The 144,179-nt window shown below is 43.6% G+C and overlaps 2 protein-coding genes across 4 annotated transcripts in view; both read left to right on the top strand.

Moving 5' to 3' along the window:
• The window catches only part of SGK1 (serum/glucocorticoid regulated kinase 1), a 5,876-nt gene extending 1,941 nt beyond the window's left edge, over positions 1-3,935 (top strand). The window contains exons 1-11 of one of the 2 annotated variants that reach the window (XM_066605772.1): positions 1-62; positions 166-241; positions 492-567; positions 751-939; positions 1,106-1,237; positions 1,456-1,568; positions 1,781-1,904; positions 2,011-2,106; positions 2,215-2,370; positions 2,463-2,552; positions 2,892-3,935. The exon at positions 1-62 is cut by the window's left edge and continues 93 nt beyond it. In XM_066605772.1, coding sequence (XP_066461869.1) covers positions 1-62; positions 166-241; positions 492-567; positions 751-939; positions 1,106-1,237; positions 1,456-1,568; positions 1,781-1,904; positions 2,011-2,106; positions 2,215-2,370; positions 2,463-2,552; positions 2,892-3,059 — 1,282 coding nt within the window. In that variant the 3' untranslated portion in view covers positions 3,060-3,935. The remainder of the gene's footprint in view (positions 63-165; positions 242-491; positions 568-750; positions 940-1,105; positions 1,238-1,455; positions 1,569-1,780; positions 1,905-2,010; positions 2,107-2,214; positions 2,371-2,462; positions 2,553-2,891) is intronic. The other variant, XM_066605779.1, reaches the window with a different exon arrangement.
• A 63,032-nt stretch (positions 3,936-66,967) lies between these two features.
• Positions 66,968-137,588, top strand: SLC2A12 (solute carrier family 2 member 12). Of its 2 annotated transcripts, XM_066605753.1 has the most exons (5): positions 66,968-67,206; positions 106,138-107,463; positions 113,620-113,742; positions 129,401-129,533; positions 136,642-137,588. In XM_066605753.1, exons 1-5 carry the CDS (start codon positions 67,119-67,121, stop codon positions 136,724-136,726), a joined length of 1,755 nt encoding a protein of 584 aa, XP_066461850.1. In that variant the 5' UTR covers positions 66,968-67,118; the 3' UTR covers positions 136,727-137,588. The 2 variants fall into 2 exon arrangements, with proteins under 2 accessions (XP_066461850.1, XP_066461858.1); XM_066605761.1 differs by lacking the exon at positions 113,620-113,742.
• Positions 137,589-144,179: the final 6,591 nt, after the last annotated feature.

The raw sequence follows: 144,179 nt of genomic DNA, 5'->3' as shown, positions 1-144,179 counted from the left end.
CACTATGCCGGCTAATACAATAACCTACTCTAAGATGAGGGGCATGGTGGCATTACTCATCGGTAAGGACTGCAGTGCCCTGTGCTGGTGGATGGCATATATAGATACCTACATATATATTTATACTGGCGCTGTACTGAGCCCTTTCTTGTTTGTATCTTGCAGCTTTTATGAAACAGAGAAGAATGGGGCTAAACGACTTCATACAGAAGATCTCCACCAACTCCTATGCCTGCAAGCAGTAAGTGTCTACTGGTTATCGCTGGACTCTTTAGATCACTCTAGAGGACTGCAAGTGTTATGTATTTACTGGATGCAAGCATGTAATATATTCGCCGATTGATACAAAGTAACAGCATCAAGAAAGAGGAAAAGTTTTCCTTCATTCAAAGTCCAGAATCCGCTAGTACTGATATAATTTCTGCAGTGCTCAGCTCCCTCTAGTGGACACTTGCCTGCTATTACTAATGGCTGTGTTCTATCTCTTCTAGTCCTGAAGTGCAATCTATCTTGGATATTTCACAACCCCAGGAGCCAGAACTGCTGAATGGCAATTCCTCCCCTCCGGTAAGTAATCATCAGTTATTGGTATTCTTAACATTTTCAGTTTTGACGGTCTCTGCTTGTAAGTGTCTCATGCAATAAACCGAAGACTGATCGTTCATTGCATAGATACTTTATAATCTAGTGGTCTGAACTATGTGTTGTGCTATGTTCCCCTCCAGTAACCAGCTTGTTTAATTCTTGCAGCCCAGTCCATCTCAACAGATCAACCTTGGACCTTCATCTAATCCTCATGCCAAGCCTTCTGACTTCCAATTCCTGAAGATCATCGGGAAGGGTAGCTTCGGGAAAGTGCTTTTGGCAAGACACAAAGCGGATGAGAAATTCTATGCAGTTAAAGTCCTACAGAAGAAAGCAATCCTGAAGAAAAAAGAGGTAATTATACTTTGTTACTGTATTACTTCCCACATGGTGACTCATTGGTAATAGAGGGGTTGTGTTCATCTACATTGGGAAAGGTATCTCATCCTGTCTGGAGAATGTGTGGGCATTGAAAGTTGAGGACACTGTGCATTTACTCCATATTTCATATCAATTGCAGGAGAAACATATAATGTCCGAGCGCAACGTGCTGCTGAAAAACGTGAAACACCCTTTCCTGGTTGGGCTCCACTTCTCTTTCCAGACAGCCAGCAGACTGTACTTCATTCTGGACTACATCAATGGTGGAGAGGTAAGCAGGGGTTACATGGGGCATGCTCGTTCTGCATTTTTTTCTATGGGAAAGTATAGTCAGGGGTTGGAAAGTTACTACATTTAGCATTTCCTTGAAGGCTGCCAAGCTCCAAGCTGTCGTTGGCGAACTAGTGATTTCCGGCTATTGTTTCATGTGGATTGTGTTTTATGCAGCTGCTGAATTTAGTTTAACCGTTGCTTCTACTTGTCTTGCAGCTATTCTACCATCTCCAAAGGGAACGTTGTTTCCTGGAACCACGAGCTCGCTTTTATGCAGCTGAGATCGCCAGTGCACTGGGATACTTGCATTCTCTGAACATTGTCTACAGGTAATACAATCATATCAACAGAAAAGCATTTCTTACATCATATTGTCTATTATTGGATTAGAGAATGCACAGGCTTTTGCAAACCACTTGTCCACCTGTTTATACCAGACTGGAGATGTCCCATTACTAGTTATAATATGCACCATTTAGGACTTGCTTTAGTAATGTCTCAATATAGGCAATATCTTATAAATGTCTCTTTGGTTTTGCAGAGACCTGAAACCTGAGAACATATTACTGGATTCACAGGGTCACATTGTACTTACTGATTTTGGACTTTGTAAGGAGAACATAGAGCCCAATGGCACAACGTCTACTTTCTGTGGCACCCCAGAGGTTTGTATTCTTCTTTCTTAACTTTTCTATATACTGTTTGTTTGAAGCTCTGCACCTCAAGCATTTCTGATACCATGTTACTAAAAGGCCACTGTCTTCATTATAGTACCTTGCACCAGAAGTTCTTCACAAACAGCCTTATGACAGGACAGTTGACTGGTGGTGCCTGGGAGCTGTTCTCTATGAGATGCTGTATGGCTTGGTAAGTACATCATCGACGTCTAGAATAATGATCTCAGAATTGATGACTGAATGGCTGTGAGATCAATCCCCTCCATCCTTTACTAAGTCAAATACATTTTGTTAACAGCCGCCGTTCTACAGCCGAAACACAGCGGAGATGTATGACAACATCTTGAACAAGCCACTACAACTGAAACCAAACATCACCAATTCAGCTAGAAACTTGCTGGAGGGCCTTTTGCAGAAGGATCGGACTAAGAGACTTGGTGCCAAGAATGACTTTGTAAGTAGATGCTAAAGATAGATTCCCACTGAAAGAAAACAAATGTCTAATTACTCTTGGTTGATCTAATCCAATTTCTTCTTTGCCGACAGATGGAGATTAAGACCCACATCTTTTTCTCTCCAATTAACTGGGATGATCTCATCAATAAGAAGATTACCCCTCCTTTTAACCCAAATGTGGTAAGTGTCCGTATTAAATCAATGTCTTGGTGGGCTTATTGACTTTTTATAAGGTGTATATAAATATAGTTTATTATTTTAGATACTATGCTAATATTACATTATGTTAATTACGATTGAGTTGTAAAGGTGCTAAAATGCCAGGAATTTCCCTGCACAGCTCCAAACAGTACATTTCACTTGTGCATTGATTTCCATAGCTGCTCTTATGACATTGGTAAATTAGCCTGTCACCTTGTATACATAATGAGGGACTCCTGTAATTTGCAAGCTTCTGGCGTGATCTTTCCAGATCGTTCCTGACTCTAATCTCTTCTTGTCTCCACCATTGTTTTGCAGAGCGGGCCCAGCGATTTGCAACACTTTGATCCTGAATTTACAGAAGAACCGGTTCCGAATTCCATTGGCCAGTCACCTGACAGCATCCTTATAACAGCAAGCATTAAAGAGGCAGCAGATGCATTTATGGGCTTCTCCTATGCCCCACCTATGGAATCTTTCCTTTGAGTGACAATTCTCACTTTGTGGTTATTTTTGAGTCACTTCTTTCTTTTATCTTCTGACAAGAGAAAAAGAAAACTGCACATCCTTCATGACGGCATCACAACCTTAGTTTCAACACCACCAGTTTTTCTGGAAGAACGCACAGTGGAGCTTAGTCAAAGGAGGAACAAGTGACTTTAATAAGGGCATGGCTCTTAGTCATGAGGCGCCTGTGCTCCCAGAGCCTGAGTGTAGGTCCTGGACTCAGACCCAGGAAGGTGAAGACATGGAGCTGTAAGAGGCATTGTTTTAGTAGTTTATTATTTTTTTTGCAACGTGCCTTTCTCAATTCAGAGATCCCATGTAGCTTGAGAATTGTCCACATTAGATGGAAGTTCTTAGGTGGCGACTCTGGTTTTACAAGTGAACAATGGTATGAGTGTGATGCTTATCACAGTATGACTGTGGTTTTTCACACGTTAATGTGACACTAATTCTGGGGCATTGTACATTTTCTTCCATATGTGGAAGTGAAAATAATGTAAATCCTGTTTTTTGTCTAGATAGTACTAATTAAGTGTATTGCCATGGGCTTGCAATGACCATTGTTTTAAATGCTTGAAGTAAAGCATTTGCTGCTATTCAGATTTCTATTTTTAGAAATGGTTTGATGGACCAAAATGCCCCACATTTAGTGGTTCAAAGCTGTAATATGTGGTTTTAATATACATTATTTATGTTTATTTTTTGACATTCCTGACCATCTTTGTGCATATTGTATATAATCAAGAGCTGTATATTTAAAACTGACATAATGCCAATGTACTGTAATTAATAAGAGAAATGTACTTTTTTTGTGACCAAACCCAAGGGTTTGCAATAAAACTTTAAAAAAACAAACTCTGAAGCTGGTATAAGAATAAATACGAGATATTCAGACTAAAGAAGAGTAATCTAGCAATAAAGCAGATGGTGCTCTGTAAACTGATGAGTGCAATGAACTGTGGTGTACAGCAAGATGCATGACTCCATAGCCGATGACCCTGTGCTTACAGTAACCTCCTACAATTTAATCAAATGGAAGTGGATGGTTTCTGTGGATGGACCACTTTTATTATGTGCCAGTCTTGTGTAATAGTACATTTAAAGCCCTGCAGAAAATACTAGTAACTGGCGACTCAGGTGTTTAGTATTCTGGCTTTAAAGGGAATGTGTCATCAGAAAATTATCTATTAAATCCAATTTTTAGATTAAAGGGGTTGTCCCACAAAAACAAGGTATGCACTGTGAAATAGACCCTCCATGATCCTGAAAACAGGGGACTGGAGCACCCATCTACAGTGGTAGTTGAGTGATTGAACGCTTATCTTCGGCACTCTCATTGATATGAATGGAGTTGTATATGGTGTGCATATTTGACCGCCATAAGCATCAATGCGGGGTGCTCCGCACCCTAGTTCTTTTTATCAGTGGGGTCCCAGCAGTCAGCCCTCCACTGATCTGCAAGACAGGGGATAACTTGTTTTCATGGGATTGATAACCCCTTTTTAAACATACAATTTTCAAGCTGGTCACTAAGCTTAGTAATGGGCTGAAACTTTCGGTTCTGTAGAAAACTTTTCAACAGTGAACTCCTTATCCCAGGCAGTATTACAATGGTCACATAGGATCTACCATTGACAATAGGTGATGCTCACAGCTCACCTCTTCCACTCCCTGAACAATGACCTCTTCCCAGATCATAGAACACTCTTTCATAAAAGTCAATGGACAACTCCAGACTAGGGGTTCCTATGGTCCATGTGGCTGCTGTAAAACATAACTAAATGCTGTTAACAGCGGTTGAGGCAAGATGGCAGTCTCTATAATTCTGTATAGAAAAAGAAAGACTAAGGCATTTAAGACATAAGAACTGTTATATCTAGAACTTCAGTATCACATAGGAATTTTCACTCCATACCAGCGCATGCAGTGAGCATGTTGGATTATACATCAACTTGAGCAATGCTGTACAAGGTTTTGGTGTGTATTGGGTTAATAGTCTGACTGTTGCAGGTCATTTTGTTTAATACAACATGGAGATTATAATAATCACACTACTAAAATTGTAGATAATATGTATTAAAGAGGTTATTTGTGTTTTTATAGCCTACAATTGGGATAGGCCATCAATATTAGATCAGTGGGGTCTTATTCTTTGTACCACTGCCAATCAGCTGTTTGAAGGGGCTGCAGTGAGCACTGAGTCACTTTCATTGTTAACCAGGCTCAACGTCATATTTTCAAAAGTGGTGCCCAGTAAATGATGAAGGAAACTTGGTGCTTACTGGAGCCCCACTGCACCTTCAAGCAGCTGATTAGTGGAGTGACAATCTAAAATTGAGTTGATGGCCTATTCTTCGGATATGGCAGCAATTTAAAAGAACCAGATAACCCCTATAATAAGTGTGGAGAAGCTGCCAAATGTGCTGTGCACTTTGTGTTTGTCCATAACCCACTGCATTGCTTGCTGCAGTTTGCTATACATATGATGCCTTTCATACCTGGTTGGTTGGTTAACCACTACACATATAGGGTTTATAGTGAGCTTGTATATGTCCCGTATACCCTTTACATTAAAGTTGTTGGCTTGCTCTGTTTGAGGTTAACTGGATGTATGTTGACATCAGACTGGGGTCAGAAGTTGCTAGATGGTCATATAATGTATTGCATGGTTAACATAGGTGTTGGGTATCTAAACCAACAGAAGCTACGATTCTAGATGAATTTTCAGACATTTTTAACAATAAAATTCTACATATACTACCACTAATAAGCCATGTCCCCATTACAGTGTCACATCCTGACTACACCACCATGCCTCCGCCACATTATCATGTCCCGGCCATACTTCCACGACCCATCCCACTGCCATGCTCCTACCACATTGTCACACCACAACCACACTACTACTACCCAACCACATTATCACACTACCATGCCTCTACCACATTGTCATGTCATGACAACATGACCATGTTGCCATCACACTGCCATGACCCTTTTGTAAGATAAAAGCCATTTAAGTCACATCAAACTGTCTTAGCTGTTATAAAGCAAGTCAATGATGGCAATCCCTAAGATCCTGTGACTCCAGTATTCCAGCTGTGAGACAATGTTAAACTGCCCCTGGGTACAGTATATCCTTGGTATGACTGTTCTGCATTTGTGCAATGTAACATAAAGTTGATGGTATTAAATGCCTACAACCCATGTTGGTCCTAACTCCATTGAATACTTTGCTTAAACCAAAAATTTTGTATATTAAGATTTGTACATGTTTTTTTTTTAAAAAAAAAAACAACAAACCTTTCTACATCTAAACATGGGACTGGGTATCTAGTTGAGCAATGTTTTTTTCTTCATTATCAGCATGATACAGCATGGTTGTATGTAAGTGGAATCGAATACATTTTTGGTAAATCTAACTTATTCAGTAGCATTGGATGTGATCGTGTATAATGGCAATATATGTCAATTAATGGAGTTGAGTGGTCAGAAGCCATTCATATCCCGTTAGATAGCCCTGTGTGCCCATATTCGCTGAATCAATAGATAGCCATGTTGTCTGTAGTATAACAGTGACACCTGCAGGCTGTGCAGAGCTACTACACACAATACAAATCATTTACTTAAAGCAGTTGTGCCAACATGTGCAACTCCTACCAGAATACGGAGCCCAGGTGAACGGCTGCTTGCTTTGTGTCCTACTCTCAGCACCCTGACAGTTAGCTGAATTTGTCAGGGAAAGCTACAGAAAAAATATAGTATCACAGGAAAGCCATTTGGGCCGGCCTCTCACTGGCCAAGCCAGAATCCTACTGCACACTAATGAGGGGCAAAACCCCCAAAACAGCTTTCTGTGTATGGTTTTCCGACTTGTGCTCAGTTCCCAATCATTCTTATGAAAACTTGTATAAAGGGTCTGACACTAATTTGCAAGAATGCTGCCATCCAATAAGTGGCGCTGCAGATGTATTATTCCATCTTCCTTATTTGCAGGAAGGCCATTCACATGAATGGCCATCATGTAATACCAGTATGGCGCAAGGTCTGCCAGAATGAGGACCACTCTAACTGATCCTTATTCTGGGTCATAGGGTGGCATTCTGAGTGGGGGACTCCACTATATGACATTCATATGTACTATTAGGTCATATGAACAGGAAACAACCCCTTTTAAACATAAAGAGAGTAACAGTCTGAAGTACAATTTCAGTTAACAAAGTAACTCGAGCCATATTTGGTCTATTACATCCATTAGCTGCATTAATAAACAGGGCTTATTCATATTAGTCATTGCTACAATGTTTTACATCTTAACATGCAATAAATGATTTCTAGCTATAGAAATAAAGTCACTATTACGGCAGTTTAGCATGTCCAAATTCACCCCATGTGAGACTAGATACATACATGTGTTAGGGCTGATTTGACCCATTTCAAATGCTAATTACTTTCCCATGCAGAAAAATGTCTTGAGAATTTAGAAATGATCATCAAGAGTTTCTTTGATAGTGGGACCAGATTAACAGACTTTCTGGACGGTCAGATGGCTAGTTCGTAGGATTTCACTGTACATAGAAACCATTGATCTCCTTGGAGCATTACATGTGGGTGACGATTGCCTCTATCATTGTCCTGTCATCTATGTGGGTTGAAGAATGTATTTCCCCAGAATGTATCAGATGCTCCTGGCAACCAGATGTAGGCAGATGGTATCATCCATGTTCACATGAGCATAACCTTGCAGTGCCACAGCGGGATACTTATGTAAATGTCCTGCTTTACCTTGTATGACCTTTACTTTCTCACCTAATCCTATGTGTGGCTATATATTGCACATTACTTATCATTTATGCTTGCAAATTTTTTATAATGGCAATGTGTGGTCTGCTGTTCGTAGATCCATTGTCCCAGTTTTAGACACTGATACTGAACCCTACAAATAAACTTTTCAATCAGGCTGTAAGCATTGCAGGAGGGTCTTTTGCTCACATTTAATGTTGTTTAATGTTTACACTGGAAGTTTCTTCTGTAATATTCTATGTTCCAATTGTTTTCTGTGCCCCTAATACTTGTATGCTGAACTATTGTGTATTTTTGACACAATATTAATAAAAGTATTCTACTTACATTCTTGTTATTTGATTTATTTTTTTTGCTGTTACAGTGACACCTTCAGGAAAGTATAAGTACTGCGATAAAAAGAAAGACCATCACAATTTAAAAGTGTCGTCTTGAGTTATAATTTTTTTTTTTTTAAAGGGGTTGTTTGAGTTTCCTTTCCATGCATTAAAATAACAAATGGTGATCGACTCACCTCTTCCGCTGTGTCCGGCAATGATCTTCTGCTACCGTCTCTGTTGACAGTTGCAGTCCTTCTTAAGTAGCGGCAGGGGCTGCAGTCAATAACAGAACTCAGTGACCAATCGCTGAGCTGTATAATTGGCTAGAGTCCCTGTGAGGTCCCAAACACTGGGCAGCACTGCTTCTGTGAATAGAGATTGGTGTGGGGCCAAGTACCATCACAGAACACAGCAGGAGCGGGGAGAGGGGAGTATATCACTTTTTGTTACTTTACAGCTTGTAGAAGGGGTTGTCCAGAGTTCTTACAACTCCGACAACCCCCTTAATTGGAGCCTACCATGAAGGAAAATAATATACTCACCTTTCCTGACTCCCTGCACCTCTACTGCTACAACTCCATTCTTCACACCGAGTTTGTGTTGACAGGCTGCAGTCAGCCGGTTATTGGGACATCACAGGATGCAACAGCCAATCATAGACCTCAGCATTCGAACACCAAGGTATGTGATTGGCTGCAGCAGCCTGTGATGTCCTATTGACTGGCTGACTGCAGCTTGTCAACACAGAATCACAGGGGAGACTGAAGCTGAAAGGAGCCAAGAGGTGACTATAGGATGTTTTATTATTTTCAGGCATGGGAACACTAATTAAAAAAATATATAAGACAAATGACCCCTTTAAGACTCTGTTTCCTCTCTCTCTTGTGCTAAAAACTCACCATTTTTTGATTTGAAAAAGCTAAGGAAATAGTGGATAGATCTACAAAAAGTGATGTACAAGAAACCTGGGATTTATGAAATATGCATACAAAGTGCTTACACTTGGCAATGCAGCACCTTGGTTCAGATCTTGCAGAACCTTAATACCACCATACCATTATTCATCCAGAGCTGCTGATTTCACAAATCTATCAGTGCCTCCTGGGAAAGAGATGGCACCATAATGCATTATGGGAATAACAGAGTAGAAGTTCAAAGTGCCTTTCACATAGGCTGACTTTTCCGCAATCTGCACAGGAAGTCACGGTAAATTCTACACCAAGCTCTGATTGGCCCCATGTAGATTTTGATATGGACTAAAAATGGCAGAGGTAAATTCCACAGCATCTCAGTGGAAATATTCCACCCATGTGAAAGGACCCCAAAGGTTTCCATGACCCCCAAGATGTCTTGTTGTAGACCAGCTTGAGGACTTCAGTCCAGGCAGATTGAATTGCAAATAAAAAATGCTCTTGTATCCAAAAACTCACCTTAAGGCTTCCTTCATATGAGCGTTTTTACAAGGCTAATTTAGCCGCAATTAAAAATTACGACTATGCGAGGCATTGGATTCCAATGCATTCATTCACATGGGCGATTATTAGCCACATAAAACAACCGGCCAGCAAAGATAGGACATCGGCGGTCAAATATGCCAGACGATGTTTTGACGCAGCTGGAAAAGATAGGTCTTGTCCTATCTTTCGGCCATGATCAGACTGGATAAAGTCCACTATGCTGACCCCACAGATATCCATTTAACCCCTTAGGCCCCATTGCCTTTTTATGTCCTGGCTACGTGGGCTTTAATCCTCAGGGATGTAAAAACATGCTTCCCCTGAGAATTAAAGCCACGTGGCAGCTTCATGCTGTCGGTTCCCAGAGGTAGCCGACAACCTGGAGCTGTCATGGGGGGCCGCGGGAAGCCCCCTCCTGCCGGTCAAGCGATCAGCAATATCTGATGGATAGTGACGATCACATTAAAATAAATAAAAAGTGAAAAAAAGTTAGAGCTTCAGCTCCCCTCATGGATTGCATCCATGAGAGGTGCTAAAAACTACTCACCCCCATCCTCCATGATGTTCCACGACCATCTTCTTTTGAAAAGGACCTTAGGACGTCTTCTGCGCATGCGCGCCAAAAGAAGAATGACGAAGCATGCGCAGAAGGCTTGATCATCACAAGACATTTGAAATCTCCTGGCTCTCAACTACTGAAGGTAGCCAGGAGGCAGGAGATGTCACAAGGGACTGCGGTGAGCGGTCCACAGGACCATGATTGCCACTATCCAATAAATAATGGTGATTACGGAAAAGTTCAAAAAAAATAAAATAAAGTTAAAGTTTCACCTCCCCTCATGGATTGGATCCATGGGGGGAAGTAAACATACTCACCCCTGTCCTCCGTGATGTCCAGCGGTGATCAGGTCCTTTCAGGACCTTGCGTTGTCTTCTGCGCATGCGCGCCTGATGAAAAGGTCGGGTGCGTGCACAGAAGGGCTTGCGTCTTGGGAGATTTACAATCCCTCTGCTCCTGACCAGTATGTGTAGCCGGGAGCAGAAAAATATCACTGGGGACCGCTGTATGCTGTTCCCAGTCACATGATCACTGTTATCCAATGTATAACAGTGATCATATAAAGTAAAAAAAAATGATAAAAAAAGTGTAAAAAAAAAGTTTAAATAGTTTAAGGGGAAAGAAGGAGGGAGAGGGAGGAGGAGGGAATAGTAGGGGGAGGAGGCGGTAGGAGGGGGGAGGAAAGGGAAGGAAGGAGGAGGATCCCCATAGAAAATCCGCCCCATGTGGACACACCCTTATAGATTATCCTTGCTTCTGTTTCTATGCTTATCTCTGTTGTTGATCCTTGCACTTCTGATGACTCCTTTACATTCTGTCCTGTCATCTTTTGTACTACCAGTCCTGACTCCCGGCTGACTCCTGACTACACTTCTGTTCTGACCCCTGGATATTACATCTGGCATCTGTAGTAATTGTAGAAAATCCTGGCTTCCTTCTGGGAAGGCTCTTTTCTCCTCTTAAGGTTTTCTGTTCTGGTGACTGTAATATTTTATTACTACTTATGCTTCTAATTCATAAAAACAACTGTTAGCAGCTATTTAAGAGGACCTGGAGATCATATGCAGCCTACGCCATCCTTCCTTGCGAAGGGCAAGGGTGAAGATCAATGGATCTCTTGGGCTCTGCATTCCAGTTTACCTTGCAATGTCAACTGTGGTGACCTGGACCTAGACTCAGGTGAGCAGAACCTTATAGCCATGTTGGCTTTTGCAATAACCTTAGTCTTTTTTATTACATGCTGATAATATCCCCATAAATGTTAATCTGTCCTCATAAGGCAATATTTCCAAGGGCAATTTCTACTCACCAGTTCCTTGCATGACAAGGTGGGGAGGAGGCAGAGAGGGGGTGGGAGCTCAGAGCACTGCTCCCGGCTCTTTCAGCCTCCTCCCCCTGCAGAGACAGACGCCGTATATCGGCCGGCGTGAAAACCCAGCCAATATACGGTCATCTGAATGCACCCTTATACTGATTCAAGAGGGCTGTCTGTCTGCATGTTGGGGGATAAGTGGTGTATGTGACTGACAGTATATCAGTGAGTATATGGCTGTTTTTTGTGATTTTTTTTTTGTCTGTTTTATATTTCCCTTAGAGCTTATTCAGACGACTGTATATCGGCTGGGTTTTCACGCCCCGGCGATATATGGCGTCTCTCTCTGCAGGGGGAGGAGGCTGGAAGAGCCGGGAGCAGTGCTCTGAGCTCCCGCCCCCTCTCTGCCTCCTCTCTGCCCCTCACCACTATTTGCAAAGAGAGGAGGCGAGAAGGGGCCAAACCTGACTTTGGCCTAGGCCATGTGGGCATATACACATTTATGCATGCATTTGTGCACAATGGGTGTTTTAGTACGCGCCTCTGCGTGTTTAACTGTACTTTTTGTGCGTGCGAATCGTACTCTTTTGTACGCACAAAAAAACAAGCAACCATGCTCCCACTGGGCAGTTAGTCGAATTAGTTCAATATGTGGTATTTTCTGGCGCAAATATACAGGAAAATAGAGCATGCTGGCTACGTGCATGTCAACGAAAACATTGCATTCAATGGGTTCTATTCACTGCATATTGGTCGTGCAAATTTTTGGGCAAATATGCCTGTGTGGCAACGGCCTTTTAACAGCTTTTGGTGCTGGTCTTTGTCTTCTTTAACCATTGCAAGGTATGTGCTGTGAAAAATGGCCTCTTTGCACTAGTGTAACAAGTGTAACAGAGCTGCAACCTGAAGCCTCCATTATTATTAGCTGTCAGGCTCCGCTCCCTGTTATCTCTCTTTTTTCATTCTCTTACATTATTCTTCCTATACAGTAGTATACACACAAGACAAGCAACACCGGCAGATAGTGAAATGGAAGGACAAGCAACTTCTGAGGATTTTCTTAGGTTTTGCAGAAGGATTGATTTCCACTTGTAACGAGAGGGAAGAATTCCAGCTGAAAAAGCTAAAAAAAAAATCTTATTTTGTAGAAAGAGTAATTCAAGGACATTATGGCCAAATTATATAGAAACATATGATAATCCAACAACCTAAACCTCAGAGCTCAAACAATCATTGCCATATTACGGTATGTAGAAGCCAAATCATATTGAAGTAATGTGCTCCAGTAAAATCATGCCCAAATATCTGTTCCCAGATATGCCATACAGGGCTCCAAAAACAATTCTCAACTCATATGACCTTACAGAACTCAACTAATACAAATATACAATCCTGTAATACAGAGGCGTAACTTGAAGCTTCTGGGCCCCAATGCAAAACCTGTAACAGAGCCCCCAACTATAATGCTTTATTCATAGTACTGGGTTCCTTATATGAAGAAGAGAGGCTTTATGGGCCCCGTAAGGCTCCTAGGCCTTTGGTCTGTGATGACAGAAAAATTGGGGAATAACTCAATTACCCCATAGTCTTGAGTTGACAACGTTACTCATAGCATAAAGAGGCAGTAGAGTTAAAGGGGTTGTCCCGCAAAGCAAGTGGGGGTATACACTTCTGTATGGCCATATTAATGCACTTTGTAATGTACATTGTGCATTAATTATGAGCCATACAGAAGTTATTCACTTACCTGTTCCGTTGCTAGCGTCCCCGTCGCCATGGTGCCGTCTAATTTTCAGCGTCTAATCGCCGGATTAGACGCGCTTGCGCAGTCCGGTCTTCTCCCTGGTGAATGGGGCCGCTCGTGCCGGAGAGCTGGTCCTCGTAGCTCCACCCCATCACGTGTGCCGATTCCAGCCAATCAGGAGGCTGGAATCGGCAATGGACCGCACAGAGCCCACGGTGCACCATGGGAGAAGACCCGCGGTGCATCGTGGGTGAAGATCCCGGCGGCCATCTTGCTAAGGTAAGGAAGAAGTCGCCGCAGCGCGGGGATTCGGGTAAGTACTAAACGTTTAGTTTTTTTTAACCCATGCATTGGGTTTGTCTCACGCCGAATGGGGGGCCTATTGAAAAAAAACAAAACCCGTTTCGGCGCGGGACAACCCCTTTAAGGGAGACCTCGTTCCAACTACGTTATTTTCTGAAGTCATCATAGGTTAAATTCCAACTGATAAGTATCAGTGGTTTGGAACACGGATGTCTCAGCAATATTAGATACCCTGTCCAAGGGTCTCCTTAAAGGGATACCTTTGCCCGTATGCTGCACACAGACCAAATGTTATACACAAAAATTAAGTGAGGTCGATAATATTCAAGTAACCCACAACCATTAAATATATACAGCTCACACTTGATCTCTTACTGTACACATTACCAAACTATCAAGCACTTTCGGTGTGCTAAGAGGAGTTGCAAGTGTTTGTTCCCAATCATTAAAGGAACATACTAAAAATCCTGATGAATCAACTGCAAACCTTATGCAGTTGAGGAAACGCGTCGATTAGGTCAATTCAGGAGTTTAGCATCACTCCAGCCAGGCACCAGTAATATGGTACTTGGAAAAAAATTTTGTATTTGAGTTCTTGATAAAACACACGGCCTAATGTATGTGTGGTCCGTGAATGAACAGTAATCACTGCATCTAGACAGACTAATTTTCTGATTAACGGAGTACCATAAGTCCCCGTATTAATTTGATGTAGATACTCCAGAAATTTTCTTGGTTTTAGGACCACAATCTATAGCACTGAATCTCAGTTTTTCAAAAATAAATGTGAATTCGGCTAGTCTGAAGTGGGACAAATGAGCTTCAGAGCTGTAATTATGGCATAAGTGGAGCACCGATTATTCTCTGGGGAATAGTAAAACCTCTATACGGATCATTTCACTAAGATCCTTTTCAACTATCCTTGGAGTGATATTAATATTAGAGAAATTCCCTATAATCGATTTACCTGAAAATATACTGTACCCAATAAACCGGTTGTGGTCAAAAAGTTGTCGTCTATATCTGTTAAAATCATCTAGATAGTCCACGACACTACATTCTTTTTATGTTTTTGTGTGTTTAATAGTGGGTTCCACTCTTTTAAATATTTCTATTAAAAGTTAATTTTTAGCATTTTTCAAAAATTAGTGGGTTCTTTCAGTGAATTATAAGACCGTAAGGCTCCTGGGCCTGGGTGCAATCGCATCCCCTGCATTCTCTATAGTTACACCCCTGCTGTAATATCACTAATACTAAAGGTCAATACAATAGCAAACTGTCCACATCATCGTGATATACACCATTTAAACAATACTGTGACCAAATATTATTAGCACACTATTGCCATACCAACCAATCTAAACACATAGGATGAGCACAGTATGCATCTAGATAAGTGTGAAATGTACAATAAAACTACTATCTTCTACTATTTCCTTATCAGATAGATAAACAAACACATATATTGGCACCTCTGGTTTTGCAAACAAAAAAACCCCCCAAAAAGGTGATAACCACTTTAAGTTTAGCCTTTTCTGTCAGTTTTCAGAATAGTAACATGAATTTCTTATAATATATAGTAATTTATGAAAGGTTTTATTTGGCTCCAGGCTATGATATTCTTTTCGAATTAAATGCTACAAAAAAACTGCTTGGGTTTTATATATAACGTATGCATGGCGCCATCTTGTGGTACAACCTAGATACTACACCCACTCCAGTTATAAATGTTTCATTAAAAATTTACAAATTCCAGGATGTTGGTCTGTAAAATTTAATTAACTATTAAGGTGATTGGCCAGTATTCGATTCAATGAAATTTAAAATGGCTTTTTATCTAATGCAGATCAGTATAAAATTAAAGTAGATTTTGAACTGCATATGCAAAGTGTCCCAGCTGCTATGTGAAATGGTATGTCATTAAATGGCTATTCTCATCAAGAGAAAACCTGTCTTTTTTAGGACAGATGAAAGGTATAAAGGGGAGGTGCCCCCTCAGGAACCCCTTGTATGATCTAGATATGTGATCACCAATAATCCATGAATGGATTTATATTCTGGAGGATAATTTAAATGAGTAGAAACTGAAGAGTCCCTAGTCATTTCTTTCTAGGGGTCAGTTGGAGTATCTTTAAAGACTCTCTCCGGGCAGAAGTTAATCGTTTGAACGAGCGGATGAGGGAATTATGTCATCGTTAGATCATTCGCTCGGGCAGCCTGTTTAGACAGGCAGATACATTGTTGACTCTTTCAAACAACAAATCCTTTAGAATGGTTCAGTGTTTCACATTTGCTGTATAAGTGAATGACAAGGACTGAACAAGCACTGTTTTAACTGAACAATACGTGAGCGGGCCAACAATGATTTTTATATCTGCCTAAAGGCCAGGCTCACAAAGGTGGATTTTAATTGTGGAATCCGCGATTGCCACCCGTGCGAAAGATCTGTGGTATAACGCGGGCATTGAAAGACATGAATTTTCGCTTTTTATTTCACACTCGCACATACAAATTGCGTATTTCACGAGCAGAAGAAAAATCACAGCATGCTCTCTTTTAGGGTGAATTATGCACAAGCAGCCCCCATTGAAGTCAACGGATGCGAGTGTTCCATCATCCATACGCAATGTTAATTGTGTATGAGCGGCTAAAAGGCTTGCAACTTCAAAGGAAAAGCTGGAGAGGAAAGAGAGATCATTCTTCCGCACGGACAATACATGGTGCATAGCGTACATCCGCCTGGAACAATGCTTGCATCTGCAATCTTCTGCGATCATTGGGAATTACTTACCATGAATGATTGCAGGTCTTCCGCTGCGGAAATCTGCATGCAGAATTATCATTCACTTTCGCTCGTTTGAACGATAATCATTCCATCTAAAAGCACCTTAAGTCGCAGTTAAAGTCGGTGATGACCACAGCAATACAGCAGTGTTATCATAAGCCATTTAGGTCAATATGGCCAAAATAATCTAGCTGCATCACAGAATTACATAGATCGCTACCACACTGCAGGATACTAAAAATACTAGATACTAGAAAATATCTATTTCTCTTTTCAGGCCCTTCCAGCTGCAGGCCTTGTTTTTTTCACTTTCAGATTTCCATTCCCACTTTCATAAAATCACAGCTTTTTTATCTGTCCGGTGACATAGCAGTATGAGGGCTTGTTTTTTTGTGGGATTAGTTGCATTTTTTATTACACAATATATTGGAAAACTTTAAAAAACCTTAATTGGTGTAAGAAACACAAATTCAAATTTCATTTCTTTTTAGGGGAAGGGATTTATAGGCATTCAAAATGCAGTAAAATGGCGTGTTATCTTTATTCAGGGGATCAGCATGATTACAGAGATACCAAATTTATAGTTTTTATGATGTACTATGTAGAAAAAACTTTTTTCTTTAATTGCTTTGCAAGTTGCAATCTTTTGACCCCCTTAACTTTTTTTTCATTTCTGTCAGTGGCCCTGTGTGAGGGCTGTTTCTTGGTGAGGTGCCCTGTAGTTTTTATTAGTATCAAAAAAGCACAACTCTGTCACTGCTGAATAAATGTGATATCTTAGTAGATACAGCTAATAGATACAGCAATACCAATATTTGAAATTTTTTTAGTCCCTATATTGGGGTTTAACTTGCAATCATCTGATCACATTTATAATATTATGCAATGATTCAGTATTGCAGTATATTATACTTTTACAGACATTTTATTAATCCCAGACACAGGCAAGGCTTAAAGGGGTTGTCCGGCCACACAGGGTAAAAATTTTTATAATGCTACTGCTTTCCTTTCAGTAAGGATAGTAACAGACAGCATACAGGGGCTCAAACCGGCCAGCAGATCAGCTGCAATGTCAGTTTCTTACCTTAGATTCTGATCTTCACTGCAGCTTTCAAAGATGGCGCCTGTGTGCTGCCTTCTCACATGCTCTGCGCTCTCCCTCTTCTGTGTGCGCGCTCCTGATGGTAGTAAGAGACATGAAAAGGCAGGATTTCATGGCCTCCCTCAGCTCACGTCCTAGCCCCGCCCATGACACGCCCACCTCTATTGAACTGCTCTACAGTCTCTCCCCGCCTAGGCCCCGCCCCCTGCTGCATACTATAATCAGAGGGGGTGAGGCCAGGGGAGACTGCGATATACACTCATGGTTCAGGATAAAATCCTGGCATGAGTGTAAACAGCATTACTGTGTATAGTGAATGGAGAGGGGCTGGGGAGAGCCGAGAGAGCTCTCCTGCAGACCCCCACTGCAAGGCTACCTACTGCCCCCCCCCCCCCCTGCTAAAGTGAAACAAAACATTTCCCCACACTCACATGCCCTCATAGTGCCCCTCCCACAGCGACCCCCCCTCACAATGACCCCCCCCCACAGTGCACTCTCCCACAGTGCCCCCCTAATGATCCCCCACAGTGCCACAAACAGTGCCCTCTACAGTACCCCCTACACATGCCCCCCAGTGTCACCCCTACAGTGCCCTCCAAAGTAGCCCCCCTCCACATGCCCCCCATCCACAGCGTCCCTATACAGTGCCCCCCCTGTGACCTCCCCCACAGAGTCCCCCTTTACAGTGCCCACACACAAGTACACTAACAGCACCCCCCCCTCCCCCCTCCCCCCGGGACTTCTGACAGCCGGGTCTCCTGACATTGCACACACACACATCACTGCTGCTCGCTCCCGCCCCCCCCCCCCCCCCCGGGACTTCTGACAGCCACTTGCACACATCCATCCATCCATCCATCCTCCCCCCTCCCTCCTCCCCCCCCCCCACGAGAGCCCGCCCCTCCTCTCATTCTTACCTTGGAGTTGAAGAGCCAGCAGCCACGCCTCCCCTGCAGGCAGAACTGAGCTTCCCAGCGGCTGAAGTTCTTCTGCACATGCGCAGAGCTGTGCTGGAGAGGCGCATCCCCGGTCGTCCCGACAAGAAGAGGACTAGAGACTTGTCGGAACCAGGAACCATGGCAACCGAGGAGCAACACAGGGGGGGGGGGCAGCCAAGAGGTAAGTGAATAACTTCTGTTTGCCTAATTTACAATGCACAATGTATATTACAAAGTGCATTGTATTGGGCAAACAGAAGTAATGATTATGGCCGGACAACCCCTTTAATCATCAAAAATCAATGATATCTGTGGGGGCCTTCACAATTTCCTAGGCTGCCATTGTAAAGGAATGTCAGCCCATGATTTAGTTGAGGGTAGACCATTTAGGTGACAAAGGGAGCCCTCTTTTATTGTGCTATAGTAGGGCTTTAAAAATGCTTTATCTAAATTTGGTATTGTCTAAATTATACATACCTGCAGAACAAGTTTAACGTAAATTAGACAGCACGGGGCAAAAAAAAAAAAACTAAGTCACATTTACAGTTTTTTTGATACCTCATCTTCCAAAGCACGCAATATAAAGCAATCAAAAAGTAATCTGTACCCCAAAAAATTTTAGGCCTCTTTTACACGGGCAACAGCGATATTACCACAAGAAAATCACAGCGATATCACAGCTGTGTTCTGTGCGATGTCGCTGCGTTTTCTCACGGCAATATTGTGATTTTGTGGCACTGCAAAGTCGCGCGACTTTGTAGTGCCCTTTCCCCGGGATTTTCGGGGAGCTTAAAATATAAGCCCTACCCTGAAAATAAAGCTTAGCTGCTTAAAAAAAATTAAAACCAATACATCACCAAACAGGCGCTGTCCACTCTGCCGCACCTCTCCTCCGGCAGTTCCGCAGCACTTGTTTGCAATCTTCCGTCAGCGGTTTCTGTTCAGGGGGTTCAAAACTCTCGCCTCTGGCAAGCGCTGGCTCTGATTGATGCTCGGCTCAACCAATCACTGCAGAGCTCGATGAACCAATCACAGCCATTCAATGCGATGGTTCATCGAGCATTGCAGTAATTGATTCAGAGCCAGTGCCTCCTGGAGGCAGGGTTTTTGCACCCCTTGGCTGAAGACTACAAACAAGGTTTGCGGAACTGCTGCAGGAAAAGTGCGGCAGGGCGGACAGCGCCTATTAGGTGTTGCACTGTTTTTTTTTTTTTTTAATGCAGCTAGGGCTTATTTTAGGGACAAACAGTGGGACTTCCTACTGTAAAAGTTGCATCCCACCACATGAAAACCATGATTTTGTGCAATGCGATGCAACATAAAGGAAGGCTCCATAGGGAAACATGGGCTACAAAACATTGTAAATTGCAGCTGTATAGAGCATGCTGCAATTTTTTTTCTCACAATGTAGCATGCCACAAAACATTGCTAATGTGTAGGAACTCATAGGAAAGCATGGGCTTCACATACATGTGATTTATAGCACTGTCGCATTGCGAGAAAATCGTGCAAATTTGTCGCTCATGTTAAAGCAGCCTTAACAAGGAAAGCATACACTCACCCTGCAATAAACAAGTCCTCACACAGCTTCATAGATAGAAAAATAAAAAAAGTTTTGGCTTCCAGAATATGATGACCCAGAATACAGAAAAAAACAGTTTGGTTGTGCAAAGGTAGCAAAATATGCTTTAGTGAAACTAGCTATAGTCAAAAATATTATGTGGGCACTTACTGTAACTGGCAATGTTATGTGGGCCCTAACTATAGTTGGCAAATGTACACTTGTATGTCTCTGTGAAATTACCCTTTGTCAAAATCCTGCATATATCACTGAAAAACTGAGTCCGATATCGCGCTCGCAACATGCGAATCCGCCACGGATGCAGGGCATTTTTGTATCAAAACAACCTTGCATCACTTCGGGGAAGTAGATCCTCCACCACGGCTGACAGGTTTCACACGGCAGAGATTCCCACCCAAGATTTGTGCGTTGCGATGCAGGAAAAAAATTGCGGCATGTCCTATCTTTGGGCATGCCCTCGCATCACATTGTTTGCAATGGGGCCTGAGGCAGCATCACGCTGTAAGTGATGCGAACCAGGTTTGATACAAAAACGCCTTGCATCCATGGTCAAATTGCATGTTGGCAAGCGCCATATCGGGTTGAGTTTCACCGCCCGATATGGCACTCACTCATGTGAAATTAGCCTTACAGTGTAAAAAAAATAACACTCAACGTAAAACAAAAATTGCATGTTGCTTACTGCACATATCTGTGCTACAGTGCTGATGGATTGCTAATCTGTGTGATTTGACTAAGAGGCTTTTCCAGTAAGACATGTTGTAACTTGCAATTTGAGTTAATTTTGATTAAATGTACATTAAAAATATATTACTCAAGCAAAATAAACTCATATACATAATAATTACTCAAGCACTAAGACTAAATATTACACGGCTTTTCCATGTATGATATTTAGTATTTACGGGCGTTCATGGCAATAGAGACTATACCTCTTGTAAAGACTGGCACACTAGTTGTTAGTTATCAGTGCCTCTCTTTCCACTATCATTCATGTTTGGTATAAAAACATAGGACTTAGCAGAAGGTAATAATATGAAATTTGGGAATTAGCGTTGTATGGCTATAAATAAAAAAAGACCACCAGGGAGCTAGTTTAATCAAAACACTCAGCAAAAAATGAAATGTTTGCCAATCTTTCTCAATAGTTGTACTTTACTTTGCATATGAAAATTGCTTGGTCCTCCATTCTTATCTCCTGATCCAAATGAGGGATCACTGATGCAATTGCAAGCAAAATCTGCAACCAAGAAGATACAAGCACAAAACTTTATTCAGTGGTTGGTGTATGCATGCCGACGTAGACCCCCGAAGAGACTGAGATAAAGGGTGGCAAGCTGCTGTGGAGTGAATCAAAACCCATGTCAGATGCGGAGAGCCTTTGCCCAAAGGATATGTGCTCGATAAGTGCTCCCATAAGTAGAAGTGAGAGCAAGCCATACTTCTCTGTGTACAAACAGAGGTGGGCTTGTGGGAGACAAGCAAAAAGGAGTGGAAAAAGCAGAGATGACTGCAAAGGTGGAAATGAACCATGAATTGTCATTGTTTAACAGTCAAGAGGCATACCAAGATAGAAAGAGAAAGGCAGAGAACTGAAAGACTATTGAGTTAGCAATGCTCTAGTATAATAGAGATGAAAAAAGTATTATTTTGGGCCACTGCTTCAGAATTTAGCTAAACCTACTATACCCAGAGTACTGGTCGTTAGAGGGGATTGATAGAGGTTAATTGCTTAAATAACAATTGCAAAAGAAGTGTTACAGAATTAGTATTAACCCCTTAATGACGACCCCATCGGGAAACTACGTCCTCAGTAAGTGGGCTTTAATCCTAGAGGACGTAGTTTTATGCATCCTCTTTGGAGTAATGCCCACTTGCCTGAGGACGTGACAGCTTCATGCTGTCGGTGCCCGCAGGTAGCCGACAGCATGGAGCTGTCATCCCAGGATACGGGCAGTCCCCCCGGTATTGCCGAGCGCAAAAAAGTAAATAAAACAGTGAAAAAAGTTAGATATTCAGTTGCCCTGACAGATCGGATCCATCAGGGCAGCTGAAAATTCTCACCTGGCTTGTCGGCGGTGTCCCCCGGAGATCTGGTCCTCCCTGGACCGTCGCCGGCCTTCTGCGCATGCGCGCCAGACGATGACCGCACGCGCAGAAGCCCGGGCGCCCCGGCAAATGTAAAAACTCCTGGCTCCCGGCTCCTGAAGGTAGCTGTGAGCGGTCTCCGTGCACGCGATCGCCGCTATCCATTGGATAGCGACAATCGCGAAAAAGTTAAAAAAGTTTTAAAAAAGTAAAGTTTCACCTCCCCTCATGGATTGGATCCATGAGGGGAGGTGAAAATACTCACCTCGGGTCCTCTGCGATGTCCCGATGTCCCGGGACCCGAAGTGCCCATCTGCGCATGCGCGCCCGATGATTGACATCGGGCGCGTGCACAGAGGGGCTCGAGCCCCGGGAAATTTAAAATCCCTCTGCTCCAGGCTGCCATGTGTAGCCCGGAGCAGAGGGATGTCACTGGGGACATGATCACTGTCATCCAATGGATGACAGTGATCATGTAAAGTAAAAAAAAAAGTGTAAAAAGTAAAAAAAAAAAAAAGGGTAAAAAGTAAAAAAAAAAAAGTTTAAAAAAGTTTTAAAAAGTTAAAAAAAGCTTGCATTTCATCTTCCCCCATGGATCATATCTGTGAGGGAGGATGAAATGACGTACTTAAGGCCCGCGGATTTATCCGCGGACCTTACCCCAGCTTCTGCGCACGCCGCCATCGCCACAATGGCAGGCGCATGCGCAAAAGCTGTGATAATTTAAAATCCCCCTGCTCCTGGCTACAAAACTTAGCTGAGAGCCTGGAGATTTCACGGGGGGCCGCGGTGAGCGGTTCCTGATCACGTGTTCGCCGTTATCCAATGGATAATGGCGATCATGTAAAAGTAAAAAAAAAGATGAAGGTTCATCTCCCCTCACCGATGCGATCGGTGAGATGAGATGAAACTTTTTACCGGAGGCCTCCGTATTTGCACCCCGACGCGATCTTCCTCCGTGAACTTTCCCGGATTCCGCACATGCGACCGCCGGCAAAACACAAACAAAGTACAAACAAAAAAAAAGTACTGCGCATGACCGCCTGTGTGTGTAGGCAGTTATGCGCAGTACATTACACGGCCGTACGCAGGGTCATGGCTGGCTCACAGATGGGATCTGCTGCGGGCCTCCGCAAGCGGATTCCGCCTACGGCTGCGAGAGCCCGGCGTTATTCAGACCGCTACCTGTAATACGCAATTTACAAGAAGCCCCTGGAACGCTTGCCTTCCTGCAGTTCCAGGAGCACCTTGTTGAGCGTCTTCTGTGTGAGACCGCCGCACCTCATCAAGCTTACGAAGACTCACGGAACGCCACTTTTTACACCCCATACCCGCCACTGAGGTCAAGAAATACCCCCAAAAAGCATGAGAGGAGGGGGGATACCGGTTTTATTGACCCATGTACCCATCCCAACCAGCCTCCGTAATTACCCCTGTCTTTGGAAATACTACACAGTTCACATTATTACTTTTATCTAAAATTTAGGGAACGTCGAAAAGGGTGCGGAGTGTGTGTGTGTGTGTGGGGGGGGATATTTTTTTAAGGTGTCAACTTTTATTCCGTACAAGTGGGCAATGGGGCTTGTAATTTATTCAGTTGTGTCATGCAATCCAACGGGTGTTCCCTCCATTATGGACCTAGCCATGTGTCCTGTAAGTAGATTAGGGCCACAATTGGTATGTTTTTGAATACGGGACAATCGGGGTATGCATTTTGGGGTGAACGTCTTCATTCCTATGTACACTGTACAAAAAAACAGTTTTTAAATTGACGAAATTGCCAAAAAAATGAAAATCGTAATTTTTTCCTTCTGCTTTGCTTAGATTTATTCAAATACTGTGGGGTCAAAATATGCAGTACACCCCTAGATGAATTAGTTAAGGGGTCTGGTTTTTAAAATGGGGTCATTTGTGGGGGTTCTTTATCGTTTTGGCCGCTCAATGGCTCTATAATTGGGCGATGGGGCCTGGAATTTATTCCATTGTACCCTGAAATCCAACGGGTGCTCCTTCTATTATAGGCCTAGCCATGTGTCCTTTAAGTAGATTAGGGCCACAAGGGGTATGGTTCTGAACACGGGACAAACAGGGGTATCCATTTTGGGGTGAAAGTCTTCATTCCTATGTGTGCTGTACAAAAAAAAACAGTTTTTAAATTGATACAACTGCCAAAAAAATGAAAATTGTAATTTTTTTCCTTCTGCTTTGCTTAGATTTATTCAAAAATTATAGTGTGAAAATACACAGTAAACCCCTAGATAAATTCGTTAGGGGGTCTAGTTTTCAAAATGGGGTCATTTGTTGGGGTTCTCTGTCGTTTTGGCCGCTCAAGGGCTCTACAAGTGTGCTATGAGGCCTAAATCACCTTCATGCTAAATTTCTGTTCTGAAAGCCACCGACTACTCCTTTCATTTTGGGCCCCATTGTGCATCCAGACAAAAGATTAGGGCCCCAATGGGTATGTCTCTGAACACGGGACAAACAGGGGTATCTATTTTGGTGTGCAAGTCTTCATTCATGTGTGTGCTGTACAAAAAAAACAGTTTTTAAAATGACAGAATTGCCAAAAAAACGAAAATCACATTTTTTTCCTTTTCCTTTGCTTGAATTCATGCAAAAACTGTGGGGTCAAAATGGGCAGTACACCCCTAGATAAATTAATGAAGGGATGTAATTTTCAAAATTGGGTCACTTGTGGGGGTTCTCTTTGGTTTTGGCCGCTCAAGAGCTCTACAAATGTGCCATGGGGCCTAAAACGCCTTCAAGCAAAATTTATGTTCTGAAAGACACCGACTACTCCTTTTGTTTTGGGCCCCGTTGTGCATCCAGACATAAGATTAGGGCCACAATAGGTATGTCTCTGAACACGGGAGAAACGGGGGTATCCATTTTGGGGTGTAAATCCTCATTTTCATGGGCAGTATAGGAAAAAATATGTCTTTAAAATGATATATTTGCAAAAATATGACATTTTATTTTTTCTCCTCTAAATTTAATTAATTCCTGAAAAAAAACTGTGGGGGTCAAAATACTCATGACACCCCTCAGTGAATACATTAAGGGGTGTAGTTTTTAAAATGGTGTCATTTGGCGGGGTATCTATTATTCTGACACTAATGAGTCTTTGCAAACTTGGCTTGGTGCAGGAAAACAAAGTGTTCCTCAAAATGCTGAAAAGTAATGTTAAATTTGTATGTCCTATAAATGGTTAAAAAACCACAAAAGTTTTTCAAATGTGCATTCAGAATAAAGTAAACAGATGGAAATATATATCTTATAAAAAATTTGTACAGTATGTTTGGATATATTTAAGATATTACAGTTGAAAATGTGAAAAAAATGACAATTTTTTCAAAATTTTCCCAATTTTGGCGCTTTTAATAAATATATACGAATTATATCGGTCTCTTTTTACAACCAAAATGAAGTACAACATGTGGCGAAAAAACAATGTCAGAATCACTTGGATATGTAAAGCCTTTACGGAGTTATGCTACATTTAACGTTGCATGTCAGATTTCCAAAATTTGGCTCCGTCACTAAGGCGCAAACAGGCTTCGTCACTAAGGGGTTAAATTGCAACGTTAACTGTTTGACTCTACTTGAGAGAGAAATGTCTGACTCCACTTAACATTCACCTGCATCTTACACTTACAGACATATTAAAAAGAATAGGACCCAGTGCAGACCTTTGTGATAACAACCTGTAACAAGTCAGTCTTCAGAAAACACACCATTAACGACAACACTCTGATATCAAAGGATTAAGTCTAGAGATGAGCGAACGTAGTCGTTTAGGGCAATTACTCAATCGAGCATCGTTTTTTTCGAGTAACTGCCTACTCAGGTGAAAAGATTCGGGGGGCGCCTGGGGGCGGGGGGCGGCGTGGTGGAGCAGGGAATAGCAGTGGGGAACAGGGGGGAGCTCTCTCTCTCTCTCCCCCCCCCCCACTTCCCTCTGCAACCCCCCGCTCACCCCCAGCGCCCCCCGAATCTTTTCGCCCGATTAGGCAGTTACTCGAAAAAGGCGATGCTCGATCGAGTAATTGCCCTAAACGAGTACGCTCGCTCATCTCTAATTAAGTCCAATTTTCAATAACTTATCTATAAGCTCTTTATATTGAACTGTATTAAAGGCTTTATTGAAATCCAGATAGGCGATATCAATGGCATTACCTTCATCTGACACTTCTGTTACATAAATAAATCAATTAGATTGAGATTATTATCTGCCCTCATTCTTATCACTATAAATATAGAACTCCATGATATCAGCGGGGACATGTTCTTGTGTAAAGCTGTAATAAGCCAATTGTCTATGCTTTGGGGAGTTATCCAGTGTTCTCTATAAGCAATGTGCTGTAGAAAAGAAAGATTTGGGCCAGATTAAGGCTCTCTACAGTATGGAGCAGTTAATAATGATGCCTACCATGTCCTGCCCCACCTCTCATGTTTGCCTTGGCCATCATTCTAAACTTGCAGTGCACATAGTAGGGCAAAGTATTAGGCTACACCCCTTTATAGTAAGACATCTCCTTTTTATCCCCTCACAGTAATAGTCTTTGCCAGTGACTCCTTCATAGTAATAGTGTCTCTCAGTGATCTCTTCACAGTAATAGTAGATCTTAAATAATAATCAGTTACCAGCTCTACAGCGACGTAATTACAGTGGCATTGTCTCTGACTAGTATCATTCTCTCGCCCTTTTCTTCTATATCAGCATCCAAACCATCACAATGAGTTCTCCTGGCCACAACTTGTCTCTACAGAATTTGACACCAAGAAATATTTGGCTGCTTGCTTTTCCATTGTCCTCCTTACATTTTCCACGCCTCTGCGAAATCCATAGTTCCCCAGATAATAATTAGGCTCCACATGGTAAGTAATGCTTTTAGCGCACTTCACACAGTAAAAGTGACCCCTTGTCTGCCACCATTAGTAATAATGCTGCTGTCAGGGCTTGAACCCAGGCTCTTCCCATTGAACTATCCAGCCCTTTAGATAACTCCCTTGTATAACCAGCAAGTTTTAGGAATGAGCAGCGTCAGGAGTTTTTTCTTTAAAAAGTATGCATCAGCCGATGCCTCTTTATTAAGTCCAAATCCAGTTAAAATCCATACGTTTCAACCCACGCAGGGGTCTTTCTCAAGTAATAGCACAACATGTAATACACAGACAATATATAGCTAACCTCCACCAATCACCTAACACAGAACAAATTAAAAAACTCCCACATACAGCTGTACAATAAAAAAGCCTCACCGCCACAGGTGCTGTCCCACAGCCTCTCAGTATATCCCAAGGCGTCCAGTAAGGAACTTCCGGGTCAGCGTCCGATATCATCTCTGCGCTTGCGCCGCCTCACTGTTTGTCATGGCAACTGTCTCCGGGTCTCGTTCACTTCAGATCATATATAGTACTGCGCATGCGCGAGAGCGGACATGAATGTCCAAGAATGATGGGAAATATTGCAAAATGAGATTCTCAAAGCACAATCGTTAGCAATCCCTAAAAGAAGGAAGAATGGGAAGCATTTAAAGAGACCAGGATGGATGAACATAGAACTTACATACGTGCTAAAAAGGAAGAAAATTATATTTATTAAATGGAAAGAGGGGGGAATATCTAAAGAGGAATATAATGCCAACTGCAAAAAAACTGTAGGGCAAGTGTGTTAGGGTCTGCTGCTGGGATCTGTTGTACTACAGGGTTTCCAGCAGCACAGTTCCACCGGTGGGGTTAATTAAGCTGGTTGGGTGTGGATTGCTCAAGCCAGCCAATTCTCCAGGTCTTCTGCTCATATATACCAGCTCTTCTGCAAGAGGCTGCTGGCCTTTCCCCTGTTTGTTCAGAATGTTCAGTGTGAACAGTGTCATGTTCCTGCATGTCTCTGCATATGACCAGAAAGCCACCATGCCACAACATTGTTGCAACTGTCAAGCCACAACATTGGCATTATGCACTCAGAAAACCTACTAATAAATTTTAAAGAAGGATACGAAAATGACCTTTTCCTGAGTCGTCCCACTAAGGATGTGAATCTTGTTTTCAGGAATGGACTGTGGACGTGAAAAGGCCAACTATATGTTCCTGAGGCTGGTCGACTCGAAGTCCTTAAACTGGTCCATGATTCCAAACTTGCTGATCACCTTGGGGTCACGAAAACTTTGGATCTTTTGCTTCGTTCTTTCTGGTGCAGAAGGGTGGTGAAGAGGTATGTCACCTCAGACTGAGAGCATTGGCTGAAACTCAGAGAAAAATTGAAGGAAGCCTTATGAAAAGCCGAGGATGCCTATAAGAGGGCAGACAAACACTGCCAAGCGGCCCCTATCTTCCGGGTTGGAAAAAAGGTGTAGTTGTCTGCCCAAAATTAAATTTATGCATTCCTGCCTTGACCAAGTCCAAAACAACAAGATATCATCCAAACAACGAAACCAGCTAGTAATATGTTGCCTGTATGCCCCAAATAAATACATTTCTATCCTCTCCCACCAACTCAAAAAGAGCTTAGCATATAAGGAGTCACAATGTGCACCCATTTTACTACCTAACATCTGTATGAAGAACGATGATTCAAAACAAGATAGTTGTGTTTGAAAACAAACTCTAAGAGGTCCAAAAGAAAAGAATAAGGGTGGGTTCACACAGGGCGGATTCCCATCGGAAATCTTGCGGTTTGGCCGCAGCAAAAACCGCGAGATTTACGCCGGGAGAACCGCCACGGTTTAAGCCGCGGAGGCTTTGAAGCGACCAGGCCGCATGCTTTTCCGTTGCGGCCGGCGCTCCCATAGAGGAGAGCGCGGCCGCGACGTAAATAAACAAAAAAAAGAAAGTAAACAGACATGCTCAATCTTTTGAAACCGCGGCTGCGGCCGCCGCAGCCGCGGTTTCAAGCGGATTTACCGCAGCGGATTAGCCGTCCCGTGTGGACGAGATTTCTGAGAAATCTCATCCACATGGCTGGCTTATACCGAGATTAGCGGCCGCGGGCGGCTCTGCTGCGGCAAAACCGCAGCAAATCCGCCCTGTGTGAACCCAGCCTAATGTTGGCAATCTGTATGTTGCTGTAAATCAAAAAAATTACCAACCGCTCTCAAATCATGTCTAAAATTAGTATACAAAGGCTCAACATTTAATGAAACTAAAACACCCAATCTGCACAGAAAGAGTCTCTAGTTGCTGTACAAGATGCATGGAATCAAAGACATATGATGAAAGCTTCAATACCTACGGCTGGAGATATAAATCCAAATAGACACAATTGCTGTAGCTGGTAAGCGCTTTATTGATTTGTGGACTTTGGATAGCTTGTAAAATGTAGGAACAACTGGTTTTTCAGATCCTAAATAGCTCACCACCCCTTTAATAATCATGCCATGTCCACAGTCCGAGTCCAGTAATAAATCCAACATTAAAAAACATATTTGTGGTATCTGTGGGCAAAATAGCATAAAAATTCTTATTTCCCAATTGTCTCTGCTTCTTTTACATAATGGTCAGTGATTCATAGCACCACATTTCCTGCCCCCATATCTCACTCGCCATCTATGCAAGGTGTTTTCATGGTAAAACAAGCTTGCATCACTTCAGGGATGCAAGGATCCTCCGTCAAAGCTGTCACAGCCGTGGCAATGGATTGCAGAGTTTCTCCCATTGCTTTCAATGGGGCCGGCGATGCTGCCGTCGGCCCCATTGAAAACAGTGGGCGCTGCAATGCGAGAGTGTACGCAGAAAAATAAAAAATGCTGTGATTTGTTTCCTGCATAGCATCGCATTGCAGTGCTATGCAGGAAAACATCGCTCATGTGTCAGACTCCATTGAAAAAGAATGGGGTTTATATTTGTGCCAGATTTGTGCATCTCTCAACTCTTCCACTTCAGTATCATGTAAATGAGAGAATTAGCGAATTCCCCAAATGTAAATTTTAAACAATACACACATATTTTACTGAGTCCCTGAAAAAAAAAAAGATCCACTTATGTTTTTTTGTATTGAATTTTTCTTTTCATGCACTTAGAAAGCCTCATACTTGTTTTGCAGGCTTTCCCATAGTCACATTTCTGTCTTGGGGACATTTTCAGCATTGATCAGCTGTCCTATTCCATAAATGCTCACAAACTCAACTCCCCTCCCCTCTCCTCGTTCAGAGGCTGTGTAGCATAACCACACCAACTCAATAATACAAAGTAATCTTTCCATCTATCGTATCTTCTCTCTGAGTAGCTGCTGGTCCCCTGTCCCTCACTGTTGATAAGAGCTCCTGATCTCTTCCTCCTCCATTCCCTTGCAGCTCTCTTTTAGGGTACATTCACATAGGGCGGAAAAGCTGCGAAATTTGCACTGCAGAAAATTCCACAGCATTTCTGCATAGAAACCTGCATCAGAATCTGCACCGCAGATGCAGATTCTAACTGGGATTTAGCGGCGTATCGACAATTGATGTATTTTCGGAATACATGGTACTCTCTAGTGAGCGCCAAATTACTGCAGCTTATTCTGGGTAAAAATCTGCAACTAAGATGCGGATTCTGAAGCAGGTTGTTGGGTGGAAATGCTACAGAATTTGAATCAGAGTTTTCCACAGCGAAGATTCCGCAGCGTTTCCGCCTCATATGAACGTACCCTAATAGTTTATTTCTGCTCTGCTCTCTGTCCTCCTGATCTGACGGAGGAGCAGGCTAGAGAGGAAGCTGAGAAACAGACAGTCAGAATTTGCCAAGATTTCAGTCCTCCGATCTGCAGTGCCATGGAAAATAATAAAAGCATAGAAATTAAACAATCAGAATTTTTTTTAATGAAAACCAATGACAAAAAGTTTTCATTTCCAAAAACACATTAATAAAAAAAAAAATTCAAAGGTGCACATAGCCTTTAAGTCATCAAAGGGGAACTTTTTGGATATTGCATTTCACTACTCCCAGAAACTTTTTTTCTGTCCCGTTTGTCTGTAATGCCTGGCAATGAAGTCAGTGCAGACAGAACATCAGATCAATATATCATAAGCATGCTGATGCTCATGTAGTTCTGTTATTGTGGATATGGCAAGGGCATTAGCGGTGGAAGATTTAATTAAATGTATTCACTGTCATGATGTCATTACAGTTCATTTCTCTAAATTACATTTCACATTTCTATCTGTAAAACTTCTGCACTTCTCTAAGTTGTTACCTGTGCCATTGAGCCGCTCAAGAGCAATAAATACTCAACCACTTTTAATTTTAAAACAATTCAGGGAATGTTTGAAAGGGCAGAAAGTGTAATCGGCTTTGACGTTAGCTAGACTAAATGATTCCTAGACTGTACAATTCTCTAATTACACCACGGGGGGAGGATCTTGTAATTGGAAGTTAGCACGGCTTATTTATCTTTAAAATGGAAACACAAACTACCTTCCCTTTAGGTTATTCTGGAAGTGGAAGGAAGGTGAGCAGAAGAGAAGGGGGGTGCGGCTGGTACTAGGCGACAGAAGGGCACGCCACTAACGCATTAAAAAATGTTCAGAAAAACAGGTAAACTGTGTGCTAAAGGAACATTTCCATCATTTTTTCTGTGTACACTCATTGGAAAAAAAAACTCAAAGGAAATGCAGTAGTCAACAGATTTCTCATCCAGCAGCAGGGCTTTTACCCGCTTGCGTTTTTTTCACGCTGCGATTTCACTGCGTTTTTTTTACGCGATTGTGAATGGGACTTTCTAATGTTAAAAACGCATCACACAAAAATCACAAAGCACAAATTTGCGATGTGTTTTTTAACATTAGAAAGACCCAATAACAATCGCATTTAAAAAACACGGCGATAAAGAAGCGCAAGTGTGTGAGAGCCCTCACGGTGATAAATCTGGCTCATTCAAAGGGGTATTCCAAAGACTGAGCATAATTTTCAGAATTTCTGTAACATTTCCACTGCTAGTCATTATTTCAAACATTCATCTAAATCTTCTTTATGAACTCCAGTACCTTTTTTTAATGACCTGCGCCAACGATGCTTTCCAACCAACTTCAGATTTCCTCATTGGTATTGTGTCAGGGAGTACAAAAATTACATCTCCCACAATGCCCCACTGCCAGTTACTGACGAGTGTTTGTTCACAACTGTACAAACTGTTGTCATTACAGAATGTGAAGGCACTGAGCAACCTGACCAGTAAAACAGCAAAGTGAACGGGTCATAAGCATTGGGTACAAATGGAGAACTAAGGGTGGAGTGGGAGGGGGGAACAGGTAAAGTAACATCTCTGCAGCTGTAATACAAGCTATAAAATGATATTGCTAAACCACATGTTATCACCTTATGCAGTATATAAACTTTGCTTTGAAATGCCAGAATACTCCTTTAACCCCATTTACGTCCTGGAGCGTCAGGCACGTCAGCTGTTTTTCTTACAGCTGACACCCACGGGCAATAGCTGCAATCGGAAGTGCGGCCGATCGCGGCTATTGACCCTTTAAATGACCCGAACAATGGACCCTGTACAGCCCCCCCGCGGTGAGATCGGGCAGGTGTCATGGCAGCCGGGGGTCTTCTAAAAGGCCCTAGGGCTACCTTGGGAGATTCAGAATGCAGTATGGCGTAATGCTATAGCATTGCGTCATGCTGCAGGAGCAATCAAAGCATCACATATTGTTGTCCCCCAGGGGGGGGGCTTAAAAGCAAAAGCAAAAAAAGTTCAATAAAGTTTTACTAATTGTAAAAAAAAAAGGATTAAAAATTTAAATCACCCTTCTTTTGCCATATTTATAATCAAAAATCAAAATTATAAAAGAAAACTACATATTTGGTATCGCCGTATCCATGAAAGTTAGATCTATCAAAGTAGTGCATTATTTACAGCGCATAGTGAACGTCGTCCAAAAAAAAAAACGCCAGAAATGCACTTTTTCAGTTATCCTGCCTCCCAGAAAAAACGCAATAAAAAGCGTTCAAAAAGTCGTATGTATCCCGAATTAGTACTAGCGGAAACTGCAGGACACCCCACAAAAAATGAGCCCTCGCTGAACTATCTCAACGGAAAAATAAAAAAGTTATTGTGCGCACAAGATGGCAGCAGAAAATAATTTAGAAAAAATAAATGTTTTTGAAAAAAAAAAGCAGTACAGTAAAAAAAAACTATACATGTTTGGTATCGTAGTAATTGTACCGACCCATAGTATAAAGTTATCAGTCGTTTTTGTTGCAGTTAGTGCGCCGTAGAAAGAAGACGCACTGAAAGATTGTGGATTTTCTTTTTTTTTTTTCATTTTACTACACTTAGAATTTTTTAAAAGTTATTCAGTACATTATATGGTACTTTAAATAGCACCACTGAAAAATACAACTCATCTCACAAAAAAGAAGCCCTCATACAGCGACGTCGATGGATAAATAAAGGAGTTACGATTTTTTTAAAAAGTGGAGGAAAAAACGAAAGTGAAAAAAAAAAACGGGCCATGTCATTAAGGGGTTTAAAGATTGCCTAGTCTAAGCTCGCACTGTGTAACTATAAGACAGTGTTAATAAATCTGCCCCAGCCTTCTACTGGACGGTGGATGGGATTTTGTTTGTTTCGAATAAGGACCACTGTTTTAAGTAAATCTGGTTGAAATGAAGATGAAAGCAAACAAATTATAATAAAATGTTTTCTTTTTCATCCTTGATGTGTAAAGCAAGAGGCATTGCAATATGGAATTATGTGCTGTAATGTATGTGCTTCCAGTTGTCTTGTTACTATTCATTTAGGAACTAGTAGATAATATCTTGAACTCTGTGTCTTGGACATTCTGCTGCTTATAAAGGGGGATTCACAACTGCATCGGCACCACCGGTCCGAGGTTCCAACATGGATCTGTCTAAAAATACCAGTAGAAAAAGTGCTGCATGCAGTGTTTTTTCTTCCATCCAAAGGCCAGGCAGCTGGGTGGAAATGGGTCCATTTTTTTAGCTCTGGTTTCGTCCAGAGATGAAACCATTTGGTCGTGGTGATTCTCCTTTTCCGCTCCTAATTCCTCTGTTAACTTCTTGCTATAATCAAGCTGTTGCGTTCCAAAATTAATTTGCTTAGAAACACGTACTTTATCAATCATAGATATTGCTATTAGAGATGAGCGAACGTACTCATTTCGGGTGTTTTTGCACTCGAGCACTGCGTTTTCAGAGTAACTGACTACTCGGACGAAAAGATTTGGGGGGCGCCGAGGGGCGACGTGGTGGAGCAGGGGGGGGGGGTAGCAGTGGGGAACAGGGGGGAGCTCTCTCTCTCTCTCCCCACTCCCCACTCCTCTCTGCAACCCCCCGCTCACCCCCGGCGCCCCCGGGAATCTTTTCGTCCGAGTAGTCAGTTACTCGGAAAACGCGGTACTCGAGTGCAAAAACACCCGAAAAGAGTACGTTCGCTCATCTCTAATTGCTATGCTTGCACAATGTAAAAGCAAAATATTTTTGAAGTATCTGTGCGCACTTGCTGGAGGCTAAAGTATTATAACATGTTAATGTTGAAAAGTTTACAAAATTCCTTGGTGGAAGTGTTATTTATACATTTATAATCCTGAACACCATGTATGTACTCAAACAGCTATCTCCTGTTAGGGCCCATTGAAACAGCTGATTTTCCAATTCGAATACTATCCGTCTATAGCCAATTGAGCCATGCACGTGGACTTTTTTTTAACATGGACCGATGGTCTGTGTAAAAAAAGAAAATCGGACAGCACACAGATGTATACAGTAAAAAGAGATTCTACACTGAATAATCATTTTATTAGACACCCATCTAGTAGTACTTTGAACCTCCTTTTGTCTTCAGGACAGCAGCAAATCATTGTGACATCCAGCCACAGATGCAGAGGACTCAGAGTGTGCCAAGAAAACATTCCCTAGATCATTATTCCACCTCCACCAGCCTAAACTGTTGACACCAGGAAGGGTTAATTGATTAATGCTGCTTACATTAAATTTTGACCCCCCCATCAGCACGGAGCAACAGAAATCTGGATTCATCTGATCAGGTGATGTTTCTCGACTGCTCAGTTAGTCAATTTTTGTGCAAGTTTACCTAATGGAATCTCATGTTTCAGCTCCTCTTTGACAGCAATGATACATGACCTGGCCATTTGCTGTTATAAGTAGAGATGAGCGAGCACCAAAATGCTCTTGCCAAATTGGGGGCAAGAGCCTGGCGAGCACCCCCCTAACAATTTACTTGGGACAGACCATCATTAGCAAGGCACAAGCACTGGCACATCTTAGCTAAGCACCACACTAGCTGCAACCAAGAACAATTATCGCCTGTGGGTGACACCGCTGCCTCTTCTCCTGCATTTCATGCTGGCATTGCTGTTCAACCCCCCGCACAAGCCTGCAACCACAGCGCACACAAAATCTTCCCTGCGCAGCGTTCAGCTCCCCTCATGCCACACGCTCGCTTCACAGCCACACCACCCTCATGTAGATTTGTAAGTGCGTCTGCGATGAGGAGGAACCGGAGGCACACACTGCAGAGGGTTGGCAGGGCCATGCAGCGACCCTCTTTTAAAGTGTGGGCGATAGCCCACAATGCTGATGAGAATTGATGATAAATTGATGTATGATCATCATTGCAATCTCGTGCCACCTCCGTCACAAAATTGTCAGGAGCCGCAAACGTGGGCATAAAGGGGATTCAGGTGCCAGCACTTCTACACATCTCCACAGTGCAGCAGCGCATACTAACACCAAAGATCAGTTTGAAGCAGGAGGTGTCGCAAACTTAGCCACCAAAGGTATACAGTGACCCTCGAAAGTCTCATTAACCCCTTAGTGACCAAGCCTGTTTGCGCCTTAATGACCAGGCCAAATTTTGCAAATCTGACATGTGTCACTTTAACATGGAAAAACACCATAAAGGTTTTGCATATCCAAGCGATTCTGGCATTTTTTTTTCGCCACATGTTGTACTTCATTTAGGCGGAAAAAAAAGACCGATAGAATTTGTGTTTATTTATTAAAAGCGCCAAAATTGGGAAAATTTTGAAAAAATCGTCATTTTTTCACATTTCCAACTGCAATATCTCAAATATGTGCAAACATAATATAGACATTTTTGCTAAGATAAATATTTCCATCCATTTACTTTATTTTGGGTGCACATTGGAAAAACTTTCGTGTTTTTTTAACCATTTAGGAGACGTACAAATTTACCATTACTTTTCAGCATTTTGAGGAACACTTTGTTTTCCTACATCAAGCCAAGATTCCAAAGGCTCATAGGAGTCAAAATGATAGATACCCCCACAAGTGACTCCATTTTAAAAACTACACCCCTTAACGTATTCACTGAGCGGTGTCATGAGTATTTTAACCCCACAGTTTTTTTTCAGGAGTCAATGCAATTTAGAAGAGAAAAACTAAAATTTCATATTTTTGCAAATATGTCATTTTAAAGACAGGAATTTTTTCTATAGCGCACATGAAAATGAGGATTTACACCCCAGAATAGATACCCCTGTTTGTCCCGTGCTCAGAAACATACCCATTGTGGCCCTAGTATTACGTCTGCACAATGGGGCCCAAAATGAAAGGAGCAACCGGTAGCTTTCGGAACAGAAATTTTGCTTGAAGGAGATTTAGTCCCCATTGCCCAGTTGTAGAGCCCTTGAGTGACCAAAACGATGGAGAACGCCCACAAGTAACCCCATTTTGAAAAGTAGACCCCTTAACGAATTTATCTAGGGGTACGATGACTTTTTTGACTTCACAGTTTTTGAATGAATCTAAGCCAAGCAGAAGGAAAAAATTACGATTTTCATTTTTTTGGCAATTTTGTCAATTTAAAAACTGTTTTTTTTGTACAGTGTACATAGGAATGAAGACGTTCACCCCAAAATGGGTACCCCTGTTTGTCCCGTGTTCAGAAATATACCCATTGTGGCCCTAATCTACTTAAAGGAAACATGGCTAGGCCGTTGGATTTCAGGGTACAACTGAATAGAGACTTGTAGAGACATTGAGTGGCCAAAACGAAAAAGAACCCCCACAAATGACCCCATTTTGAAAACTAGACCCCTTAACGAATTCATCTAGGGGTGTACTGCGTATTTTGACCCCACAGTATTTGACTGAATCTAAGCAAAGCAGAAGGAAAAAATTACGATTTTCATTTTTTTGTCAATTTTGTCAATTTAAAAACTGTTTTTTTTGTGCAGCACACATAAGAATGAAGACTTTCACCCCAAAATGGATACCCCGTTTGTCCCGTGTTCAGAAACATACCCATTGTGGCCCTAAACTACTTACAGGACACATGGCTAGGCCCATAATGGAGGGAATGCCTGCTGGATTTCAGGGTACAGCTAAATAAATTCAAGGCCCCATTGTCCACTTATACGGAAAAAAAATTGACTTCCCAAAAATCTGGATTGCGGCGATCGCGGGTCCGGGGACTGCTCGCCGCGGTCCCCGAGGACATCTCCTGGTTCCCGGCTACCTTCAGGAGCCGGGAACCAGGAGATTTTAAACTCCCCGGGGTTCCCATTCTTCTGCGCACGCACGTGATGTCATTTGTCTGGCGCGCATGCGCAGAAGAGCCGCACCGGGTCCCGGAGGACCCTTTCTCCGTAGCAGACATCGGGGAACCTGGGTAAGTACTTTCAGCTGCCCTGATGGATCCGATCCAACAGGGCAGCTGAATCTTTAACTTTTCAAGCACTTTTAATTACTTTTTTGCGATCGGCGCTATCCATCGGATAGCGCCGATTGCAATGCCGGGGGGAACTGCCCGCAGCCCAGGATGACAGCTCCATGCTGTCGGCTACCTGCGGGCACCGACAGCATGGAGCTGTCACATCCAGAGCCCACGGGGATTTATTCTCTGCAGGACGCATGTTTTTACGTCCTCAGAGAATAAAGCCCACTTGGGCAGCGACGTAAAAACACTATGAGCTGGTCGTTAAGGGGTTAAATCACTAACGCTTCCTGTGAATGTTCCAATCCAGTATTTTGGATAACAGTGGTAATTTGTAGAACGAGAGATAATACATTTCGACCAGCGCAGATCCCCAGACCTCAAGCAGGAGGAGGAGGTGGCATAATAAGCCCGAGAAACCATGACTGAGGTAGGACCTGCAATACTCTGTGTGGGAAGCACGTGAGCGGAACCAGGGTCAGGCTCGGTCCCAGCCTCCACCTTGTGTGATCCAAGGTGCCGTGAGTTACATAGCTATGGGAAATCCATGTGTCCCCACACACTTCATTCTGAGTAGGTGTCAGATAGTAAAACACTGCAATGGGAAATCTTTGTGCACCCACAGCATTGGTGAGCTCATAAAACCCAAAGACGGTATTACACATGAAGAAATCAGAGTGCCCACACATGGCAGAGTTTCACTCCGCAAGGACCTTGCCCTCTGCCCACTCTTCTGCCCAATTCATTCATTGTATGCGCCAGATAGCTGAACACCGCAATGGGAAAGCTTTCTGCGCCCTACCCAAGTAATTCAGTATATTTGTGCCAGATAGCTAAAACACCGCAATGGGAAATCTTGGTGCACCCACAGCATAGGCGAGCCCCTGCAACCCAGGGACAGCATTAAATATGAAGAAATCAGAGTGCCCATACATGGCAGAGTTTCACCCAAGGAGCTCTGCCTCTGCCCACACTTTTGCCCAATTCATTCTTTGTATGTGTCAGATAGCTGAACACCGCAATGGGAAAGCCTTCTGCGCCCTACCCAAGTCATTCAGTGCATTTGTGCCAGATAGCTAAAACACCGCAATGGGAAATCTTTGTGCACCCACAGCATAGGCGAGCCCATGAAACTCAAAGACAGTATTACACATGAAGAAATCAGAGTGCCCAAACATGGCAGAGTTTCACCCCGCCCAGGACCTCGGCCCACACTTCTGCCCAAGTCATTCAGTGTATTTGTGCCAGACAGCTGAACACCGCTATGGGAAACCTTTGTGCACCCACAGTATAGGCGGACCCCTGAAACATTACTGTAGCAAAAGTATAGGCAAACCCCTCAAACCTTTCAGTAGCAAGAGTATGGGCGGACCCCTGAAACATTTCTGTAGCAAGAGTAGAGTCGGACCCCTCAAACCTTTCAGTAGCAAGAGTATAGGCAGACCCCTCAAACCTTTCAGTAGCAAGTGTATAGGCGAACCCCCCAAACCTTTCAGTAGCAAGTGTAAGGGCGGACCTCTGAAACATTTCTGTAGCAAGAGTATAGGGGAACCCATCAAACCTTTTAGTAGCAAATGTATAGGCGGACCCCTGAAACATTTCTTTAGCAAGAGTATAGGTGAACCCCTGAAATGTTTCTGTTGCAAGAGTATAGGAGAACCCCTCAAACCTTTCAGTAGCAAGAGTATGGGCGGACCCCTGAAACATTTCTGTAGCAAGAGTAGAGGCGGACCCCTTAAACCTTTCAGTAGCAAGAGTATAGGCAGACCCCTCAAACCTTTCAGTAGCAAGTGTATAGGCGAACCCCCCAAACCTTTCAGTAGCAAGTGTAAGGGCGGACCTCTGAAACATTTCTGTAGCAAGAGTATAGGGGAACCCCTCAAACCTTTCAGTAGCAAGAGTATGGACGGAGCCCGAAAACATTTCTGTAGCAAGAGTATAGGCGGACCCCTCAAACCTTTCAGTAGCAAGTGTATAGGCGAACCCCTCAAACCTTTTAGTAGCAAGTGTATAGACAGATCCCTAAAACATTTCTGTAGCAAGAGTATAGGCGAATTTCTGAAACTTTTCTGTTGCAAGAGTATAGGCAAACCCCTCAAACCTTTTAGTAGCAAGTGTATATATGGACCCCTCAAACATTTCTGTAGCAAGAGTATAGGCGAACCCCTCAAACATTGGTGTACCAAGAGTATAGGCTAAAATCTGACAAAATGCGTTTGCCAATAGTATAGGTGAAGGCAGGAAAAATTTGTTGGCTAAAAGTATAGGCGAAGGCCTGAAAAATTGGTGTACCAAGAGTATAGGCAAACACCTGAAAAGATTTGTTTGCCAAGAGTATAGGCGAAAGCCGGAAAAATTAGTTGGATAAGAGTATAGGCGAAGGCCGGAAAAATTAGTTGGATAAGAGTATAGGCGAGGGTCTGAAAAATTGGTGTACCAAGAGTACAAGTGTACCCCTGAAAAAATTGCTTAATAGAGATGAGCGTACTCGTCCAAGCTTGATGCTCGTTCAAGTATTAGGGTACTCGAGATGCTCGTTACTCGAGACGAGCACCACGTGGTGTTTGAGTCACTTCCATTTTCTTCCCAGAAAAGTTTGCGCCGTTTTCTGGCCAATAGAAACACAGGGAAGGCATTACAACTTCCTCCTGTGAAGTTCCAGCCCTATCCCACCCCCCTGCAGTGAGTGGCTGGGGAGATCAGGTGACACCCGAGTACATAAACTGGGGCCGGCCGCAGCTCACCACAAATGCATGCTGAGAGTCATTAGGGAAAGTGCTGTCCTGCTGTAGCTGCTATAGGGAGAGTGTTAGGCTGTTATCTTCATCTTCAAGAACCCCAACGGTCCTTCTTAGGGCCACATCTGACCGTGTGCAGTACTGTTGAGGCTGCTTTTAGCAGTTTTGCACATTTTTTTTTTTTTGTATATCGGGCGTGCAGACCATAGCGTCCTCACTCTGCAGTCATTTTACTGAGTATAGGGGCAGTACTGGTGAGGCAGGGACAGTGGTACAGGGAAAGAGATATACAGTTTACTGCGTGTCTGCTGGGGGTAGTAGTCGCTCATTAATACCCTAGACTGCTACTACTACTGAAATGGAACTATTACTGTGCTCCCCCTATACTGCTGCTTTGGAATTGTTACTGGGGCCTGTCTTGACTGCTACTATTACTGAAATGGAACTAATACTGTGCTCCCCCTATACTGCTGCTAGTGATATGTTACTGGGGCCTGTCTAGACTGCTTCTACTACTGAAATGGAACTAATACTGTGCTCCCCCTATGCTGCTGCTAGTGATATGTTACTGGGGCCTGTCTAGACTGCTACTACTACTGAAATGGAACTAATACTGTGCTCCCCCTATACTGCTGCTTTGGAATTGTTACTGGGGCCTGTCTTGACTGCTACTATTACTGAAATGGGCGGTTGGGCAGCATGTTACCCAGGAGAAGTGGCAGCGGAGTGTCATGCAGGCAGTGATTGTGCTTTGTTGGAGGTAGTGTGGTGCTTAGCTAAGGTATGCCTTGCTAATGAGGGTTTTTCAGAAGTAAAAATTGTTGGGGGGGCACTCTTGCCGCTATTGTGGCTTAATAGTGGGACCTGGGAACTTGAGATGCAGCCCAATATGTAGCCCCTCCCCTGCCTTATCCGTTTCTGTGTCGTTTCCATCACTTTCTTGAATTTCCCAGATTTTCACAAATGAAAACCTTAGCCGAGCATAGGTCCCATACAAAAATGCTCGGGTCACCCATTGACTTCAATGGGGTTCGTTACTCGAAGCGAACCCTCGAGCATCGCGGGAAGTTCGACTCGAGTAACGAGCACCCGAGCATTTTGGTGCTCGCTCATCTCTATTGCTTAACCCTGAGGGCAGGTGAAACCCATAAACATTTTTTAAAGATACAGCTCGTTGTTGCTTTATTTGTAACAGAGCCTGGAGGCAGCCCTCCGAAAACATTGGTTTTAACAGAGCCTTTTGGCCCGCAGCGTGATGACATGCTGTTTCAGGAGGAGGAGTAAGATCCGAAATGGATAGACCAAGCTACCTGTTGCAGCTAAAAGAATCTTTAGGATCCGCTGCTTTCCACCAGTGGAGAAGAGAAGTCTGTTGAAATCCAGCCTTTGTTCATCTTTATAAGTGTAAGCATGTCGGCGCTGGCAGTTGACAGGCAGGTACGCTTATCTGTGATGATCCCCCCAGCTGCACTAAACACCATCTCTGACAAGACACTAGAGGCAGGGCAGGCCAGCACCTCCAGAGTGTACAGCGCAAGTTCATGCCACGTGTCTAGACCCTTTAACAGCTCGGGGGCCGTGTGCCTCTTGTCACCTAAGCTGATTAGTTTCAGCATGGCTTACTGACACTTGCCCACCGCTCCTGCTGCCGCGCTGCGCGCTACTGACTGCTGGCGACGTGCTTACACGTCTTAATTGAGAAGTAGAGGGGCGGAGGAGGAGGAGGTGGCATAATACGCCGCAGGTACCAGCACCAAGGTAGGACCCGCTATTCTTGGCGTGAGTAGCATGTGAGCGGTCCCAGCCTCCACCAACTTCACCCAATGTGCCGTCAGGGAGATATGGTGGCTCTGCCCACCAGTACTTGTCTACGTGTCCGTCGTTAAGTGGTCCTTCCCAGTAACCGCGTTGGTGAGAGCACGGTTAATGTTGCGGGAGACGTGCTGGTGTAGGGCGGAGACGGCACACCGGGAAAAATAGTGGCGACTGAGGACCGAGTAGCGCGGGACCGCAGCCGCCATCATGTTTTTGAAAGCCTCCGTTTCCACCAGCCTGTACGGCAGCATCTCAAGGCTATTTAATTTGGCAATGGATGCGAGTGGGTGGCGGCGTATTTCCGCTTTCGCTCCAATGCTTGTGTTAACCATAATGGTGTGACCCATAGGCGGTGAATAGCCTTCGTCCCACCTTGTGGGGTGCTTGGCCATCATATGCCTGTGCATGCTGGTGGTGGTGACGCTGGTAGTGGTGGCTCCCCAGATGATCTTGGTGCGGCACAGGTTGCACACCACTGTTCGTTGGTCGTCCGCGCTCTCATTAAAAAACATTCACACCTTTGAACACCTAGCCCTCTACACGGAGGTTGCCGCGAGGGGGTGCTTTGGGAAACAGTTGGAGATTCTTTGCTCTGGCCCTGCCTCTCCCCCTGGCCACCCCACTGCCTCTTCCAACCTGTCCTGCTGCTGCACTTGCCTCCCCCTCTGAAGCCCTGTCTTCAGTAGGCTTAGCAAGCCTGGTGGGGTCTGTCACCTCATCACCCAGCAGCTCTTCCTCCAAATGCTCTGTGCGCTCCTCCCTTGGACTTACTGCCCTTACTACTACATCACTGACAAACAACTGTGTCTCATCATCCTCATCCACAAAAAGCTCTTGAGACTATTGTCAGAAGTCCCCAGCCTCATCACCCGGACTCCGGGAACTTTCCAGATGTTGGGCATAGGTCACGACAAACTCCTCAGGTGAGAGAGGAACACTTTTTTCCCCCTCAGGGTAGGGACCTGAGAACAGTTCCTGGGAGTCTGCCTGCTCAGATTCTGTCATTTTCATGGAGTGAGGAGGCTGGTTGGAAGGAGGAGCAGCCAGAGGATTCAGAGGTGCAGTCCCTAGGCCGGGTGTAGTGGACTGCATAGAAGGCTGGGTGTTCGATACATTGTTGGATGCGTTATCTGCCATTCATGACAGGACCTGCGAGCATTGCTCTACTTGTAATAAAGGTCTACCACGTGGACCCGCAAATTGTGATATAAAGTTTGAGAGCCTAGAAACTTGTCTCTCTCCTAATCCCTCAGCAGCCGGCTGTGATTCATACCACCCAGGAGATCGGCCTGTGCCCACACCCTCACTTGGACGCCCACGTCCACGTCCTCGGCCCTTTTCCCTACCCCTCATCATGTCAGATTAAGGATAGAGCAGGGCCCAAATAAATTACCCCACTGTACAGCTCTCAGAACTGGGGCTAATTCACCGCACACAGAGACTTGTAGATACCGGAGGGGCTATGCTGTGACCCGAAAAAATTAAACCGCTGTCTTGCGCTGATACCTAGGGGTCATTTACCGCTCACAGAGACTTGTATAGGCTGTATGGAGTGGCAGAAAGCTATAATGCCAGTGGATAGTGCTGATAACTGCGGCTACTTTACCTCACCCAAGGAAAGGGTATTGTGAGATGCTCTGCACAGGCACAGAAAACTCTAAAGCCAGTGGATAGTGCTGACAACTGCGGCTACCTCACCGCACCAAAGGAAAATGTATTGTGAGATGCTCTGCAGTGGCCCAGGAAATATTGGAGTACTGTTTATCGATGGAAGCTCTGCCTAAGACACTGAACACATAGAACGGTATAGCTGAAATGCTCTTCAGTGGCCCAGGAAATATTGGAGTGCTGTTTAGCGATGAGACCTCTGCCTAAGGCACTGCAAATATAGAACGTTATAGCTGAAATGCTCTGCAGTGGCCCAGGAAATATTTTCGTACTATATAGCGATGAGAGTGAGACCTCTGCCTAAGGCACTGCACACATAGAATGGTATAGCTGAAATGCTCTGCAGTGGCTGAGGAAATATTTGCATAGTATTTAGCGATGAGACCTCTGCCTAAGGCACTGTACACATAGAACACTATAGCTGCAATGATCTGCAGTGCTCCACGTAATATTAGCATACTATTTAGCGATGAGAGTGAGACCTCTGCCTAAAGCACTACACACATAGAATCTTATAGCTGCAATGATCTGCAGTGACCCAGGAAATTTTCATGTACTATTTAGCGATGAGAGGCATACCTCTGCCTAAGGCACTGCACGCATAGAACGGTATAGCCGAAATGATCTGCAGTGGCCGAGGAAATATTTGCGTACTATTTAGCGATGAGACCTCTGACTAATGCACTGCACACATAGAACTGTATTACTGCAATGATCTGCAGTGTTCGAGGAAATATTTGCGTACTATTTAGCAATGAGAGGGACACCTCTGCCTAAGGCACTGCACGCATAGAACGGTATAGCTGAAATGATCTGCAGTGGCCGAGGAAATATTTGCGTACTATTTAGCGATGAGACCTCTGCCTAATGCACTGCACACATAGAACTGTATTACTGCAATGATCTTCAGTGTCCGAGGAAATATTTGCGTACTATTTAGCGATGAGACCTGTGCCTAAGGCACTGCACACATGGAATGGTATAGCTGCAATGATCTGCAGCGGCCGAGGAAATATTAACGAACTATATAGCGATGAGAGTGAGACCTGTGACTAAGGCTTTGCACACATAGGACGGTGTAGCTGCAATGATCTGCAGTGGCCCAGGAAATATTTGCGTACTATTTAGCGATGAGACCTCTGCCTAATGCACTGCACACATAGAACTGTATTACTGCAATGATCTTCAGTGTCCGAGGAAATATTTGCGTACTATTTAGCGATGAGACCTGTGCCTAAGGCACTGCACACATAGAATGGTATAGCTGCAATGATCTGCAGCGGCCGAGGAAATATTAACGCACTATATAGCGATGAGAGTGAGACCTGTGACTAAGGCTTTGCACACATAGAACGGTGTAGCTGCAATGATCTGCAGTGGCCCAGGAAATATTTGCGTACTATTTAGCGATGAGACCTCTGCCTAATGCACTGCACATGTAGAGCGGTATAGCTGCAATGATCTGCGTTGGTCCAGGAAATATTAGCATACTATTTAGCGATGAGAGTGAGACCTCTGCCTAAGGCACTGCGCACATGAAACGGTATAGCTGCAATAATCTGCAGTGGCCGAGGAAATATTAGCGCACTATATAGCGATGAGAGTGAGACCTGTGCCTAAGGCACTGCACACATAGAACGGTATAGCAGCAATCATCTGCAGTGGCCGAGGAAATATTTGCGTACTATTTAGTGATGAGACCTCTGCCTAAGGCACTGCACACATGGAACGGTATAGCTGCAATGATCTGCAGTGGCCGAGGAAATATTAGCGCACTATATAATGATGAGAGTGAGACCTGTGCCTAAGGCACTGCACACATAGAATGGTATAGCTGCAATGATCTGCAGTGGGCCAGGAAATATTTGCGTACTATTTAGCGATGAGACCTGTGCCTAAGGCACTGCAAACATAGAACGGTATAGCTGAAATGCTCTGCAGTGGCTCAGGAAATATTTTCATACTATATAGCGATGAGAGTGAGACCTCTGACTAAGGCACTGCACACATAGAACAATATAGCTGAAATGATCTGCAGTGGCCGAGGAAATATTTGCATACTATTTAGTGATGAGACCTCTGCCTAATGCACTTCACACATAGAACGGTATAGCTGCAATGATCTACATTGGCCCAGGTAATATTTGCGTACTATTTAGTGATGGGAGTGAGACCTCTGCCTAAGGCACTGCACACATAGAACGGTATAGCTGAAATGATCTGCAGTGGCCCAGGAAAATTTTGTGTACTATTTAGCGATGAGAGGGACCCCTCTGCCTAAGGCACTGCACGCATAGAACGGTATAGCTGAAATGATCTGCAGTGGCCCAGGAAATATTTGCGTACTATTTAGCGATGAGACCTCTGCCTAATGCACTGCACACATAGAACGGTATAGCTGAAATGCTCTGCAGTGACCGAGGAAATATTTACGTACTATTTAGCGATGAGACCTCTGCCTAAGGCACTGCACACATAGAACGGTATAGCTGCAATGATCTGCAATGGCCGAGGAAATATTAGCGCCCTATATAGCGATGAGAGTGAGACCTGTGCCTAAGGCACTGCACACATAGAACGGTACAGCTGCAATGATCTGCAGTGGCCCAGGAAATATTTGCGTACTATTTAGCGATGAGACCTCTGCCTAATGCACTGCACACATAGAACGGTATAGCTGAAATGCTCTGCAGTGACCGAGGAAATATTTACGTACTATTTAGCGATGAGACCTCTGCCTAAGGCACTGCACACATAGAACGGTATAGCTGCAATGATCTGCAATGGCCGAGGAAATATTAGCGCCCTATATAGCGATGAGAGTGAGACCTGTGCCTAAGGCACTGCACACATAGAACGGTACAGCTGCAATGATCTGCAGTGGCCCAGGAAATATTTGCGTACTATTTAGCGATGAGACCTCTGCCTAATGCACTGCACACATAGAACTGTATAGCTGCAATGATCTGCAGTGGCCGAGGAAATATTTGCACACTATATAGCGATGGATTCCCAATGGTGCACGCATGTCCTATTTTTGCAGGCACGCACCTGCAAAGTACGGACATGTGCACACACCATAGGGAATGCATTGTTGTAAATACAAGCGTGTTTTTATGTGTGCGTATGCACGCACAAGAACACTCTCGTGTGAACCCACCCTCAGGGTGCGTTCACACAAGCGTGTTTTTGTGCATACGTACGCACGCACGCACAAAAACACGCTTCTATTTGCAATAATGCATTCCCTATGGTGTGTACACATGTCCATACTTTGCAGGTGTGTGCCTGCAAAAATAGGACATGCGTGCACCATTGGGAATCCATCGCTATATAGTGCGCTAATGTGTCATGTGTGAGAGCTGCGGTTGAGAATTGAAGAATTCCCTTTGCTGCACCTGCCACAGATGTGGCAGATGTAGCAGCAGGGAATTCTTTTAACTAGCGGGGTGAAGGAAACATCTGCCGCATGCAGCAGATGTGTTCTTCATGCCCGCGGGGGTCACAGCAGCGGCGGAGAGGTAAGTTTTTCTTATTTTATTTGTTTTGCATTAAAATGTTTCTTTTTCAGGGAAGGGCTTATATGTAAAGCCCTTCCCTGAAAAAGAATGCAGAGGGCCGGCAGAACATTGTTTTCAATGGAGCCGCCGGCAGCAGCCGCGGCTCCATTGACAACTAGCACGCGGCTGTGTTCACCCGTGTTTTTGCTCGTACCTAGGTGCGGACGTATGTACGCACCTAAGTATGCACAAAAACACGCTTGTGTGAACACACCCTCAGTGTCTAATTTTTATGTTCCTTAAGGCCCTATCACTCAAAATTCGTGCAAATGGACGAAAGTGAGTGATAATCGTTACATGTAAATGTGCGCAGTCATGCACTATTTGTTCAATTGTCATTTAACGCTATTTTTTAGTTGGCAAAAAAACCATTGTTTTACTGCTCAAATTTCGTTCCATTTGAATGGTATTCGTCCAGTGTTTTGAGCAGATGCATGATGGTTTTTACTTGCCTTGCATACATAATAAGTACACTGTTTACTCTGCTAGGAGAAGACAATGGAATCCTGCTGGCCAGATAACCCTCGCATAAACACCCACCTGTTATGTGTGCTACTGCAAGCACAGTAGTACAACATGTCCCATCAGCACAGGTAACACCACCAAGCTGAGCAAACAACTCCTGCTGAGTTTACTTTAGCTAATGGAGGAAATAAAGATGATTAAGAGCCATTATCTGTACATGTAATTTTATTCAAAAATGTTGTCAGTGCAGTTGTTTAAGCGATAATTGTTGCATGTAAAAGGGCCTTTAGACTATTTCAGCAGCACCTACTAAATCATTCCCCTAATTTTGTTTTAATAACATCTAAACCTTTTAAAGCTAACCAGTATGGGGCCCTCTTCCTCACTCCAGCTCAATTACAGTTTGCCGATAGTTGCCCTGGCAGCTGGAGACTAATAATGGCTCCGAGTCTACTGAGGCAGGCTATGATAGGCCTAACAGTCAGGCCTCGTTCAGCCGAGCGTGTTTAGGCACACACATACGTGCGCACAAAACTGCGCATCTATTTAGAACTATTGGTTCCCTATGCTGTGTTCACATGCCCGTGTTTTACTGGCATGCAAACGCACATACCTGCAAAACATAGGACATGGGTGCATCATGGGTCCATGCTGCCCGTCAATATTTCCCGTGGGGAGTTCCATTGTCACTGAACAGTGTCACAGCACTGTCACAGTGTTCAGTGACAAGGGGACTCCCTGCGGGGAGTAAAGAATCCCCTGCCACAGCTCTAGCAGAGGCTCGCGATGTTCACCCATTGCTTCTAGTGGGGCCTCTGCTGCTGACGGTGGCCCCATTGAAAGCAATGGGAAGCAGGCAACCACTGCAGTGATTTTTGGGAAAGGGCTTTAAATATAAGCCCTTCCCTGAAAATCCTCCCTAGCATGTGTAAAAAAAAAATTATATATATATATATATATATATATATATATATATATATATACACACCTCTCCGCCGCTGTGGGGCTCAGGCGCGTCTAGCCGCTTGTCCTCCTGAACAGCTCTGAAGCTCTTTCAGCAGGTGGGGATTTTAAATCCCTGCGCGCTGAAAGGGCTGTATCTGATTGGCTGAGCGCTCAGCCAATCACAGGCAGCGCTCAGCGATTCATTGAACGACAGCGGAGCGCTGCCTGTGATTGGTCACAGCGCTTAACCAATCACAGGCAGCACTCGCCCATTCATTGAATTCAATGTTTACTCAGTTTGAGCCGCATTTGGTCATCCAGATTCATGATAATTTCTAGAAAAGCATAAGATTCGTAAGATATCTTCCTTAGAAAATATGTCATTACTTGCTCAGAGAGATGAGCGAGTATACTCGCTAAGGCTAACTATTCGAGCGAGTGGTGCCTTAGTCGAGTATCTCCCCGCTCGTCTCTAAAGATTCGGCTGCCGGCGCGGGTGACAGGTGAGTTGCGGCGGTGAGCAAGGGGGGAGCGGGGGGAGAGTGGGAGAGAGGGATCTCCCATTCGTTTCTCCCCGCTCTCACCTGCTACTCCCGCCCGCCGTCGGCAGCCGAATCTTTATAGACGAGCGGGTAGATACTCGACTAAGGCACTACTCGCTCGAGTAGTTAGCCTTAGCGAGTATACTTGCTCATCTCTACTCGCTCAACACTAATCAGCACAAACTCCTCATACCTATTGTCCAACATGATTGTGAAGGGGTGATGATTTGGGCTTGTTTTGCCGCCACAGGACCTCAGTACCTTGCCGTCATTAAGTCGACTATGAACTCTTCTGTTTACCAAAGTATTCTAGAGTCACATGTGAGCCCATCTATCCCAGAGATAAAGCTTGGCTGAAATTGGGTCATGCAGCAGGACAATGATCCCAAGCATACAACAAATCTACATCAGAATGTCTGAAAAAGAACCAAGATTTTTCAATGACACGGTCAAAGTCCACACCTCAACCCAATTGAAATGCTGTGATGGAACCTTAAGATAGCTGCGCATAAACAAATGCCTACAAACGTTAATGAAATGAAGCACTGTTGTAAAGACAAAGGGGAAAAAATTCCTACAGAATGATATGAGACATTGATAAAGTAATACAGAAAAAAATTACTTCAAGTAACTCTGGTAAAAGTGCTTCTACAAGCATCATGAATACTTAATTTTTCATACACTGCTTCTGTATTTTGGCCTAGGTTTTGTTAAATAAAAAATGATATAGTGTAATATGCCATGTGTTATTGTTTGGCCACCTGTCTATGGCCGGGACGGAATATCGCTAGCGATATTCCGCTGCGGGGGAGGAGGGGGGAGCACTACAAGGTCTCCGTGATGAGCCTATATTAATGATAGGCTCACTGTAAAGAATAGTGGCATGCCGCGATTTTAATCATGCGAGAGGAAAATCGCTGTGATTCTCCGCTCCTGAGCAGTATGCTGCGCTTTCCATGGGAAGCCTGTCATGCGAGCTCCTCATGCGATTTATCTCCGCGAATCTCGCCCGTGGACAGCCAGCCTTAATCCGAGGTTGTATTTACCTTACTTTAAAACCTTCTAAAGACCAAATTTTTAAAAATTATGTCCTGATACGTAAAACCATAAAATTCAAAAATGGAGTACTTAGTTTCAAGTGTAGAAAAAAATATTGCAAAGTAAGAATGCTTTCAAAAATAGAAATGTTAATAGTTTATTTTTTTAATTAACAAAATGCTAAGTAAATGAACAAAAGAAAAATCTAAATCAAATCAGTATTTGTTATGAATCACTCTTTGCCTTCAAAACAGCATTAATTCTTCTAGGCACACATGCACAAAGTCAGGGATTTTGTAGGATTTTAGTCAAGTGTATGATCAACAGGTTACACCAAACAGGTGATAATGTTCATCATTGTCATATGTAGGTTGGAATACGGTCATTAACTGAAACATGAACAGCTGTATAGGAGGCTTAATATTGGGTGAAAAACATCCAAACTATACTACAAAGGTAAGGTTGTGGAAGACAGTTTAATGTCTTAGGACAAACACCATGACAATACTGAGCACAGTAACAAGATACAAGGTAGTTATACTGCATTAGTAAGGTCTCCCCCAGGCAAAGATTTCAAAGCAGACTGGCTTTTCAAGATGTGCTGTTTAAGCTCTTTGCAAGAAACACAAGGAAGCAGGCTGGAGATGGCTGGATTGCCCTTCTCAGGGCGGGTGCTTTGATTGTTAGTGCTCACACTAATAGGGTTTGTGTTTGTTTCCTTGATTTTTTTAAAGTCTGAATTTTTATAAGGTCATCAATAAAAGGTATGTTTTAGTGATTTTTTTTTAGACCAGTAGAGTATAATATAGTGATTCATCTGCTTTGTTCTTTACTGACAGTTTACTAGGTTATTCCAAGGACTTTTGTCCTCTTGGATTTCAGTGATCTTATAAAGTAATAGGTGTCAGATTTGAAAAATGAGGTTGTGTCACAAAGGCCAAAATTGACTGCTGTGAGAAGGGATTAATAGGCCAAGAGTGATCAGCCGACTTTTTTACAAGCAATATCTTTTAATATGATTTAGTCTGAAAAATTAAGTAGTATATGATTAATTTTGACCTTGAACAGATTGAATATCATAAACTATTGTTACGAGCTGTGGGCACAGCTGCTGGTTTACCTCTCCAGGCACTGCGTGCATCCCGCACTCCATCTATATAGATGGCTGTCTCTTAAAGTGCTAGTGGGTGTCTAACAATGAGCTCCCCTGCCAATCATCTGTGATCCCTCACTATATCCGGCATACTCCCGCTATGGAGCTGAGTATTATGGTCTTCTGGTCCTGCTCATGTCGCTAAATCTAGTTTGTCCTGATTCTCTAGACTTTGGCTATTCCTGACTATGTTTTGGTCTCTACTCCAGGCCTCAGCTCATTATACTGACTACACTTTGGTCTGCTGCCTGCACTGACCTCTGGACTGCTGTATCATGCTTAACATGTTCTTTTGGACCCGACTTCTGGCTTATTTCTCGTGCTGAAGTTTTGCTGCCTATCCTGACCCAGAATGTCTGACTCCGCTCTTGTTCACACCCTGAGTTACCTTACCTTGGTCTATAGTAGCGTCAGCTGCTACATTACTGGGACTACTTCCTGAGTAACACCCTGGGGAGCCGACATACTAATTGGTGGAGTTAAAGAGTGAAACCAGGGTACATCAGGAGTCGCCTCTGGATTTGACCAAAAGCTGCACCAGTCTGCGGCCCAGTGGATCAACATTCACTGATCCTGACAACTATTTTTCATAGTACTATCATTTTGCCTCTTATTGCATCAAATTGGTGGCACTGATGTTGAGATTCTTATACTATCTAATGTTTTAGACTAAATCATGGTATCATGCTTCAATATTTCCGATATTGGGAATTTAAGTCTTGGAGACTAGAGTGGAATGTTTGGATTGTGGAGAATGTTAGTCTTAGCTCATAGGCACAATTAAGAGCACAGGTAGGGTGTTAAACAGTGATGAGGGGGTAGCTATAGAGAGGTGCAGCACTGTGGAGATCTCCGTGGGTGTGATTAATAAGTCATACAGGAAATTATGTGGGCAATTAGTGCAGTGACTGGCATAAGGTAGAGGCATCATTGTGCATGGCCACATAAAGGCTTGGTGTTTGTGGGGTGAGTTGTATTTTTAATGACACCATTTTAAAGTACATATAGTGCACGGAATAACTTTTATAAGTTCTTTTTTTGGGAGGGGGGTGGAACAAAACAGCAATTCTGCATTTTTCTTTGGATTTGCTATTAACAGCATTCATCATGCAGTGTAAATGACATTAACTTTATTCAATGCGTCATTACAATTAAAAATTTATTGCTGGTTTTCTACTTTTATGCAGTAAAACTCTTCTTTTAAAATTATTTGTTTTCGTGTCTCTACCTACTCAGATACATAACTTTTTTATCTTTTTGTCAACAAAACTTCACAATGAAGCGCTGCCTGTAATTGGCTGAGTGCTCAGCCAATCAGCACAGCCCTTTCAGGAGGCGGGGATTTAAATTTCCGCCTGCTGAAAGTGCTTAATAGCAGTGCAGGGGAGCCAGCCGGAGGACGCGTCTGAGCGACGGACAGGTGACTAAAGATTTTTTTTGTTTTTTTAACCCTGCGTGGTGCACCTCTTCATGCGTTATGTTGAATGGACTTTCTGTTGTTTTGCCTGAAATAAAACTGAAGTAAGTTTTATAGATCTTCCAGTCCAGAGTGTCCTTGCCGCCCCACCCCCTGGAGGACGTGGTTACATATGGTGGAGGATGCGGGCATTGATCCCGCTACCTCTCGCTTTAGGAGGGGTGGGCCGCAGCCCTCCCTGCCCGATGTTAGAGTAGGTGAGGCCCTCTCAGTGTGCCAACGACAGGAGGCAAAAGAGTTCCTGCAAAGAAACAGAAACAAATTCTCTGACCTGCCCGGTCGTGCACACATCATAACACATGATATCATAACTGAACCCGGGATGAAGACAAACTTAAAACCGTATAGAATTCCAGAAGCACGTAGGGAAGCAGTTTCTGCCGAGGTTAAGCGCATGCTGGAATTAGGAGTGATAGAGGAATCAAAAAGTGAGTGGTCAAGCCCCATTATGTTAGTCCCCAAACCAGATGGTACTTGGAGGTTTTGCAATGATTTCTGGAAGTTAGACGAAGTCTCCAAATTTAATGCATGCCCAGAGTTGATGAGTTAATTGAGAGACTGGGTAATGACAGATATATCACCACACTTGACCTTACTAAAGGGTACTGGCAAATACCTCTCACTGACAAGGCCAAAGAGAAAACGGCCTTTTCAACCCCAGAGGGCTTGTTTCAGTACAAAGACATGCCATTTGGATTACATGGCATGCCTGCTACCTCTCAAAGGTTAATGGATCGGATTTTGAGGTCTCACTGTGATTATTCTGCCGCGTACCTAGACGATGTCAAAGTCTATAGTACCGATTGGGAGAGTCACATTGGGAAGGTACAGGTGGTCATGGATGCCATAAAAGGGGCAGGTTTAACCCTAAACCCTGGAAAATGTGCACTAGCCCTGGAGGAAGCCAAGTACCTTGGCTATGTTATTGGCCATGGCGTCATTAAACCTCAGGTCAACAAGGTAGAGGTCATACAGGCATGGCCTAGAGCTTTAACAAAAAAACAGGTCAGGGCTTTTTTAGGAATGACCGGGTACTACCGTAGGTTTGTGCCTAACTTTGCTTCCATTGCAGCACCACTTACGTACTTGACGAAAGGGGGCAAGTCGGTAATGGTGGCATAGACAGCCGAGGCCGGGCAGGCCTTTCAAAATTTAAAGTCGGCTCTTTGCCAACAGCCAGTGATTGGTAACGGCCGACTTCTCGAACGAGTTTATTGTTGAGACAGATGCTTCTAATGTAGGGTTGGGTGCAGTGTTGTCCCAGTCCATAAATGGGGAAGAACATCCAGTACTGTATTTAAGCCGGTAACTATCTTCTGTGGAGAAGAATTATGCTATTGTTGAACGTTAATTTTTAGTAGTAAAATGGGCACTGGAAACGTTAAAATACTATCTCTTGGGGAGAGAGTTCAAATTGGTGTCAGACCATGCCCCCTTGACCTAGATGAAGCAAAATAAGAAAAAGAATGCGAGAGTGACAAGGTGGTTCCTTTCGTTTCAGAACTTCAAGTTCACCCTCGAATATAGACCAGGCAAATCACAAGGTAATGCTCATGCCTTGCCTAGGGTCATTGTCTGGTCACCAAAAAGACCCAGCCCTCCGGTCTGGAAAAGAGGGGGGAGATATGTAGGCAGTTAATAGGTGAAGTTGTGGATGGAGTATATCTCCCTCCCAGCCTCTTAATCTGGACAGGGTGGAGATCCAGTCCATAACTTCACCCTGGTTCTCAACTCATCTGTAGGCACTGACCCCGTTACTGGGGCACAAAAGGCTGCAGGTCTTTGGAGTCAGTGTCTGACAAGCTGAGGAGGGAGTACAACCTCACAACGGACCTGAGGAAACCTCTGAGCACCCTGCGTGGTGCACTTTTTCATGCTTTATGTTGAATGGACTTTCTGTTGCTTTGCCTGAAATAAAACTGAAGTAGGTTGTATACATCTTCTAGTCCAGAGTGTCATTGCCGCCCCACCCCCTGGAGGACTTGGTTACATTCTTAATTATTTATGGCTCCAAAATGGCTCATAACATGACCATTCAAACCAGCTTTTGTCATTTTCAACATTAGGGTTAACAGACATTTTAAACTCATTTGCCCGCAGATCACGAGAATGAATTGCTGGATTTATTACCTCTCTATCCTTAGCAACAGAAGCAGTAATACTTTACACCAGGCTTGTTTTCTCCATCTAACAATGGGCTGTAAATATGCCAAATCTACAGCTTCTAGAAAACTCCAAGGGACTTCCCTCTAAAAAAGGAGCCCACAGTGTCACTGCTGAAGATTTCGCTATAGAAAGTCTCTCTTGTAACTTGCAAGTATATCCAAGTTCAGACAATCCTTCAACTACTAGCACACTGAAGGAGCTACTTTGTCTCTTCAAAAAGATATCTCCTGGGATATGCAAAATAATTTCCAGTCAACCTTAGACCACTATCAACCATGTTGCCCAATGCACAGCACATATTGAACAAAAGACGGGTATAAGCAGTTAACAGTTGCATATAGTACTATGGAAGATGAAGTCTCTTGTCTCCATGAAAAGGTTATTGATCTCAAGAATGGGTCACAAAGAAACAACATCAAACTCCGGGAAATTCCAGAATTGGTATCCCCTCCTGACCTACCTCACTATATACTCCAGCTTTTGAAATACTGTTTCTATCATTATCCCCATTGAAATACACCATTGGTAGAGTGCATAGGATGCCCAAGGCCTCCTCTGTCTCAGAGGCTGCACCACAAGATGCCCTGGCCCATATTCATTTTTATCAGACCAAGGAGAGACTTCTAAATCAGGGGAGGTGAAGAGGATCTCTACCAGCTCTATATATAGCGATTCTGATGTTCCTGGATCTGTCTCCAACAACTCTTCAGCTTCACGGACAATTCACTCCAGTCACTACTGTTCCTTGTGGCACCAACGTAACTCTATTATGAGAAATGGAGCATGATATATTGTAACATCTATAACAGAAGGTCCGTTACTCTCGAAGAAATAGGACAACCACATTCCCATTGAACAAACTACACTTTCTTCAACAACCAAGTCCCCTCGAATTATGTAACAATGGACTTCCATTAGCAAGAAGGGTCATCACTCCTACAATAATAAGTACTTTAATGATGTTGCTACACTTTTCTACTCTTCAAATTGATTGTCTTTCTTTTTTTGAAACTTATTGGCAAGACGGAGCTATTTATGATGTCAAGATATGTTAACCCCCCCAAATTATTATTCACCTGCCAATGTGCACTAGGTGAACACTAGTTTACCGTTATCATTTACCTTTTGTGCCATGTGCACCAGTTGCACATTATTGTACTGCTGTTTGTTTTTTTAATTTGTTTTTCTGCAACTTTTGTTTTTGTTATATTATTGAGAGGTTCTTTACTATGCTAAGTGTCTACCACTCTCTGTCAACCATGGAGACAACATAGCTGTTTTGTTTACTCATATACCATGTCTATCACTAGAGATGAGCGAGCGTACTCGTCCGAGCTTGATACTCGTTCGAGTATTAGGGTGTTCGAGATGCTCGTTACTTGAGACGAGTACCACGCGGTGTTCGAGTCACTTTCATTTTCTTCCCTGAGAAATTTGCGCGCTTTTCTGGACAATAGAAAGACAGGGAAGGCATTACAACTTCCTCCTGTGATGTTCCAGCCCTATACCACCCCCCTGCAGTGAGTGGCTGGCGAGATCAGGTGTCACCCGAGTATTAGAATCTGCCCGCCCGCGGCTCGCCACAGATGCATTATGACAGAGATCAGGGAGAGTGCTGCTGATGCCGGAGCTGCTATAGGGAGAGCGTTAGGAGTTATTTTAGGCTTCAAGAACCCCAACGGTCCTTCTTAGGCCATAGTCAGAAATCGCAGATCGCACCTATCTGCGATCTGCGATTCCTGTTCTCTTCTCTATATGCGCTCAATGGGGCCGGCAGCAGCAGCGCCGACCCCATTGAGAACATATAGAAGACAAATCATTCTTCTCTGCCACAGCTGTAGCAGCTGTGGCAGAGAAGAACGATGTTTGCCCATTGAATTCAATGGAGCCGGCAATACAGCAGGTTCCACTGAAAGCAATGGGCTGCCGGCATGCGCGGGATGAATTCTCGGGAAAGGCTTAAATATAGAAGCCCTTCCCTGCAATTCATCCAGAAATGTGTTAAAATAAAAAATATATATATACTTACCTTGTCCCGGCAGACGGAGTTCAGCGCGGCCGGCAGTGGGTGTGAAGGGGGTGTGAGTCAGACCTGCCTCTGATTGGCTCAGGCTGATTGGGTCATCTATCATTCTGATATCTATGAGACTTTGCAATCTTGGCTCGGTGAAGGAAAACAAAGTGTTCCTCAAAATGCTGATAAGTAATGTTAAATTTGTACGTCTCCTAAATGGTTTTAAAAAACTGAAGTTTTTCCAATGTGTGTCCAGAATAGAGTAAACAGATGGAAATATATATCTCATCAAAAATTTGTTTGCACATATTTGAGATATTGTGAAAAAACGACAATTTTTCCAAAATTTTCCCAATTTGGCCAATTTTAATAAATATGCACAAATTTTATCAGTCTATTTTTACCACCTAAAGGAAGTACAATATGTGGTGAAAAAACAATGTCAGAATCACTTCGATATGCAAAACCTTTATGGAGTTATTCTATGTTAAAGTGACACATGTCAGATTTCCAAAATTTGGCCTGGTCATTAAGGTGCAAAGAGGTTTGGTCACTAAGGGGTTAATCATTGCAGTATTATTTTGCTAACAGAATTTTTATCAAGACCCCTTGGGTCTTTTTTTGATTCTGGTTTGTGAAATCAATCATGCCCCTTTTACATTAGTATTTGTATATTTCCCACATAAGCAACAAGTTTTACACATCTCTTAAAAGAAACTACAAAGATAAGAAAAGGAATTTTGGTAATCGGGGGTGATTTTCAATTCAGTAATGAGATCCATCTCTGAATTCATCCTCCAGTTCTAGATTATCCTCCCCTACCCTTCCGCTTTTAGAGAGAGGTTATACTTTTCTATCTTTACCTCATTCTTCTTACTCAAGAATTGATATGTTTTACTTGGATGCAAGAGGATTAAGAGAAGTTATACGAGTTAGAACCATTACTTTGACGAATCATGCACCAGTGTCTTTCTCAATAGGGGAAAGGGACTTGTTATTTGTATAGCGCCAACTGCAGTGCTTCCAGGTAATTTGGTAATTACCCTCAGCAACCTGAGCCAGATATCTGAACAACCCCCAGCAACCTTGAGCTGGATACCTGAACCATGCGAGGATTGAGTGAGAGCTTAGGACTGCATTCTGCTGCCTTACCACTCTGTGCCACACGAGGATGTGCTCTCCTTCATTCCCTTGGAGACTTAATGAATATATTCTTTCACATCCGGTCTAGTTTGAAAACCAAACTAGAAACATTTTTTACTATTAACACCTTGTCAGTCCATAGCATTTTTTTAGTGTGGAATGTCCATAAAGCCTATATGAGAGGCCTGTTTTTGAAATATTGCTCCCAAGCTAAAAAAAAGAGAGAAGGAGTTGACTTTCCTGACATCTCAAATTGACACCATGTACTCTTTAAATAAGGCTAACCCTACACTTCATAGTACAGAAAAAATATTTAAACTGCACACCAAGATCTTTAAGCTGCAAAACACAATATCACTTTTCAAAAAATGAATATGCAATTTTACACCCGTTTTAACTGTACTGTGGCACTATTGGCCAAACAACTTAAAAGTCTTAAACCCAAGGACAGAATTAGATATCTTCTAAATTCAGATGGGCATCAAATTATTAATTCTCAAGAAATTAATAATGCCTTTCCTTCATATTATTTTATTCTTTTATAATCTAAGGGAAGACCTAAATATATATCTACCCTATCCAAAAGAAATTGTAAACTTTCTCCAGAGCATTAATTTTCCTTGCATGTCACCAGATTTCCACACCGATTTCTACACCTGAGGTCTTAGAGGCTATTAAAATGTTAAAAACCTTCAAATCTCTGAGCCCGGATGACTTCTCCAATGATTATTATAAGAAATATTCTTCTCTACTGGCCTTCATATCTAATATCGATGTTCAATGTGGCAATAAACAATGTTGCCTTTCTTCCAGAAATCTTAGAAGCACTTAGGCTGGGCTCACTCAGGGCAGAAATGCCAGTGGAATTTTGGCAGCGGACATCCCACTGCAGATCAGCCGCGGAATGCCTGCCTCCAAACCCGCACCAATTGGTGCAAGTTTTGAAGCGAGTTTCATTGCGGATTCCACTGTGGAATTCACCCCCTCACTGAGAGGGGGTGAGTTCCGAAGAAGAGACGGTGATACAATTGACATGTCGAGAATTTGAATTCTGCGCCACAACAAAGTTTCCGTATGGTTTTTGTGCAGGTTTTTTCTGCAGCATGTAGACGAGATTTTCAGACTCTCATCCACTTTGCTGCTACTGTAAATTAAGTAATTCGAAATGCAGTAATACGAAATTCTGAGCCGATTCTGCCCCTTGTGAACCCAGTCTGATTGTTACCTCGCCCAAACCTGCCAAAGAAACTTCAGCTTCTCCAGCTAAAAGTTGTCCAATTTTCCAATTGAAAGCTGATGTTAGAATTTATGCTAAAATTATCAGTAACCAACTTTTTTTCTATTCTCCCAACATTGCTTGCAGCAGATCAAGTGGGGTTTGTTTCATAAAGGCAAACACCTGATGGAACTGGTCAGTTTCTGAATCTCATTAGAACTGTTAAGCTTGGTAGTATTCCTTTCTTATCTTTAACATTGGATGCAGAGAATGCTTTCAACCAGATTCTTTAAAAGTCACTTAGAAAAATTTGGATTCTCAGGTCCTATCAAATCTGTGATTACGTTATTGTACTTGGCACAGGTATTTTCATCTGGGTGTATTACCTTCTCGTTTATAATCTACAATGGCGCTCTCATTTTTTCCTTACTTATAGAACCTCTAGCTGAAAAGATTAGAACTACTCGTATTAAGGACATTAGAGGAATTAAATTAGAAAATCAGGAACACAGAATAGGACTTTATGCTGATGATATCTCAGCATTAAATGATCCTATCCTTAAAACAGGCCCAATCTATATTCTATGATTCTTGAAAAATGTATCTATAAGGTAAATAACACAAAATCTCAACTATTAAGTGTTGGGATTGACAACAAAACCAAACAACATATAATCAATTATTTACCGTATATGCAAAGATCAGTCTATACATTATTTAGGTATTCATTTAACCCTTTAGCGACAGCCATATCGTGTTTTTACGTCCTACAGCTGCAGCATGTGTATGGAGGAAGATCGCGCAGTGCTGTTTCTTACAGCTGACACCTGCAGGCAACAGCCCCAACAAGCCGCGCGGCTGATCGGGGCTGTTAACTCTTAAAATTTCGCTGTCAATTCTGACAGTGACATTTAAATCCACCGAACAATGTTTGGGGGTCCCGTACGGCCCCCCTCACGGTAAGATTACAGGGAGCTGTAGTAGTGATTCCTATTCCAAACTGTTTTTTTTTACCAAACTTCAGACTATTCTTTTATATGGGGTAGTTCTCATGGTAGTATTAAATTATCTTCTTTATATAAGCCGCTATTTTAGATCAAATTAAATATCGGTGGGCCTCTTCCTTGTATAAAAAATGGGTTTCGATTGAGTCAGCCGCCATATGTGCACCCTTGATTTCTCTCCTAGGGGTTAAACTCCTCCCTTTTCCATCTCATACCCTACCGAGCTTACAAATTTCGATCTCTGTTCTTTGTGAACATCTCTGCTTCCGATCTTGGTCCTTCCTTTACACTTTTTGTTCTCTATCCTTACAGACTTTGATTTTAAAAACAGAGATTCTTTGAAAAATAAAAAAATTGGCAATTTATACGGGAACAACTCTGTATAAGATTTTTCTACATTATGTAGGCTATTTCAGATACCTAGCAGTCTGGTTTTTTGGACTTTTTTTTAGAATGCAACATACTCTTCATACTATAGATGTTCATATGCCCATTTTTCCCAGGTCTGCTTTTACTTTTTTTCATTGTCTACTAGGGTGCCCAAGGCCATTTCTATCTTTTATATCTTATATATTTTCTTTCCTCCGATTACCAAAGTAAATCTCCACATATGCAACTATGGGAGCAAGATTTTAAACAACAATTTCAATTAGAAGAATGGAGGAAGGCTCTCTCTCTGGGCTAAAAAGGTTTTCTCATGGAATCAGACATTGGGAGTCTTTATATGCTGGTACCTAACCCCTGATAGACTTGTCAAAATAAATGATTCTATTTCTGAAACTTGCTGGAGGGGAAGCAACCTCAAAGTTACTTATTTTCATATGTGGTGGACATGCACGGTCATTTGTTCTTTTTGGAACATAAATTTTGATTTCTTTTATACTGTGATACATCAATTTGTAGCCCCGTATCCAGTACTGGTTCTTTGCTTTTCGTCTACAAACAAACTCCCATCTTTTTATTCTGTTCTTATCTCCCATATATTCCTCGCATCTTGCTTGGCAATTGCTGTAATATCGAAATACTCAGATTCACCTTCCCTGAACGAACCACTTGGAAGAATTCTATTCTTAAAGATGTGTCACTAAGTTCAACTGGTAATCTGCCCAAGTTCCTGGGCACCTTGGGCAGATTACCTAGCTAAGATTCCCTCATGATTATTCATACTACCTGCATTGTTTTATCGAAAAGGAGGTGTTTCTGATGTCGGGCTTGCAAGCTACATGGGACAACATGATTTATTTTTCCCTGTTCCTTACATCATACTCTGGGGGACACTCTAATCTTAATATTTATTAATTTCTTCCCTGCATATGCATATGTTTACGTTTATGGTATACACTTCTGTAGTGGCACAGAACACCATCCTGGTCCCCTCCATAAATGTCATACAAGTTTGTCCTATGTAGATGCACTGTGCAAAGCTTGTCTTGTCATATCCAGTGTGTGTGTTGCACAGCTGCGGCGCTTGAGAGGTTAACTCTAATAAAATCATTGCCTGCATGTAGATGTATCAGTTTGTCATGTCATGTGGTATGAGTTAAGGTATAAACAGGAGTGCTTGAGAGTGGGAAAGAAGTCCATCTTCAGGAGCAGAGAGTGCTAACACAGAGCCACATCGAAGCACCTTCAGATTCCATGTAGGTGAAGATGGAGTAAGAGGAGAGATATCCCGTAGCGAGTGAAGTCAGGATCTAAATGGAGTGAGACCCACCATCAGAGAGAGGGAGCACTTCAAACTAGTTCTGTATAAGGGAACCCGTCACACAGGTACAAATTCATACTACAGGTTTTTCCTGTGCGGCCGTCCAAAGTCAGGATCCCCTCACAGAGGTACTTTACTGAGACACACCCACGCGCCTACCATCCGGGGGGTTATTGTTAAGTCTTTTGCTTTAAATAATTGTCTGCCAGAGTCTGCGGAGCGACCCCTACCCCCTTTCCTCCTCTGGAATACTCCCAGTCCAGTAGCGATGCCATACATATAACGTGGGCTGTAGGACCGTTTTCATCCTGTGTATCCTCCCTGACCTCTGTGCTCTAGCCTGCTTGCACTCAAAAAGAATTGTACCTGCATTGCCCTAAATACCTGTTGTGTAAGAGTTTATTCTTTAAGTAAAGTTATACTGGGCCCTAACCGTTCCTGGGGACCCGAGGTACTATACATAAGTCTCTGTGTTCTTTTCTCTACCGCGTAGCATACCGGTGTGTGGGAACGGTGGAGTCACTAGTGATAATTACTACTACCCCCATCAACCCGTTTATTGGCATTCCATATCCTAGGGGTGTCAAATGTGGCCTGCGATCCTGCTCTGGCATTGGCTATGTGTCATCCCTCTGTGACCAGAGCCTGGTAAGTGCCGCTGTGACAAGCCAACACTTAACCCTCCCAGCTCTGCACAGTAGTCAGGTGTTTGGGGTCATCCCTCTGGGGTGTTGCACTTCTTTCAATATTTGTCATGTTTAAAAGTTATGTTTATTGATTCTATGCTAAAATTTAGGTATTACCTCTCAAATCAGTTTTGTTGTGTTAATTTTTTCTTAAAATAAATTTTCCTTAAATAAAAAATCATTAATAAAAACAACAATTCTGACATTGTACTTTTCTACATTTTAGGCATCTGCCAGGTAGGATTAATTTTGTAGTACAGGTCATTAGAGATGCTTTTGTACCAATTCTGCAAGTAAGTAATAAACGAAAGGACCTTTTTAGTTTTTGACTTATAATGGGATTGTACTGTCAATTTTTCTGCCATTTTAACTGGCAGACTATTGCGGCATTGTCAAATATGACCTTCGGCACACTAACCCTGAGTGCAAGTTGCACCCAAGTGACTCAGGAGCTGCTTGCATGGGGCATCTGTCAGACAGCACATGGTCCCAAATACGGTAGCATGCCATATGTCTATGACAAAATTTGCAGCCTCCGCTCCAATGTGACCAATGAAGTTAGCTGACTGCTTGAACTTTGCTATCTCCAGTGGTCCCACAGAAGTGAATGGAATGGAGATGCGCATGCCTGTCCTCCATTTGTCACACATTGGGATGCACGGAGGCTGCATTTCTGGGATTGTTGGGGTTCCCAACAGTTGAACCTCAACCAATTGGCAAGTTATTGATAGGAGGTAACTTACTTTAGTTATAAAAATACACTGCACATTTCATATATTTAATTTTGAAATTTGAGCAACGTACACTTGCACGAAAAATACATAAACGGTACAAATGTTTGTATGTTATTAGATTAGTTAGATTGTGTTTGGTTATAATTATGACTTAGGTAATAACTGGATTACATTTTATTGATACTCAGTAAATCCAGGTAATATAAAAGGGTTCACCTACTTTTTTGTAACTCTATATGAAGAAATCTAATAGTTAATGAAACTTAAAGGGGTTGTCCCGCGATGACAAGTTAAGTTAAACTCTTCTGTATGGCCATATACATGCACTTTGTAATATACATCGTGCATGAAATATGTGCCATACAGAAGTTATATACTCACCTTCCCTGCGCTGGCGTCCCCGTCTCCATGGTGCCGTCTAATTTCAGCATCTAATCGCCCGATTAGACGCGCTTGCGCAGAAGGGTCTTCTCCCTTCTGGTCGGTCCGGGCACGAGCGGCGTTCTGGCTCTGCCCCCTTCTACGCGTCATCACGTAGCTACGCCCCATCACGTGTGCCGATTCCAGCCTATCAGGAGGCTGGAATCGGCAATGGACAGCACAGAGCCCACGGTGCACCATGGGAGAAGACCCGCAGTGCATCGTGGGTGAAGATCCCGGCGGCCATCTTGGAGGAAACGAAGGAAGAAGTTGCAGAGAGGGGATTCGGGTAAGTAAAATTTTTTTTTTTATTTCAACACATCCCTTGGGTTTGTCCTGCACTGAACGGGGGGCCTATGCAGAAAAAAAAAACCTGTTTCGGCGCAGGACAACCCCTTTAAAGCTGTAAATAAAGTCCCATTAAAACTATGTAGTAGACATTCCCACTCCCTAAGGCCTCCTTGCCATGAACGAGAAAATCACGTGAGATTTGTGCGTTGTGAGACGCACAAATATGAACACCATTCTTTTGAATGAGGTAATATACATGAGCGATTTTTCCCCGCATTGCATTGCGGAGCAGGAAAAAATTGTGGCATGTCCTATCTTTGGGCGTTCTCTCGAAACGCCTCGTCTGTTGTTTTCAATAGGTCCAGCAAGCATCGCACAGCATGCCAGGTCCATGTGAATGTGGTGCGCTGCGAGGTTTCCCGTTCATAACTACTTCCCTCAAGGTATGCAAGGCGTTTTTAACACAAAAATGCCTTACATCCGAAGAGAAATGGGACCTTCCCAAGAGCAATGTCGGACCGAGTTTCATGACCCGATATTGCACCCACCTGTATAAAATTAGCCTACACTGTCTCCCCAAAAATAAGACACTGTCTTATATTAATTTTAGACACTAGGTCTTATTTTCGGGGCACGTCTTATTTTACTTACCTGGCAAGCTCAGTTCATGTCCCTCCCGCTGCTCTCCAGAGCTCTTCTGCGGTTCCTGCACCCATACAAGATCAGTTCCTGGTTAAGGGATTCACAAATCCTGCCTCCATGAAGTGATGGATGTGATTGGTTCTTCCAGTGCTGCTCAGCCAATCATTGCAGAGCTTGTGTTACGGTATCCTACCCACCGGTACGCCAGCCCGGGTTGCCCTGGAACTTACCCTCAACCCCCTGTCCCTGCCTACTTGCCTCCACTCCTAGCTAACCCCAGACGGGCAACTGGGCGGTGGTCCCTACTCTAACCAGGGACAGAGAGGGGACACTGGCGTACCAAGATGTAACAAGGTAGAATACCAACAGGATGGGCAGATGATACAACCAATAGAAAAATACAAGCAGACCAAGGCAGATGGGAGAACCTGATAGATATGACAGAACAAGCTGACAACGCTGGAGACCAACAGAGGCAGGATGCTAGCACGCTGAAGGAAACCAAATAACCGGCAGTGAATGCAGGTCACTGCCAGCCTTAAAAACACAAGCCTCCCCCCAGGGGCGGAGAGAGGGAGACACTCACTCCCACAGCACCACTTTAAAAGGTGCTAATGCACGGGGCTGACTACGGGTGCACGCGCACATGGCGCCGCCCGGACCCGTGAGTGCGTGTGCTGTGCCCCAACAGCACCACGCCGACCAGCTACCTACGCCCCCGGCAGCCGGACAACAAGCCAGGGAGACGCGCCCTGACCGCGGGACCCAGCGCCCCGCTGCCCTGGGAGGACCCGCAGCCGCAGCACGGTAACAGCTTGATGAACCAATCACAGCAATCACATTGTGGAGGTGGGATTTATGAATTGGCTGAGCTGCGGCAGATATTCAGACATAATGCAGGATTTATTATGCCTCGGCTCAGCCAATTAATAAATTCCGCCTCCACAACGTGATGGCTGTAATTGAATTATCAAGCATTGCATTGATTAGCTGAACAGTGCCTGAAGAACCAATCACAGCCATCTCTCCGTGGAGGTGAGATTTATGAATCCCGTAACCACAAAGTGAGCTTGTATGGGCGGCCGAGGACTGTGGGAACTGCGCCGGAGCTCTGGAGAACAGCGGGAGAGACCTGGACCAAGCCTGCTAGGTAACATATTCCTTTTTTTTTTTTTTCAATACGGCTTATTTTTGAGGTAGGGCTTATATTTCAAGCCTCCCTGAAAATCCTGAAAATCAGACTCAGGCTACTTTTTAGGGTAGGTCTTTTTTGGGTGGAAACAGGGTAATAATTATTTTTTAGCTTCAGATTTCGATGCCACGGCAATGTTTCTGATCACAGAGCAGAAGGCTACCTGCACTTCTGGTTCCCACTACAATAGAGATGAAGATGGTGGACAAGAACTAGGGCTGGATTGTGGATTTTTGTAGATATTTTTCTTCATTGTATTAGCAAAGTTTTAGAGGAGCTGGGGGAGGGGACCCAGGCAGAGGACTTTGTGTGTCTTAAGGAAAAGTTACGAAAGTCTGCTGAACTCAGGAAAACTTTTTTCATTACATTGTACAAGCAACTGGAGTGAGAAATTCTTGAAAGAGCCAACTAGCAGGTTTTGATATTAGATAAGCTGTAAATCCTGTAATGAAGCACACACGGTTACATTAATCACAGCAGGAATGCAAATGAAGGGAATAGAAATGCTCCATGTTCCAGGCTGTTGTTGTGTCAGACGCAGAACAATATGCTGCCACACGAGGCCCCTCCCTGAGCCGAGGATAGGTTGCTAAGAATAGTTGCAGACTATGTCACTGAAGGGCAAAGTATTTTGAAATAGAAACAAAGTTGTTCGCACCAGCACTTTAAAACCTGCAGCCCCTATTAAGCCATGCTGCGCAAGGTAAACTCACTGTCTGCTGCAGCTTGGAAGGTTAGACCATCTTTCCCATAAAGATACGTGCACCCTGGGAAAAAATCCCATAACCAGAAAAATGCTTGCCGAGAGCCCCACAGAGGACGTCATACTACAGCAGCAGAGCGTCGCAGTTGACAGGCACCAACGAGTCCCTAACCAAACAGGTAATGACATCTTGAGTGACAATAGACATACAGATTGCTCTCATTCTGCACTTTCCTACTAAGTAGGTTTTCGAAACTTTGTTTCCTTTCATTTTTTTTAGATTGATGTAATAATGCTATGTCATCTTAGGTTATATTTTCACAGGGCAGATTTGCTGCAGAGTATCCACAGGGGACATTCCGCAGCAAATCAGCAGTGCAAAATCTTTGAAGAGGTAGAATCCGCACCATAAAGCTAAATTCACACGAGCATGCATTTTGCGCGAGTTCTGTGCATTGCGAGACGCACAAAACTTGTGCAAATATGAACTTTATTCTTTTGAATGGAGTCATACACATGAGCAATGTTTTCTTTCACAGGTGAAAAAATCGCTACATGTTCTATTTTTTTGTTTCCTTCAGAACGCATCGCCCATTGTTTTCAGTAGGACAGTCAAACACATTGCATGCCGTGTGATGTGCACACAAGTGCGATGTGATGTTTTCCATTGAAATCAATGGCAAACACTTGTCGATCCTCTGATGCGCGTGAAACAAGTGCCGGAGGATCAGAATTTTTACAGAATTGATACATTTGCAGGCATCTCCCAGTCTCATTCAAACATTAACCTCTCACTTGCTGCAACTGTGCAATACACATAACAAGATGACTTGACAACTTTGCACAGCACATCTACGAAAGACATTACATGTATGACATTTATATATTCTGGGCTACTACATGCATACAAGTGTTTTTGACATTTTTTTGGTGTAGTACTGGCATGTTAACAACTGCACCTCTTTCCTGTGAACTTGACCTAAAATTTCACAAAAAGCCCTGATTGTGTTAGGCAGAAAACACATTGCCGTAGGCGCAACTAGGCTCGGCGGTGCAGACGAGGGAAATTTCTTCCCCTTTGCCGTTTTTTTAAACTCCGTACCGGAGCGCAGGAGTCTGGAAACAGAGCCGGGAAGATAGGTGCTGCTTGATCTTCCTTGCACAATGTATTCACTACATGCAGGGAACGCAGGACGTGTCCTATCTTTTCTCGGCTGTAGTATTCAGCAGCGAAAACAAAACCACTGAACTCCCATTGAAATCAGTGGTTTCATCTTGTCCCATTATACGTCCGTGATTATCATAGCTGTATAAAGGAAGAAAAACAGGCCCTTGTGTTTAAACCCTGAGGGCGAGCACCCACTGGCGTTTTTTTACCTGCGTTTTGCGTTTTTCCTGCACAGGCATAGAGATAACATGTGTTCCTGTCCACTGGCGTTTTTTTTGCGTTGCGTTTGCGTTTTTAACATAGGAACTGTCAGTTGCATATGTGTCCTTATTTTTCTCCTAATGCACCCATGAATGTCAATGGAAATTAACGGAAAAATCGCGAAAACGCGCGGAAAAATCGTGGGAAACGCGGCGAAAACGCTGCGTTTTTTTCCCGCGGAAAACGCAATCGCCAGTGGGTGCTCGCCCTAAAAGTGTAATCCTGTTCAAAATCTTAAGGTTCATATGTCACTGCAGTTAGCTCCAACTTTCCACTTACCCCATGTCATACTTAGGCCTCATGCACAGAGTCCCCGTGATATCATACTATGGAGCTCTGTGCATTTCATGTGTCCCAGTATGGTGTTCCACATTACAGGGTTACTGCCTATAAAATAAATCATCCAATGGAGCATACCAAGGTAAAGAAGTCTCCAACTCCATAATACAGCCATGTACATAAGGGGATAACAGTAAGCTGAGATATAAGGAATTGTACTTTGGGCAAAGTTGCTTTAGATGCAAAATGTATTTTTTGAGTCTAAAAAAACAGTATTTTGGTAGGAAGTGAAAATTATTGGCAAGCTTAATAATAGTCAAACCGAAACCTATGAAGAAAAAGAAAGCTGCAGGGAAAATTAATGAATTGTTTCCCTACTATACTGAAAAGACTTCCGCTTGTAAAGTGGATTATTATGATAATAAACGCACATGAAAGAATCACTGTTAATGCCATTCTTCACATACATCAAAAGTGACCATAGAAAGACCCTGAAAATGGGTTTCTACAGCAGAATATCTACCTAATATAACATAAAAGTACAGATCCATACGGCATAATACGGTCTAATGCAAAGGCCTAAGTTCTAATTTACATGTTTGATGTTTTGGAAGTTTTGGCTACATGAAACGTATATGTACCCATAAGTGATTGAAAGTAGAAAACGGGACTGAAGTTACAAACTTTCTTTGCCAAGATACACCACCCTGTCCTTGACCGTTAAGTATGGGGCCGCAGCACCATGACCTAAGGATATTGTTGTTACACACTTTTAAATGTACTGTAGCTAAAGGCAAAAATTCTTTAGCAATTACCATTTATGATATCAATGCTGCCATACCTTTTTGTAAAACATAAACAAAAACATGAACATATGTTAAAATAATTTCAAAAGCCCATGGAAACAAATATATAGTTCTACAGACACAGACGTATAGAAGGAACAGGATAGACAAAAAAGAAACTAAAAAAAGTATCAAACTACTAGTCAACTAATAGCAGCAGCTGCACTGATATTGGACTTGATTACTGTGACTCTTTCGCCAATGAGAAACATTATATTGTCACAACCTTCCAATCTTAAATGGGTTGTGCCAAGTTATAAAGTTATTTCCTATCCATAGGATAAGAAATAATTTTATAATCAGAAAGTGGGGGGGGGGGGGTTAACTGAGATCTCAATTAATGTCTAACGAGGGTCCCAAAGGTCTCCTTATGAATTAAGTGGTGTTGACCTATGTGATTCCATTAATTCCTAGGGGAGTGTTGGAAACTGCCAAGTACAAGTGCTCAGCTATCTCAGGCACTGTAATTGAAATGAATAGAGATGTGAGACCTCCACTTCGTTCATGCGAGGATCTTTGGGGCCTTTGTCCTTGTGATTGGTGGGAGTTCCAGCATTCGGCCTCCATTAACCATAAAGTTAATTTTACAACTTGGCAAAATCCCTTGAAGGTGCCCATACACCTTCAACAACTGTTCGTCAAACAATTGTTCATCAGATAGCTCTTTTGCCTGGCTCTCTTCTATACTTGAACGTTCATGTATATAGGGAATTAAGCAGTAGCCAGACAGCTCTGGTGCAAGCTTATCTCCCAGGGAACAAAAGGATCAAGCATTAAAATTCAATGTCCCCGATCTTTTTTTCTCCTGATATCATTTTTCCAGGGGAAATTTAAGCCACTTCATACACATCAGAGGGTCCCACTTGCCGTAATCCGTGGGATAGGATGACTAAAGCTTACGTATATGGAGACATTTAATATCAGAACAGTCCTTAGTTTAGATAAAAAACATATTTTAAGGAATTACTGTTTGCTCAATACATGTTAGATAGCAGTCAGATAGTACAGCATAGTGTAGTGAAAACCCTTGTTGGCACTCTCTCTGACACCCCACACCAAGACCACATGCCCCTTAAGCCATCTCTAACTATACCCCTTTGTATTAAAAACTGCATATAATGCAACATACAGTTTTAGGAAAATGTCATTAGTTTTAAAATGTAAGTACTTAAAGAAGTTGTCTTGATTTCGAAAAACATGACTGCTTTCTTCCAAACACAGCAACACCCTTGTCCATGGGTTGTGTATGGTATCGCAGCTCAACTCTCATTTATTTCAAGTCACGGACAAAGGTGGCACTGTGTTTGGCAAAAAAACGGTCATGTTTTCCTAAACCTAAACAATCCTTTTAATACTGTCCCTTAATAGCTGCATTATAAATGCTACATGTGAATGGACCCATGACCCATGACTCTATGACAGGGCTGTTCTTGAATGCACTAAGAGATGCTCAGTATTGGAAAAGAAATACCTTGTCAAATGTAGTCTCCTTGTCAGATTACAAAGGGTGTATTCTTAAAGGAACCACATTAAAAGTGAGCACAGGTGCTGTACTACAGTGCTAATACAGAAAAACAAAACATGGTCCATTCCTTCCACTTCCATATTTTAGTCTACTGTACACTCCTGATAAGCCAAACCCTTTAAAAATTGTACTTACCTCTGCACTCCCATTTGTAGGCATCATACAGAGAACCCTATTAGTGCCATATCTTGAAGGTCCTGAATATGGAGATAATTTTAACAATAGACTTTAGTCACATATACGCTTTCTTATGTCTGTAATTCAAGTAAACATTAAAGTGTACCTATTGCTTCAGATAGCTTTTCAGAAGAAGCATTGTGGATATACGAGGAGCTGCAGTATATCTGAGGTTTACATTACTTGCATATGGCATTTGTTAGCAGTTTTCGCCTTTGCAAGCTCTATAGCTAAATCCCAGTTGTCTCCGCAGGTGGAGACTAGCTGCTATGATGTCTCCCATACAGTGCCAAAATAGACTCTTTACAGCTTTCCACACGCTTATTTTGCCATGCTTTCTTTCTTTCTTTTTTTTCAAAAAGATGCACTCATTTTTAACCACCCAACTTTTAAACAATGAAAAAAGGGAGAAACATAATATGCGCACATAGAGTGCCATGGCAAATTTTTTGTTAGATCATACCTCTTTTATTTGAAGCCATATTCTTTGTATCCTCTCGCAGTAATAGTGCCCTTCAGTGACCCCCTCACAGTACTAGTATACCACTAAATAATAGATATAAGCTCTACACAGTAAGGCCTTAGTCACACCATATTGGTGGCAATGGACATGGTCACGCGTTTTTTTTACGCGCGTGTATAGGCGCGTATATACGCGCATATATACGCCTGTGTGACTAAGGCCTTATAGTGATTACAGTGCCATTAACTCCACTGATCATAGATAAATGTCTTCTCTGAATGGTGTTCTTCTCTTTCCCTTTCCTTCTTTATTTGGGCCCAGACTGCCATGACGACTTCTCCTGGCTACAACTTGTCTATGTAGAATTTGACATACAAACAACTTTGGCTCCTTGTTTTTCTGGCATATCCTTATGTTTTCCACACCTCAACACAATCTCCCCATTCATAGTGCCCAAGATAGTAATCAGACACCACACAGTAAGTGATCATATTAGAGCCCTCATATAGTAAAAGTGTCCCATTTTATGCCGCCATCAGTAATAACGCCCCCTTTTCTGCTAACATACAGTAATAATGCCCCCATTAATAATGATGCTTCCTTTTCTGCCCTGATAAATAATAATGCTGGCTTTTCTGCCCCATAGAAAATAGTGCCTTGTGTCTACCACTGTAGGTAGTGGTGCCTTCTTAGTCCCAAAAAGTAATAACGAGTCTGGGAAAAGAAAGAAATTATTTTCTGGAAGGGTGAATGTGGCACAACCTTCAAATGTGAAGTAATTACTTGATTATTAAAGTAATTATTAGATGTTTTGCCCCAAAAATCTCAGTTTAATATTAAAACCAGCCTGCATGTGTGTTTGATATTGGAACCTCTTCCTCAGTACTTGCTGGGGTTATGCATCTAAAGATGCTAACCATGTACCTTGAAACAGAGTTTCAATAAAACTTTTTTTGTCCCTGTAGGATAATATGTCACCTTTTCTGTCCCATAGGTAACTATGCCAACTTTGTGTTCCTTAGGTAATAATTAGAGATGAGCGAACATACTCGTCCGAGCTTGATACTCGTTCGAGTATTAGCGTGTTCGAGATGCTCGTTACTCGAAGCGAGCACCACTTGATGTTTGAGTTACTTTCACTTTCATCTCTGAGACGTTAGCGCGCTTTTCTGGCCAATAGAAAGACAGGGAAGGCATTACAACTTCCTCCTGTGATGTTCCAGCCCTATACCACCCCCCTGCAGTGAGTGGCTGGCGAGATCAGGTGTCACCCGAGTATTTAAATCGGCCCCTCCCGCGGCTCGCCACAGATGCATTCTGACATAGATCAGGGAAAGTGCTGCTGGTGCCGGAGCTGCTATAGGGAGAGTGTTAGGAGTTATTTTAGGCTTCAAGAACCCCAACGGTCCTTCTTAGGGCCACATCCGACCATGTGCAGTTCTGTTAAGGCTGCTTTTAGCAGTGTTTCACATTTTTTTTTTCTGTATATCGGCCATGCAGAGCATTGCGTCCTCAGTCTGTAGTCATTGTACATAGTATAGGGCCATTACTGGTGAGGCAGGGACAGTGGGAAAGGTGAAAGAGATATACTGTCTATATAGGCAGGTGGGCTTTTTTAAACAAATTTGGGGAAAAAAAAATATTTAGTCTGCCTGTGACCGTCCTCAGTGTACTGCGTCTCTGCTGGGGGTAGTAGTCCTAATTAATACGCAGCTAAGTGTCACAGCAGGCTTGCGCAAAAGTGTTTCCTGGCTCTGCGTTGCCCGTTACATCACCTCCGTCATCCCGTCCAGAGGGAAACAGTCTGCAGTAATTTTACATAGTATAGGGCCAGTAGTGGTGAGGCAGGGACAGTGGGAAAGGTGAAAGAGACATACTGTCTATATAGGCAGTGGGCTTTTTCAAACAAATTTAGGAAAAATACTATCTTTGGGCTGCCTGTGACCGTCTTGAGTGTACTGCGTCTCTGCTGGGGGTAGTAGTCCTAATTAATACGCAGCTAAGTGTTACAGCAGGCTTGCGCAAAATTCTTTCCTGGCTCTGCGTTGCCCGTTACATCACTGCCGTCATCCCTTCCAGAGGGAAACAGTATACATATATACGCTGCCTACAGTATCTGTCTGCTGTCTCAGCTCAGCCTTTAAAAAAATAGAAGCAAAACACTTACGGCCTACTAGTGGCCTTTGGACACTTGACTGCTTCTGCGCTGTGAATTCCACTAGCTCAGTCATACGCACCTACGTCTCACTACAGGCCTGCGCAAAATTCATTCCTGGCTCTGCTGTGCGTTCCGTAAGCGAAGTCAGCCTCCAACCACAGGCCAATAAGAGGCACATTTAATTACAGCGTTCTGTTTCTGCACTACTGGTAATACACCATGCTAAGGGGTAGGGGTAGGCCTAGAGGACGTGGACGCGGGCGAGGACGCAGAGGCCCAAGTCAGGGTGTGGGCACAGGCCGAGCTCCTAATCCAGGTGTATCGCAGCCGACTGCTGCGGGATTAGGAGAGAGGCACGTTTCTGGCGTCCCAAGATTAATCTCACAATTAATGGGTCCACGCGGTAGACCTTTATTAGAAAATGAGCAGTGTGAGCAGGTCCTGTCGTGGATGGCAGAAAGTGCATCCAGCAATCTATCGACCACTCAGAGTTCTGCGCCGTGCACTGCTGCAACTCTGAATCCTCTGGCTGCTGCTCCTCCTTCCTCACAGCCTCCTCTCTCCATTGCAATGACACATTCTGAGGAGCAGGCAGACTCCCAGGAACTGTTCTCGGGTCCCTGCCCAGAATGGGCAGCAATGGTTCCTATCCCACCGGAGGAGTTTGTCGTGACCGATGCCCAACCTTTGGAAAGTTCCCGGGGTCTGGGGGATGAGGCTGGGGACTTCCGGCAAATGTCTCAAGAGCTTTCAGTGGGTGAGGAGGACGACGACGATGAGACACAGTTGTCTATCACTCAAGTAGTAGTAATTGCAGTAAGTTCGAGGGAGGAGCGCACAGAGGATTCGGAGGAAGAGCAGCAGGACAATGAGGTGACTGACCCCACCTGGTTTGCTAAGCCTACTGAGGACAGGTCTTCAGAGGGGGAGGCAAGTGCAGCAGCAGGGCAGGTTGGAAGAGGCAGTGCGGTGGCCAGGGGTAGAGGCAGGGCCAGACCGAATAATCCACCAACTGTTTCCCAAAGCGCCCCCTCACGCCATGCCACCCTGCAGAGGCCGAGGTGCTCAAAGGTCTGGCAGTTTTTCACTGAGAGTGCAGACGACCGACGAACAGTGGTGTGCAACCTTTGTCGCGCCAAGATCAGCCGGGGAGCCACCACCACCAGCCTCACCACCACCAGCATGCGCAGGCATATGATGGCCAAGCACCCCACAAGGTGGGACGAAAGCCGTTCACCGCCTCCGGTTTGCACCACTGCCTCTCCCCCTGTGCCCTAACCTGCCACTGAGATCCAACCCCCCTCTCAGGACACAGACACGACCGTCTCCCGGCCTGCACCCACACCCTCACCTCCGCTGTCCTCGGCCCCATCCACCAATGTCTCTCAGCGCACCGTCCAGCCGTCACTAGCGCAAGTGTTTGAGCGCAAGCGCAAGTACGCTGCCACGCACCCGCACGCTCAAGCGTTAAACGTGCACATAGCCAAATTGATCAGCCTGGAGATGCTGCCGTATAGGCTTGTGGAAACGGAGGCTTTCAAAAACATGATGGCGGCGGCGGCCCCGCGCTATTCTGTTCCCAGTCGCCACTACTTTTCCCGATGTGCCGTCCCAGCCCTGCACGACCACGTCTCCGGCAACATTGTACGCGCCCTCACCAACGCGGTTACTGCCAAGGTCCACTTAACAACGGACACGTGGACAAGCACAGGCGGGCAGGGCCACTATATCTCCCTGACGGCACATTGGGTGAATTTAGTGGAGGCTGGGACCGAGTCAGAGCCTGGGACCGCTCACGTCCTACCCACCCCCAGAATTGTGGGCCCCAGCTCGGTGATGGTATCTGCGGCGGTGTATGCTTCCTCCACTAAACCACCCTCCTCCTCTTCCTCCTATGCAACCTCTGTCTCGCAATCAAGATGTGTCAGCAGCAGCACGTCGCCAGCAGTCGGTGTCGCGCGGCGTGGCAGCACAGCGGTGGGCAAGCGTCAGCAGGCCGTGCCTAAACTACTCAGCTTAGGAGAGAAGAGGCACACGGCCCACGAACTGCTGCAGGGTCTGACAGAGCAGACCGACCGCTGGCTTTCGCCGCTGAGCCTCCAACCGGGCATGGTCGTGTGTGACAACGGCCGTAACCTGGTGGCGGCTCTGCAGCTCGGCAGCCTCACGCACGTGCCATGCCTGGCCCACGTCTTTAATTTGGTGGTTTAGTGGTTTCTGAAAAGCTACCCACGCTTGTCAGACCTGCTCGGAAAGGTGCGCCGGCTCAGCGCACATTTCCGCAAGTCCAACACGGATGCTGCCACCCTGCGCACCCTGCAACATTGGTTTAATCTGCCAGTGCACCGACTGCTGTGCGACGTGCCCACACGGTGGAACTCTACGCTCCACATGTTGGCTAGGCTCTATGAGCAGCGTAGAGCTATAGTGGAATACCAACTCCAACATGGGCGGCGTAGTGGGAGTGAGCCTCCTCAATTCTTTACAGAAGAGTGGGCCTGGTTGGCAGACATCTTCCAGGTCCTTGGAAACTTTGAGGAGTCTACCCAGATGGTAAGCGGTGATGCTGCAATGATTAGCGTCACCATTCCTCTGCTATGCCTCTTGAGAAGTTCCCTGCAAACCATAAAGGTAGCCGCTTTGCGCTCGGAAACGGAGGCGGGGGAAGACAGTATGTTGCTGGATAGTCAGAGCACCCTCCTGTCTATATCTCAGCGCGTTGAGCAGGAGGAGGAGGAGGTGGAGGAGCATGAGGAGCAGGGGGAAGAGACAGCTTGGCCCACTGCTGAGGGTACCCATGCTGCTTGCCTGTCATCCTTTCAGCGTGTATGGCCTGAGGAGGAGGAGGATCCTGAAAGTGATCTTCCTAGTGAGGACAGCCATGTGTTGCATATAGGTACCCTGGCACACATGGCTGACTTCATGTTAGGATGCCTTTCTCGTGACCCTCGCGTTACACGCATTCTGGCCACTACGGATTACTGGGTGTACACACTGCTCGACCCACGGTATAAGGAAAACCTTTACACTCTCATACCCGAAGAGGAAAGGGGTTCGAGAGTGATGCTATACCACAGGACCCTGGCGGACAAACTGATGGTAAAATTCCCAGCCGACAGTGCTAGTGGCAGAAGACGCAGTTCCGAGGGCCAGGTAGCAGGGGAGGCGCGGAGATCAGGCAGCATGTACAGCACAGGCAGGGGAACACTGTCCAAGGCCTTTGACAGCTTTATGGCTCCCCAGCAAGACTGCGTCACCGCTCCCCAGTCAAGGCTGAGTCGGCGGGAGCACTGTAAAAGGATGGTGAGGGAGTACGTAGCGGATCGCACGACTGTCCTCCGTGACGCCTCTGCCCCCTACAACTACTGGGTGTCGAAGCTGGACATGTGTTCTGAACTCGTGCTGTATGCCCTGGAGGTGCTTGCTTGTCCTGTGGCTAGCGTCTTGTCAGAGAGGGTGTTTAGTGCGGCTGGGGGAATCACCACGGATAAGCGTACCCACCTGCCAACCGACAGTGCCGACAGGCTTACAATCATAAAGATGAACAAAGCCTGGATTTCCCCAGACTTCTCTTCTCCACCAGCGGACAGCAGCGATACCTAAGCAATACGTAGGCTGCACCCGCGGATGGAAGCATTGTTCTCTATCACCATAAAAAACGGGGACCTTTAGCTTCATCAATCTGTGTATTCTATTCATCCTCCTCCTGCTCCTCCTCCTGAAACCTCACGTAATCACGCCGAACGGGCAATTTTTCTGAGGCCCACAAGGCTCAGTCATATAATTATTGTAAACAATGTTTATACGTTTCAATTCTCATTTCAATAAAGCGTTGAAACTTGCACCTGAACCAATTTTTATTTTAACTGGGCCGCCTACAGGCCTAGTTACAAATTAAGCCACATTACCAAAGCGATTAATGGGTTTCACCTGCCCTCTTGGTTGGGCATGGGCAATTTTTCTAAAGTACATTTGTACTGTTGGTACACCAATTTTTTTGGGCCCTCGCCTACATTGTAATCCTAGTAATTTTTAGCCCACCTGCATTAAAGCTGACGTTACCTCAGCTGTGATGGGCACTGCAATGGGATATATTTATGTACCGCCGGTGGGTTCCAGGGAGCCACCCATGCTGTCGGTCCACACGGAGTTGTAACTGCATGTGTCCACTTCTAAAGAACCCCAGTCTGACTGGGCCATGCAGTGTGGGCCGAAGACCACCTGCATTAAACCTGACGTTACCTCAGCTGTGATGGGCAATACAATGGGATATATTTATGTACCGCCGGTGGCTTCCTGGGACCCACCCATGCTATTGGTCCACACGGAGTTGTAACTGCATGTGTCCACTTCTAAAGAACCCCAGTCTGACTGGGGAATGCAGTGTGGGCCGAAGACCTCTTGCATTTAATCGGACGTTACCTCAGCTGTGATGGGCAATGCAATGGGATATATTTATGTACCACCGGTGGCTTCCTGGGACCCACCCATGCTGTCGGTCCACACGGAGTTGTAACTGCATGTGTCCACTTCTAAAGAACCCCAGTCTGACTGGGGCATGCAGTGTGGGCCGAAGACCACCTGCATTAAAACTGACGTTACCTCAGCTGTGATGGGCAATGCAATGGGATATATTTATGTACCACCGGTGGCTTCCTGGGACCCACCCATGCTGTCGGTCCACACGGAGTTGTAACTGCATGTGTCCACTTCTAAAGAACCCCAGTCTGACTGGGGCATGCAGTGTGGGCCGAAGACCACCTGCATTAAACCTGACGTTACCTCAGCTGTGATGGGCAATGCAATGGGATTTATTTATGTACCGCCGGTGGGTTCCAGGGACCCACCCATGCTGTCGGTCCACACGGAGTTGTAACTACATGTGTCCACTTCTAAAGAACCCCAGTCTGACTGGGGCATGCAGTGTGGGCCGAAGACCACCTGCATTAAACCTGACGTTACCTCAGCTGTGATGGGCACTGCAATAGGATTTATTTATGTACCCCCGGTGGGTTCCAGGGACCCACCCATGCTGTCGGTCCACACGGAGTTGTAACTGCATGTGTCCACTTCTAAAGAACCCCATTCTGACTGGGGCATGCAGTGTGGGCCGAAGACCACCTGCAAACCTGACGTTACCTCAGCTGTGATGGGCAATGCAATGGGATTTATTTATGTACAGCCGGTGGGTTCCAGGGAGCCACCCATGCTGTGGGTGCACATGGAATTCCCATTGCGGAGTTGTACCTGCCTGTGACTATTTATAAAAAAAACCCGGTCTGACTGGGGCATGCAGACACCTTGACAGAATGAATAGTGTGTGGCACATGGGTTCCCCATTGCTATGCCCACGTGTGCAGCTCCTGATGGAGGTGGCACAGGATTGGATTTCTCATTGCTTCTGTACAGCATTATGGGCTATCGCCCCGCCCCTTTTAAAGAGGGTCGCTGCCTGGCCGTGCCAACCCTCTGCAGTGTGTGCCTGCAGTTCCTCCTCATGGCAGACGCGCTTATAAATAGACATGAGGGTGGTGTGGCATGAGGGCAGCTGAAGGCTGCGCAGGGACACTTTGGTGTGCGCTGTGGACACTGGGTCGTGCGGGGGGGGGAGGGGTTGGGCAGCATGTAACCCAGGAGAAGTGGCAGCGGAGTGTTATGCAGGCAGTGATTGTGCTTTGTTGGAGGTAGTGTGGTGCTTAGCTAAGGTATGCCTTGCTAATGAGGGCTTTTTCAGAAGTAAAAGTTGTTGGGGGGGGGGGCCACTCTTGCCGCTATTGTGGCTTAATAGTGGGACCTGTGAACTTGAGATGCAGCCCAACATGTAGCCCCTCGCCTGCCCTATCCGTTGCTGTGTCGTTCCCATCACTTTCTTGAATTTCCCAGATTTTCACAAATGAAAACCTTAGCGAGCATCGGCAAAATACAAAAATGCTCGAGTCGCCCATTGACTTCAATGGGGTTCGTTACTTGAAACGAACCCTCGAGCATCGCGAAAATTTCGTCTCGAGTAACGAGCACCCGAGCATTTTGGTGCTCGCTCATCTCTAGTAATAATGCCAACTTTTCTTCATAGGTAATAATGCCCCTTTTTTCCTCCCATAAGTTATGATGCTGTCTTTATTGCCTTTTGGTAATAATGCTGCATATCAGTAACAGCGCATATTGTGCTGCAACTCAGTGAACACTGTATATGAACACTCTATATACAGATCTACACAGTCTTTCACTAATCTGTTCAGACAAGCCTTTAGAAGTATTTACTGGTCAAATTAAAGTATAATTCCACAAATGAAACTTCAGTCTGAGGGCTTCTACCCTCTAGCGTCTTTTTTAACACTGCAATATCGCAGCGTTTCTTTCAATGGGACTTTCTAATGTTAAAATTCGCATCACACAAATATCACAAAAGCACAAACTTGCGATTTTTGTGCGATGCGATTTTAACATTAGAAAGTCCCATTGAACAAAATGCAGCGCTATCACAGCGTTAAAAAAAAAACACTATTGGGTAAAAGCCCTTAATCTGACAAAAAATGTCTGTCATCATGAATTTAAGTCTTTTAGGGCTAATTCCCACAGCGGATTTCCGCCGTGTATCACACAGCTGTTGCCCCGCAGCTATTAGGTTCTATTGAACCTAATAGCGCAATGCTCATGGTGCGGAATTTCACCGTGGAATTCCGCCCCGTGGATTCTTCCGTACTCACCTGCGGCATGTTCTATTTGCCGCAGGCGTACTCAATGGAAGTCGTTCGTCATGCTATCTTCCGCTGTGTAAAACGCTTCCCCGCCTACCGCCAGCTGCGTCATATGACGCGGTGCGCGTGTCATGTGATGTGGCTGGCGCATCACATGACAATGCTGGCGCGTCATGCGCTCTACTGCGCATGCCTGCCGGAGCATCATCCGGGACGTCGGTAGTGGATTCGAAGGTAAGTATGGGGTCTCTGGGAGGGCGTAGTGACGGGCGCCGCTGCGGTATTCCGCTTACAGAGCCCGTCACGGCCGTAGGCACTAGGCCTTAGGAGATTAAACTCTGTGGTCAAGATATGATGTTATTTGTCTGACAAATGACAACAGGATGACAAAATCAGGAGCAGAAGAGACATCACATAGGAAAATGACTACATCACATAAGCTAGCATTGGTTCTATGCCATGCTAAGTAATACTCTTCGTATGACTTGCTGAGAATAGCAGGAAAAAGGAAGTGAAAAGCCATATTTCAGCTTTATTAAAAAAAGCTGTCACTTTTGCAACTTATTTAATCATTGGACTTTACTAGCCAAGCAGGAGAAATATTCATAGCTGATCCTAAATTGGCTTCAAGGGACAAATCGATCCCCCACACACGCACGCATACAATTGGGCCATTTAGATTACATTGTGGGAAAATATAACATTTTTATTAATACTATAATTTATTATCTGTAATAATTTATTTTTCAATTTCTGACCCGAGCCAATTTTCTCTGCCAGTCTTTTTTTATCAGGAAGCTCATGTTAATAATAGTGTCAATTAGATTGCATTGAAGTGACTTTATTTCCAATTATTAGCGGACAGGTGAAAGTCCGAGACTTACCGGAGAGCCATAAAGATGACTAGTATCCTTCTCTCATCAAACTACAAGCTGGAAAGATAGTAGTGCACATGCTGTTGTGTACAGGGGCGCTATGTTGTCTCCAACTACCACTGATTATAAAGTTCTTGCAGCAGAACTCCCAAAACAAGAGCCAAGGACAAGGTGTTATCTGATCCTGCATCACTTTGTAGGAAAAATATTTACTTCTCTATTCAGCAATTTCACTAAGACTCAAGCATAAGGATGCTCTACATAGCTTTCATAAGGGCCATTTCTATGCTATAGGTCCAACCACTGGCGTAACTATAGGGGATGCAGGGGATGCGGTTGCACCCGGGCCCAGGAACCTTAGGGGGCCCATAAGGCCTCTCTTCTCCATATAGGGAGCCCAGTACTATGAATAAAGCATTATAGTTCGGGGCTCTGTTGCAGGTTTTGCATTGGGGCCCAGGAGCTTCAAGTTACACCTCTGGGTCAAGCCAGTAAAATTAGTAAAATAATATGATAACACTGTTCAGGTACATACAGAGGATATGGAAAGTCTGATCAGAATATGCAAAACATGCTTGTGACGCATCAAGTATCTTCTAAAGGTCAACTAATAAGGAAATAGGCAGACAAAATTTCCCAATTATCCTTTGCCTGATGCCAGCATGCTTTGTGTTCGTGAACAACACCTTCACAGGGGTTGTTGGAATTGGGATTAAGCTGTGCTACAAGAATCAGTGGAGATGTTATCTTGGTGTAAACATGCCAACAACTGTTTTGTATTGTCACAAGTAAAATCAATAATTTAATCTGAATTAAAAATATTATGAAATTGATCCTTTACCCTTATTATGCCTTATAAAATAGATTATGGGTATACAAGCACCTTTTGGTGAGTTCCCAACTCTAAATTACACAACTGAACTGAGCATTAGAAACTGTTATGCATGTAGCAAGCAAGTTACCAAGGTGCAACATTGCAACATTTGTTACGGGATTTCCCTCAGCCATGTCCTTAGGCAGTCATTCAGATATGCACAAATATATGACATGTACATGCATACTGTATAAGGAATGAATCTGCTATACCTCTAGTTCTTCCCTCCTTACCTGCCGTCTAGTCAAGACACATTATGGAAAAACGTTTGACAGAGCGCCACTTTATTAACAAAAATAGCAGGGTACATGAGGCACCCATAACCATTTGTGACACCACACTACATAAGCATGCATGAAACATGGACCCAGCTCACACTTACTCATATGTTACAGGCCGGCAAAGATCCCCTTCCTCAGACAGCTCCCTTGAAAAAGAAGCAGTTGCAAGATGGCCCGGGCATTTATTTTGCACTATGTTTTCTTGCTCATCAGTTAATCAAAATTGATTGAAAAACTGCTGACTAATTTATATTCATTTTCAGTCTGTCACCCATTGATAGATATAGAAACACAACTTTTTGTGTATCTGACATTAAAATCTTTTGACTGATGTGTCAAATAAACATGCCCGCTCATGCACAGAGACCAAGTGGGTTTCGTTCCCGGCAGGGAGGCAAGGGACAACACTATATGCACAATTTCACTAATCTCCTTTGTTAAGCACAAATGAATACCATTTTCTCTCTTGTTAGACAATGCTGAGAGAGAATTTGATAGAGTCCATTGGAGTTTTTAAAAGCCACACTCCTGCAGAATGAATTAGGCTCCAGATTTACTTACCAGATTATGGCTCTTTATTCTTCTCTGATGACTAGAGTGGAGGCAAATTGCTTTCTCTCGCAACTATTTGCTATCAACTATGGTACTCGTCAGGGGTGTCCCTTGTCTCCCTTGATGTATATTCTCACTATTGAACATTTGGCGGTGGCCTTACGTAAGAATCCAAATATCATGAGTGTCTGTGCTGGACAGCTCCACGACAAATTGGCCTTATATGCAGATGACCTGCTCATGTAAATCTCCTCCCGACACGTTTCTATGTCCTCCGTTATCTTTGAATTTGACCAATTAGTAATTTTCAAGCTAATTTAGATAAAACTGAAGCTTTAAATATCACGCTGCCTTCAATACAGGTTAATTCTCCCAGGAGTACGTTTTCCTGTAAATGGCCAGAACAGAGCTTCACATAACTTGACTTCCAGAACCCTGCTTGGTTAGAACTGTTGTTTCCTCCCAATTAACATGCCTTTACAGAGGAGGACGCTGGAAGATCTTCAAAAGTATAAAAACACACTTCTCTCCTGGTTTGGTTGCATGAATGTAATCAAAATTAACATAGTTCCCCGCTTTTTATATTTATTCCAAACCATTCCTATCCTGGATATTTTACGATCCTCCTCAGTGCCTTTACTAAATAAATTTGGCATTCTAGCGACTGTATATTGGGAAGAGGGTTTTGTCTAAATCTAAACAATTGGGGTTATGGGTCTCCCATGTCTTCATTTACATCACGACACAGCTCTCATAAACCAACTGTTTGACTGGAACTGTTTGGGTAGAGTTAGAGAAATCATTGTTACCAGATGATCTATTAGGAGCGTCATAGTTAGAGGTTCGTATGCGGCCCCTGGATGATCAATGGCCCTATTTGGTACCACATTTTGATTTGGTATGGGATAGGTGGGTGTCAAAACACAGCATCTCTTCCAGACTAGGCCCAATAAATCTATTATTTTATAACTTAGCATTTAGACCAGGAATGGAGTCTCTGCTTTTTGGTCTGGGAACCGTTGTCCTCTCCTCCTTCACACATATTCTGGTGATTGAGCAGCTTCCAACTTTCTCATCACTCCAAGCCCTATGACCGGATTTGACATTAGGATGGTTAGAATATGTCCAACTACAGTCCTTTATTATGCGGTCCCTTAAAACAGATGCATATGCTTCTGCAATAAGTTTGATAACTTATTCCTCTTCTCCATTGGAGTTCATAGATCCCTGTTATGTATGTAACAACAATTGATTCAATTTAGCAACTCAGATAGGGCTCCTTTTTTTTACTAAATGGGAACAGGATTTAGCTATTACTTTATCTGAAGGGGATATTTCTAAGATATGCATGTTCTCTCATGGTTTATCCATAGCCTCCTAGGTTAAGGAGAAGAATTGCAAAATACATTTCTAGGTGGTATTGTTGTTCAATTGACATTCACTGCCTGTATCCAACATTTTTCGACAGATGCTGGAGGTGTGAACTGGAAAGGGGTATATTACTCCATATCTGGTGCAGATGTCAGAATATTCAGCCCTTTTGGGAGTTCATTCTAGCCATCCCACTCTGGTAAATAAGTTGAGAATTCCCCACAGGTAACTCTGCTCTTCATGATCCCAGGTTCTCTGGCCCAAGTCAAGAAGGGTATTTTGAGACACCATCTAGCTGCTACCAGAATGGCTATTCCACGACATTGACGAACCCCGGTGAGGTCCTGTCTGTGAGAGGGCTGCAGAGGTGCAATGTACTGTGAAAATGGAGGAGTTGATAGCTCTCGGCTGACTTTCATGAATTTTCCTGGGCGTGATCAAAAATGTGTAATCTCTTAATTTCTGCAAGGCACCGCTGCTGGTTTTTGACTTCATAGCAGACTGCAGTCCCCTGTCCCTGTCCCTTTTCCCCTGGTTTCTTTGCGCCATCCCTCCCCCTTTTTTATTTCTCTTCTTCTTCCCTCTTCTTTGCTATATCTCTTCTCTTTCTTGCTTCTGTTTAGATACTAGTTAGACTGTATTACTTTTAACCAGTATGGCTTGAAAGATTTGCTTTGATTGATAGAGAGCATCCTGTCGCTGCCTATGATTAGCTGTATGGAAAAAGACTCAGGTTTCTACTCTTTGATGGGAGCTATGGCTTTTTTATCTCCATGCTGAGTTTTTTTTCATTGTTTTCATATGGCTTAGTTGCTGCATTGTATCCATGTTTCTATGCACAAATGACCAGAACACAATGGTTTATTCAAGTATGTTTATTTAATTCTGCAATGTGTGATTTAATGTTTTCTTAAGGCCCATTTAGACGGAACGAATGTCAGGCAAACGATGCCCGACACTCGTCTCCACACATACTCGTTCTCGTGCTGCTGCATAGTATCGTTGGCTCGCTCACAGAGCAGCCAGCAGGTGGGCGGGTGGGGGGGGGGAGATTTCATTCCTCGTTTTCCCCCGCCCCTCTCCATTGACTTAACATAGCGGCTGTTCAATACTGCAGGATCATTCATATGAACGATCCCACTAGCAGCAGTAAAGAGGATTATGTGGGGAGGGAAGAAATAGGTCCAGAGTGGCGTAAAGACATATAAAGCAGTATTATTTATCTGCCTGCTGCTTACGTACCTTGAGTGGTTATAAAAAAGATACATGTGCCCGTTAGCTTTATGAAGCTGAAGGATTTGTTTAAGTTATTATGATTGTAATTAACATTACTTACAGTTCACAGTAAATACTGCTAGTGTATTAATACCAGCATATGATAATTAGATATATGGTACAGTATATTATGTGGTTTAGGAAGAAAATACAATGCCTGTCTATATAATATTGCACAATCTGCACAGTATATTCTCTCAAGTCTGACGAGCGTAGAGTCTTCTGCTGACCTGGCACAGATGGCATAATGCAGTGAGGTCTTCATACTGCCTGCATCAGGATGCTCCATCCTGGCTTTTTTTAGGCCACAGACCTGAAGCAACCTGGGGTCTCCAAGATGAAGAATAGTAGCACAGGTGGCCTATGGCATTCAATTGTATCAGCATCTGCAATTGAGAGTGTGGCAACCAATGGGCCCACCATGTAAGTGGGCCTGGAACCGCTGTCCTCCTTGGCAACTAGCTGCAGTAGCTAGGTCTGGCACCCAAGGCTTGTGACCAGCTCAAATCTTAATGTTAGTACCTTATTATTTGTTACAGCAGTAGTATTAGATTATTTTAAGTAGGGTGCTGTTATTTGATTACTGTATTTTGGTATTACTTGAGCACTGAGTGGTCATATTTCCTTAGACATTATGTGGCACTGCTATTTAGGCACTGCACAGTATATTACTTTTGCAATGTGTGGTAGTGGCAACAGTGTTATGTGTGGTAGCAGTAGAAGTGTTATTTAGGCAGTTGAATGGAAGCAGGGGCACCTCGTCTATGAGGTGAGTTGAGTACTCTGCCCCAGGCATTGCCCTTTCCCTAATGCAGAGAGAGTAGATTCCCAGTGGGCCGCACTGCTGCCTGGGATCAGTGCATCGACAAAGAGCCTGCTAATCCTCTGACTGCATTTTCAGTTAATTGAATCCGTCTTTAAAACGCGGATACAATTAAGAGTGGCAGCACCAAAGCCGTGAGCAACGCTGGGCTTTCAGCTCCAGCACATGGCACCTCTATGTGACCCAGGTGGCGTTAAGATGTCATCTCATTGCCTGCGTAGTTCCACTGGATGTTAGAGAGAAAAGTCCAGGAGATGGACAGAAGGCGCCATAGGACCATGAAGAAGGTGAGTGTCTTTATTATTTTACCATGGGTGATATTATAAATATTACTACAAGGGGCATTATGATTACAAGAGACATTATGGATATTACCACAGGGGACATTATGGCTACTACAAGGGGCATTATGGCTACTATTACAGGGGACATTAGAAATACTACAGGGGACATTATAGCTACTATTTCAGGGGACATCATGGATGCTAGAGGTGACAGTATGGCTATTTATTACTACAGTGAATATTATGGCTGTTTATTACTGCCGGAGGACAGTGTGGCTATTTATTACTACATGAGAACAGCATGGCTCCTTATTAATTACAGGTGGACAGTGTGGCATGTTATTCATTACTAAGGGGGCGCTGTGCGTTGCATTGGTATACAGTATTTAGGGGAACCCAGGTGGGCACTATTAAAAGATAATCTTAAAAAACAGACTACAGATATGAAAAAGCAAATAAGAAAACAACAATATTAATGAGACATGACGTCATGCGTGAGTCACAATGTTTATTCTGGCACTGGCTGCCTCTGATCAGCCCTGTAGTCACTATATGAGCTGTATAGCAATGATGAGTAGTAGCATTGTTTGTAAACCGATAACTCCCATCATACTTCATAATTGTTCAGGTTGTATTAGGAAGTACAAAATAAAATTGCAGGGTCTAACTTGACTTTACCGTTTAACCCTGTATTGATCTTGGTTCTGGTGCTGTATTTACACTACCGTTCAAAAGTTTGGGGTCACATTGAAATGTCCTTATTTTTGAAGGAAAAGCACTGTACTTTTCAATGAAGATAACTTTAAACTAGTCCTAACTTTAAACAAATGCACTCTATACATTGCTAATGTGGTAAATGACTATTCTAGCTGCAAATGTCTGTTTTTTTGTGCAAAATCTACAAAGGTGAATAGAGGCCCATTTCCAGCAACTATCACTCCAGTGTTCTAATGGTACAATGTGTTTGCTCATTGGCTCAGAAGGCTAATTGATGATTAGAAAACCCTTGTGCAATCATGTTCACACATCTGAAAACAGTCTAGCTCGTTACAGAAGCTACAAAACTGACCTTCCTGTGAGCAGATTGAGTTTCTGGAGCATCACATTTGTGGGGTCAATTAAACGCTCAAAATGGCCAGAAAAAAGAGAACTGTCATCTGAAACTCGACAGTCTATTCTTGTTCTTAGAAATGAAGGCTATTCCATGCGAGAAATTGCTAAGAAATTGAAGATTTCCTACAACGGTGTGTACTACTCCCTTCAGAGGACAGCACTAACAGGCTCTAACCAGAGTAGAAAAAGAAGTGGGAGGCCGCGTTGCACAACTAAGCAAGAAGATAAGCACATTAGAGTCTCTAGTTTGAGAAACAGACGCCTCACAGGTACCCAACTGGCATCTTCATTAAATAGTACCCGCAAAACACCAGTGTCAACATCTACAGTGAAGAGGCGGCTGCAGGATTTTGGGCTTCAGGGCAGAGTGGCAAAGAAAAAGCCATATCTGAGACTGGCCAATAAAAGAAAAAGATTAAAATGGGCAAAAGAACACAGACATTGGACAGAGGAAGACTGGAAAAAAGTGTTGTGGACGGATGAATCCAAGTTTGAGGTGTTTGGATCACAAAGAAGAACGTTTGTGAGACGCAGAACAAATGAAAAGATGCTGGAAGAATGCCTGACGCCATCTGTTAAGCATGGTGGAGGTAATGTGATGGTCTGGGGTTGCTTTGGTGCTGGTAAGGTGGGAGATTTGTACAGGGTAAAAGGGATTCTGAATAAGGAAGGCTATCACTCCATTTTGCAACGCCATGCCATACCCAGTGGACAGCGCTTGATTGGAACCAATTTCATCCTACAACAGGACAATGACCCTAAACACACCTCCAAATTGTGCAAGAACTATTTACAGCAGAAGCAGGCAGCTGGTATTCTATCGGTAATGGAGTGGCCAGCGCAGTCACCAGATCTGAACCCCATTGAGCTGTTGTGGGAGCAGCTTGACCGTATGGTACGCCAGAAGTGCCCATCCAACCAATCCAACTTGTGGGAGATGCTTCTAGAAGCGTGGGGTGCAATTTCACAAGCTTACCTCAACAAATTAACAGCTAGAATGTCAAAGGTGTGCAATGCTGTAATTGCTGCAAAAGGAGGATTCTTTGACGAAAGCAAAGTTTGATGTAAAAACAATGTTATTTCAAATACAAATCATTATTTCTAACCTTGTCAATGTCTTGACTCTATTTTCTATTCATTTCACAACGCATGGTGGTGAATAAGTGTGACTTTTCATGGAAAACACAAAATTGTTTGGGTGACCCCAAACTTTTGAACGGTAGTGTATATATTGAAGTATTATGAACTCTGTTTACTATGTGGTCTTTGATCTAGGCAGCTCTGCAGTTCTGTTCTCCGTCTCTGCTATATCTAACTGGTCAACGAACAGTTAATCATTTCCTGCTTTGGGCTCCACCATTCATCACCTGTTTGTGGTTTTCAATTTAGCTTCTGTGATATATATCCTGTCTGTTTCTTCAGGGTTTGCTTGTTGGTCAGTGTCTTATTCGGTTCTTATGTGCTGTCCTGTTGCTACCTGCTTTTTTTCTGACCCAAGCCACCTTGCCAGTTTCTGTTCTGGTTCCATGCCCTGTTCCTGTGTGATTCTAGTTTTGTTCCTCCTGGGGAACGCACGTCCCTATGACAGCTTGGTTCTGGTGCTGTATTTATGTACTGAGCTGTTTTAATATTAATAATTACAATAATACATATTTGGATTATTGTAATTGTTTTACTGGATGATAAATTTAGGGATAGTTGTCTGTGGCATACTACGTCACGGGCATTTCAAACACATAATTTAAACACCCAGGGAGGGAATGTTAAACATTTGCATCACACCCCTGAAAGCACCTCATGTAAATTTTTAACATTCCCAATCTGGGTGTTTAAATTATGCCTGTAAAATGCCCAGGACGATGTAGTATGTCTGATAGTATCCTCTTGATAATTCTAAGACTGCCCACTATTAGACATTCAGTGCAGGCTGGTGAGATCTGAGTAGAATAGGTTTTAAAAGTCCTCATTTATTGTATTTACCCAAAAGATATCATCCAATGATACCTTCGGCTGAAAAAGTAAAGCAAAATTCGCATTGCGTGCTACAATTTTCCCTGTAGTATGGGGGCGCGATGTTGAATATGGGCTGGTGAGATTTATTTGCTAATGGTGATTTTTAATCCCAATCCCGCCCAGGCCTGCATTCAATAGCCAGCTGAGCATCAAGGAGTGCCAAGCCACACTGCAAAGTTAGAATATAGGCTACCAAGCATTCCCTGGGCATTGTTCTGGGCACAGAATGCCACCCTCTGTTCTTGCTTGCTTGTTTGTGTATGTGTGCTATTTTTTTGGGGGGGAGAGGTGCAGTTTTGTTATTTGCCTCAGGTAACAGAAAGGCTAGCGGCTCCCCTGTATGGAAGTGAAGGTATCATCAAAAGGTACTGCATTAGGGCACTTGTCAGTGTAAGGCCATCCCTGCTGTAAAGTGCAATGGAATATGTTGTCAACATATAAAAAAGTAATCAGGGCAGGACGTCATATGTTGGATCAAGTAACTATCATTACACTAGCCAATTTTAATCCAGATGGAAAACAAGTATAAGTATACTGAGCTGTGAAATCATTTTGCGTAAGACGTATTGAATGTTCACATTGAATGTGTTCTGATTTTAATGGGAAAGATTAAATAGAGGGACAACTTGTTTTGCTTTCTAAGGGAATGCTAGATCATCGTGTTTCCACTTACTGGCTATCAATGAAAGCCACATCCTGGAAGATGTTCTAGCTCTGACGTAATCTCTGCAGGGACCTTGTAGCAGCTTTATGCTAGGATACTAAACAGAACAAAATATGGAAGAGTATAAAGATACAGAAAATATGAACTTCGTTATATCATTTTAGCTCTAGGAAGTTTAGACAATCAGATGTTAGGAACTTTTCTTAACTGATATCAGTTTTATAAACTTTTAAAGGCAGTCACTTGCCTAAAGCACAATAGACTAATTTATGGTGCTGTTCGGGCAAGTGACAGGGAGTTGGCAAGGTATTTTTCATACTCATCCTCTTCCTAGTTTCCTTGGTACCAGCCTGTAGGAGCCGCACATCAGCCAAAATTCTGACACTTTTCAGAATCTTGTGCGCATGCTCTACTATACAATTTATGGGAGAGTATGCTCATTGGACTCTGAAAAGAGGCCTATCCGCAATGTCAATTGTGGATGGGCTGCGGGTCGGATGTCCTCCATTGACTTCAATGGAGGCCATCAGCATTAAGCCTGCAGCAAAATAGAGCATGCTGTGATTCTTCCTCTGCTTGAGGAAATCGCAATTCGTTTCTGCAAGCGTAAAGGAAAAAGAGAACGTACATACCTTTCAATGCATGGCATTTGCTGCAGATCTCCCGTGCGGATGCTGGCCGCAGATTCCGCAATGGAAAATATGGTTGTGTGAGGCCGGCCTTATTAATATCTTACTCTTTTTCCAACATCCTTTGGAGCCTTTTTTCACATAATCTCTGTATAGCAGCATGTGATTTAAACAGAACATGTCATTAAAATCCATATATTTTAAAGAGTATCATAATTTAAACCCCAGTCACTGAAAATGACAATTTTCATCTGAAAGATTTGCATGGCAAAACTAGCTGCTAGATGGCCTGCATTAGATACAAGATTAAAATACAAGACTTTGTACCACAGCCAAGGATTTTGTGGAGGAATATTGTACCAATAGGGATTTTCTATATATTAACTGGGGAGCTGGATTATGTTGGCATAGTTTTGTAATATGCAAATGCAGTCTAAATTTCTATGCCACCGAGGAGCAAATGGGCATGTGGTACATTTAGATAATGCTGAACCCAAAACATTTTGCAGATTCATCAGTTGAAAGTAGGAAAATGTAGTTTTTTTTTATGTTGAATAAAATTAAGGCCCCTTACATGTGTAAGGGGGGTAACCTGTGCCCCACACTCCCTTACACATAGAGGAGCTGTGGAGCAATGGTTTGAGCCCTGTCTCACTGCCAGTGTAGGACAGGGGCATGATGAACAGAGGGTGCATGAGAGCACCAGTGAAAAGAGGCTCCACCTGCCATGTGACATGGGCAGCGGCACAACCAGTACATCAATGCCCAGAAGATCTGGCCTCAGATAGGGACTATGTAAGCCTCGCCTACTTCTCGGGAGCAAGCCTGAGGGCTCTTGAAAGTTCTAGGTGCAGGGAGGCACCTTCTAGAAAGGGTACAGGAGCTGCGTCACAGCCCAGTGCAGGGGTCGATGCAGCTTCAGTGTGTAGAGGCAGCAGGCAAGGAGTCTGAGCCTCCAGTGAACACAGACAGTGGAGATTTATAGTAGAAGCAGCAGCAGTGAGTAGAGACAGGTGACATGGCTTTGGCTGCTGTGTGAAGAAAGTGTTCTGAGCATCGCTGTCTGCATGCTGTGGAGCAATGCAGGAGAGAGCCCTGATGAGTAGGGGATGCCAAAGACATATGACAAAACGACCCTGGCAACCAGGAGCAAAAGATGTAATGAGCTGCACTAGAAAGGAAGTCATTGCTGATGCTTTTCTGGCAGGATGACTATTTGGACTTTTGTGGACTCATGCTCGGTACTAGAACAAGGAGCAGTGATTGAAGTGGTACCTCCAAGGACTTATGAGTGAGGCTTGGCCTCGTTGAAAACTACTGTGCATACCATTAAGGGACTTGTTAGGTAGTTAGCAGGCCTGCTGACAGGGGTGATATTTTGAAACTTGTACCATTGGGAATGTACTGTTTGTTTAAAAGCAGTGACTGAATACTACAAGATGCTGAGGACTGTTTTATTAGAAACAGACTGTGTGAATTCTGCTGGAGATTGTGGTTCCATTTACTTATTATAAGTATTAGCAGTGTGTGAAGCTGGTATTATGCTCAATATGAATGTTGAATGTTAGGGCACAACAAGCCATCTGATGCTGTAAGAATGGCAGTGTAGTGTTTCGTAGCCTGAAAGAGGGAATAGCAGTTAATTGGTATGAGCCATATGATTGTTGTAAAGTGACATTGGGCGTCTCATGTGTAGAGATGCAGCCCTATGAGATGTTGCAGGTCCAGGCTACAGGTAGTAGTATCAGTAATGGACAATGGCCAGTATTCAGGTGACTTGTTGCAGCCCAGTTCAGACCAAAAATGTAAATCAAAATGCCAAACATAATTTTATAATACTATGTAACGATCAAGAAATTTATGCTCCTGTATGGCCCAACTTCCATTAAGTTTAAGTAAAGTTTGTTTTGCAAAAACAAAAAAACTTGCTGCATCCACCTCATCTGTCACCATCAGACCATAACACTTAAAACCCACCTGCATCATACCCATCCATTAATTAATAGGATAATGGGGTGTCAGCACGGACACAAGAAATAGCTGGTGGTCCAATGCATGCTCGGCTGAGAGTGCATGTGCTCTGAATGGGGAGAACAGAATAGCTGCTGACTGACATCCTTGGAGATGGTTTTCTTCCCAAGAAGAAAAGGAAGCCACCATACACATTACTCACAGGTGTGGATGGGTAAAACACAACATTGTAAGGCAGTGGCATGTGTAGGCCAGGTGGTATTGGGCCAGAATTTTACTATAGGGACACCATAGCATCAGGGATCAGCGTGAAGGCCCTAGAGATGCCTACTCATGCTTCACACATGTCCCACGGATTATATTGCACTTTTGTCCCCATAGAGTTGGTTAGTGAGGGGCAGCAGAACACCGAGCAGACTGCAGACATAGTGTGAACTGTACTGCAGGGTCAGTCAGGTAGGGCGCAAGTATTAGTGTTCCAGCCAGAAGAGATACACCTGGGGAGCAAGAGAGCAATAAAGTGTCAGAAGTGTAAGGTACAGAGCAAGCTGAGAGTACAGGTCTAAGTAAACCCAACTGCTGAAGTACCACCACCATAGCATTACTTGTAACTTGGTATTAGGTCCTAGGGCAGCACAGCCCCCCACAGATGGGGCTTAATTGAGCTAGCTGGGTGTGGATTTCTCCAGCCAGCTAATGCCCGGGTCTTAGACCCCTGTATGTTGGGTTCCTGTGTCTCTGGAGGCCCCTCTTTAAGGGGGAGGTACTGTTAGTATGTGCCGCTGGGAGCTGTTGTTCTACATGGGTTTCCAGCAGCACAGCCCCACAGGTGGGTGGTTGATTGAGCTTTTTGGGTGTGGATTTCTCCAACCAGCCAACCACCACTGCTCTGCTGCTCATATATACCAGCTCCTCTGCTAGAGGCTGCTGGGCTTTCCCCTGTTTGTTCAGTATGTTCAGTGTGAACAGCCTCATGTTCCTACATGTCACTGCATGTGCCTGACGTGTGGTATGACCAGTCCTGTTCAGCGTGCATGGTGTGTTGTGTTGTATGCAAATGCCCGGCGTGTGGTTGTGAGCGGTGTTCAGTCCTGCTGTGTTTTGTTTGTCATCTAGGTCTAGTTAAGTCCCTAGGTTCCAGCGCAGGGCCGTCATTGTCAGGGTGATCGCTCTGCATGCAGGCAGGTTTCATGTGAAAGTTGTCTTGTTAGAGTAGGGACCCACAAGACAACGAGGACCTTTGAAGTGGGCTCGCTGGCTCAAGTATCTTGGCCAAAATACAAATTAATATCTTGCATCATATCTATTTACATTTGTTTATGCGTGCGGGTATGTTTGGTCGTGTTTTGGGTGTTTGTCTGTGTTATGTCTGTCTGTGAGTTACGTTCGCTGTTTACGACTTCCAAACTGAGCTTCGTCAGTTTGTGAGGAGTAAAAAAAGTAACACCTGCCTAAGCAGAAATTGATAAGTACTGTTGTTGAGTTTTAGTGTGGTTGCCAGAAATAAAAGAACATTTCAGCATAGAATCTAAGCAATCCTACTGTTATGGATGCAGGTCATAGCTGGAAGCATTGCCTACCTTTTCTTGCCATGGGACATGGCCGGCACCATGCCCACTGTGTTGTCTGTGACAAATATAGCATCTCCTGTTAGTTTCCTGGTTCTTGTAGAGTGTGGGCAAATGCCCAGTCTGCCTCCTAAGTGGCCAGTGTGTGTACCCAGCTTTCCAATTCCCAATCAATCCTGGCCAGTCCTGAGCTATTTAGGGCTATTTTGCCCATCAGCAGTCTCTACTATGAAAAGGTATTAGTTGTTTCCTATCTGATCTCTAGGTAACAGACTTATGCCTAAACTACCTTTCCTGATTTTCTTAATTCCTGACCTTCGGCCTGTTCCTCAACTGTGCAAGACATCCATATCAAATCTCCTGAACTAACCCCTTTCCCCCCTCACCCTCTACCACATGCACCCTGCCCTCCCCACTGCATTCCTGGTCTATTGTCTACCTATGGCACCCTACATTCTGCACTCTGCCTATCCTATACATCTCTGGCCCCTGTACCTCCTGCATCACCTCCTCCTTGTGTGTAAGCTAGTTGGCGCAGGCCCCCACCTCGTGCGTTTCCTAATTATTGAATACTATGTGTAACTGTTGTATCATCTGGATTACCCTGTGCTCTGAAAGCACTGTGGAATGAGTTGGTGCTCTACAAATGAAGAATATTGTTATTATTATCTGTCCTGACTCTCGGCTTGTTGCCTGACCACACAACATATCCCTCAGCCCAGAACCCTGACTTGTTCCTCCACTATGTCTCTGTATGCACTCTCCTTGATTATGGTTCTTCTGTCCACATAATGTCAGCTATCTCTAATAGACAAAAATTTTGAATGTGGCCAGCTTCTTTCCAGGTGAGGACAGTTTGTGATCACATGGCTAAGACAATCGTACGTTGCTAAATTTCAGCTAACGAGCAATCGTTTTCATCAACTTAGGAAGTAAGTAAGGGATACACAGCTCCGGAGTGAATCTTGTCAGCTTGACATTTCTGTTCTCAAGGTGGCACAAGTTTCCTGCCCTTTCATCTCTTCAAACTTAAAAATCAATATGCAAGTATATTGCAAGGTTTCCTGCTGCAAACATGACCAAATTTGCCAAGGGCTTTTATTATTTGGGGACACAAATGCTGATAAGGCAAAATGTGTCAATTTTCTCATTGCTTGTAAAACATCTACTGAGTTGTGAAAAACTAGCAACAAGAGGACTAACACATTCTAATCGAGTAAGGGAAACCTGCTATCACTATGCTAACATGTTAGACAAAAAGCAGGGTCAGCTAAACTAATGGCCCTTTTACACGGGGCGACAGTCATCTAAACGACTGCATGAGTGCTGACATTACCGCTATGGTCCGTAGCGCTTGTGTAGAGCATGCTATGTGAAGTGCTGAACGGGGAGTATTTACATGGAATGAGAAGCTGGCGATCCAGCGATGGTTTCTATGTTGACTGAAAGTCAGCGATAGCTACAAGTGAATGAATATTTTTGGATTTCCACTGCACGATTAGGCCTCATGGCTGCATTGCAGTGAGTGCGAAATCCAAGTTGTATGAAGCCATAATATGGCAGCTGTAAAGGTGTGTGAGCCCTTACTGTACTTCCACCTGCCTCCGATTTCACACAAAGACATACAGAGTTGTTCTCTGTTGGATTCTGTAAAAAAAATGTCATACTTCAATTGCTTCCAGAGGAGAATAGCTCCATACATATCCCAGTGCACGGTCTTTGTGTTGTCAGACAGGTTCTGGGTGCATGACTGCTAGTAAAAAGGGCTGCCTGAGATTATAAAACATTTTTTTTTTAGAAACCAAACTCTATTGCAGTTCAGCTCACAGGGAGAAGCTGCAATACTGGAAACCGCACATAGACAAGTGTTGGTTATGAAACAATCCTGAACAACTCATTTATATGATACCGCTGATTATAGAGAACTTTCGATATATTAATAGTACAATTAAAGATAAGAAACTCCTCTTTTCATCTACCTCCTGCACTGATTACTTACTCTGAAATGCCAATATAAAATATCTCCATTGTACAGACATATTATCAACTTCACTAAGAGATCAGGTTGCACTTTCTGCCCAAAGACGTCTATGGAGGGAGTAGGGGATGTATGTGGAAGAAGCTTTTGGAGAGAGAAAAAGGCAGAGAGAAACACACTGATGCTGCTATTCTTGTAGATTTTCTACCCCACCACAGTGCTGGATGGACACTGCTTACTAAGGTTATATAATGTCCCCCATGCTGTTCCTGCTGCTGCAAAAAGATAAGGGAGCAGGGTGGACCTGATGTTGTTGCTGCTGCGACTAGTAGTACCTGAGGGTGGTAGCACTGCCCTTTTTGTTTTTATGCTACACCCTACTAGCTGCCTTGCCAGGGTGCTGCCCAGCAATGTCCACCTTCTCCTCCTGCCCCTGCAAGCTACTATGATGACTTTCCCTGCCTCTCCATTGCCTGTGGGGTGCTGACCGCCTGCACTGACCCACCCTCATCTTCCTCTTCGGAGGAAAGGAATGGTTGAGCATCAGTGCATTCTATATCTTGGTCTTCTTCCTATGGTTGTTTGGATTGCTCTGTTGACACTCGTGACACTAAATGATCAGACAGCTCTTCAGACTGATCCATGTAGACTACTTTGGAATGTGTGGAGGATTTGGCATAGGGTGAAGTAGAGGGGGGATGCCCATGGCTGACTGGTACAGACTGACTGCTATGTGCCTGTCACTAGGAGGTAGAGGAGGTGGTGGTAGTTGAGGCATGTTGTGTCATCCACTCTATAACCTGTTCCGTGTGCTGCAGTTGTAATGTACGGAAAAAAATCACTTCTAAGGAATGGCAGCAGGCTTGCCTTGTTTCCTGCAGAAGATGGAGATGTTGTTTCAGTGGGAACTGCTTGAAGTGCTAACTTGGCCAATCCTCTACCACCTCCACATTCCTTGCAATATTCCTCACACCAAATGTATTTTGTCTGCTTTGCTGCTATATACGTTAATAGCAGCAGAAATATACCCTCCCCAATGTAAAGACCTTGTTTCTTATAGGCATATAAACGCGATGTAGCAATTTTCTTTGCACCCTCGGGTAGAACCCCGTTTAAGTTCTCTGCTGGTGCCATGTTTCCCCGAAAATAAGACAGTGTCTTATATTAATTTTTGTTCAAAAAGGTTTAACTTTTTTGCATGTAGAGCTGCCTGGAAACTATTTAAATTGACTTTTTTAATTAACTGTTAGCAGGGCTTAATTTTGGAGTAGGGCTTATATTTCATGCATCCTCAAAAAGCCTGAAAAATCATTTTGCATCCTCAAAAATTCTGGAAAATCATGCTATGTCTTATTTTCAGGGCATGTCTTATTTTCAGGGAAACAGAGTATATAAGCTGCACAATAGCAGCAATATATCCTCTGTAGAATATCTGGCCCTATTAATAACAGACGATATGTTATATAGGCACACAAACATAATGCAGCTTCACTGTCATGTGTTCAACTTTAAAATGGCCACTGGTTACACTATGCCTATATTATACTGTATATGGCTCGGTCATGTGATGCAGGCGTCCAATTTAAGTTCTGCACATATGCAAGATGGATGACACATTTGATGGCATCAGCATGGTGCCCTAGCTGCTGATTGGCTGCACGGTGACCTCTGTAGCAGGCATTATGGGAAATTCGATTTTTCCTGTGATTTTTGACAAAAATCAGTGTGGACTAACCTGATTCAATTTTGCTGAAATCAGGACTATTTTGTCTCCCAGCCGATTGGGATGAGCAGCACTTTTTAGGCCTTAGTCAGACGGGCGATTTTTCGCGCGATTTGCGGATCGCATGACGGATGCGCATCCGCAAATCGCGTGACCGGTGCGTGCAAGTCGCCCGCAAATCGCCCGAAAATCTGCTCCTAGCCGCGTTTCATTAGAAACGGGCCGGAGCTGTCCAGCGCATTGCATTCAATGGAGACGGCAATACAGCCGTTTCCATTGAAAGCAATGCGCTGCGGGCGAGCCCGGGATGAATTGTCGGTAAGGGCTTAAAGGGGTTGTCCCGCGGCAGCAAGTGGGTCTATACACTTCTGTATGGCCATATTAATGCACTTTGTAATGTACATTGTGCATTAATTATGAGCCATACAGAAGTTATCAGAAGTTATTCACTTACCTGCTCCGTTGCTGGCGTCCTCGTCTCCATGGTTGCCGTCTAATTTTCGCCGTCTAATGGCCAAATTAGACACGCTTGCGCAGTCCGGGTCTTCTGCTTTCCTCAATGGGGCTCCGTGTAGCTCCGTGTAGCTCCGCCCCGTCACGTGCCGATTCCAGCCAATCAGGAGGCTGGAATCGGCAATGGACCGCACAGAAGCCCTGCGGTCCACCGAGGGAGAAGATGCCGGCGGCCATCTTCAGGAGGTAAGTAAGAAGTCACCGGAGCGCGGGGATTCAGGTAAGCGCTGTCCGGTGTTCTTTTTTAACCCCTGCATCGGGGTTGTCTCGCGCCGAACGGGGGGGGGGGTTGAAAAAAAAAAAACACGTTTCGGCGCGGGACAACCCCTTTAAATATATAAGCCCTTCCCTGCAATCCATCCTAAAATGTGTTAAAATAAAAAAAAAATTGTACACTCACCTTCTGCCGGCAGCCGGAGCTCCTTACGGCCGTCCTGCAGTGGGTGTGAAGGGGGTGTGAGTCAGACCTGCCCCCTGATTGGCTCAGCGCTGAGCCAATCAGAGGCATGCCTCACTCACACCCATTCATGAATTCATGAATGGATGTGAGTCAGACCTGCCCCTGATTGGCTCAGCGCTGAGAGGCAGCAGTCACTCACCCATTCATGAATTCATGAATGGGTGTGTGAGTGTTTTCAGCCTCTGATTGGTCAGGGCTGTGACCAATCAGAGGCAGATCATTCAGCAGGCGGGGATTTTAAAGCCCCGCCGGCTGAATAGTGCCAAGAAGCAGTTCAGGAGAACTGACAGCGACCGCGGCTGGACTCCGGCCGCAGCGGAAAGGTGAGTATACAATTTTTTTTATTTTAACACATTTTAGAATGAATTGCAGGGAAGGGTTTATATATTTAACCCCTTCCCGACAATTCACCCCGCGCACGCCGGCAGCCCATTGCTTTCAATGGAGCTGCTGTATTGCCGCTCCATTGAATTCAATGGGCAAATATCGTTCTTCTCTGTCACAGCTGTTACAGCTGTGGCAGAGAAGAATGATTTGTCTTCTATATGTTCTCAATGGGGTCGGCGCTGCTGCCGCCGGCCCCATTGAGCGCATATAGAGAAGAGAACAGGAATCGCAGATCGCAGATAGGTGCGATCTGCGATTTTTTGTTCTATAATTTATCGGACGAGCACATAAAAAGCGCTCATGTGTCCGATACCATTGCGAAGCAATGGTTTTATAAAATCGCCGGACGCATGCGCAAATCGCGCGAAAAATCGCCCGTCTGACTAAGGCCTTATAGTCAAAATATTGCCGCTTTGGGATGTACATGTCCATTATATGAAAAAAAAAGAAATAAAAACAGCTGAATCTTGCAGCTGACCCCAGGAATCTGGAAGAAGATTGCAAACAGAAATGGAATTCATAAACAAAACTTTCTGTTACCTCGAAAATCAACATGTTGGCAGTGGTACAGCAGTTGGAAAGTATTTCAAGGTACAGTATATCCACAGCATATACCATCCTGAATCCAATGCACTGTATATGATTTCATTGTAGCAGAACCAGAACAAGACTCAATGACGCAATGTATAAAGGTGACAGGTGCCCAGACAAACATTGGTCAAACTGGGAAGTGACATTTTCGACCCTGTCAAATTGTATCCAGACATGAACTTATCAAACATTTAATAAGATGACACAGTTATAACAAACATCTAAACAGAAGTCTAGTGTTCTACTTAGACAGGACCACAGTCATCTAAATGGCTGAACAAGCGCTGATGTTGCCGCTGGTTGTTAGTGCTCATGCAGAGCGTTTAGACAGGCAGATCACCGCTGAGTATCGCTCAGTGCTTCACATTCTATGCAAAGTGCTGAACGGGGAGCGTTTACACTCAGCGAGAAGCCAGCGATGATTTTCATACAGATTGAAAGTGAGCGACCCACAAACTGTAAATGAATAGTGTATGATGGCTGTGTATTTAGACGCAACGATTATTGCACAGATTTGTTTGTTTGAACGAATTTTGTGCGATAACCGTCCCAAGAGTCCTGTTTGACTCCCTTTCCAAACAGAGATTTCATTGCAGGAGTTACTGCTGCTGATTGATACTTAAAGCAAAGAAAAGAGTGTCTGTGGGAGCAAGCAATGTGTGCTTGTTTTAAGCGTGACTTAAAATTGGGTGGAATCTCTGCTTATGGGTGAATGCATACGGGCGGAAATTCCGCAGCAGGATTTCCCACAGAATTTCCGCCCATGCACGCTGCTATGGGATTGCATTAGTTTATGCAATCCTATGCAGACGGCTTCGATTTGACCGTGTGAAAACTCTGCGAGGCTCGCACAGAAATGTCACCGCTGGCGTGCTGGCTTTGCTCTGCACATGGACTGGCTGCACAGCAGCAGGCACATAGCAGAGCGGAGAAGGAGATGCCACAGGAGGTGAGCCTGTGGTGGTCACTGCAGGGGCACGGCTCACATCCTGCTGTCAGAATTCTCGCAGTGAGATTCGACCCAGCCATCTGCTTGAGCCCTATTTCTTATTTGTATTTATTTATGTTTTTATATCAAGTCACAGTGGTCTTGTAGCTTATACATTGTAACTATATTTGTATTTTTTAGAGGTAAATATGCTAAGGCTACTCTCACACATGTGTCCTCAAAATCCCGCATCCAAAACCATGGCATTTTACCGCAATTTTGTGCAGCATTTTTGAAAGCATATTTCAGCGTTTGAAAGCATTTTTTTAAGGCATCTTATCATTGTGATGGGTGATGAGGGGCATTAAAAAGTGCTAAAACACGGGAAAATAGAGCAGACAGTGCTCAAAAAGCACGGTGTTAGAAACACCATGTGTGAGTACTGGTCTGCGAAGACCCTTTGAAATCAATTGGAGCATTGTACCTCGGTTAGCGTGGTGTTTGAAATGCTGCGCTAATTGGGGGAAAAAAGCGGGCTATGTGAGAATGGCCTTAGAGTTGTATATTGGGGATTACATTGTTATATTTAAAAACACATACATTGTTACGTTTACAAAACAAATGGTTAAAAGGTTCTAGGAGTGTTTAAACTAGGGACCAGAGGGGAAGGCAACCAAAAGGATAGAGGGGAAGATAGTGTAGACAGTGACCTGGGACTAAATAATGAAAATGGGGGTGGAGCGGTGGGAGGGGTTAGTACAGTTTGAACTAGCAAAACAGTTAATAGGGATACACTTAGGCCTCATGTCCACGGGGAAAATCGGGCCCGCTACGGATTCTACATGTAGAATCTGCAGCGGGTCCCTCTTGCCCCGCGGACATGAGCGCTGAAAATACGAATAAATAAGAATTTACCTATCCGTAGCGGGCGGCGAAGCTCTGCTCTTCCTCACGGCCGGATCTTCTTTTTCGGCCGGCGGATGAATTCCTGACGCCGGCGGCACGTCGCCGACACGTCGTCGACGTGCCGCGCGCATGCGCCGGGCACATCCGCCGATCCGAAGCAAGGGAGATGCGGCCGTGAGGAAGAGAAGAGCTTCCCGGCCCGCTGCGGGTGAGTAAATGCTTTTAATTCCTATTTTAGGTCTCCCGCGGATCCGGACGGCTTCCATAGGCTTCAATAGAAGCCCGCGGGAGCCGTCCCCGCGGGAGACCCGCACGAAAATGGAGCATGGTCCAGATTTTTTCATGCTCCATTTTTTTTTAAATCCCTTTTATTGACGATCCGCGGGTATTTATGTACCCGCGGGTGGTCAATGCATCCCTATGGGGTGCGGATCCGCGTGCAGGTAATCCGCTGCGGATCCTAAATCATATTTTCCCCGTGGACATGAGCCCTTAAAATAAAAATGTAACCAAAGCTTTTTAAACTGTATGGTGACTAATGCTAGAAGTCTGACCAATAAGGTTGAGAAGTAATGTCTGAGAAATACTATGACATAGTGAGAATAACGGAGACCTGGTTGGATTAAAGCTGTGACTGAACAGTTAACTTGCAGGATTACAGTTGGTTCAGAAGGGATTGAGAAAAATGGAAAGGGGGAGAGGTTTGCCTTTATGTAAAGTCCTGTTTAAAGCCCACATTACAAGAACATATATGGGAGGGAGAGGAACGTATGGAGTGAAAAACAGTATCTTCATAAGGGTTTCCTACAGGTCAGCAAATATAACAGAAGCCACTGAAAATCTATTGCTAAGGCAAATGGATGAAGCAGCAAATCACAATGACGTAATTGTTACGGGGGACTTTAACTATCCAGACATAAATGGGAATCTGAAAGCTGTGGATCTCATAAAGGAAAAAAGTTTGGTTCAATAGTCAAAAAAAACTACCTTTCCCAACTTGGACTTAATATTAGCCAACATACTTGACAAAATGACAGAGGCAGGTCGGGGAGCACCTGGGAAATAGTGACAATAATAAATTTCCACTTCTCTTTCTAAAGGAAGTTTTATTGGGGAGCTACAAAAATACTAAACTTAAGGAAGGTAAAGTTCAATCAGCAAAGAGATGCCCTAAATTATATTGACTGGGACAATGCCCTCAGAAATAAGGGTACAGACAATAAATGAAACATTTTTTAAAATCCACTTAAATACTAAATGTGAGCATTTCATACCTTACAGGAATAAAATGATTAATAGGAGAAAACCAGTGTAGCTAAATGAAGATATAAAGGGGGGCAATGAACAACAAAAAGAAAGCATTTAACCTAGTAAAACAAGAAGGCATTGAGGAAGCACTAAAAAGCTATAAGAAAAAAATGTCAGGCAGCTGCTACCAAGGCAAATAGGATCATGAGGTGCATCAAAAGAAGTCTAGGGTCACATGATGAGACCATTGTTCTTCCTCCTTACAAATCACTGGTCAGACCACACATGGAGCTTGAGTGGCTTCAAAGATGGGCAACTAAAGTAATATGTGGAATGGGTGGACTACAAGACTGAGATAGGTTATTAAAATTTGAGTTATTTAGTTTAGAAAAATGATGATTATGGGTGACCTAATAACTATGAATAAATATAACGCTTATTGTCGCCCTCATCCACTCCCGGCTCGATTATTGCAACTCGTTGCTGATTGGCCTCCCCTGCACCAGACTCTACCCTCTCCAGTCCATCCTGAATGCGGCAGCCAGGCTCATCTTCCTGTCCAGCCGCTACTCGGACGCCTCTGTCCTGTGCCGGTCACTGCACTGGCTGCCCGTTAAATACAGAATTCAATTCAAACTCGCTACCTTCATCCACAAAGCCCTCCACAGTACAGCGCCACCCTATATCGCCTCCCTCATCTCAATCCATCAACCAGCCCGGGCTCTCCGCTCTGCTAATGAAACCAGACTGAGCGCCCCTTTAATTCGAACTTCTCATTCCCGCCTCCAAGACTTCTCCAGAGCAGCACCGGTCCTCTGGAACGCACTACCAAAGGCTACCCGAGCAATCCAGGACTCGCAGAACTTCAGGCGTGCTCTAAAAATGCACCTCTTCAGGGAGGCATACCGCATTCCCTAAACAAACCCCTCTGTACTCCGCCTGATAACATGCTCCCTGACCTACTGACTGCAATCCCTGCTAGCCATCATAAACCGCTCCTGCAGTCACACCGTTTCTGCCGTCACACGGCTAAATGTCTGACCATTGTCTATGTGTATAGCATCGCTCACTCTCCACCTCGCCATACTGTGCACATCTCCAGCCCCTTTACCCTCTGTATCACCCCATTACTTGTAGTATGTAAGCTCGCTGGAGCAGGACCCTCACCCCTATTGTTTCCATCAACTGATTACTATATGTAACCGTGGTTCTGTAATGTTTGTATTTTGTCTTTCTGTATTCCCCCCTGTCTATGTAAGCGCTGCTGAATATGTTGGCGCTATACAAATAAAGATTATTATTATTATTATATTGCGGGTCAGTACAGCGATCTCTCCTATGATCTATTTATACAGAGGACTGTGAGGGTAATAAGGGGGCATTCATTATATCTAGAATAATGAAGGATCCTACACTAACATAGAAGGGGATTCTTTACTGTAAGAGCAGTGAGACTATGGAACTTAATGTAACAATATTACATGTTATAGTCACTAATTACTTCAGATGGGTCAGTAATCGAGGGATTATTCTGATTGCTAGATTGGAGTTGGGAAGGAATCCCCCCCCCCCCCCCCAAAGTAAGGAAAATTGGCTTCTACCCCATGGATTTTTTTGCCTTCCTTTCGATCAACATTGGGAGGGTAAAAGGCTGAACTAGCTGGACATATGTATTTTCTACACACTGTTACCATGTTACTACGACTTTAAGAATTAACTCACTGGGAAGTCAGAAAAAATCTGAAATTTTAAAATATTTAGTCTGCATGGATGGACTTCAAGAAATTTAAGTTCAACTAAGTAGTACCTTTTTTGCCCCACTGTATTTAAAGAAAAATTCCTTCTCCACCCTCCCCCCAACCTCCCCGTCCTCTTCACAGTTTTCTATTCTTCAATAAACCTCTATGTTTTTCATTACCTATTGTTCTGGGGTTTTCTCAATGAAGGTGCTCATGAACGTCTATGATTCTGGATTTCACTTTCCAGGTCAGCTGGTCTGTTATTGCGGAGACAGTCAATATTGTCCTCTTTAGTTGTATTAGCAATTTATCATTGTTCATTGTCCTATTTTTTTATCTTGTCAAAAATGAAATAAAAAGATATTGAAAAAGAAGTTTAAGGGTTCTGTATGTCATGTGTTTAGATCCTGTTTTTTTTATTTAGGAATCAGTATGGAGTCCATGGCAAAAAAGTTTTCTTGATGCAGAGTTTAGTTCACAAACCATTGAATAGTCAGATGGCTTCTAAGATCCCAGCAGTCATGTGAGCAGGACTAAATCAGAACAAATTGTCAGCCTCTAACTGTATACAAAAATGTCTTTACTTACTAATCGCAAGCTGCGGTCTGGAAAATAATGAGGAATTGAAACAAAAAATAAGTTAGAAAGATATTCAAGACATAAAGAGAAAAAAGTGTAGTGATAATATAGGACATAAGACATCCTTTATGTGTTACAATGTGTAGACTTAAAATGTCATTACCTCTATTAACAATTTTTTTTTCTTTTAGGATGTGGATTTTTTATCATTCTGTCATCAGTCATAGCGGCCATAAGTGGATTACTTGTGGGCTATGAATTGGGAATAATTTCGGGAGCTCTTCTTCATCTGCAAACCTTATTAGACCTTACATGTCAACAGCAGGAAATAGTAGTGAGCGCACTACTCATTGGAGCCCTTTTTGCCTCACTTGTTGGAGGATTTCTTATAGACTACTATGGGAGAAGAATCACAATCCTGGTTACATCCTGTTTGCTTGTTCTTGCCAATCTACTACTGATTGCCATTGCATCCTATGAAAGCCTGATTGCAGGTCGTATTGTCATTGGTATTTCTATATCCTTGTCTGCCATTGCCACCTGTGTCTACATTGCCGAGATTGCACCTCAGCATAAGAGAGGAATGCTGGTGTCCCTAAATGAACTAATGATTGTGGTTGGCATTCTACTAGCCTATATTTCGAACTATGTGTTTGCAACAGCTGCCAATGGTTGGCAGTATATGTTCGGACTCATCATTCCATTAGCTGCTTTACAAGCCATTGCTATGTATTTTCTCCCACCAAGCCCTCGTTTTCTGATTATGAAGGGAAAGGATGAGGCTGCCGGTAAAGTTCTCCAAAAACTAAGAGCAACTTCACAAACTAATGAAGAACTCACAACCATCAGGTCTTCTATTAAAGCTGAATACCAATATAATTTTTGGGACTTATTTTGTTCAAGGGACAATATGAGAGCTCGTCTGTTAATAGGCTTAGCATTAAGTTTCTTTGTGCAAATTACTGGACAACCCAATATCTTGTTTTATGCCTCGACGGTGTTAAAGTCAGTGGGCTATGAAAGCAATGAAGCTGCTAGTCTTGCTTCTACAGGAATTGGAGTTGTAAAAGTGGTCAGCACAATTCCTGCAACCTTCTTTGTAGATCGTGTAGGAAGTAAGACTTTTCTTTGTATTGGGTCAGCTGTCATGGCTGCATCACTGGTTACAATGGGAATAATAACTCTCAATACTCATGCTAATTTTAATAGTATTTGTAAAAGCAGTTCTCAACTAAACCAATCATTGGAGGACTCCTATTTTTATAATCCAGTGACAATGTCCAAAAGTAATGAGTCAATTTTGAAAGAGTTCCACCATTTATCATCAACTAGAACATCTTTGCTTAATGTTTCAAGAAATGAGACAAAACTGGGATATTTAACTACTCTGATGGCTCCAAGCTCCTCTGAGGGACCTCAAAAGACAGAAACAGAAGATGTTCCAGTATTTATGAAATGGTTGTATTTGGCCAGTCTTCTGTCCTATGTAGCAGCATTTTCCATAGGTTTAGGACCAAGTAAGTGGCTTTTTTCTTTAGCATTCTATTTGCAAATTACTATTATAACCCTTGTATACTTGTTTGCTCAAGGATATGTCACATAATTATTCCTATACTGATATACACATGTAACCAGGGGTGTAACTATACGTGGGTGCAGTAGCACCAGGGCCCAGAACCCTTAGGCTGGGTTCACACAGTGCACATTTGCCGCGGAAATTTCGTACGAAATTTCACTGTGGCATATCCAGCTGCGGCCACTAAACCCGGTTCCCAGCGGAAATCTCGCTTTTTTTTTGGTGCGGCCAAACCGCGAAGTTTCTTGCGGGATTCCGCCCTGTGGGAACGCAGCCTTAGGGGGCCCAAAGGGCCTATCTTCCCCATATAGGGAGCCTAGTAGTATGAATAAAGCATTATAGTTGGGGGGCTCTGTTACAGATTTTGCCTCTAGGTAACTTGAAGATTCAGAGGCCCCAATGCACAGATGGGGGTTGGGGGGGCCGCAGCTGAACATTTGCACCCTGGCCCCTGAGCCTTTAGTTACGCCCCTGCATGTAACCATTATCAGTTTGGTGACCCAAGCAATCATTTTACAGAGTCTCCTTGGTGTATGATCAGCTGGTGCAATATCTATTGCAACACTAACTTATTAATACTGATTTTAATAAGAATCAACAAAGAGCAGTGCCCTCGACATGATGACAGATGTTACATGACAACGTGAAGAGCAATATAATCACATTCAGAATACTGAGCTTGCCTTTAGATTTAGTGTATCATATAGTACAAACTTGACTACTCTTATGGAATGTGAGGGTTTCAGGCAGCACAATTCTTTAAAATAGTATGTGTGGGTGCACATTCTTAGGTGGGTTGACCCCTACCCTTCCAAACCAATACCAAGAATCTAGCAGTAGAACGAGATACTAATGTGAGGATCAGCGGACATAGATCCACTGTGCCACACAATGGTGTGGCTCATAGCAAAATCTGAGGTACCCTGGTATTCACCCTTTGGGCTTTGCTGCGAGGTTGTCATGACATTACTCTAGTAATGTGGCAGCTGACACTACTAAAAACCAAGGCAAAGTATCTGAGGTTGTGAACAGGAGAGTAGTCAGATAATCCAGGTTAGGGCATACAGCACAGCTTTAGAAAGAGGTACAAGCCAGAGGTCAGGTCATGAAGAAGGGATTCAGCAGAATACAGCAAGCCAGACATCAGGCCAGGTAGCAGACTGAAGCATAGTCAGTATAATAAACTGGGGTCAGGAGTGGAGACAGTAGCATGGCCAGGAATAGCCAAAGTCAGAAATTGGACAATTAGGACAAACTAAGTAGCACTGACTGGTCTACGTTTACAATATTAGACAGAATTAATAAATCTGCCCTACTGTTTTCGCTTAAAGTGGATTCCCCATTATTTGTTTCCATAACTTGTGCTACAAGTAGAAACTGATAACGATATATAACACAGATAGTAATAATGCAATAAGGTAATATTTTATCTAAAGAATCTCCATACTGTATATAATTTTTTAAATGGCTGCCTCCTTCTAAATCTGTTTATGGGCATAGCTATAGCCATAGCAGCTTCTAAAAGGCCTAGGGATTGTGGAGACTCATTTAGTCGCAAGAACACTACCAAGGGCGTAACTAGAGTCAAAGGGCCCCAGTTTGAACTTTGGATCCCCGTGCAGACCGCCAAGCTATTTGCCTGCAATCACAGAGCCCAGTGGCGTTGCCGTAGTACAGATAGATAGATAGATAGATAGATAGATAGATAGATAGATAGATTCATTTGTATACTGCAGGCTATATAATTATAGTACAATTACAACCAGTGGCTCATGGGTGACATTGCCTCTGAATTGAATGGCGTAAAAAGCATTACAGCATTTTCGATGCTGACCCAAGCTTTTTTACTGGACTTTTTGACTTATAGATTCCAAGCTCTAGTGAATGTGCATTTATCCACATATACCATATGTATAATGACCACTGCTTACACTTTTTGTGTATTTTACTAAGCGTCATCTCTGAACTGAATCATCCATTTTCACTTTTCTTGTCCATCAGGCCCAAACCACTATGGCTACTTTTTTCATCTCTGCAGAATTTAACACAAAGATCTCATTGGCTGCTCACTTTTACAGCATCGATGTTATCCTCACTAGAGATGAGCGAACGTACTCGTCCGAGCTTGATGCTCGGGCGAATATTAGGGTGTTCGGGATGTTCGTTATTCGTAACGAACACCACACGATGTTCGGATGTTCGGGTTACTTTAACTTTCTTCCCTGAGAAATCTTTTCTATATGCGCTCAATGGGGCCGGCGGCAGCAGCGCCAACCCCATTGAGCACATATAGAAGACAAATCCTTCTTCTCTGCCACAGCTGTAACAGCTGTGACAGAGAATAACGATGTTTGCCCATTGAATTCAATGGAACCGGCAATACAGCCGACTCCACTGAATGCAATGGGCTGCCGGCGATCGCGGGATGAATTGTCGGAAAGGGGTTAAATATATAAGCCCTTCCCTGCAATTCATCCAGAAATGTGTAAAAATAAAAAATATATATATACTCACCTGGTGCCGGCAGACGGAGTTCAGCGCGGCAAGCTGCAGTTCTCCTGAACTGCTCTGAACAGCTGTGAGTAGTATTCAGCAGCCGGGGATTTAAAATCATGAATTCATGAATGGGTGTGAGTGAGGGCTGGCCTCTGATTGGTCAGGCTGTGACCAATCAGAGGCATCTTATTCAGCAGGCGGGGATTTTAAATCCCCGGCTGCTGAATACTACTCACAGCTGTTCAGAGCAGTTCAGGAGAACTGCAGCCCGCCGCGCTGAACTCCGTCTGCCTGCACCAGGTGAGTATATATATATTTTTTATTTTTACACATTTCTGGATGAATTGCAGGGAAGGGCTTATATATTTAACCCCTTTCCGACAATTCATCCCGCGATCGCCGGCAGCCCATTGCATTCAGTGGAGTCGGCTGTATTGACGGCTCCATTGAATTCAATGGGCTAACATCGTTCTTCTCTGCCACAGCTGTTACAGCTGTGGCAGAGGAGAACGATCGTTATGCTGACAGTGCGGGGGGGGGGGGGGGTCTCACTCTTGCCGCTATTGTGGCTTAATAGTGGGACCTGTGAATTTGAGATGCAGCCCAACATGTAGCCCCTCGCCTGCCCTATCAGTTGCTGTGTCGTTCCCATCATTTTCTTGAATTGCAAAGATTTTCACACATGAAAACCTTAGCGAGCATCGGCGAAATACAAAAATGTTCCGGTCGCCCATTGACTTCAATGGGGTTCGTTATTCGAAACGAACACCCGAACATCGCGGGAAGTTCGTTTCGAATAACGCGAACCCGAACATTTTGGTGTTCGCTCATCTTTAATCCTCACCTTTACACATTAACTCCATCCATAGTGCCCCAGGCTGTAGTAGTGTAGCCATTGTGCACTAAAACAATAGTAGTGCCCCTATTATGCCCCATACAGTAATAGTGTCCCCATTGTGCCACCATATAATAGTAGCATCTCCATACAGTAGTAGTGATCCCCATACAGTAATAGTGCTGCTATAGTGCCTCATATAGTAATAGTGCCCCCATAAAGAAATAGTGGTCTCCATATTGCTCCCATACAGTTATAGTGGACCCAATAGTACCCCAATAGCATAATAGTGGCTACAATGTAGTATAACTGTCTCTCATATTGCCCCATACAATAACAGTGGCCCCCATAGTGTCTCTAGTAGTATTCCCAGTGGTACCCTTCTAAGTAATAGTACTTCTATATAGTAATATTAGCCCCTGTAGTGTTCCCATAGAATAATAGTGGTCTTCATAGCTCTCTTATAGAGTAATAGTGGTCCCAATAGTACCCCCATAGAGTAATAGTGGCCTTAATAGTGCCCCATAGCATAATAGTGATCCTCATAATGTCCCTAAATATTAAAAGTGGTCCCATTGTGGCAATTAAAATTAAAACGAATATACTCACCAAAACATTGATTGTAGCTTAGTACAGGTGGCGAAATGCAGTAATGTAATTAGTAATTAATGCAGAAATCCAAGTAATCCCAAATGGTTCCCTTACTACTTATGCTGCTGTTTCACTTGCTTGTCATCAGGTGGTGAGGGCTTTTCTACATTTTGTTCTGAGGCCCTATAAATTATAGTTACGCCCCTGGTCAAGCCTACAGGTGTATAAGAGCAGATAGTTCAAAGGCTGAGCAAATGAAAATGTATATTCCAGATTTTTTCATGTGCAACACCCCAGAGGGGTACCCTGGACACATGACACACAGGAAGAGCTGGGAGGGTTAAGTATTGGCTTGTCACAGCGGCACTTACCAGGCTCTGGTCCCGGAAGGATGACACGCAGCCAAGGCCAGAGCAGGATTACAGGCCACCTTCGACACCCCTAGGATAGGGAATGCCAATAAATAGGATGATGGGGGCAGTAGTTATCAAGGGTGACATCACCGTTCCCACACACCGGTATGCTACACGGCAGAGGATAAACACAGTCACTGGTGTATAGTACCTCAGTTCCCCAGGAACAGTTAGGGCCCGGTATAAACTTTGCTTAATATAACTTTGGCAAACAATTATTTACAGCAATTCTGGTACAGTTCTTTTCAGTGCAGGTAGAACAGAGCTCAGAGATCAGGGAGGATACACAGGATGAAACTAGTCCTATAGTCTGCGTTATCTGTACAGAACCGCTCCTGCACGGGGAGCACTCCAAAGGAGGAAAGGGGACAGGTGGGTCACTCCACAAATACTCTGGCAGTATTTAATTATTTTACAGATTAGCACCCCGCATGGGAGACGCATATGTGTGACTTAGTAGCGTATTTCTACATGGTGATCCTAGCTTTCGATGACCGCATAAGCAAGGCTTGTATGTCTGAATTAGTACCTCTGCACTGGGTCTCTCTACACAGAATCACTCACAAGTGCTCTCTGTTTTCAGGCTTTGGGCTAACTCCATTCACATCCACACTGCAGTTGCTACAGGATATCTCTCCTTCTCCTCCATCTTCACCACAAGGAAGCTTAAGGTGCTTCCACGTGGCTCTGTATTAGAACTCTCTGAAGATGGAACTCCTCTGAACACAGATTGAATACCCTTTTCCCGCTCTCAAGAACTCCTATTTAGTTAACCTCTCAAGCACCACAGCTGTGCAAAACACACACTGGATATGACAGGATAAGCTTTGCACAGTGCATCTACATAAGATGAACTTTATGGCATTTATGGAGGGGACCAGGATGGTGTTCTGGGCCACTACATATGCACATGGCATAATGTCTATTAGTGTTATATATACATGTATAAAAAATGAAGAAGGATCAGTCACCAAATAATATATTGCTCTATGTTTGTGTTATCATAAGGCTTAGACTTTTCTAAGCATTGACAGACAAGGAAAGCTTAAGGCAGTGTACACATGGCAAAAACTGATGTGGATTTAACATGAAGCCTAAACAAATTGCATGCAGATTAAACAACAAATCAGTGGAAGATCCATGTCCAATTCATTTGAATGGGAATCATGGATTCAAAAAAAAAAGTATGGACAAGTCATTGCTTGGTGCAGATTCCACGTAGAGAGATCCACATCATGGTGCAGATCTGCAGCACAAATCCACGGCCCAGCCTTGTATTTCAGCAACTGATTATATGGTAGATCAGTGTTGGATTTTCCCATGTGAGCACGTCCTGTGTTTTTATGAATTCAAATAATAACTGTATTTCATTGAGTAAGGGCCGGCACCCAGTTGCTTTTTTTTAACGCTGCGATATCGCTGCGTTTTTTTCACGCAAATGTCAATGGTATTGTCTAATGTTAAAAACACATCGCTAGATTGTGTTTTGTGATTTTTGTGAGATGCGTTTTTAACATTAGACAATACCATTGACATTTGCGTGAAAAAAATGCAGCGATATCGCAGCGTTAAAAAAACGCAAGTGGGTAAGAGCCCTGAGTTGAAAAAAGAAATCCACTTGAAGAGTATTGTAAACATTGTAATGTCTGCTGCTGGTTAGTGGCTTCGGGTTTATTGATGCCTGTTTTATGTTTTGTTTTCTTCTCACAAGTTTCATGAATATTAGTCAATGACTGAGCATTCAAGCATTTCTGTGTTCCAGTGGCTTGGCTAGTGCAGAGTGAAATCTTTCCTGCTGGGATTAAAGGTCGGGCCTTTGCAATAACCAGTAGCATGAACTGGGGCATGAATCTTCTCATCTCGTTGACATTTCTTACACTAACGGGTGAGGATGAACGTTACAAATTTTATGTTTAATTAATTTAAGAAATTGCAAGTGGTGTCTTTAGCAACTAATTACATTAAAATGCTCAGAATTCTTGTTGCTATGGGTGATGGCATTAGTTTGTCATATACAATGTGTTACATGTAAGCATGATTGAAATGATGTCCGAGTGCTGCTGATGCGAGTTGCACTCAAGAATCGCAGGTGCAACTTTTTTTTTTTTTTCAAATCAATTTATATTCAAAGTTTTATCATACAAGACAAATAAAGTATCCAAAGCACATCGTATTTTCACTGCATACAAGGCCACAGGCCGCCGCTTAGATTAAATGGCAAACTCAGGTTAAAGAGTGTCTAATTACGTACACTTGGAGACGGGAAGAACTTATTCGGTCCAGTTATCCGCTTACCCTGCAACCAATCATAAGGCGGAGGCAGTGAAAAAAGCAACAAATAAACAAATAAAATAGAAGTCTTTATTGAACGACTATATCACTTTTAAAACATCCGTGTGTATGTACCCTAACTCTGCATCATGTTATAATCACAGTTGTTTTAGTGGAAGGCAAACTAGGCAATTGCCCAGGGATCCTGTTTTTAGGGGAACCCCAGGAATAAACTAAAATCACTCAGTATTATTTACCGCTGGTATTTTATTTATTTTTTTTGCCCATTCCTATAGCGCATACTTATCCTGCAGCTCTGTATGTCTCTATTGGGGCTCACAGTCTAAGATCACCTATTACTTTTTTGCAGTATAAGGGCGAGCACCCACTGGTGTTTTTTTACCTGCGTTTTGCGTTTTGCGTTTTTCCTGCACAGGCATAGAGATAACATTTGTTCCTGTCCACTGGCGTTCTTTTTGCGTTGCGTTTGCGTTTTTAACATAGGAACTGTCAGTTGCATATGTGTCCTTATTTTTCTCCTAATGCACCCATGAAAGTCAATGGAAATTAATGGAAAAGCCGCGAAAACGCCTCGAAAAACGCCGCGAAAAACGCGCGGAAAAATCGTGGGAAACGCGGCGAAAACGCTGACGCCAGTGGGTGGGCGCCCTTAGGCTGAAGTCAGACAGGCGTGTTTTTGCGCACCTATGTGCATGAAAAAATGTGCTGCTCGGATAAGCTGAAAACGCATAAACGTACAAAGTTTCATATGCGCAGTGCATGAAACTTTGCCTGTTCCCTGTAGTAGCTGCTCCACAAAGATCCCCTCATCACTGAACACTGTGACAGCACTGTCACAGTTTTCAGTGATGAGGGGACTCCCCGCGGGGATGAAAGAATCCCTGCCACAGCTGTCACAGCTGTAATCTTCTCCCATTGCTTTCAATGGGACAGGCGCTGTTGCCACCCCATTGAAAGCAATGGGATGAAGGCAACCCCCACAGGGATTTTTGGGGAAGGGCTTGAAATATAAGCCCTACCCCCAAAAAAAGCCCTAGCTGCATGAAAAAATAATTTTTAAAAAATCACCTAAAAGCACTGTCCGGCTCCAGCGCTTGTTCTCTCCCAGGCACTGTTCTTCATTTCTTCTGGTTGAAGATTGAAAAATTTCCACCTTCTGGAAGCGCTGAATGGCTGTGATTGGTCAATCAGCTAATCAGATTTTTTAATCACTGTCCTCGGTGCTCATGTGCCGTATATACAGGACCGGATATATAAACCATGGGGCCCTGAGCAAACTATTTACTTAAAATTAGTACATAAAAGGCTGCTAACCTAACTTAGTATAGTAGACACACTTTGCAGAGGGGAATGATTTTCAGTCTTTTATTTAACAAAAACTTTGTGTGTTTCCGAAATTGCAAAATCTGAAAATTTCAGAGAAGCCTATCTGATACAAAATGTCCGATGACAGTGACATCATTGTAAGAAAGTTCAGTTTAACTTTGGTTAATGATGTTCTTAATCTGGTGTTGATGAGTTTCCTTTTTGAAAAGGATCACTCTGCAGTGCAATTCATAACCATCGTGGAAATAAATCTTGTTATTTGTATAGCGCCAACTTATTCCACAGCACTTTCAGGTAATTTATTTATTTTTCCCCACCATGCTGGGTACTCATATTACAGACCAGGATGGAAGGCCTTGAGCCAGCTACTTGAACCATGTGGGGATTAAACTTGCAACCTTCAAATCGTGAGTGAGAGCTTAGGACTGCATTTCTGCTGCCTTAACACTCTGCGCCACACGTGTAGATTATCAGGGCAAATTCCATATTGATAAAGGTATCCTTTACATTTCTATCAGGTAGTAGTAATAATTCGTAACAGGTGTTAGGGCTATAGTCTAAAGAAAGAACTTTTGCAAACTCGGCAAACTGAATCAGCTCATCTTCCAAGTAATTCTCGAGATGGTCGGGATAATCACTCACCAGCTTCTTGGTTTGGAGTAAATCTCTTCAGGAGTAAGGACGTCTGGTTCACCAAGAAATTCGAATCATGAGCAAATTAACTTGGAAACAGAAAGTCGCCGTTGAAGTGAAGCTAAGAACTGATCGATGACTTGTAGGGAGGAGTTTATGCAGAAATTATCAGCAGCGGAGATGTCAAGCGCAGAAGCGCTGACGCAATTCAGGAGTCGTAAACGAACATTCACTTTACGCTGGCGTGGTTGCTGATACTCATTTGTACTGGACAACTGGGTTCCCTTATGTTTATAGTCAGCGAAGGAGTTTCGATTTGATTGCACAACAGATTGCAAAGATTGTAGAGCAGCGATGACAGTCTTCAAATCTAAGTGTGGGTTTTGTAGGCACAAATTTGTTTTGTTGGAAGCTTGAAGAATGTCATTCCAGAATGTGACATATATTCCAGTCTCCAACATAGACACCTGATCATACAGGCCGCTTGCGGTGCAATGGACTTCAGCTTTTTCTTCTGGATTTTCAGTGATGCGTTTCAGATAATCTGCAATAGCTGCGTACCCGTGCACAAGAGCTTTTGTGGCATCAGCCTGGCAAGACCATCACATTGTGGAAACTGATTTCCTTTCCCTGCACGTTTCATGGCCGACTTAATATTTTAAACCAATGATCTAAAGTACTGAAGAATTTTATAGCGCTTTTTAAAAAAGCTGAAAAATCAGACAGCTGCTGGACAGCACTCAGCTGCTTCTTTTCCCATAAGATTTAAGCTGTGGCACAAGGTACCCAGATTGGCTTGAGATTTTCTGCTCTAATCTTGGCTTGAAGACCATTGAATGTCCAACTCATGGCTGCTGCATTGTCATATGACTGACCTCGAAAGTCTTTAATATCTAGTCCGTGTTCATTAAGAAATTTTACCAATCCTTATAGCATTTCCTCCGCCGAGTGATCTTGATTTGGTAGAAATTGTATAAATCGTTCTATTGGCACTAGAGATGAGCGAACGTACTCGGTAAGGACGATTTCGCAATCGAGCACCGCGATTTTCGAGTACTTCACTACTCGGGTGAAAAATACTCGGGTGCGCTGTGGGGCGGGGGGTTGCAGAGGGGAGTGGGGGGTAGCAGCGGGGAACAGGGGGGAACCCTCTCTCTCTCCCTCTCCCCCCACTCCCCGCTGCAACCCCCCGCTCACCCACAGCGCACCCGAGTACTTTTCACCCGAGTAGTGAAGTACTCGAAAATCGCGGTGCTCGATTGCGAAATCGCCCTTACCGAGTACGTTCGCTCATCTCTAATTGGCACCCCGCTCTCCATGTATCGAAATACGCATGATAACTGGTCAATGTGCCCTTCATCAGATGATGAATCAAGCGATGTGGAGCAATGCTTTGAATCTTTGATGCCTAAGACGTTCCTGCAATACCCTGTCTCCCATAATTTTGACGAGTTTGTCACAGATAGTTGACGATAAATAGTTGGTGTGTCCGGAACCTCTATTTGTGCAAACATAAAATTTCATCAGATTCTGCTAGAAGTTCTAATATTCCAAGATAGTCCATTTCCATTTGAAGGGGATCTGACTTTTTCATCTCTGCCCCGGAGTGCCGAACCATGTTCGCATAGTAGTGTAATTACAATGCCACGATAGATTCCACGCAAACGATTTGTCGCATGCTTCCAATGGCAGAATCCATCACCATTAAGCAGTACACAACACCAGTTGCCAGTGAAAAACATAACCAAAAAAGCCTACAAAATAAGTATGATATATCGAGCAGCACCAGACCAAACGTGGGGAGGTACAATATGTGGGAAAAGAATGCCAAGCCAACCAGGGGGTTGTGAACCAACAACCCCAAAGTTCACAAAGATATAAAGAGAAGTGGCAACAGAAATGGTGTAAAAAAAAATTTTAATAAAAAAAATCCTTTACTGTTCCATAATCAGGCGTATAGGCAACATTTCGACCTGTAAGGTCTTTTTCAAGCCACTATCTGACAGAACAGGACATGATCTCCACGTTCGGTTTCGGCCTAGTCATCAGTCTCTTCTTCATCCACTTTATTCTGCTGTTTACCAGTTTCATCTTCCAGGCGCACCTCATTTAAAGTTTCCTTGTTGCCTGAGAATTTCTGGATCCTTTTCCTTTTCTCCAGTTGACTGTGGACTTAATCTGAAGTACGCTGGAGTAAAATGTGCCAAATTTATTAAGATGCATATGGATATGGTATAACCTCTGCTGCCCATGATCTAGTAAATTAAATGCACACCACCTGTGAGCTGGCGTAGATTTGTCCCAAGCCCATATGCTTAACTCCACCTGCTTTTTTTGTGGAGTGGTGAGAACAATATAAAATAAAATAGTATGACTACTTATGAGGGCTACTCTAAGAGGTCCATGGTCTTCACCATTTAACCCTTTTTAGGGATTTGGCATTCGCTAAAAGGAACCTCCAGGTTGTTTTCCTTGGAATAGCCTCAGTTCAGTGGCAGTGAAGCCAAACAGACTAAAAGACACCAAAGCGTGGTACCAAAGGGACAAGCAATGACGTAGCCAGTATGGAAAGGGATATGTGGCAAGCTATCATACAACCAAAAATCACTCTGTAGCCCTGTGACCTCGCACTACTATTGAACTTAATGGAGTCGCAGTGTAGTCACAATTTGCCATGATCAGTCAAGACAAACTGCAACTCCATTGAGCTCAAGAGCAGTGCAAGGTTGCAGGGCTACAGAATGATATTTGGTCACACAACACATTTCACTGCCAAATTCGCTGTATAGACCTAGACTTAAAGAGGCTGAGGTCAGGACAGGAGGAGTTTATGTAACATGGAGAATCAGACTAGAAGTCAGGGCAGGCACCAATCAGGCAAGACTTAGAAAACAGGTCAAGTTTAGGACAGGCAAAAATTGGGAAAATTAGTCAGGCAGAAAGTCAAAACGAAAGATCGAACAGGATACAGGTATACCTACAGAGAATCACTAGAAACCTATTGCTCAGGCACCTTCCTGTGGGGGAGGATGCCGTAAACGTCCCAGAAAGCTTCTGGATTGGCTGGGAATTGGAAAGCTGAATGAGTGCATTGGTCCTTTAAGAGGCCAGCCATGCATTGATGCATGTGCTATGGGTCTAGGTAGTGGCAGGAGGTATGATGCAGCATTAACCACTCAACAGACTAGGACACTGGTGATAGCGGCCAGTAGCAGAGGACAGTATATGGGGCACCACTTGTTGTGATCTTTGGCCGTGTCACTGACCAGTTGGACCAATTTTACAGATGATGAAATTAGTCTGAATTGGCCATTTAAGAGCCTTTTGCTCAAGGTGATTATTAAACAAAAAATTGTTAGAGCGAGTAAGTTTCCAATCATTGTCCAGTGTAAACATGTGCGGTGAGCAAATTATCAGCGATAAGAAATTCATTTGTCATTGATCTCATGTTTTATGATGCCCTATAAATTATCATTTGTCGGCAGTGCAGCCACCTATGTAAACAGGCATCTATAAACATTAGTAATGGAATCAGAAGGTGGGGAGGAAAGGCAAGCAAATGTAGCAACAAAAATATGATTATTGTTACAGATAAATGCTAGTATTGTGAAAATTAATAACTTGCTTACTCTATGTTGTTGATCCACACTCATTTTACCAATGTATCTTACCATGTAATGCTAGTTTTGCACAAGCGTATTACTGACACATTTATGCAATCAGCACTCAAGCAGACAATTGGTTTCCATTCAGTTCTGTAGTACTTGATGCGCTCATCCATCTTTAGAAGTGAAGGGACCGGTGGTCACACAAACCCACCACCACTCCATTTACATGGGGAAATTGGGGTGCTCAGGAATCAGGATCACTAGCTGTCCTAGCATTCGGACCCCAATGATCACACATTCATCTGCTACTCTATGACTGTAAGGTCGAACTACAGTATGTTCATGATTCAAGAATATTTTAATTAGGACTTATTTTTTTTATTTTAGATGCATTGTAGCAGTAAAAATGGATGTGCACATAGTCTTTAGTATGTTTTCACAATTAAGCCAAGAGGTTTAAAGAGAGGCATACCATATCACCACATTTATTACTCACACCCATTATACAGTACATCTATTACACACTTTTTCATTGCTTAATTCTGATGGTCATTGCTTAATAATACTTTAAGCCATCTGCACACATTTCACAGCTTATGAAATTGAAGGTTGGTTCTGCCATCTATTACGTTCTGAAATGCACACAGTGGTATTGATCAATGCAAAATCTGCAACATGGCCCAACAAGTATAATGCTTTATTTACAGTGACATGCTAAAGTCATGGGACAGCAGTATGTAAATTGATTATGAAGTAGTGTCACCCCAGGTGATGGCTTGGGAATGCCTACACCTATATAAGTTATGTCTTGTAAATGAGGTTGAACATTGGCCAGTGTGCTCAAGGAAAGGCAAAGTCATTGGTGTTTGAACGAGGCATAATAGGGTGTGTCAGATGGATTGGACATTCCATTTTCAAAGTTGTCCGGGCATTTAACATTCCTCGAAGCACAGTGTGGAAGTATGCCATTAAAAGCATTACCACCCACAGTGGATAACCCAGTGGCTGCCAACTGGTGCTTAATGATCACAACTGCCGGTGTCTGGCTAGAATTGTCAAACAGATGTGCAACTCTGGCAGGAATTATATCCACATCCAGTGCAGGAGGCCATACATGAATATTCTGCAGGTCAATGAAGGGCTCTTTAGATTTCATGGAATATGGGAGCAGAAAGCTCACAAGAGCGCCTCTGTTAATACCAGGACACTGGACGCAGCACCTCACCTGGGCTTGTGAGGTTGCTGCCTGGACCCTAGAGGACTGGCAACCTAGTGTAGTCCAATGAGTCATGGTACCAATTGTTTCATGTTGATGGAAGGTTTTATGGTACAGACCCCATGTAGCCAAGAACTCAAGTTGTCAACAAGGCACTGTGCAGTCTGATGGTGGTTCCATACTGGAGTGGAGTGTGTTCTCTTGGCATGGATTGAGTCCACTGGTTCATGTAAACACATCATTGACTAGTGCTTGCTACATTTGGTGACAATTTGAAGCCCTTCATTGACTTCATGTATTTCCACAATGACGGGATATTCCAGTAGGTTAATGCCATTGGCCCTATGTTTTCCAAAGTTGGTTCTGGAGAGTTTCTATGAATAGTGTGGCCTGCATGTGCACTCAATATGACCGTAATCAAGCATTTATGGGATGTGGTGGAAAGCTCCCTTCACACCAAGATCCTGCTACAAATACAATGGTGCAGTGGGTGGCTGTCCAGGCAGCATGGCTCAACATCCCTTCAGGATCTGAGTCATCAATGCCATTTTGGTCTTTGGCATTATCACTCCTGGCAGCTCCGCAGCATGGGGATATTACATGTTACACTGTCCCTGTGTACAGTCTCCACTACTATTTCTGAAGACCTTTCTGTGCTGCCACTTCCTCTCACTTAATCTGAAATCTGAGCTGAATCACAGTTCCCAGATGGCTGCTGGACCTTCCTCACTATGTCACATGGAGCTACACAGCCAATCAGAGCTCTCTCTGGAAAATTCTCCATATAGTCCAATTGCTCCAGTCATTTGTATCAGTAATAGCCTTGTGTTGACTCCTGTGGCTAAAGCTGATATTGTAGTCTGCATTATTGTAACTCAGTCCCAGATGCCACAGAATGGCTGATAGAGGCAGTGGATGGGACCTCGCTCCAGAGCTCAGTACATGGCGTCAGAGCTACCGTAATCCATAAGAGGGGAGCAGGGCACTGCTAACCCCTCTTAAAGTTACGCGATATTAGTTCCTGTCTTAAGACTTTTAGCATATCAGCGTATATCACTGGTCTCATCATATAGGGAAGAGAGATCTTATGGGCCCCCTAAGGTATGAGGGCCCAGGTGTATCTGAATCCTCTGCACCCATTATAGTAACACTCCTGAATGGAAACACTATCTGCTATGAGGCCACTTCCACAGGGCCAAGAAGATTGCATGAGATTTGTGCATTGGGATATGCAGAAATCTTGCACGAATATGAACCCAATTCTTTTAACCCCTTAAGGACAAGGTTGTTTTGTACCTTAAGGACCACACACATTTTAGGGATTTTACCCATAAGGCGGTTTTACTGCTCTATTTTTTTTCCTTTAGCTATCAAAAGTATTTTTGCTGCGTTTTTTTTCTGTGACATATAGGATTATGTTTTTAATATCTTTTTCACTGACTTTTTTTCCGTTTTTTAGTTTTATTGGGGGTAAAAAGCTAAAAAAATGATTTTTTTTTAACATTTATAGTTTTTTTAAAAATTATTTTTATATTTACACTAAAATAAAGTATGGGAATGGGTTCCTCTATTTGTTTTGGTCATTTTGATATATAGTATGTATGGTTTTGGTTTACAGGGCACATACGGCGACGGTTTTGGTTGGCGTCTGCTTTGTGTTATTCTCTTTCTTATGTATGTATTGTTGTTTTATTCTGTTATTTTATTTTACTTATTTATGTAATTGTGTTTTTTACTATCTGTGTCCCCCATCACGTCATGTAAGACCTCTGGGGGACATTCACTTTTTTTTTTATTTGACACTTTCCCACTGTAGCTGGGGTGTCCATAGGAGCCTCAGTTACAGGGGAAAGCAACCCCTGTAGTGACATTAGTCACCTGCAGAGCTGCCAGGGTCTAGTCTGACCCTCCAGCTCTGCAGTAGCAGGGAACCCCGGTGGTCACATGACCCCCCCCCCCCTCCCCCGGGCACTGTATATCGGGGAAGCAGAACGCAGAAAGGGTTAAAAACCCCTCCTGCCTTCTGCTTCGGGTTATCAGCTGTCACTAACAGCTGAAAACCCATTCCTGCCTCTGATTGATTGCAGAGCAGGAGACTTAAAGCACCGCCGTAATTTTACTATCGGCGGTGCTCTAAGCCCAGGACCAGCCGCCGTAAATTTACTGTGGCTGATCCTAAACGGGGCTGGTCCTTAAATGGGGTCATATACATGAGTGTTTTTTTTCCTGCATCGCGGTGCTGGAAAAATCACTGGCATGTCCTATGTTTTGGTGTTCGACCATTGTTTTTAATGGGGCCAGAAAACACATTGCACGGCATGTGAGATACACGCGAGTGCGTTATGAGGTTTCCATTGAAAACAATGGTAAACACTTGCCAATCCTCCGGCTTGTGAAACAAAAACACTTCTCATCAGCGGGAGAAATCACACGTTTCAAAGAGCGATATTGGGCCAAGTTTCACGGCCTAACACAGTGCTCGCTCATGTCAAATTAGCCTTCGAGTATAGATTGTATTAGCCTAACAGAAAGTTAAAGTGATATAAATAACATATTAACTTCATTCTGCAGGACAGTATGATTATGACAATAGCAAATTTATATATTTTTCTTAACTTTTTACTATTTTTGCACACATAAAACACACTTTTAAAAAATAAAAATAATTTTTGTGTGCTGCTATAAGACCCATAAGATTTATATTTTTCCTTCGATGAAACTGTATAAGGACTTGTGTAATGAGCGGTAGCTTTTATTGGTACCATTTTGGGGCATTTATGATTTTTTGATTACTTTTTATTCCGTTTTTTAATGAAACGGGTACACAAAAATTAAAGGGGTTGTCCCGCGGCAGCAAGTGGGTCTATACACTTCTGTATGGCCATATTAATGCACTTTGTAATGTACATTGTGCATTAATTATGAGCCATACAGAAGTTATCAAAAGTTTTTTACTTACCTGCTCCGTTGCTGGCGTCCTCGTCTCCATGGTGCCGACTAATTTTCGGCCTCTAATGGCCAAATTAGCCGCGCTTGCGCAGTCCGGGTCTTCTGCTGTCTTCAATGGGGCCGCTCGTGCAGAATGCCGACTCCGTGTAGCTCCGCCCCGTCACGTGCCGATTCCAGCCAATCAGGAGGCTGGAATCGGCAATGGACCGCACAGAAGCCCTGCGGTCCACAAAGATAGAGGATCCCGGCGGCCATCTTCAGCAGGTGAGTATGAAGACGCCGGACCGCCGGGATTCGGGTAAGTACTACCCGGTTTGTTTTTTTAACCCCTGCATCGGGGTTGTCTCGCGCCGAACGGGGGGGGGGGGGGGTTAAAAAAAAACAAAAAACTGTTTCGGCGCGGGACAACCCCTTTAACAATTCAGGCATAGTGATTTAAGTTTTAATATTTTTGCAGCGTAAAAAAGGTGAGTAAGATGAATTTTATAATTTGGTTTATTACGAAAAATACAAAATCTGTTGTGTTTTTTTATTTTGCGATTTTTTAATTTTAACTTTTGTCATAATAGGGCTTTTTTTTAGCTTTTTTGTTAAAAAAAATTATTGATCTTTGTAAAATATTTTTTAGTTGTGGGGGCGCTGATGGGGTGATAGTGTGACATAAGCAGCAACCTCTCTGTCTTACTGCTTGGATGCCACATATTTTTCACACTTAGGCCTGTTTCACACGGGCTACAAAATCTCGCTACAAAACATCGCTCATGTGAAAGAACCCATTGGAAACCAGGGGCTTCATGTTGTAGCGATGATTTTGTAGCGAGATTTTGTAGTCCGTGTGGATGCAGCTATGCTATAGTCGGCTGTATACGCCTATCCCTTGTCACTGCTCTGATCTGTTTTGTAGATTCATAGCTACAAGTAAGAGCAATTTAGCACTGAAAATATATTAGAATTAGAAATAATTTGATTCCCTTTAAAGGGGTTGCACAAAATCTGCAAAACCTTTATTAATTTCACTCATTTATATAGTACATAAATACTCCACAGTCAGAGGATTGTCATCATTTATGACTCCTGCACTGAGCAAGGGGTGAACCAGATGACCCTAGAGGTCCCTTCCAACTCTACCATTTTATGGTTCTAGGCGTAACTTTCTGGGCCCCGATGCAAAATCTGTAACAGGGCTTCCAATTATAATGCTTTATTCGTAGTACTGGGCTTCCTTTATGGAGAACAGAGGTCTTATGGGCCCCCTAAGGCTTCAGGTTACAACTGCATCCCCTATAGTTACACGCCTGTAAGAGCTGTACACAGATTGTCATCAATTATACTGGGGAACATTGCTTAGAACTAGAGTTGAGCAAACATACTCTGCCGAGCTTGATGCTCGTTTGGGTATTAGCGTACTCGATGGTGCTCGTTACTCGAATGAGCATCAAGCCGTGTTCAACCCCACCCCAGTTTATGGCCCCTCCCCGCCGTGACGCAGCGCGCGTCAATGGCATATTTTTTTTGTCTGGCAGGCAGGGGAGAGAGAGAGAGAGCGAGAGAGAGAGAGAGAGGAACCTGCAAAAAAAAAAAAAAAGCTCGGCACCCGACATCCCACATACAAGAATGCTCAAGTCTCCCATTGTAGTTACTGGGGTTCGTTACTCGAGTAGAGCTCTCGAATTTTACGAAAAGCTTGACTCGAATAACGCAGACCCGAGCATTTGGGTGCTCGCTCATCTCTACTTAGAACCTTTCATATCTCTCCATGGGTGATGTGTAGTATTGTAGCTCAGTTCCACTGCACTTTAATCAAAAGTGATAGCTAGCAACAGTGCCTTTTACTTTATTTTCTTGAAATTAAGTTTTTGTGCTGAAAAATCCCTCTAAAGTGTTAGCCGCTAGGAGTCTCACTTCCTTCTAACTTGCTATCCACTTCCTATTGTCATGTGAAATCTGTCTCTACCATCGTGTTGTTTCTTGAAAATAAGACCAACCCCGATAATAAGCCGTATCCTGATTTTTTAGGGGGGAGAGGTGGGAGTTAAAATATAAGCCCTACCTCAAAAATAAGCCCTAGCTACACTACATGAAAAAATAAAGCAAAACTCACCTAGCAGGCGCCATCCGGGTCCCTCCTGCTGCTATCACCTGCTGATAACGGGGTTTGTAAACCCTGCCTCCAGCAAACGATTGCTCTGATTAGTCAATCAAGCCCTGCGGCTCAGCCAATCAGAGCTAGAGCTCAATGAACCAATTACAGTATCGCGTTGAATGGCTGTGATTGGTTTATCGAGTGCCAGCTCTGATTGGCTGAGCAGTGGCGCTCGAGAACCATACGGAGCAATCACTTGCTGGAGGCTGGGTTTTCAAACCCTGTTACCAGCAAGAAATGCTGTGTCGGTGCTAAGGACTGCATGGAAGCCTAGCGGAATGCTCGAGACCAGCGGGAGGGACCCAGACGGCGCTTGCTAGGTAAGTATAAGACACCCCCTGAAAATAAGACCCGGTGCCTCCTTTGGGGCAAAAATTAAGAAATGGTCTTATTTTCAGGGAATACAATGAGGTGTATAACATCTGCGTGGCGCTTTGCTTGCTACTCTCTTATACTGTCAAAGAGGTTTCTGCAGAGATGAGGGTCAGGAGAGTGAGGCTTTGGTTGCTACTGTCTCATACAGCCCATTAAAGTCTATGCAGAGGTGGGGGAGGAGGAGGAAGGAACTGTTCAAGGCTGACTGAGGCAGAAACTCACATGGCTGCAGGATCCATTAAGTGTTTTGTTTTACCTCAATGCTGAATTCACAACTGTGAGGCCCAATGTGCACTTGCGCACGTGGATTCCACTGCTGAATCTCGCAGCGGAATCCAGCTGTGCCCGTGGAAATTGGGAGAAAATAAGGGTTATCTTACCTCTCTGGCTCTCCTTTGCACCAGCCGGATCTTCTTTCGTTAGCACGGCGGATGCGTCTGGACGTGTCAGCAACGTGCCGGACGCATGCACAGTGTATTTTTTATTTTACCTTCCTGCTTTCCCGCGGACCTGCGGCACAGCCAAAATGACAGCTGTGGCTGTTCCACGGATTTGACGGCTTCCATTGACTTCAATGGAAGCTGTCCCGTAGAATCTGCGGCCAAAATGGAGCATACTGCAATTTTCCCCCGCAGTGTGTGATCCACTTGCCAGGAGAAAATGGCATCCGCATGCTTTTAAATCATTTGCAGATGCTAATGCATCCCTATGGGCGGCTTTGATTTGCGGATCTCCGGCGTGAGTTCCGCAAATCAAAGCCACAAGTGGACATTGGACCTGATGCAGTGTAATGTCCTCCATGCAGAATCTCTTCTTCTCTGCTTGTACTGTGTAGGGGAGACATTATAACAGTTAGCCTCCACTCACCATCTCAGGAAACACAACACTTTTCTTTCCAGTGTAAAAGACTGACAACGATGGAAACTATGTTAGATGGAGACTAAAAAGGTCTCTCCTATGGTGCCATGCAAGTTCTGTCCTGGGTTCCATCCCCATGCAGTTTTCTACATGAAGTCAGGACAGAACCTGCACTGGCGTCTTAAAAACGTAATCTGAAAAGAGCCTTAGCCCGAAAGTCTATACTAGTCCTTGATAAAATATTGGACAGTAATGTAAACATATTCTGCAAAACATCAACAAAACGGTCATGTCCACGGGCTTAAAATCCGCAGCATTTCTCCCGCACGCGGATCCGCGCGCCCATAGGGATGCAGTGGACACCCGCAGGTAGTTAAATACCTGTGGGTGTCATTTTTCCCGTCAGGCGCGGATCCGCATGCGGGAAAAAAAATGGACATGCTCCATTCTCGTGCGGGTCTCCCATGGGGACGGCTCCTGCAGGCTTCTATTGAAGCCTATGGAAGCCGTCCGGATCCGCGGGAGACCGTTACCAGAATTAAACTCACCTGCTCCGGACGATGCGGTTCTTCCCTTCTTCGCGGCCGGATCTTCTTTCTTCAGCCCGGCAGATGTGCTCAGGGCCGAAGAAAGAAGATCAGACCGCGAAGGAAGGAAGATCTGAATCGTCCGGAGCAGGTGAGTTTATTCTGATTTTTAGGCCTCATGTCCGCGGAGCAGGAGGGACCCGCTGCGGATTCTACATGAGGCCTAACAATGAGCTCTATTTCCCTGAACATTACAAATTAGACCTTGCTGAGTCATTTTGTCAATTAGTATTGGGACATGGACCATGTCTGCAGGTTATGTATTGGAAACTAGTGTTTCACCCAGGAGTATTTGCTTATGGTGCTATATTGTTCACAGGTAACATTTCTGTATCGAATGTAGGTTTACACAATATGAAAATGTAACAAAGAACATAATGTTCTTATATACTGCTTAGAAGCAATATAAACATAGAAACTTAGCATGTTAGGCCAAAAAACACATATGTCCATCTAGTTCAGCCTACAACACCCTCCTAAATGTGAATCTAGAAGAAGGCAAAAAAAACCACAATGAGGTAAAGCCAATTTTAAGGGAAATAAATTCCTTCTGACTCCAAGTCTGGCAATCGGAATAATACCTGGAGCAACAACACTTCTGAAGTAATCAGGGACTATAACATGTATTATTACACTCAAGAAAGTGTCTAGACCCCACTTATACTCTTTTATCAAATTTGCCATCACCACGTCCTCAGGCAGAGAGTTCCATCGTCTCACTGCTCTTACAGTAAAGAAGCAACTCCTATGTTAGTGTAGAAACCTTCTTTCCTCTATACGTAGAGGAGGCCTCCTTGTTACAGTCCTGAGTATAAATAGATGATGGGAGAGATCTCTGTATTGACCCCTGATATATTTATAAATAGTTATTAGGTCTTCTCAGCTGTCTTTTTTTCTAAAGTGAATAACCCCAATTTTGAAAAGCTCTCTGGGTATTGTAGTCCACCTATTCCATTTATTACTTTAATTTCCTGCTTTTGAACCTACTTAAGCTCTGATATGTCCTTCTTGAGTACCGGTGTCCAAAACTGTACACAATGTTCCATGTGTGGCCTGACCAGTGACTTGTAAAGAGATTATTTGCAACCCGTTTAAATTGTGTTGCCATCTAATTGGTTTTATATTAAACGGATTTTCCTGGCAAATACTATTGATGACCTATCCTCAGAAAAGCTTATCAAGAGTTGATTGGCAGGGATCCTTCTCTCGGGGGTGCCAGATGTCATCATCGGGGTCAGAGCAGAAAGTTTAATAGGTGGCTTTGTTCCCAACCCCAATGCGGAGCTGTGAGTGTAATAGGTGGCTTCGCTCCCATTGATTTCACTCTGACTCCTATGACGATGTCCTGCCCCTCTGCACCAACACGGAGCGGGCGATCAGCTGATCTCCCTGAATCAACTAGTGATCGTCTATCCATAAGACAGGTCATCACTTTTAAAAGCCTGGAAAACCCCTTTAAGTTTTCTTTCGTAGTGTTAATGATTAATCATCTATAAACAATATTACAGATTTGGCAGTACATTAATTTCTCTTTTTTTTGTTTTTAATGTGAACAGAGACTTTTGGCCTTCCATGGATGATTTTTATTTATGCTGTTATGAGTATCGCGTCTCTGCTGTTTGTTATAATGTTTGTTCCAAATACAAAAGGAAGGCAGTTGGAGGAGATTTCAATGGAATTAGCTAACAGGTAAATTTGTTTGTCTTCTGTTTAGAAATGATATTACATGAACATCTTGAAATACATATAACATTTGAATCAGTCTTATATCTGCAGGACACATTCCATAGGTTTTAGAAATTCCTATAAAGTGACTATATCCTTATATCAGATGATGTTATGTCTCCTTGTTTGCATGACTCTCACATAAAATGTAACATTTATGTCTATTAATCAGGCCATGGTTACATTGAACATAATCATTGCTTTTTGCACGGTGCTTTGTGATACAATGGGCCTTCTTTTTCAAAATTGTCTTATAAAAAGTCTGACTTAGTTGCCCTCAACATCCCATAGTGCTACATGCTGCACTATTCTTGCCATCAAAAGTGACCGAAAATCACAGTGGAACCCTCGAAGGAGGCTGAGCAAATTATTACTGGCATCAGTTATTAAGTTTAAAACTAATCTTGTTGCCCTTAGCAATTAATTAAAGTTCTCAAATAATATTTAAAAAAATGATAGCAGCATTGTGATTGGTCACTTTGTGTAACAAGATCAGTTTTTCTATTAAACAGCCTTGAGCGCTGTTAGGGAGATTCATAAGTTGCTAAGCAATGTTTATAGTCTCGCGACATCTCTTTCCCTCACTGTTACAAGACTATGAACGTCCCTGCTGGCTGAAGCACGGGTAAGAGAGAGAAGCACCAATGAGAGAGAGAGAGAAGTGCCGGAGGGAGAGAGAGAAGTTCTGGAGAGAGAGAGACAGAAAGAGAAACATACTCACACACAGAGAAGCGACATGGGGAAAGAGTGAAAGAGTCACACCATGCTAGAGGGAGAGAGAAGCGGCTTGGAGAGACAGGGAGACAGAAGTGGCATGAAGAGGGGGAGAGAGAAGCAGCATGGAGAGAGAGGGAGAGAGAAGTGGTATGGAGAGAGGGGAGGGAGAAGTGGCATGGAGAGAGGGGAGGGAGAAGTGGCATGGAGAGAGGGGAGGGAGAAGTGGCATGGAGAGAGGGGAGGGAGAGAGAATCGGCATGGAGAGAGAAGGAAAGAGAAGCAGCTTGAAGAGAGAGGGAGAGAGAAGTGGCATGGAGAGAGAGGGAGAGAAAAGTGGCATGGTGAGAGAGGGAGAGAGAAGCAACATTGAGAGAGAGGGAGATAGAAGCAGCATGGATAGAGAGGGAGAGAGAAGCAGCATGGAGACGGGAAAGGGAGAGAGAATTGACATGGAGAGAGACTGGGTAGAGGGAGAGAGAATAGCATGGAGAGGGGGAGGGAGAGAGAAGCCGCATGGAGAGAGAGGGATAGTAATGCGGCATGGATAGAGAGAGAGAAGCAGCATGGAGAGAGAGGGAGAGAGAGAAGTGGCATGGAGAGAGGGAGGGGGAAGAGGAAGAGAAAAGCGTCATGGAGAGGGAGAGAGAGGGATAGAGAAGAGAGGGTATGAGAAGGGGAGATTCACAACAACCATCTTTCTAAACATTTTATGTTCGCATAGCAAACATTGGGCCAATCTAGTAAATTTTAAAAAATCAGACACGTGTCCATTTATTTTAAAGGAAACTGGAAATGAAGTCTTTAATTTTTATCGAATATCATGGAATTTACTGAGAGTTGGCATCTGTGGGCCTAATATGCAATACACCAATGCAAGATACCTTTACATGGTATGACTGTTGAGTGCACAAGTGCCGAACAATTGTTTCAGGAGCTATCGCTCCTGTGCTTTTACATAGAAGTGATAGTCTGTCAGATAATGAAGGCGGAGCAGCCGGACATCTCTTCTGGCCACCCAACTCTATTCATAGTAAACAGGAGTCATTTGAAAATTGAGCGACTCCTGTCTACACTGAGCGAGAAGCCGCTCAGCACTTGTTCCATTCCAGTGAGCTGTAAAATAATGACTAGCGACAAATGAGCAACTTCTCACTTAGTGTCCTGCCGGGGCCATGTGTACCCGGGCCAACAGTCGCCTGTAATAGCTTGTTTGAGCCAAACCTCCAAATCTGACTATCTCTATTTTTCTCTACTTTCGCTCCAACTGAGACTCTTTCATAAATGGCTCGTATAATAACAAATTCCCTGTTGTAAAATGACAACATTGGGTTTAATATATTAATATATAATATTTCTACTAAAAGGGAGAGTTTGAGGTAGATTTCTACTTACTCCTCTCAAAGCTGGCTCTGACTCCATGAGTCTGCAACCACAGCATTTCATGCTCCTTTGGGAATCTCTTGGTGTTAATTGTTGTCAAAAGAATGTTCCATTGGCTGATGATTTTCCCTGCAGCAGCAAACTGAAGCATTACACAGTGTCAGCTGGAATCAGTGACTGTATAATATGTACAGTTGATATAAAAAGTCTACACACCCCTGTTTAAATGCCATGTTAAGAAATCGACAATGATGAATCATTTCCTATTTTTTCCACCTTCATTGTAACCCGTTATCTGTACAATTCAATGGCAAAACAAACTGAAGTCTTTTATAGTGGAAAAGGAAAAATAACAAAACTAAAATAATGTCGTTGCACAACTAACAAGATAATTGGTCCGGGAGGCTGCCAAGAGGCCTACAGCAATATTAGAGGAGTTGCAAGAATTTCTGACAAGTACTGGTTGTGTAGTGCATGTGACAACCATCTTCCGTATTTATATGTCTGGGCTGTTGGGTAGGGTGACAAGATGGAAGACTTTTCTAACAAAAAAAATATCAAGGCCTAGCTATGTTTTACCAAAACCTACATAAAGTCTGCCGAAAGTAGACCAAGGAGGAACGTTTTGGCCATAATTCCAAAAGGTACGTTTGATGCAAAGCCAACACTGTGCAACACCAAAAGAACACCATACCCTCAGTGAAGCATGGTGGAGGCAGCATTATGCTTTATTCAAGGTGAAAGGAATTATGACCTTTCCAAATATCAGTCCATTTTGGCACAAACCCTTCCGGCTTCTGCTTAAAAGCTGAAGATGAAGAGAAATTTCACCTTTCAGCATGACAATAACCAAAAGTATACCTCCAAATCAACTAAAGAATGACTTCTGCAAAAGATTGAAGTTTTGGAATGGCCCAGCCACAGCCCATACCTGAATCCCATTGAAGATCTGCAGGTGACTTGAAGAGGGCGCTACACATGAGATGCCCTCACAATCTGATAGATTTGGAGCACTTTTGCAAAGATAAGTGGGAAAAGATTGCCAAGTCACGATGTGCCAAGCTGATAGACATCTATCCAAAAAGACTGAATACTGTCATAAACATCAATAAAGTATTAGCTTTAGAGTGTGCGTATTTATGTAACCACTTTTTTTCACCATCTTAACAGATTTCAGCTTGCTTTTCAATGGATAATAGGTCACATTAAAGACGGAAATAAATAAGGGGTGTGTAGACATTTTAAATCCGCTGTACAGACTATAGATACACCACAGTCAGATATGCATTTGGTATTGCTTCTCCACTATATAGATAGGTATCTACCGTGATACGTCTAGGGGAGATAAGGCTGGAAATGTTTAGTATTCCACTATATGCACTGCAAAACAGAGGCAGATTTCTCAATACTATTGCATTTTAATGATATTTTAAAAGAGAGGAAAAAAGCCTGAAAAAAAGTTGATAATTTATTCTCCTGTCTAAAGACTTACTATTCTTTTCAGCTGTATCTAAATTATCTTGTAGAGTAAGTTTTAAACTTGGCGCCCAACAACTCCTTTAATCAACTATGGCTGGTTTTCACATGTGTGTTCGAACCTTCTACATGCAGCGCTTTTTCTTCTGGCTGAAAGCCAGGTGGCTAAGGGGAAAGCGAAAGGACCCCATTAAATGATGCTGTTGGGTTCCGTCATAAAACTGAGCTGCTTGGCCAGGGGATTCCCCTCTTCTGCTTACCGAATGGAGCAGAAAACCGGTACCCCCAAGTGCAGGTGTGAAACCACCCTAACAATCATTTAAAGATATCTAAATCTTATAACTGCAGAACAGCTTCAATATACTTGTTGTAGTTTAATAGCTCTTCTGATCCATGGTGAATTAGGCAATCCAATCATTATTCTTGCTCAAACACTTAGGTGTTGCTCAATGTTTATAGAAGTAGTAGACAGCAGATTTGTGTTTTGTCATTGCAAATTCCCATAGTATGCTACTATTGTATTGCTGTTGTTTTGCACCTTGTGCTAACCATGCAAAAATTGGCACTGACCTGTAGGCTTCCCACAGTAATGAATCACTCTTATTTAATTAATGTCAGTCAGGTAATTTTACAACCAGTCAGGTCACAGTCAAACATAAATCTATCAAAGGGGTGAAGTACAAGTCTTGTTCTCAATAACAAGGCAGTAATGCTCAGACATAAACAGTCAACTCCATGTTAAATAATTACATTGTGATGATTGACATTGCTGAGATACTCTTAAATTATGTCAGATAAATTAACTATATACTGAAAGTTTGATAAAGTAAATGAAGTTCATTTTTAGAAAAGTGACTCTCCTGTCCTTCAGTGACTTGGCAGTCTCTCCATCCCAAGTTTCACAGAACCTTGCAGTAAAACGTTTGACAAATATGGTCCTGAAAGGTTTAAAGGGCATTGGTTTATTTACTCTCCATGGATTAAAACTCAGTCATATGTTTTGAAAAACTGCACATGTCCATAACTTTTACAACTTTTGGAGACATTATGTGGATGAAGGAAAGTGAGAGAAGTAAATCTACAAGCATTGTTTATTGATATTGATCTAGAGGAAGGCAACAATAAAGAAAAGAAAATATTAAATAAACTAATTTAAAAAAAATGTGATTGAAACCAAGGCATCTTGTAGATATGATACCTTTTAATGTCTAACAAAAATACATGATGTTATAGCGAGCTTTCCATGTCTGTGCCTTGTAATAAGTATGTGTGTATATGCATGCCTCTTCGAGTCTATTCATTTAGCCTGAGGAAGAACCCTGCGTAGGTTTGAAAGCTCACTATAACATCATGTATTTTTGTTAGCCATTAAAAGGTATCATATCTACAAGATTACTTGGTTTCTCGCTCTGAGAACAATCACATTTTTCTCTGCTGGCTAACAGAGTGCCAAACTTTTTTCATTAAAATAATACGGCACGAGCCAATCTGACCTGAAAAAAAAATCCTTCCTCGCCCCAAGTGGCAATTAGTCTGGATTCACATTCATACAAGTATACTGTATGTCAGCATAAGTATTTATATTGTTTTTAAAAAATGGTCTAAGCCTTTCATAAAGCCATCAACTTTTTCTGCTAAAATCAGATTCTGAGGTAGATTATTCCATAATTTCACAGCTAATATGGTAAAGAAGCCATGATATAGTAACATGCAGACAGGAGAGTACACAGAAATCACAGGCCTCCATAGCAAATGGGCCCCCTCCCTCCTCCAACTAAGGGCTTATTTAGACGACCGTATATCGGCTCAGTTTTTATGCCGAGCCGATTTACGGTGTCCTTGTCTGCAGGGGGGGAGGATGGAAGAGCCACGAGCAGGAACTGAGCTCCCGCCCCCTCTCCGCCCCTTGCCACTATTTGCAATAGGAGGGGGCGAAACGGGGGCAGAGTTAAGTCCTGGCACTTAGCTCCGGCCCCGTCCCACCCCTCCCATTGCAAATAGTGGCAAGGGGCGGAGAAGGGGCAGGAGCTCAGTTCCTGCTCCTGGCTCTTCCATCGTCCCCCCCCCTGCAGACAAGGACACCGTATATCGCCTCGGCGTGAAAACCCAGCCGATATACAGTCGTCTAAATAAGCCCTTAGGCTGGTTTCACATGGTCTACAAAATCGCACAATTTTGTAGCAATGCGACATCACTACAAAACGCATGTATGTGAAGCCCATTCTTTTCTATGGGTTCTTTCAGGCTACAAAACATCTCTCATGGGCCTGGAACTGTATAGAACTGTGGGTCACTTCCCCACAACAAGTCTAAAGTTCTAAAAGGATCTGACATTTACTACATAGAGACAATACCAGAGCCAAGCTTGTTACATAGATATGATCTCAGAACTAAGCTTACTACAAAGATACGGTACTACAACTAAACTTACGTTTCCCTCTGTAAGAATTAGGCTATGCCTAAAAGGCAATTTTTACCCATGACAGGGGTTGTGTGACCAAAGATTGCTGAGTAGCCCTATGAACTCACACTCATTAGCAAGTTACCTCGGCCCACATATCACAAAAAGAGTTCAACCTAGGTGGATTATTTTTGTGACCCGCAGGTAAGGGTAACTTATCGATCACACCAAGTACCCAATAATTTAATTGGGCTCACAGAGCTAAATAGTGATTTTTGGTTGCACGACCTCTGTTACAGCCAAAAGTCACCATGTAGCCCTAAACTAATATGTCCACTACCAGTGTAAAAGCAACAAGACGAACATCATTCGGATGACATAAAATTGTGTCCCATTTTTGTACTTTATGGACATATTAACCCCTTCACCTAAAAGGACTTACATGTATCCAGGGTGTAAATAGAGCAGGATTGGGAGATGTCTTTGACAGCTGACACCCACCTGCAACAATTGCAATCAAAGCTCACACTGAACTTGGCTGTTAACCATTTAAAGGAGTTTTAAAAGGGACATGAAAAAAGTTTTATTCCGGGTCTAAGATGAAGAAAGTTTTAATACTTGCCTATCCCGGCGGCTCCCCACTGTTCCTTCCTGGTTCTGTCTGGCAGACAATGGGGCTGCAGCGCTGGGCGAGATGCAGCCAGGATAGTTAAGTGTTCAATTTTTATTTATTTTAAACCTTTTAAGCTTATTTTTAAATCCCAAAAAATCCTTTAACATATACCTTTTTTGTCTGAATATAATAGCATAATAGAATGCTTTATTCTGTACAGCGTTTCAAAATAAAACAGGGGTATAATAGGCATCTCTGTCTCGGGTTTTTGTTGCCTGTGGTTCAGGCAGCATGGACCTGGTGAGAGAATCCCTTTAAGGACAACAAAATACAAATAATGTAATAGAAAAATGTTAACAGTGCATACCCAATGTTGTGTAAGTGGTAAACCACTAGTTTAGACCATTGTACTTCCCTACTGTACCTCCAGCAATGAATGTATTGTATTGAATCTTTGCAATATTAATTGTCCAATTATTTTCCAGGAGTTATGTGTGCCGTTCGTTCTGCTCCAGGAGTAGAAGTAGACAGAAGTTGGTGCCAATGGAACTTTCTCAGAGCACTGCTTAGAGGTCAATACTGTGTGATAAATGAGAAGTTTAGATTTCTTTTCTCTGAAGCATCTGCAATATTTGCTAGAGTGTAAATAATTGCACATTTAGATTTATTACTGTATGTAAAGCTGCTGTTAAAAATGGCAATGACATAATGAAATCCATAACTATAAAAGATAGTGTTTGTGTCACTTGACTGGCAACTCCTTCTGTAAATACTATGTAGGTCAGTCCAGAAGACGAAATGACATATTTTTGAATAATCATAAAACATTACATTTGGCATAGTGTGCTATCCGTGTTAATCTACAGGCAGCACATTGCCCTATTACATGCATGTCAATGTGCTCTGTCGAAATCGAACAGCACGAGGACTGGTGTCCATGTCTTTTTCAATGCAAGTTGCACCTGAGATTCTTGAGCGCAATTCACACCCACAGATATACTGGATTGCATGTGCACATTGCCAATAGCAGTAAACTTTACACTATGGCTAAGCAATGGCTAGTTCTCCCTAAATTGCACAATTATTTCTCCTTCCATGCTACATAATGATTTCCAATAATATTGTTGACATGATTGCACAATGATTCATACAATTATTTCTAGTACTGTTATCTACCAAATGCTGCTAGTATAATGAATAGTATTTATAATTAGTGTATATTACTTATTGATTCATCATTGCATTAAATTATAGCATAATAATTGTCCGCAAGAAATCTAAAGCAATGTTGGATTTTTACAATAAAAAATGTCAAAAAGTTTTATATTTTATGGTATGGTTGGCATACTTTGCTCATTATACGTCGATGAGGAGAGCAAAAACCGAACTGTTATATCCATTGTAGCTCCTGGAAAAAAAGAAGTTTTATGTCAGTGTGAATAAAGCCTAAATAGGTCTCTGACTACTCCTATCAATTTATTCTTTTAGACAGTTGTCATTAATAATATGCCCTTTGAATTCAATAAATTAGACAAACTGGTTAGATAGATAGATAGATAGATAGATAGATAGATAGATAGATAGATATGAGATAGATAGATAGATATGAGATAGATAGATAGATAGATAGATAGATATGGGATAGATAGATATGAGATAGATAGATATGAGATAGATAGATAGATAGATATGAGATAGATAGATAGATATGAGGTAGATAGATAGATAGATATGAGATAGATAGATATGAGATAGATAGATAGATAGATATGACATAGGTAGATATGACATAGATAGATATGAGATAGATATGAGATAGATAGATAGATAGATAGATATGAGATAGATAGATAGATATGACATAGGTAGATATGAGATAGATATGAGATAGATAGATAGATAGATATGAGATAGATAAATAGATATGAGATAGGTAGATAGATAGATATAATAATAATAATCTTTATTTGTATAGCGCCAACTTATTCCGCAGCGCTTTCAGACATGGATAAATGCAAAACAATACAACAATTACAATATAAGGTACATTGGGTTAAACACAAATGGGTTGGGGATGGTACAGGAGGTGCAGGGGGTGGGGAACACAGGCAATAGGAAATTTCATGTACAGATCATTTATTAAAAAGCAAACAGGGAGGGATGAGGGACTAGGTCAGGAGAGTTGGTATGCTTCCCTGAAGAGGCGCATTTTTAAGGCACGTCTGAAATTTCATGCATCGGGAATTGTCCGGATGCCTTGGGGTAGAGCATTCCAGAGGATGGGTGCTGCTCTAGTGAAGTCCTGTAGGCGAGTATGTGAGGTTCGTATTACAGGGGTGTTTAGTCTGAGTGTGTTAGCCGATCGGAGTGAGCGGGCTGGGTGGTGTACTGACAGTAGGGAGGCGATGTATGGTGGTGCAGCGCCATGCAGAGCTTTGTGAGTGAGGTAGAGGAGTTTAAATTTAGTTCTGCAGTGGATGGGCAGCCAATGCAGCGACTGGCATAATGCAGAAGCGTCTGAGTAACGACTGGACTGGATAGATATAGATAGATAGATAGATAGATAGATAGATAGATAGATAGATAGATAGATAGATAGATAGATAGATAGATACCGTGTTTCCCCAAAAAGGGCACAGTGTCTTACTTTCGTGGGGGGGGGGGGGGACTTTTACTTACCTGGTCTGCGGCATCTCGATGCCTCCCGATGGTGTCCGGTGGTGGCGCGGCGTCCTCCTCGTCTCACAGATACCTTCTGCTGGCGACGGGGATTTGAATACCCCGCCTCCAGCAAAGCGAGCACTGTGATTGGCTAATTGAGCGGTGGCAGTCAATCACAGCCGGCGCTTGATGAGCCAATCACAGCCAATCAGTGATGTCATTCACTGAATAGCTGTGATTGGCTCATTGGGCGCCGGCTGTGATTGGCTGCCAGGGCTCGATAACCCAATCACAGCGCATGCTTTGCTGGAGGTGGGGTATTCAAAGCCCCGTTGCCAGCAGAAGACAGCTGTGAGACGGAGGAGGACACCGCCGCAGACGCCACCGCACGCGCCACTGCAGACGCCGCCGCAGAAGCGCTGGGACACCGCCACAGATGCTGCCAGGACACCGCAGACACCCTCGGGATGCCGCAGACACCCTCGGGACGCCGCGGGCCATGTGAGTATTGATTTTTTTTTGGGTGGAGGCCTTATATTTCAAGCCTCCCCCGAAAATCTGATAGGTCTTACTATCGGGGTAGGACTTATTTTCAGGGAAACATGATAGATAGATAGATAGATAGATAGATAGATAGATAGATAGATAGATAGATAGATAGATAGATATGAGATAGATAGATATGGGATAGATAGATAGATAGATAGATAGATAGATAGATATGAGATAGATAGATAGATAGATAGATAGATAGATAGATAGATAGATAGATAGATATGAGATAGATCAGTTTGTGTCCTATATTATTATTTTAGACACTCACTAGGAAGTGATTCATAGGAAGCCACATAAAAAGGACCTCTGAGCTCACATGACATGTCTATTTTAGTACATCTTTATACCCTTGTTATACCTTTGGGAAATGTATGACTATATTGAGAAATGGGTGTTACATTTGGGGGCGGGTCTGTGCACATCCTGATACTGGGCAATCAGTGCTGAAAGTACCGACTGTGTTGGGACACACGTCTTTGACAAGGGCATGGTGACTCCCAGTTTTCATTGTATTCATAAATTTGTAGGAGGAATAACAGAGGAATGGCACAATCTAAAGTCCTAAGAAAAGATTATCTAGAATTGTTTCATGGGGAATACAGGTATTTACTAAAATTTTCATTTCACAAATGGTAACAAGTCCTCCTGAACCTATCTCTATGGTTTTGGGGAGTGAAAGCAGATGTTGCTTTTGGTGAGAGTTGATGCCAGGAATGCCATGGTAGAAGACAATGGGCCCAGCCTCGGTCACTGTGTTGGTTGCTGCTGAACTAATATGATGCATATAGTATATACTCAGCTCACCTATATGCTGGATTTGCAGGAAATGCATGACCCAGTTAGCACTGAGAAGGCGGCACATGTGGCTTTCAATATGCCAATCACAATTTTCTTTATATCTTCCAGCCATAACAATCAGATTTTTTATAAATATGTTTAGATGAAGCTCCTTAAAGGGGTTGTCTCGCGGCAGCAAGTGGGGTTATACACTTCTGTATGGCCATATTAATGCACTTTGTAATGTACATCGTGCATTAATTATGAGCCATACAGAAGTTATTCACTTACCTGCTCCGTTGCTAGCGTCCTCGTCTCCATGGTTCCGTCTAAATTCGCTGGCAGCTTGCTTTTTTAGACGCGCTTGCGCAGTCCGTTCTTCTCCTTTCAGCACGAGCCGCTTCAGTGTGCTCGCCGCTACAGCTCTTCTGCGCATGTGCAGACGAGCTGTCACTGCTCGGGAGCACGCTGGAGCGGCCATTCTGTACCATCCTCTGTTAGAGGAAGGTGCAGAGCCGCCCAGCCGAGAAGCCCAGCCCAGCAGCCCAGCCGAGAAGCCGCCCAGCCGTCCAGGTAAGTGATGGGCCGGGGGGGCTGCCGCTGGGCCGGGAGGAAGCTGTCGCTAGGCCGGGGGAACTGTCGCTGGGCCGGGGGGGGCTGTCGCTAGGCCGGGGGAACTGTCGCTGGGCCGGGGGGGGCTGTCGCTAGGCCTGGGGAACTGTCGCTGGGCCGGGGGGGGCTGTCGCTAGGGCGGGGGAACTGTCGCTAGGCCGGGGGGGGCTGTCGCTAGGCCGGGGGGGCTGTCGCTAGGCCGGGGGAACTGTCGCTGGGCCGGGGGGGGCTGTCGCTAGGCCGGGGGAACTGTCGCTAGGCCGGGGGAACTGTCGCTGGGCCGGGGGGGGCTGTCGCTGGGCTGGGGGGGGCTGTCGCTGGGCCGGGGGGGCTGCGCCGGTTACCTGCTGCCTGGCGGTGGGTGACTGTGTGCCGTGGTCGGCCGCGTTGAATCCAGGGGTCCGGTCGGCGGCTGCGGGGCATCTGGTTGTCAGGGAGACACAGCTGGTAGCGTCTCGGGAGCGCGCACGTCGGGCTACAGCAAGCGAAGGGAAAAGAGCCGGCGGCCATCTTGGGAAAATTTTTATAAGTTGCTGAAACACTGGAACTGTAAGTAGAAACCAGCTAGAAAAGTCATTTACATGGGTGATTAGTAATGTATGCTTAATTAGGGGGACTGGGCAAAAAAAAAAAATTCACTGCTTCCTCGAGACATCTCCTTTAAGCTGGCCATACTTTTAAAATTTGACATTTTAGCATGAAAAACCCTCTTACGACAAATGTAAACGGGTCCCTCACTTACAGGATCATTGTTTCAATAAAGTCAAATTTTATACACTAGTCTGAAAGGAAGTGGTGGCATATAGTGTCGAGTGATTAGCGAAATATTTTGGTCAGGGCTGCCCAACCCAATTTAATTATTTTTATTAATTATCATGAATCACAACAGCCGATTCCAAGTCCCATTAAAATCAACTTCACTAACCTGTTTGTGTTTCTATGAATGTGGCTCAGTTGTTAGCACTGTTGCCTTTTAGCACTGGGATTCTAAATTCAAATCCCATCAAGGATAACATCTGCATGGACTCTGAAAAGCTTAATCTAGATCACATGTGTCAAACAGAAGGCCCGCAGGCCGAATCTGGCCCGCTGCCTCGTGTTATGTGGCCCGTGGCATGCCGACGCCGCTCACCACCGCAGCAATTACCAGTGGGGGTGCCGCAGCTCCTCGCTGGTAATCACGCTGTTACCGCTGATCCCGGCGCACACTGATGTCAGTGTGCAGCCAGGATCTGAGTCCCTTGCTCATCAGTTCCGCTGGAGAGGACTCGAAGAGGAAGCGTGCCGGGCACACACACTGACGTCAGTGTGCATCCGGGCTCAGGGCAAGCAGAGAGGGAGCGGTACTGACAGCAAGGAAGAGGTAAGTATATGGGTTGGGGAGTGCTGCTTTTTACTGGGGGGGGGGGGTGCTTATTACTGGGGGGTGGGGCTGCTTATTACTGGGGAGGGGGTATTATTGGGGGCGCTGCTTATTACTTGGGGAAGGCTGCTTATTACTGCGGGAGAGGGCTGCTTATTACTGGGGGAGGGGGCTGCTTATTACTGAGGGGGGTACAGCTTATTACTGAGGGGGGGCTGCTTATTACTTAGGGGGGCTGCTTATTACTGGGGGGAGGGACTGCTTATTACTGGGGAGGGGTATTGTATGGGGGGCTGCTTTTTACTGTGGGGGGGCTGCTTAATACTGGGGGGGGGTATTATTGGGTGGGGGACTGCTTATTACTGGGGGGCTGCTTATTACTGGGCGGGGGGCTGCTTATTACTGGGGTGGGGGCTGCTTATTACTGGGAGAGGCTGCTTATTACTGGTGGGGGAGGCTACTTATTATTATTACTGGGGGGGCTGCTTATTATTATTACTGAGGTGGGGACTTATTACTGAGGGGGCTTATTATTATTACTGAGGGGGAGCTTATTACTGAGGGGCTTATTATTACTGAGGGGGGCTTATTACTGGGGGGTGGGTTTATAATTATAACGTTTCTATGGGGGTTAATATTACTAATTGGGCCACTTTGGGAGTCGTTATTTTTACTGGGGCCACTATTACAGTCACTATTAGGGCTTCACTTGGGTGTAATTGTATTTCGGTCGCACAAATACACTGCGTATTTGCGCAATCGAAAATCGCTTATGCCTGTATATTTGCATACGTAAAAAGGAACGCAGATGGGCCCATTGAAATGGTGTGCAAATATGCAGTAAATACATAGGTTTCCTGCACATTTACCACGTATTTGCGCGGCCCATTCACTTCAATGGCCTATCGGGGTGCGTAGTACCCAACAAAATAGGTCATGCTGTGTGAAAATATACATCATGTAAATGAACTGATTGAAATCAATGGCTTCTATTCACTGCATATTATGTACGCAAATACGCTTGTGTGAACAAGCCCTTACTGTACTGTCTTAGGCCCCCTGCACACGGGCGAAATTGCGCAGCGGGATTTCCTGCAGAATTTACGCCCGTGGAAGCTGCCATAGGATTGCGTTAGAAAACGCAATCCTATGCAGACGGCTGCGATTTGTCTCCGCGAAATCTCGCACGGAAAACAAATCGCGGCATGCTCTGTTTCTGTGTGGGGCAGCCGGCACATCACAGAGCCGGACCGGCCGGAGCAGGCGAGTGCCACGCTGGTTCCTGCAGGGGCTCGGGTTGGGTCCCGCTGCGAGAATTCTCACATCGGGATCTGACCCGGCCGTCTGCAGGCGGCCTTACAATCGGCCCTTTGAAGGTCACCATAAGCCTGATGTGGCCCTCGGTGAAAATGAGTTTGACACCCCTGATCTAGATGTTACCTTTGGTCAGATTTGAACCTAGAACTCCAGTAGTGCAAATCAGCAGTGCTAACAACTGAGCCACCACACTCATACTTTCTACTAAACAGGATGAGAACAGGAAAAATAATCCCAACGTACATTCATACGGGAGTTACATTTTTACATTGTTTCTATATTGTAGCAGTTTCTGTCTCCCACACCCTAAATGTAGCACACCACATTAACTAATTTATAACAACTGGAAAGCATTCATCATGGGACATAACGTAAAAAAGCATTTCTATTTCTACCACCCACAGTTTTCTGGATTGGATATCATTGCTCTTTATGCAGGGGTTATGAATGTAATATGTAGTAACTGGAGATCACCTGGACCGGAGGTTTTTGATACATCATGTGCAACCAAGAGCTTTGCAATAACCTTGACAGCTAATACTGGTTTACCTGATACTTGCAAAATGCAAAAGGCCAATGATTCTGAAGTAATAGGCAATAAACTATGTGTCTGCACCTAATGCGGATACACGACCCAGTCAAAAGGAATATATAATAACCAGAATCCTAAGCTGCTACTACTCTACTCAAGCAAGCTGCAACATGTCTAAACATGCCATCTCTATTATTAGCTGCTAC

The sequence above is a fragment of the Eleutherodactylus coqui genome, chromosome 1 (assembly GCF_035609145.1).
Source record: "Eleutherodactylus coqui strain aEleCoq1 chromosome 1, aEleCoq1.hap1, whole genome shotgun sequence".
Classification (NCBI taxonomy): domain Eukaryota; kingdom Metazoa; phylum Chordata; class Amphibia; order Anura; family Eleutherodactylidae; genus Eleutherodactylus; species Eleutherodactylus coqui.
This window is presented reverse-complemented; position numbering and strand designations above follow the sequence as displayed.

Coding starts and splice junctions, on each gene's coding strand:
- SLC2A12 (XM_066605753.1), top strand. CDS start 67,119: ATGCTTGCCGAGAGCCCCACAGAGGACGTCATACTACAGCAGCAGAGC. Junction 67,207..106,137: donor ACGAGTCCCTAACCAAACAG/GTAATGACATCT, acceptor TTTTTCTTTTAG/GATGTGGATTTTTTATCATT. Junction 113,743..129,400: donor GACATTTCTTACACTAACGG/GTGAGGATGAAC, acceptor TAATGTGAACAG/AGACTTTTGGCCTTCCATGG.